At 45.5% G+C, this 144,179-nt stretch overlaps 1 protein-coding gene across 1 annotated transcript; it reads right to left on the bottom strand.

Annotated features, from left to right (window-relative positions):
- Positions 1-14,651: 14,651 nt before the first annotated feature.
- On the bottom strand, positions 14,652-104,062 carry SNX22 (sorting nexin 22). Its single transcript, XM_069222308.1, has 7 exons — positions 103,749-104,062; positions 48,286-48,369; positions 44,819-44,923; positions 42,516-42,610; positions 40,526-40,558; positions 21,823-21,890; positions 14,652-16,131 (listed from the first exon to the last, which is right to left on the bottom strand). Exons 1-7 carry the CDS (start codon positions 103,809-103,811, stop codon positions 16,013-16,015), a joined length of 567 nt encoding a protein of 188 aa, XP_069078409.1. The 5' UTR covers positions 103,812-104,062; the 3' UTR covers positions 14,652-16,012.
- Positions 104,063-144,179: the final 40,117 nt, after the last annotated feature.

The following is a 144,179-nucleotide window of genomic DNA, read 5'->3' on the forward strand; positions in this document are numbered from 1 at the left end:
TCCTGTTCCTGGCGGTCAAAACCGCCAGGAACAGGATGGCGGTGAGGGGGTCGGAATCCCCATGGCGGCGCAGCAAGCTGCGCCGCCATGGAGGATTCCTCAGGGCAGCGGAAAACCGCTGGGAAACCGCCGGTTTTCCGTTTCTGACCGCGGCCATACTGCCGCGGTCAGAATGCCCTTGGGAGCACCGCCAGCCTGTTGGCGGTGCTCCCGCGGTCGTTGACCCTGGCGGTCAATGACCGCCAGGGTCAGAATGACCCCCTTAGTGTATGAGTGATTGACTGACTGCATAAGAGTATGAATATGTGACTGAGTGCATGTATGGGTATGTGAGTGAGGGTATAAGTGGCTATGTGGATAAGTAAGTGTATGTATCAGAGAATGTATGTATGAGTGAGTGGGTATATGAATGGCTCCATTTAGTGTGGAACTGAATATATTACTAGGTGTATGAGTGAGTCAAAAATTTCTTCTGTTCTCGTTTGATCAATCTTCTCAATTTGGCCTCTGGACAAAACTGTACCATCATCTATATGTGAAAGATCTTGAATAAATTTAATTTTTTATAGTATATTTTATTTTGTGGCATGCCCACAGCAACATCCATTGCACGCCCCTTCCACGCATAGTGCTGCGTGGGAAGGGGTCATATTTACAGGGTGGCATTAAGCCACAAAAAGTGGCTTAACACCACCCTGGAAATACGGCGCTGTGCTTAGCACCATAGGAGCATCACAAAAAGTGACGCTCCTGTGGTGCTAGGGCTGTATAAATACGGCCCCTAGTGTACACTTTCTTTCCAGCAATTAGAGCAGGATATAAAATGCAAGATTTCGCATATTTCTTCACAATATATATCAAATGAACTTTTCACACAGGTACTCTGTACCTCACACAAAGTGCATGTTGCTTATCTATTAATAATTATATAAAACTATTCAAACTACTCATGATAATCTCACCTTTTTTCAATATAATACTATATATTTAATACTCTGTTTTAACAAACTGACATACAAATATGTATTTTAAACATTTTCTGACACTAGTAAATTAAATTTACATACATTGCAATTGAGTACGTTGGTGAAATATTATTGTTTTTTTCTCTTATCAGACTCAATACTCTCATGAATTATCAAAACTGAGCATAAGAATGGGTCAGCTCTCTTACACATAGCAACCATGAATGGCAACCTTTTCAACTTTGCACTGTGTGATACTGGAGATGTAAACAAATAAAAACGTACCTTTAATTTTTTGCTTTTCTAAGCCGAATTCTAATTGGCTAGTATCTATTAACTCTTTAATGTACTTTTCTGAAGTAGCCTGTATGATAGGCTTTTTTAATAATCCACAGTTAAGAACAAGTTATTTATTTTTTCAAGATACCATCTAATTTCACTCTCCTGCATATTCACAGTACCCAATCAAAATTATGCTTTTTTTAAACCAGGAACACACCTCCATTTTAACCGCATCCCATTTCAAACAGTGCCTCATTCAGCTCCCACCTTCTCCTGACTGCCTCACTTCAAAATGGTTAAAGTGTGGATTCTTTGCCACAGCTTTGTGTTATGGGCTAGGGAGGCTGCTAGAAAGAGTGGCATTGACAGGGACCTGGGTTTGCCCAATGTGGAAATTAACTGAATTGGCCAGAGAGGGTTGAAGAGGAGACAATTGCTGCCTTTGGTGAAAAGCATTAGATATTGCCATCCCCCGACCTCATGATTCTGCGCTGTGGTGGTAATGAACTGGGCACACTGACTGGGGTAGAACTGGCAATCCTAATTAAAAATACCTTTAAAAATTGATGACACTTTCCCCCCACACTGTGTTGGTGTACTCTAACATATGCCAAAGGCAGAAATGGAACAGGTCTAATCAATTCTGTCCACAGATTGACAAAGTCAGGAAACAAGTTAATAAAACTGTTTCTGCATTCCTCAGGGACCATAACGTGGGCTGTATATAAAACAACCTGAGCTTTCACATGAATGGTATATACCGGAGTGTACTCTTCACAGAGAAGGCAACAGAGTATTTCTTTCAAACAGGAAACTTTGCATCTGCTATTTCATGTAGCTGTAACATACTTACAATGAACTCAAAGGCTCTTCTCAGGGCCACCCTATGGACTAATAATCTTGATTATTATCTGGCTAAATATATATTTATTAAATGTTAATAATAATCACAACGTCGCAATATTTGTGATTATGCTGTGAAAATGCAAAACAAAAGCAGCCTTTCAATACACATCAGCCCATTCAAAATTAATAACTATACATGTAAACAGTGTCAAATATCTAACACTAGGGATTAATTTCTAAACAAGTGCACAAACACATGTATGAGTTTCTCTGTCACTTCATACAGCTCAACCTCAATCACTTTTTTTGAGAGTGTCACTGGGTCTCCAAATGCCTGCATCATAGTATCAGTACATCTGTGAGTGGGTGTGTCAGTCTCTGAGTGAATCTTTGAATTGTGCATGAGGGTGTGATTGCATCAGCAAATGGGTACATCAAGGTGTGACTGGATCTGCAAATGTATGGATCACCGCCTGAGTGGGTCTATGAATGGGTGCATGAGGTTATGACTGGGTCTGCAAATTGGTGGATCAGGGTGTGACTATAGTCTGTGAATAGCTGCATCAAGGTGTGAGTGGATCTCTGAGTGGGCCCATAAGAATCTGAATGGGTCTACAAGTGAGTGCATCAGTGTATCATTGAGTCTGTGATTGGGTGCATGAGTTTCTCAGTGCTACCATGACTGAATGAATTAGTGTATAACTAAGTCGCTCAATGCTTTTTTATTGTCACCGATATTTGCAAATAAGTTGTGATGTTACACAGGGGAGGGGTACGCTGAGCATCACAACGTATTTGCAAATATTGCTAGCCGTGGGAAAAAAACATTATAAGTTCATATTATAACTTACAAACACTCTTACATGATACTTCTGAGGTCAGGATAACTCCACCCTGCCCCCTAATGCTACTTTTCATGACAATTATCAGCCCCGGGGACCGTGCCTGTTCCCTAAGATGGCAGCTGCAACTTTCTAGTCAGGTTGGACCAGCCTATCACAGCATTTCTGTTGTTGGCTGTGTTTGCGAATTTGCCACAATCATTGCAAAATGTTTGCAGCCAGAGATATACAAATGTGTTTTCCCTTTCTCAAAACCTACAGAACGGATTTACACCAAATAAGGAAAAGCACAATCTGCATACCAAAACTTAGCTTTCTGCCAAATTTGGTGTAATTCCTTCAAGTAGTTCAGGCTAAAGTCGTGTATAAAGGTCCTATAGTAATTAACATAGGAAATGCAACTTTTTTTGCCCCCCCTTCTCTTGGTCCTCTCTTAATGGATCACCCCAAAACTTTCCGTGTGGAACAAAAATCACCGGGTTACTTTTTTTAGAAAAGCTCAGAATGATCTGTCAAACGGTGCCAAAGATATAGGCAGGTAAAAAAATGCTTTTTCTATGAAAACATGGACCTAACTATAACTACCAGTGGTTACCGCCACTAGGTGCTCTAAGGTAACCGCCACTCATGCTCTAAGGTAACTATAACTCGTGCCCTCACCATGCACTGCTAATTACCCCACAAATTATGGCACTCATGACACCTTTGATAACATCATTGATAACAGCAATGTAATATTTGCAGCAAACTTTTTGATGAAAAAACTGTGCACGGCGGAGGCACGATTTATAGTTACTTGAGGTCACTCTAACAGGTGAATTTCTATGGTTTTATATATTTAAAATGTGAGCCTAACTAGAACGTCCCTGGAACCTTTGGCTTTTTAAGTGAATGGACACCCTGACCCTTTACTTCTGGTGCCAGAGCAAAAAAGCATTTTTTTTAAAAAATATCGGCTGGAGTGAAAATTCAAACAAAAAAAACAAGATCAGACTCCTGCGCTTGTTTCAGTGAAGCTCTCGGGTGGGTTAGGTCCAGTGTGCTTCCTCCAGGCAGACAAGTGCCTATAGGGCATGGACGTCTATTCATCAAAATGAAAGGGGCATTGCAAGTGACGTCACACATCACAGGACGTGGTATCATCTGACCTTTGACCCTAAGGTTAAGAACCTTCTAATTCATGCACAATTAATATAGCAACACAGCCGTTACTAACACAAGTTAGTGTCTTATTTAGATACATCTCTGGGAGCTCCATCCGCACCATCATAGCGTGTGTGCTCAACTACTGGGATAGAGACCTGATACTCCGAAATGCCAGGTTGAAAGGTGAGACACTCTATGAATCATCCAAAATCATGATTTTTCCAGACTACACAAGACAGGTCCAGACTTTGAGGAAATGTTTTGAACCCAGGAGGCCCAGGCATCGAGGCGTAGGTGGTCCTGCCAGGACTCCTGTATTGGGACTCCAGACTGGGGCAGTGCTGACCCAGGCACACAGGGGCCCCGGACCTCATCAGACTCAGCGGGTGACCGAGCACCTCCCATGCATGCTTATCATTGAACTGCCTGCTGCGGCGCTACCCCAGAGCCAAGTCAATGAACACCCCTGCATTAAACAGGTGCCTACCCCCTTACTTGTTTCTCTAATTACTTACCTACTGGGAATACATGTTTAAGTGACAGATACTTTCAGGTGGGAAGTGTAGGCAGAGGGGCTTTGAGGCGGTATACTGGGTGTTAATGGTTTGAGTTTATTCCAGGTTTTTCCCTTGTTGTTTTCATGTTCTGCAAGGCATGCACTGTTGCTCTTATTCAGAGAAACAGTGTGTCCCCTAGATCATTATAACTTCTCATAAGGTGCCAAAACTTAAGATACTGACATGGAACGTCAATGGCCTGCTTAATAAAATTAAGCGGGGAGTGGTACTCAGCTATGTAAAAAGGATGGCACCCATGACTATTCGCCTCCAGGAAACCCATCTATTAGGCACTAACTGCCCCTTCCTTAGTAGGTATGGCTACACTAGAGTATTCCACATAGGATGTGCATGGTTGTGAGGGGCATGGCTGTCTTCCTGAACCACATTTGCTCCTTGTCATCACGACCCATATGGACTTGCAGGGAAGATATGTCATACTAGAGGGCATGCTAAAAAGGCAGCTGTGTACCGTGGGCAGTATATACTTACCCCAGCCATAATCACCGTTAGGCTAAGCGATCTGTCCCATACTATACTGGTGACCCACCCAGGCAAACTGGTTATCGGTGGGGACTTTAACACAATCATGAGTAGACCCTTTGACACAACCTCCTCCTCCCCAAGAGCACTGGCCCTTAGCAGATGGGGCAACTTCACTGGAGCTAATAGATGTGTGGTGCAAATGACATCCACATGAGAGGATATTTGCATATAGCTCACAAACCCCATTTCAGGCTTGACTACTTCTTTATGCCAACCGATTAACTCCCCCTACTCCGCTCATCCCACTTATATTCTTCCCTGAGGCCTCTGAAACCATGCAATGGTCATGTTACTGATTGGGACTGAGCCAATGGCAATAGGGGCAATCTGCCAGCTTTAATCCTGGTGGCTTAGGGTGGAATCTCTTCTAGAAATGTTACAAACTAATATTACAGAATACTTCAAAATTAACCAGCACTCTGTAGACTCTCCGTAATGCCCATGGGAGAGCTTTAAAACAGTAATCCGTGGGAAGGCCTTGGCTTCCATCCATTGGTGGAATGGGAGAAAGACAAAGGGCTGGATTTGGAGCTTGATGGAATTGGTCCTGCCGTCAGCACAGAAGTCTGAGACACCTTGAAACATTTTGTGGATCCTTCTGGGGGAGAGATAGGCCATGCACAGGAGATATAACTGTATGAGTTTTAGGCGTGCTTTTCGGGAGACCCTCCAGGGCTAGTCCAAGGTTCTTGCCCATTCCTTGTCATGCAGGCCTCTGTCTAATTCTGTCTCCCAGGTATCCCAAATATGTTGTAATGAGATTTGTGTGTTAATGACAAGCGCCTTGGCAACTGAGTAATAACTCATTTGCCAGTCCCCAGGATATGTAAAGAATTTATGAGGTGGTAAGCAGCAGGCTCCGAGTCCTCCCCTCGCCATGAATCTCTGAGAATGGAACGTAGGAGGCCATATATAAGTAACTGACCTCGTTAGTTTGTTCTATAAAAGCTATGAAGGATAAAAGATGGCCATCTTAGGATAGGTCTCCCAAGGTGGAATGTCTGGGCTGGGGGCCACTGGCGAGCCAGTCTGGACTTCTAGGAAGTCCCAGCAGAGGTATAATGGGGGCATTTCTAAGTGCTGTAGATTTTAAGATCTTAAAGTTTATTGTTGCTCAATGAGTGTAATTTCTGATAGTCATATGTTTCCCTCCTCTTCATTTCTTGATTTTGCTCTCGAGAAAGTTTCACTGATAGTTGTTGAAATGTCACTCATAATTACACTGAAGTTATGAAAATGTCACACATAGCAATCTGAAACCTTGGTAGCTATGGGGACTGCAGGGGGAACCTCCAGGCCTCACTCGTGGTCCTATTGCTTTTCCACACACGGAGCTGCGGCCAGGCCCTGCAGCCAATCCCTATAACCACGAACCCCTATAACCATCCGACCCTGCGCTGCGCACAGCCTTCGACCATGTGCAACGGTGGTTGGCAGCCACTCCTGGCCCATGGCCCCACTCCCTAGGCTGATCTCAGCCCTGTGGATCCCATCCCCTGGGGCCTGGCCTGAACATTTAATTTTTTTGTGGAGGTGGGCCGCGCAGCCCCACTCCCCAGGCTGACCTTGGCCCCAGGGATGCCATCCCTCAGGCCTGGTCTAATTATTGAATTTTGGGGGGGGGCATGCAACCCTTCTCCGCAGCCGATATCGACCCTGGTGACTCCATCCCCTGGACCCGGCCTAATTATTACATTTTTTGGGGGGAGGAGGGGCCGCTTGCCTCCCCCCCAGCCGGTTTCAGCCCTGGGGACCCCATCCCCTGGGGGGGCCAGTCTTTTATTTATTTTTATTTTTTATTTCTTTGGGCGAGGGGGACCATGTGGCCTTCTTCCCCAGGCCGATTTCAGCCCCAGGGACCCCATCCCTCAGGGCCCGGCCTTTTATTTATTTTTATTTCTTTGGGGGTAGGGACTATGCGGCCCTCGGCCGACTTAGGCCCTGGGAACCCCATCTTCACGGCTGGGCCTTTTTTAAAAATATATATATATTTATTTGGGGCGGGAGAGGGAACTTGGCTCCCCTGCCCCAGGTGATTTTTGTCCTGGGGACCCCATCACCTGGGGCCCAGCCATGAATCCAGGCGCCGGGCACCCAGTGTGTGTTGGGGTCCTTATGGTGATCCTGAAGGACCCCGCAGTCCCGGCCAGCTCCCATCTTCCTGAAGGAGCTGGCATTGCTTTTGCACACAGGGAGCTGCTACAGATGCAGCTGTCTGCAAAAGCAATTGTTTCCCTACCCAACCTCAGCTCAGCTCGCAGTGAGGGAGAGCTGCCAGCTAAACCAGAGCAAACAGTTTTGCCCCATGGGTGGGTACCCTGTGTCATAGAATGAGTCGACCCTGGGGGTTGGTGGTCCCCAAGGCCACCATTGGCTCCTCGAGGGGGGCCACTTGGCCACCCTCCACACTTCAAGTTCACCCCATGGGATGTGGTGGTCCCCAGGGCAGTGGGTCCGCAACAGACCACCTATCTTTTTTAAATTTAGGCCCAGGGAGGTGGAGGTCCCCGGGGCTGAAAGTGGGGGCAGGTACCCCCCAGTACTCAAAACTATCATTGACCCTGGGGGGGTGACGCTCCCTAGGGCTCCGGGGGGCTGCACGCCCACTGCATTGTATTTATTTAAATCCCCGGGGAAGTGGTGGTTCCAAGGGCTTGGGGTTGGCTTTGTATTGATTTAAAGCCCCAGGGCTGTGGGGGGGTGGCCCCACGCACAGAATTAGCATAAAGCCCCAGGGAGGTGGCAGTCCCCGGATCTGCGAGGGGGCCCTGTGGCCCCAGCATAGTATTAGCATAAAGCCCCGGGGAGGTGGTCGTCCCCGGGGCTGCGGGAGGCTGAGCAGTCCCCAGCATATAATAACAATTAAGCCCCGTGGAGGTGGCGGTTCCCGCAGCAGAGACAAGCCCAGGAGAGGAGCTCCATTATCCCCCTCCTTTATTTTAAACATTCCCCAAGGACCTGGTCCACCCAGGGGCTTCAATCAAACAAGTGCATGAGACTGCACTAGTTTTTTTTTTTTTGTTTTTATCATCTTTTCACGATGATGTTGCGAATTTGCGATAAAAATAAAATAAAATAATTATTAGCCCTAGGTGGGTCCCTCTGCGACCCCAGCACCAGAACTAAGGGGTCAGGGTGACTCTAACCTGGCCCCATTTCTTATTTGTTATCTTTTTTTTGTGGGACTCGGCTGAAGCTGAGTCTCAAAATGGCCGCCAACTCTTCCTGGTTTTAAGTGTTGGCAACCAATCAGAGCTGTGCATTTCCCTGCATAAGCTCATCATTATTTTCAAAGTTGTTGCGGCCAGAGATATACAAATGTGGATTTCCTTTACTTTCTTGAAAACTATTGTACAGATTTACACCAAATAACCAAAAGTGCAATTTGCGTACTGAAAGCTAGTTTTTTGCGACATTTGCTGTACTTTCGTCCAGTGGTTTGGGCTGTAGTCGTGTTCAAAGCGCCTATGGAAGTTAACATGGTAAACACTAGTTTTTTTACCCCCATTTTTCTCGGCCCCCGCTTGACAGATTACCCCAAAACTTTCAGCGTGCAACAAGGGTCACCGCCACACTTTGTTTTGGAAAATTTAGTGAAGATTCGTCAAACGGTGCCAAAGATATAGGCAAGTCAAAAAACACTTTTTCTATCAAAAGATGGTCCTACCTATAACTACCCACTGGCAACCGCCAGTAGGTAAAATATATATATATTTTAAAAAAAACTCTAAGGGAATTGTTGGTCAGTCACTTAAAATTGAATACGTTGCTCAAAGGCAGCAAATTTACCATTAAGACCTTTTTATTTGCAATGTTTTCAGAGAGATGACAAATTCAGAATTAATGGATCATCGTGAAACTGTTCCTCACCACGAACTTGTGGGAGAGAGAGAGGAACATTTTAATAAACATTTTGACAGCCTTCTTTATTTCATGAAGCAGCAAGGAAACCGCTCTGAAATGACTGAGCCTGTGGAACTACACAACTTTGTGACCAAACAATATGTGGATAATGATATAAAGACACATCTAGTAGATGTCCTGGAACATGAATCGAAACTACACACAAAACCAAGGCAGGAGAGATTTGTATTGAAAGGGAAAAGGCTGTTTGAGATATTCACTAAAGATAAACTTCCATGCTTTAATTGCCATACAAAGAATTTCATCCAACCAGTCACTCCAGAACAGGTTACAAAAAAAACAACTTTTGCAAGCACATAGAGAGATGGATGTAGCAAAAGAAAGACGTGAATTTATCAAGGACATTCTATTGCATGATCTTCTTCCAACAAATCATTATTTGATGAAGATGCTGCAACCAAACCAGTGAAGCACAAACTTGTACAAGAGCTAGAAAAAAATCTTTCTCCTGAAGAGTATAAATTCGAAAAGGTGTCCTCATTGAAAAATGCTGGTGTTGTGGACTATATTGCGAATGGTCAATATTTCATCCATGCAAAACTTCGGAGACGTCGTTCAAACTGTTCTACAGATATCAAAGCCAGTGTACATCTTGCAAGAACTGCGCATTTTCTTTGACATTTATCTTGAACAATCTTTAAGGAAAGTGAGAATATCAGACGAATGTCTACAAATGGAACAATTGACCTTGCCTGCATCAAAAATTAGACACCTATACCTGTACAACTTGATAAATTCTGGTCATCAACATCGAACAAGATGAACTTGGAGATGTTAATTCGCAAAAAATTGCTGAGGCTTTAGTGAACACTGTATTTCCAATTATTGCAAGTGGAATGATTGTCAATGAGGAGTTGGTGCCGGCAGAGAGATATTCAAAAGGCACGGGCCATAATGTTCCAGAACTTACCAGCAAATTGGACGAAGCTGACTTATGTGTTGTGACACATGTTGAGTGGGCTGCTCGAAATATTTTCAATAGTCATTGAAAGTCTGTGTTTATACAATACTGCTTTTCTTGTCATATTATTATACCCATTATTATATTCCTTGCACATATATTCCCTTTCTATGTTTTTACAGATCTGTTTATTATCCTGGTCCTACTGTACTAGAGAACAATAAATAAAAATAAATAAAATAAAATCTATAAATAAAATTAAAATTATAAATAATTAAATTAAATAAAAAAATAAAAAAAATACAACATTAAAATTAAATAAATATATACATAAACAATAATAAATAAATAAAAAAATAACATAAATGTTACTCTTGTAACCTTACTTTGTCTCCCCATCACCCATCATCAATCTATTCTCCATCCCCACTCTGACTCATCCCAAACCCATTCTACTACTTTCATCTCCAAAATAACCCTGCCAAAGCTATTCCCTCCTCTACCACATCTAGCTCACCCCAAACCTCAGTTTACTACTATGATCTCCCAAACAACCCTACTAAATTCTCCCTCATTTATCTCACCTTTGACTCACCCAAAACCCCTCCTGCTACTATGATCTCCCTAACCCTTTCCACAGACTCTTCCGTCCTCCATCTCTCCTTTACTCATCCCAAGCCTCATCCTATTACTATAACCTCCCAATTAACAGTTCTGGATTCTTCTCTCCTCTATCCCTCCATTACTCTAGTCAATCCCACTAACAAACTCACATATCCTCTGCTCAAATTAACTCATAATAATACTAATACTGTACTCCTATTTCCCTATACTAATCCACTACTAATTCCTCTTGGGTTCCGGAGTAGCGTGCTACACACTGAAAAGCGTTTCGACGCTTCGTCAGGGGTAGTAAGCGCTATATAAGTACATTACAATAATAACTGTAATGTCAAACGGCACAGATGTTATTATTGTGTTACTTAAATTTGTTGCAATTTTCATAAGTCGAGGATTGTCAGGGTTATGGATACGTTATGGAACAGGTGAGAAAGGACACTTAATCCCACTTCATTTTCTGTACAAGAAACTTGACCCAGAGATGCCCAGTGTTCTTATCAAAGCACATATTTGCATGAGTGATAACACTATGAGCAAAATTGGAACATAGCTTGGAGCTTTAACTGCTGAACCTGTGAAGTTTCTAAAAGGATTTGCTGATACAGAAGAAGAGTGAGACTTCAAAGACATAAATAGCTTGTACATATGTGGAAAATGGGTTCCGACTGTCACACATTTGACGATCTTCGGTACAGTGAGGTCAAGAGGTTGGTCCCACTAACAGATCTTCCATCGATGTCATATTCTCTGTGTGGATACAGTAAATGTTTCGGATCATGCATATGTAAAGAAAGATCTGTGTGAATTTGGTTGGGAAGATATTGATGGGGTGCTAAATCCTGCAACATTTGTAAAGCCTCTACCCACAGAACTTACATGTACAGGTACTTGCAAAACCTATGCTACAAAAAGATGTCCATGTCGATATGCTCTTCTCAAATGTTCAAAATTCTAAAAATGTACCACAAGCGATTGCCAAACAAATAAATTAAGTGAACTATGAAAATGTGTCTAAAACAGGAGTGATAAACATTATTTTTGTCATATTCATACCATAAACATTGTTTGGTGTATACATAAAGGGATTAAAACCCATTATTGTTTCATTGCTATATATGTTGCTTCTTCCTCTATTATAGCCACCATTTTGGAAAATGGCAGAAGGGTTGCTCTGAGGAGTTATTTTTTGTCTCCATAAGACTACATGACCCCCAAAACCTATGCTTTGACACCAAAATGAAGTATATAGGTCTCATGGTTCCTGAAATATTACATCATCACTGCAACACATCCACCATTTTTGAAAATGTACAGAAAAAATCAGCCCGGATTCCCTCGTGTGGGCGGGCAGTCAGCCATTAGGGTCATGGGAATTACTCATGTTGCCCTTCAATAAGGGTGGGCTCGTGGTGCTGGACATGGACCTGTACTACGACTGTGCCCAGGCGTAATTTACACACTCCTGTTTACACCCAATACAGTTCTTACCTTACACCGCCCAGAGCATGACTTGGTGCGACCCAGCCGACTGTTGAGAGTCCTTTACTTGCCTCCGTGGAGGCCACGGGCTAGACTAGATACTGTTGCTTGTACTGTACTGGCGTGGCACGACCTACGTCGCAGAACAGGAAAGGCTATTCTTTATGCGCCTTCCATGACACTTATAGATCAACCGATGCTCCCCATAACAAGCAATGCTGCCACTCGTAGAAGACTACAGGGAATGAAGCTGACCACTATGGGATCCCTGCATCCGGATGGTCAATTTATTACTCCCGACCAGGTGCTACAGGGAACTTTCAACACCCCATTTTTATAGGCTCTCATGTTTTCATGCGCTCCAAGCTCACTATGATAATTCCCCTACAGCACCACCAGTGCTTTAGGCTTTGGAAACACTTTGGCCCGTATTTATACTTTTTTAGTGCCGCATTTGCGTCGTTTTTTTACGCTAAAACGGCGCAAACTTGCAAAATACCATTGTATTTTGTAGGTTTGCGCCGTTTTGCGTCAAAAAGCGGCGCAAATGAGGCGCTAAAAAAAGTATAAATACGGGCCTTTATACCTCCTCAACACCACGCCAGCTGTTCACTAGACTATACAGGATTACACAGTCTACAGCACCGGCTACTCGCCCTAACTCACGGACGCTGTGGGAACGAGATCTAGGAGAGCCTTTATCGGATGCTAGTTGGAAGTACTGTTGTGCGCACATTCATGCAATTTTCCCGAACCACCGACCGAGACTGATTCATTTCACATTTTTATATTGCGTTTATTACACACAGGCTCAGCTGCACCGCGTGAGAATCCATCATGATTCCTGCTGTCGGTGATGCTCTGCTGCAAATGCAGACTTTTTGCATTCTGCGTGGGAGTGTCCTGGGGCGAGTGGCTTTTGGCGGGAGGTCATTGACGAGGTGGACACTGGTGCTGTGATTCCGCGCATGCCTCTGATCGCCCTCTTGTGGTTTGTGAACAATGTCGCGAAGGGGATCCGAAAACTGGTGGGTATGATGCTCTTAATGGCCAAGCGTAGGGTAGCCATGAGATCGGCGGTAGGGGACTCCCTTGCCAATCTGATTGGCTGAAAGATACCACATATTGCCAGGAACAGCTCCAATTACACTGGGATATCATGCCATTGGGGTTGCGGCCCCCAAATATCTGTGCCTCCTGCTCAGAGACTTACAGATGCACAAGACTGCTAAACTTGTGCAGGTGACGGTACACACAACAAATTCCCCCCGCAGATGTAAGCAACACTACCATAGTTACATAAGTGTGACATAAATAGATCAACACTGCTTTTGCTTTACATGTTTGTTAACATGAGCGCCCTTTTTCTTCCTTGTTTTTCTCCCTTCCACCTAATGTGATTTTCCCCTTTTTTCAGTATATTGCACCAACGTTTTGTTTCAGACATTGGTACTGGATTATAATGTAACAAGTAACAGCAGTATGCATTTATACGTTGTTCCAAGCTGATGTGCTCTTGCGATGTTCATAACTGTATGTGCACTTGTGGCTGTTTGGAGAATGTCTTTTGTTCTGTATTCTGTATGTTCTGTTGGTTGCTGATATTTGTAATAAATAAATATATATTTTTAAAAAATAAGCCCGGATCAGCAATGTCTACCCAAGCTCCAATACTTTTCCAATGATCCCAAAACACAAATTAAAAATGAAAATCTCTGGACAACAATTTTTTTACAGAGGTATATCAGAGGGCCAGGATTACTGTTGATGTGCCAGCAGAGGTGATGGCACCAGCAGCAGGCCAATCTTTGTAGCTATGGCTCTCTCGTTGTTTACCCTCTTACTAATGCTTGCTGCACTACTGTTCTGTGAAAGATTAGTAAATCCGGACATAGTTTTGATGGATGCACAACAAGACCAAAGAATAAGATAATTACCATTTTTAAAAAAAAGTTCTGGCATAGACGTGGGCAAACACCACAGCAGCTAAATGGATAATCGATAACATTGCCATCAGCAAATCCGTGAGTCTATTTATCTTTTCTACATTTTTTAGGTCTTTTTCAAAGCTAATGCGCAGCGATTGGTAAAGTGAATAGGTTCTGCCATTATTTAAAGGCACAGGCATGCCAGAAGGCTAAATGGAAGGAACTCCGGGGCTTATTTACAAGTCCCTTGCGCCGCCAGTGCGTCATATTTCCCATATCTTCTCTGTATTGGATGGGCCACCTACTCCTGAAACACATCTGCATGTGTTCTGATAACGCATGGGCTCTTCCCCAGAACTTCTACTAAAAACAGGTCTCACTAAACATGCATTCCCAGTGTTGAATGAATACCATAAACCGAGGCTAGAGTCCCACAGCTATTCACCTACTCGTCTCCTTCGCTGTGCCATCTGATAGATTTGTTTTTGTGGTCTCCACCTGTGCAAGCGCTGTCTTTTTTTGCCATAACTAACTTTTATATTCTAAAATAATCAGGACACGATGGCATCTCAGTGGAAGGCAAACTATAGAAAGGATCAGGTGAGACATGCAAATCATTGTTTTTCAGTTTTTACTTTTTTTCAAAACCATAACACAATTCAACACTTCAGTTTTCCTTCTGAATAAATAAAGAACTCAATGACAGTTAACGTTAGGCGGTGCCTACTGCCCTCCTTATGTTGTCCTGTCGGGTGGACAACTGTAAATAGAAGAAAATACCAAACAAAAACACACACAGCATCATATTAAAAGTCCTGTTTCGCAGAGGCACCGCAGGTAATGCAAAGATGGCCGAGCACTTGCACTGCAACATAGGCAAGGACACAAAATGATAACTTCTGAAGGACACAGTAACGAAGGTGGTTGTCCGTGGGGCCAAAGTGGGCACAAAACACAGGGTAATCTCAGTCAAAGAGGACACAAAATATGAAGGAAATGCAATCAACATCACCGGAGTATAAAATGGAGGAGTTCTAGCTTTCGGACTCACACCCTTGTCTGCACCATTGCATTAACTCCATAGTGCTCTATGCAGCTCGCACAGTTCTTCAATATTAAAGGTAAGGTTAGCAGCCATTTGGAGGGGTGTGAGAGGGCCACAGATTTTCATTTCCATTGGCCTCTGTGATGGCTCATCTTCGACTAGAATAGGATTCCGATGGATGGTTGTCCCTTAGAGAGCACGCACTGTGATGCTGTTCGCGCGGATTCCCATAACACCTCCCTTTTTAAAATTCATGGTTAGCGTTTGTTAGTTTTACCATAGATGATTCAATTGCAACGAGTGTTTGTACCTCAACAGATATTGGCCTAGGTCTTTGAAGTAGAATGAGCATGCATGGATGTTTGTGGCATTTCCAGTCGGGTGTGCTAATCCATAACTTCATTACACCGAGACGCTGTTGCCAGAGGCCAAATAATGTCACTGACCAGGAAGAAGCAGGTTCCTGTGGAATACCTGTGTATTTTCCAATTACACACTGGGTGTTCTTTCTGTTTTTACCTCCAGCCCCCATTAACCATGTAGTTGTGTACAATTCCGATCAAAGTACTGCCCAGAAACCTACTACTCTGTCTCAAATGTCCCTGACTGAAAAGCTAGCGAGTAAGTGTCGGGAGAATAGACCGCACTCAGGGATATGAACAGCATAGCCACAACATGCCCTTCTAGTAAATAGATCTCAGTATAATCCACTCCAACGATAGTTCACAGCTAGACACTTTCAGAGCATCTTTGGAGGTGAATTAGATGCAAGACCTTTACCTCATCTTCTACTGTCTGCAGATACTGGGCCAGCAGCGCTTTTCTTTTTAAGAGTAGCCCATCAATTTCTTTCTGCAGCAAAGGTTCTCATAAGCAAAGACAGCAACCCGTCCTGGGCTTTGATTTGCAGATTCGATGTCATGTCCTCCTTCAGGGTCCAGAGTGCTGGTGAGGTTGCACAAGCTTGGTCTCCATGTGTGGACTGTTATTGACATTCTGCATGAAAAGTCCTTGTAGTACTCCACTTGCAATGATGTCCGGGAAAGGATCTACAGCAGACGGAAAGGAATAAAAGGTGTAAGTGAACAGTCCACTACCATTTAGTCCACCAAACACTTCTCTTGCTATGACCATGGGAAGGTGCAGTTACTAATGCTCTCCAATTAGTAGTTGGCTACAGAACATACTCCACATGAACTGGCTATTTATGCTCAGGGCCACAGTAATACCAAGATGGAATTACTGAGCCCGGGGATCCTTACCAAGCATTGTTTTAATTAATGCCTGGCTCCTCTTCATGAACATGCAGGGAGGGACCCATGCAGCACCATGTAAAACTTGCAAACAAAAGCCAAATAAATAAAACCAGCACAAAAAGAGCAAGCTTGCCTTAAGAGGTAAGTCCATGTTTAGAATTGACGATACATAAATATCAGGTCCCTGATAAATTGAACCAAAACGCCATGAATGACATCTCAAACAACGTCATAAGTGGTATCTGGGAGCTAAATGGGAAAGAGCAATTTAGAACGACTGAAGCCTCCACTCAGTAAAGTGGTATACATTGCTTTGAAGTGGGGACCGCACGCTTTATGTCTAGAGAGGAGCTGGTAACAGAATTTGCTCTTTGGGAACAGTGCTCCTCCCAATTTCCTCTTAAGCTGTCATACCTTTCTATAATAATGATTTACTCTTGTTTGAGCCACGTTGAGTCCCGAGGTCACTTGGACCCTTATTATTAGATGAGGAGGTGGCCAGGAGAGATTCTCTTTGAATTAAGTGCCCACAATCTTGTGATAGAAGGGGGCTTCGTCGTGTGCAGCAAAATGAAAAGCAATGACTTTGAGAGGAATCTAAGAATTGTATACATGTTTGATAGTCCCTACTAGTTGCACCTCAGGGTCAAATTAAGGTTCAGCTGTGCCCAGCTACATTCCTGTGGTCGTGATCATCTTAGTAAACCTAGTACCTCTTTATTTACCAAATTTTCAGGCCAAAGAGGAAAACGTTCAAGGCTGTCCCTGTAGACCCGGCCTCGTTCCTTCAGTTTCAACAAAGGCCTTTCATTAAAGGAGCTGAGGCTATCTCTTGCCAAGGGAGATGAAACTATAATGTACTACCCCTCCAAACAAACTTAGTATATGGTGGGACCTTAAATACAATGGTCCGGCTACCCCAGAGACTTGCTGGACTACCTTACAGAGTACTGGGGACAAATATCCTTCATCACCCTGCCTGGCACTTGAAACAATCAGGTTAGAAGAAAGCATTCAGACAAGGACTGTAACTGAGTGTCAGATCTCCATCCTCACAGAAGAGACAGTCCTGAGAGTAACATTAAGAGCAATGACTTGGGAGGTCTTTTCATCTACAGTATGTTGTCCTTAACGGGGTGGGCCGTTACATCTATGCATTATGTTCAGTGCTTAATTTGTAAATAAAAACGTGCTGTGCCCAAAGCCCTCCTCTTAAACACGCGGCTGCCGCAATTAAAAGTGAGAACAGGGAATACTGAGGCGGTTTAGTCCTGAAGCCATCTTGGGCCTCTTCAATCCATTTAAAGCCCCTCCCTGCCCTTCAGCTCAGTCTTGCAGCTTTCTTCTTTCTCCCTTTGTGACGCTTTTTCGTTTTTCTCTTCCTACGTCTTTCCCTTATGAGGCTTTTGCTCGCAGCAAATGCTTGACGCAGAAGAATAAGCCCCGGCCCTCAAAAACAAGTGCCGGTGCTCAGCACCGGAAACAACAAGCACAAATTAAGCACCGATTATGTTCTAGTTTGCTGCTTAGTCTTCCAGAGTGATGATGTTTGAGTGGAAGATTGTGGATGATGAGTGCGGTATGTTGGCCTCGTGACTCAGGTACCCTGGAGGCTGAGCAGACATGTCCTTGCTCTTGTAGGGGATTCCTAAGTACAATGCTCATACTTATTTACCTTTGGAACACCTCTGAAACCTGAAATAATTGAAAAAATATCCTGCACAAACTTGGAAGTCGGGCTCGTGACTACAGGTCCCAGGCCTGGAGTACGAATCCAAAGAGGGCCACATCTGGCCTCTTTCTCACTTTTAATGAACAACACAACCCCAATCTAACCAGAACTCTGGAAAATGCCACTGTTCAACAAACCGCGTGGTTCATCCAAGACAAAGCTATCTGGAAAGAGAGACATACTGAGAAAAAGGGAAAGGCAGTCAGGTAGATCGACAACTAGTACATCTGCACAGCAAAGGGTTATTAGAGAAGCATCTACAAAGAAAGACAGTTAAAGAAACATTTGTGAAGAAAGAGAGAGAGAAACTGCTTAATGTAGACATACAGATCATTAAATGGTACTTTTTTAAAGATCCTTGTTTTTTTCCAAGACAGCAATACTTAGAGGGATAAACTAAGAAAGAGGGAGATTCTGATACACAGAGTGTTAGACCTGGCTTCCTTAGGGTAGTCTTACCCCCAGACTTTTTACCTTTCTCCCCCTATTTTATTGACCCGTTTCCGATGGCCGTGGACTCTGAGCACTTTACCACTGCTAATCAGTGCTAAAGTGCATGTGCCTCTCCCTAAAACATGGTAACACTGGTGTATCCACAACTGGCATATTTAATTTACATGTAAGTCCCTTTTAAAGTGGTATACTATATAACCAGGGCCTGTAAATGGAATGCTACTAGTCGGGCTGCAGTACTGATTATGCCACCCACTTAAGTAGCTTTGTAAACGTGTCTCAGGCCTGCCACTGCACAGCCCGAGTGTACAATCTCACTGTCACCCCGACTTGGCACTTAAAACCTCTTGCCAAGCCTAAAACTCCCCTTATCTTACATATATGTCAGCCCTAAAGTAGGCCCTAGGAACTCCATAGGCCTGGGTGCCATGTAAGTGAAAGGCAGGACATACACTTTTAAGTTTTCATGTCCTGGTAATGAAACACTCCTAAAGTCATTTTTCATTAGCATGAGGCCTGCCCCTCTCATAGGCTGGCATTGGGAATTCCTTATATTACCTTTAAGTTGTAATTCCTGGTCTGAGAGGAGTGGCTGCATCATAATTGGAATGGCCATAATAAATCCCCTTTACTGGTAAAGTCCGATTTATTATTACTATTTTAGAAATTCCACTTTTAGAAAGTGAGAATTTGCCTGCACTCTCTGCCCTGGGTGCCTACAGCCTATCTCAAATACAAGTCTGGCATGGGCTAGGTGACAGCTACACTTGTGCATTCCCTTCAGACAGCCACGACACAGAATACTCAGCTGCATGAATCTGCATACTGATGGGTCTTCCTGGGGAGGAGGTTGGGAAGGGCTCACACTTACAACTTGAAGGTCAGTGACCAGAGTCCTCACAAAGGGTCTGATTACCTCCCACTGATAGTCTGGAGCTGAGGCTGGCCTGAAAGGGGGGACCTATGCACTTCCCAAGAAGCTGTTATAGTCATCCCCCACATCAAAGGGTCTTTCAAGAATAAGTACTCGGTCCCTCACCCACTAAAATCAATACACTTCTGGACTCAAGGAAACGCCATTGGAGTAAAGACTACTGTGTGCCAGGATTGCCACTCTGCTAGGATTGACTGTTTCCAGGAACTGCTGCTCTGCTTTGCTGTGCCGCTCTGCTGAACTCTGCCCAGTAGCTCAAGACTCGTTCTCCAAACCAAGAGTTACTCAGAGTGGCGTCTGCATTTCTTTGCTGCTTGATAATTCAAGACGATAATTCAAGGCGTCCTACAAGAGGGTATGAAGGACGTCGCAGATTGGATGAGGCTCAGCCGCCTAAAGCTGAACTCTGAAAAAACGGAAGTCCTCATCCTCGGCAACACCCCGTCCGCCTGGGACGACTCCTGGTGGCCCACGGCCCTCGGCACCGCACCGACCCCCGCAGACCACGCCCGCAACCTCGGCTTCATCCTGGACCCTCTTCTCACCATGACCAAGCAAGTCAACGCCGTGTCCTCCGCCTGCTTCCTCACTCTCCGCATGCTCCGCAAGATCTTCCGCTGGATCCCCGCCGACACCAGAAAAACCGTGACCCACGCCCTTGTCACGAGTCGCCTGGACTACGGCAATACCCTCTACGCCGGGACCACCGCCAAACTCCAAAACCGCCTGCAACGCATCCAAAACGCCTCGGCCCGCCTCATCCTCGACGTACCCCGCAACAGCCACATCTCCGCACACCTGAGACACCTGCATTGGCTCCCAGTCAGCAAAAGGATCACCTTCCGTCTTCTCACCCACGCACACAAAGCCCTCCACAACAAGGGACCGGAATACCTCAACAGACGCCTCAGCTTCTACGTCCCCACCCGCCCCCTCCGCTCCGCTGGCCTCGCACTTGCTGCCGTCCCTCGCACCCGCCGCTCCACGGCGGGTGGGAGATCTTTCTCCTTCCTGGCGGCCAAGACCTGGAACTCCCTCCCCACCAGCCTCAGGACCACCCAGGACCACTCCGCTTTCCGGAGACTCCTAAAGACTTGGCTGTTCGAGCAGCGATAACCCCCCCTTTCCCCCCTAGCGCCTTGAGACCCGCACGGGTGAGTAGCGCGCTTTATAAATGTTAATGATTTGATTTGATTTGATTTGATTTGATTTGATTCCAATCACCGCTGAGCAACTTTGCCAAACTTCACCGCTTGCATCTGTGAATCACCTGGAGCAGGCCTGCTGAGCCTCTGCCACTCGTCACTTCAGTCAACCTGAGTGGCTTTGCCAGATTTTTTCACTTACATCGGTGAGCTGGCAGGTGCGGCCCTGCTGAGTGTTGGCATTGTGCAGCTTTGATTACTTAGAGCAGCTCCAATAGCCATTTCTGCCTGTGTTCTCCCTGCATCTGGAGCGGCCCTGCTCAACCCGGCCACTGCACCGTTCTCCCGCGATCTGTACTGGCTTCCCTGGCAACTGTGCCCGAGAGTCACCCGCCTGTAGTCTATAAAATCATCGCACACCTGTGCTGAGGAGTCCCCAGCACCACACCTTTGATGTCTTTATTTGCTCATCAACCTTACTTTATTTTCTGAGTCTGCAAAGCAAATATTTTGCTATTTACGAATTGGGTCTGTATTGTGCTGATCTTAAATTAACTAGATAAACATGCTTTATTTTTGTACATCTGAGTGGAGTCTCTTTTTGTGGTGTACCTCCTGTAGTTATAGTGTGTGTTGCACAAGTACTTTACACATTGCCTTCTAAGTTAGGCCTGCCTGCTCTGCGTCAAGCTACCAGAGGGTGAGCACAGAGTAATTTATGTTATCATTGACTTGCCCTGAATAGCATTGTGGTCCCTATGTGGACAGGGTGCATACCTCTGCAAACTAGAGACACAATTTTGAGCATATAGTTAGTAACTTAGAGACACATCTATAAAGAGAGAGAGAGAGTGAGAGTTAATTCTAACAGACTCAGATAGCTAAACATAGAGATTGTTCGACAACCAGGTGGCAATAGACTGGCATTTAGTTTGGTAGGTATGGCAACAGTGCGTTGAGAGAAGTTGCTATAGAAAGACAATTACTTTGACATAGAACTAGTAAGATACAGTCTGCTAGATAGGCAGCTGGTGACTGTGTTGGCTACCATGGGGCTCAGAGGACATGCAGGAGAACAATGACAGAGCACTGGTCACCCTTCTCGGAGCCACAGGTCAGACTGTATACTTCGATCAATGGGGGTCATGCTCAGGGAGTTTCCTTGTGTGCTGCTTATCAAATGAATTGGCACGATACTTGCTTGTGTTAGCTGTACTCACCTGTCGATAAGTGGAGCACATAGGGGTCTCTGATGAAGCCCACCATGGGTTGATGGCAAAGCAGGAGGCTATTGAGGAAAATAGTAAAACTGTGGATTAATATCATGAATTGTGAGTTATTTGTACAGCACACTATTTTGCACCTACCTAATTGACCTAATTAACTAGCTCAACAATTGCTTTTATCTCTCCAGCCATTGGGTGCACGAAGTAATAATGGTTTTAGTGATGAGAACACACAGGCTTTCATCTACAGCTGGCTGTTAAATGCAGTTATGTGTGGCACCTCATGCCTTGATTGCATTGACTATTACAGAGCATGCATAAATACCACCCACATTTAAGATCTCTTGAATGAGTCACAAACATGAAGAAATATCCCTTGAACTGACTGCTACCCAAAAGTAGATTCTAACCATTTTTTTTACCCTCACCATGTCTTGGAACAAACCATCACGCCACACACACCACCAAGGTCACATTTCTCTTTCCAGTACTTTCCACTTTCCTAGTCCTCTTTACTCTACCGCTCTTCACTAGTTGGTAGCTACCAAAAGTGATTTTTTCAATTTTCAGTACTGCACCAAGGTCCCACTGCTCTCTCTAGAGCTGTTCGTGGACATACATTCTATCAGTAGCAGAGGTTCAAGTGACATCACACATCCTCTGACTCCAATAACATCACTCAATTGACACGTGTGCCTACTCTAAGCCTCCCAAAGACCTTCTAGTTGCTGATGAGTGGCTAGTGGGAGGTCAAGGAGTGGAAGTCACAGAAAGTAAACAAGCATTTGCAAAGCCACAAGGTGTCATTTTGGATGTCAGTCTTTTGTCCTTCCCAAAGATTACTTCGTTTAGTTACTGCTTTTGTAAATCTTTATTGTTGTAGCAGCTGCTGGATACTTGCCAATTTAGAACAAACATCTTTTTTTGTATTAAAAAGTACATATTACGGAAGTAGTTCCTGACAGGAGGGGAATTTTGTAGTGTGGTGATATGTGCTGATGTGCTCTGAAAGCAGAATGCATTCACTCACATATCAATTAGCCAGTGGCACTGACCGCGGCTGACCTAGTGCTCCATCCTGTATGCTGGCCGTGGAAGAAAAATGTGAATGACATAGTAACCGAATACAAGACCAATGAATACAGAGGGCTCCTTGAAATCATCTGTAAGTTAGCATATTAAATATATGTAATTTTAGTAAAATCAAACGGTCAAGGCTACTGTGATACTTAAAAAGGATCTACAGAGCTGTCCTTAATCTGCACTCATGTCCCCTGACCCAGTGGTAGTTAGGGCAGTGCCTGCGGTGTATAGGGGCAAGTCAAGTGTAGCATTGGCTACAACCAAGGCACTCTTAATTTCTCAAGGGGATGGAACGAAGTATATGGAGCATCATAAAGGCTGCTCAGTGGTGTAATGCAAAATAATGGGGGCCCTGCAGAATGTGATGAATTGCCTCTGAGTCTCATACACCCTATGGATATGTTTGTGTGTGAGGGGAGTAAGGGGGCAAGGAATCCTCCAACTCTTCAGGGGCCTCCAAGCTTCAGGGAGTCCCATTCACCCACAGCCAATAAATATATGGGAGATATGAGAGACTAAGGAGCACCTCTTCACATTCTCCAGGGGTGTCCCAACATTGTGGGTTATGCCACTGAAATTCGGGCTTAGGCCAGACCTGGACATTATGCACCTTAGCTGACATCAGAAAAAAAACGGCTGTTGTATCAATGTGGCTCACTTGCTCAGCAGTCTATACCATTGTGAACCATGACGGACTGCTGAGGAGCTTTCACTTAGGGGTGGGAGTCACATGATCCACCTCTTGGTGGTTGACTGTCTGTGTACTCTGGCCACCAGCCTTGTGTGTTAGGATCCGACTTGGTGATGATCAGGGAAGTCACTGATCTGCGTTTCCTCTTCTTTTCTAGTACAGCATACAATCATATGTTGCATGTTCCCTCATCAGGGACCTGCTTGAGGTTCCACTCCTGTGGGCAGAAATGAGCAGCAGGGGTGGGGAGGCGCCAATAGGAGGCATCTTCCCAGGAGCTGGATTGTCTGTGCTACATAGCTTTTTTGTCAGTGCAGATCTAGCCACAGTGACTTTTGTTTGCTTGGTATGTATTGTGCCTGGTAGTATTCTGAGTTGCTGAACCTGGCTGTGCCATTGCTCCATCTCTGCCAGGCTGAGAGCTCTGTGCCTGCCACCTTGCTGCACCTTCAGGCCTTGGTCTGTGCCGTGGCTTAGTCTGGCAGCTCTGCCTAGAGGATGCTGGCACGCCTTCTCTTCTCTCTGAATGCAATGCTACCAATATTTGACACTGCATCCATGGTATGGTCACAGTAAGTGTGATTTATTTCTCTTCTGCAGGACTGAAGGGAACTGTGGATACTCTCCCCTCACAGGCTGCTGTTTTTGCTTATGAACTGGTGCGATTCTAAGAGTGGGTGAGTTATGGGGCTGCAGGGCAACAACCCTAATCTTCTAACTCCTGTTCTCCTTAGCCAGTAGGGTGCTGGTGCCCAGAGTATTTTTATTTTGTTTCAGGTGTTTTTGCCCTGTGAGTTGATGCTCCCAGTCCCTTTAGTTTATTTTCTGTATATGTTCCAATGATCAGGCACTCCCAAAGTCTTTATTATGGACTTCCTTGTTAGGGTGACCAGATTCTGAGAAGCAAAAACCAGCCAGGCAAACCATAAAAGTAGGCATAAAGCCATTAGCCTTTCTTCTATCTCTGACTTTCCTGATTTTTGTACGTGAGTATATTTATATGTATACACCTATATATGTGTGCCTGTATATATCGATTTATCTATTGCTATACATGTATTCTATTTCTATATATTACCTAGTGGTGTTTTCGACGTGCCGATATCTTTGACGCTGTTTGACGAATCGTCACTAAAGTGTCCCAAAAAAGTGTAATTGTGAATCATGTTACGCACGGCACGTTTTGGGGTGATCTGTCAAGCTGGGGCTAGAGAAAGGGGGTGTCAAAAATGTTGCATTTCCTATGTTAATTCCCATAGGACCTCTAGACACGACTACAGTCTGAACCGCTGGATGGAACTACACCACATTTGGCAGAAAGCTAGCTTTCGGAACGCGGCTTGTGCTTTCGCTCATTTGGTGTAAATCCTTTCAGTAGTTTTTGAGAAATTTAGGGAAATCCAACTTTGTATTGCTCTGGCTGCGGTGACGTCATGATTATTTTGTGAAAATTTCACAGAAATTCACGAATTTTCGTGCATGCAAAAAGAAGCGCTGTAATTTGCTGACATCGACCTGATTAGAAAGTTGCGCCCACCATTTTATTTCACGGGGCACGGTTCCCAGGGATGAAAATCCTATTTGAAAGTGGCGTAAGAGGTCAGGGTGAAGGTACCCTCACTCTATGGGTATGATATATTTGTGTTTTAGGAGCAAATTATAGGTTTCTAATGATTTTGTGTCACCATGCGTGATATTTGTGAAAATTCCCAAATTTTCAAATTTTCGCAAATTATCTGTGAATGTGAAAAGATTTGAAAGAAAAACTACAGACTCATTCATACACTAATTCAGTTACTCATAAGTGCACTCAGAGACTCAGGCGCCCACTCACTCAGACGCTCATGCATCAATTCAGACCCACTCATAGATGAACCACACCCACTTTCAGACCCACTTAGACTCTCACGCACCCACTCAGATCAACTGAGCGAGACAGGCCCTGTGGCCAACATGCGCTGCGCACAGCCAGAGACTGTGCGTGGCACGGGGTTGGGTGGTTATAAAAGCTTGGTTGCAAGGCCAGGCTGCAGGCCAGGCCTTGCGACCAACAGCTGCCGGGCATGGCTGAAAGTGGGGGTTGGAATAATGTAGAGTGATTAAAATTACTTTATGTTGAAAAAAAACATGGAAATTCACAGAAAAAAACAAAAGTTCCAGGGACATTTATAGTTAAGTTCTGAATTTACTCATACAAAACCATAGAAATTCAGCAGTTATAGAGTTCTTTCAAGTGACTATAACTCGCGCCCTACGGTAACTATAACTCGCACCTTTGCCATGCACAGCTAATTACTCCACATATTATATCATTGATGAGATCTTGTATGGCATCTTTGATATTATCACTGCAACATTTGCAATAAAATTATTGATAATAAAACTGTGCATGGCAAAGGCGCGACTTATAGTTACCGCAGGGCGCGACTTATGGCTACATGAAAGAACTCGAACTATAACTGCTGAATTTCTATGGTTTTGTATGAGTAAATTCAGAACCTAACTAACCTTTGTTTTTTTCAATGAAAAAAAATATATCTATAGATAGATAGATAGATAGACAGATAGACAGACAGACAGGAAGATAGAGAGATAGACAGACAGACCTCTACCCTAAGCTTCAGCATGCATTCAGCCTTCTTGCGCTGCCTGAACAGAGGATACCTTGCAGTTCTCCTTTGCAGGATGAGTTGAACTTTGTCCCAAACATTGGGACATGTATTCAAAATTAAGAAAAGCTGGACAGTCCGCTGAAAACCGGAAGTTTCAGCAGTTTCATATAACTTAAAGGAGGCAGATAGCAATAAAAGAAACACAAGTGGCTGTCAGAGCTGCAACTGAACTGGGTCACCGGGTGTAAAGGGGTTAACGCAATAGAGAGGGCAGTCTTGTAAACGGGGTAGGGCGGTCTTCTGCCTTCACAACTTGTCCGTTTTGAAAACCACCCTTTGGACGTAAAGCTCAGTCTGATGTTGGAATGGTTGTATTTTCACAATGGCACAGAACAAACCATGATGCGTTTGAAATGCAAAGTAAAATAAAACACTAGGTGGCGCCATAAGACCGTTTGTTTGTAGTGTATAAATGTATACTTCTGCATTTCAGATTTGCAACTAAGAGGCAGATTTAAGCTTTAGTAGACGGGCTACAGTACAACAGGATGGGAGGACATTACCTCCACCATAGAGAGGGACTACCATCTGCAAAATTTAGATATGGCATTAGGCCCAGAGGACTTAATGGACCAATACGATGTACCGCAGGGCAGTGAGAACCTTTAGGAACCTATGGCCCGACAGCAGAGACAGCTGAAGACGCACGCGGTCGTACAATGGATGATTATCGCCGAAAAGCGCTTCGACGACTCGTCAGGGGTAGTAAGCGCTATATAAATACTATTACAATACAATACAATTACTATGGCTCTGCGAGACACCTGGTGAAATGGCTCTACAAATCACGGACACAAATGACCAGAAGGCCCTTAGTGAAGAGGCAGGAGAAATGGGGCAGTACTAGGTCAGGAGTTCACAGGCGCACATTGGGTTGAGGTTTTGGAATACCCTAAGAATATTTCTAGGAATACAAGACTTAAGTACAGCTAATTCAACTATGTACATATGACATAACTGACACCACAGAGATTACACGTTATATATGGGGAGAGCTCAGGCCGTACCCCAGATGTAACATGTTGGACGCCGACTTTGTACATATGACCTGGAGTTGCCCTCAGGGGGTGCTGGGTGCACTCAACCACAACCCTGAAACATGGAAACCTGCCTGATAGGTTTCTTCCCCAGACCACAGACTTGGAAAGTGTGCACCAAATTCTTAAACTTAGGGCCTGATTTATGAAAAGTTAGTGCCGCGTTTACGTCATTTTTTGACACAAAAGCAGAGCAAACTTACAAAATATTACAAAGTTCAACTCATCCTGCAAATATAATTATATCTTGTAAGTTTGTGCTGCTTTTGCGCAAAAAATGACGTAAAGGTGGCGCTAACTTTTCATAAATCAGGCCCTAAGTACCTAGCTTTAGCCACTAGGCCAACAGCCCTGTTGTGAACGTCTCGGATAGGCCCAACTTTTGAGCCATGTAGACACGAGCGGAAGAGATTTTGCAGCACACATAGAAAGAGGAAAATACCTCTATGGATTGTTTCTGTGCAGGAAGATGCCCCTTCCTGCACTTAAACAATCCTGCTGACAACACCATGGTGCAAGGGTGCTGGCATCGACACTAGGCTGCTGAAAGGGTGACAGCACAGGTGGAAAGGACAAGAATGCACCGTATTGGATAAATATGGTGCATTCCTGCCCTTTCACTTTGACGTATGGTAGTGCAGCAAGGTGACTTGATGCAAAGCCCTACGCCAAATCCCCATTAATGAGCGCCATAGGCTACAAAGGAGACACAATGAAGTAATGCAAATATCTTAAAGCTGGCAGAGCATAAGCACATTGGCTGCTTCACTCGTTGGATCTTTTCTACCAAACTGGAAAGGGAAATTTTGGGACACTGTGGATGTAGTGTCCAGTGTGCCATAGGTTTCTCGGGGCAGTGACATGCATCTGGGCTGATATAAGACAGACCAGCCAATAAATTAACAAGCAATGGCAAAGCAAATACGTCTGCTTTAATGTGCTAACATAGGATATTTTCTGATATATAAATGTGTACTCAACATCATGAACATTTTGCATTAAAAACGGAAAAGGATGTTTGTTTTCATTTCTTATCTCACTGCTGGTAGAAAAATGTGCATCATTGTAATGCTCTGTGTTGACATGCCACTCTCAAAAAACTCTGGAGGAAGACTTTTGCAACAATTCAAAGCTTTTCCACCCTGCAGCTATGTGGGTCTAATCAAGCATAAGCTAAAGCTCCTCATTGTTTCAAGTGTAATTAGATCTCTACTTTCACATCCGATGACATTAGATAAAAACAGGTTAAATTCATATTAATGTATTCTGATTTGTCAGTCTGTGTAACTGAGATTTTAACTGTGTATTTTGTTATAAAAAAGGGCCTTTGGAGATGAGAGTCTGGTTTGCCCTGACTTTAGACAGCAGACCCATATTAGTCTGTCTCTTGCATAGAACTTTGAATATATTTACTGTAAGGCCCAGATTTATTAATCCAGGAAAGCAAAGCTAGTTGCTGTGCTGTGTTGTATGAAAGGGAGAGAGCAGAAAAGCACTATTTCTATATAGATACGGCACCCTTCTGCTCTCCCCTTGCACTGGTCCACTTGTGGCAAACTATCACCAACACAGGCTTCCTTGCCCCACGACGGAAAGGTTCCTTGTGGTGTGATCATACTAGTTTTTGTTCAGGAAGTTTAACCTCCATGCACAAACACTATTCTTAGAGGCGTATTCCTATTTACATGTGTGTTGCAGAATGCAGCACACATGCAAAGAGGAACGAACAATGAGAAATAAAGATATTTCTCCTAGTTACCCTATTTTGGTGCAAGCCCATGTCTACAGTCTTTTCTAAATATGAGTTTGCAACACAATCCATCAGTGGATGCACAGGAACACCCACGCTCCACTCACGCAGTGCCTCGCTGTCACAAGGTAACACAAGCCACCGCTATGCGCTGCTTTGCTTTACTATTTTCTTTTACTAATTATGCTAATTTCCCATTGGATTTATCATGCATTTTAACTAACCAGTAATTTTGCCTTTTGTATTGCACTTTAATTATTTAATTAAAGTTTTTGGTTTCTAAACTTTACTGAGCTGGAGTCTTTTTAACTTGAGGCTTATGTGATTGACTATGCTGATTTATGTGCGGTAAATCTAATTTCTTTAGGAACACATTACCTGAAATAGTCTAGAGGACAACACTGTCCTCAGTCCTGCACAGGCACTTTATTTAAGATTATCTGATAAGACTGAGTCAACAGCGCATTAGAGCGAGACACTTGAAAGCAGCAAGAGTGGACAAGAGGGCAACAGTCGTAAAGTAATGCCTTGTACAGTTCAATGTAAGCACCTGAGTAGAGGTGGAAGGATACATCCCAACAGCCAATAATTTTAGATGATAGATGAATACTGCACTGGGCTGACTCAAGACATGGTTGACAGTCCCAAACAAATGTCTGAAAAAGGCTGATTGAAGAAAAACAGTGAAAGGAGTGAACCCAAAGCCCATTTATTCAAGACCCAAACCTAGAAACATTACTGTCAATCTCACTGACTTAGGGCCTGACTGCAACCTTGGCGGAGGAGATTACTTTGTTACAAACGTGACGGATATCCCGCCCACCGTATTACAAGTTCCATAGAATATAATGGAGCTTGTAATACTGCACGTGGGAAAAACGTCACGTTTGTGATGGAGTAATCCCCTCCTCTAAGGTCGTAATCAGGCCCTTAGTTTTAGCGTCTGAGCCAGACACTGATATACTAAGTGGAGCTAGTTGGGCTGGAGGTAGAGAGTGTAGATGTATGGCTTGGAAGAGGAAAGCCTAGTTGAACACACAATCCAGTCACTAAGAACCAAGAACTCCAGCTGGCAGCCTTGGAGCAGATGTTGTGGTGGTGCAGTCCCATTATAGCACAAAACAAAAGCAACCTTCTGTTGTCCAAGTACAGCGGGAACTTCTGTCATGACACAAGTGCTTGGCATAGAGGTGGTATCAACAGGCATTGCTGACAAACAGCTTGTTGTACAGAGCTTCCTTGCAATCAATGTCATCCTCAAGAGAAACTCCAGCACATTCGTGCTCATCGCATGAGTAGTGCCTGATCGGTCTTGCCCAGGCTAACCAATACAGGAGAAAGCCTGGTATTCCCGATTGCTTCTGTCCATCTACACTGCAGCACTAGCTATATTAGACCTAGGGGGTCATTCCGACCCCGACGGGAGGCGGGCACCGCCCGCTGGGCGGAGACCGCCAAAAGACCGCACCGCGGTCAAATGACCGCGGCGGTCAAATGACCGCGGCGGTCATTCTGACTTTCCCGCTGGGCCGGCGGGCGATCTCCAAAAGATCGCCCGCCGGCCCAGCGGAAAAGCCCCTGCAAAGAGGAAGCCGGCTCCGAATGGAGCCGGCGGATTTGCAGGGGTGCGACGGGTGGAGTGGCACCCGTCGCGATTTTCAGTGTCTGCAAAGCAGACACTGAAAATCTTTGTGGGGCCCTGTTAGGGGGCCCCTGCACTGCCCATGCCAGTGGCATGGGCAGTGCAGGGGCCCCCAGGGGCCCCACGACACCCGTTCCCGCCATCCTGTTCCTGGCTGTAAAAACCGCCAGGAACAGGATGGCGGGAAGGGGGTCGGAATCCCCATGGCGGCCCTGCAAGCAGCGCCGCCATGGAGGATTCCCTGGGCCAAGGGTAAACCGGCGGGAAACCGCCGGTTCCCCTTTTCTGACCGCGGCTTTACCGCCACGCGGTCAGAATGGCCCAGGAAGCACCGCCAGCCTGTTGGCGGTGCTTCCGCGGTCGTTGGCCCTGGCGGTCGGTGACCGTCAGGGTCAGAATGACCCCCATAATGTATTAACCAAGTTAATATAACAGACGTTCAGAGGGCAATAATATTTTCCAAATAAATGGAGTGCTAGATCTGTCTGTGTGTTTGCTTATAACGTTGGTTCTGTTTGAAGAATATTCTTGAAATGTGCCAGGCAGTTAGCAAGTTCCATCCCTGTGCAGGTATTTCAGGTTTCAAGCAAATCCGGCGTTGTGGGGTGGGGACGTGTTAAGTGGGAGGTCAAAACATGTTTGGTAATAAGTTTGGCACTGTTTCATGGCTCTGCACAAAATCTGGCAGAGACTTAGCACTTAGACTTAGTTTATTCTTGGTATTTTCAAACATGTGCAGAACTTTTTGGGAGAGCAGTTAAATGGGGGAGGGAGCAAACAGTGCTCACTAGGTGATAGCACTAGCATTGTGTGCCGAATCTGCAAAAAATGTGCTTGTATCTTTGGTACTGTTTGATGTGTGTGCATCAAATCTGGAAGGCAGTTAGCAAGTTACACCCCGCGCAGGTGTGTCAGGGTCTGTGCAGAGCCACTGTGTTAGCTAAATTAAGGAGGAGTTCAAAACATAATAGATATGCTAATGACTTTGCACTCTTGCGACGCATCTGCATGGAATTTTACAGAGACATAACATGTTTAGCCTGCTGTTGTTTTCCACAGTTTAATGCAGGTCCATGACCTGCGCCAGTTTGATGAATCTGCATGAATTTAGCATGTTTAGTTTTCTGTTACTTATGTCATGTTTTGAGCAGATCAATCAAGGGGAAAGATACATTTGGAAGCAGGGGGCTCTAAAGTTTCATTCATTTAAAATCTGGCAGACTGCACCCCCACTGTGCACAGCTGAAGGGGGTTGACTGCATGTTGTCTCAAAGCTGTGCGCTGCTCAGAATGGGTCGATGGCAGGTGGCACATTACAAAAAGCACCTAAAATTCATGAACAAAACACAATTAATGGTTAGTATGGTTCGGCAAATAAAAAACTGAAAAACTCACACTCCCGGCCAGGCTTAGTATACCTCTTAGCCAATGGAATGTAAAAAAGCCTACCTACAAAAAGAAAACATGACGTGTTGTGAGATATGATGCACGCTGAGAGACTCATTTTGATTATGGCAGATGGGAAAGCAGATGGGAAAGCCTGTCCCCAAACTCCTGACAGGGTGGCCGCTGGCATAGTGGCGACCACCCCGCCAGACCTATTAGGTGTTTCCCGCTAGGCTGGCAGGTGGAAACATTGGTTTCCGCCCATCAGCCTAGCGGGATACAGGTGGCAGCATTGTCTCCGGCTCGGAATCGAGCCGTCGGTAAAGCTGTTGCCTGCAGGGTGCACCACCACCCTCGCAATGTTCACTATCTGCACAGCAGAGGGTGCTGGGCAGGGGGACCCCTGCACTGCCTATGCCAAGTGCATGGGCAGTGTAGGGGTTCCCCTGTGCCCCCTGCACCTGTTCTTCATGGCGGTTAAACCATCATGAAAAGGCTGGTGGAGAACAACCTCGTAATCCACTGGCAGAGCTGTCCTGGCAGATTATGACCTCCACCCGCCATCAACCCATCGGGACCACCAATCCCGGTGGAGATGGTGGAACCCTAGCAGTCTGATTGCCCGGGTCTTAATGTGGCGGTCAGACCGACAGAGCAGAGGCTGGCGGTCCTAACACCACCAGCCTCGTAATGAGGCCCTGTGTGCTGCACACTCTAACTGGTGAATTTCAGGACTTTTTTTATTTTTTGCTTGTCAAACCTCACACAACAGTAAATAACTCACACCCCTCGCCATGCACAAAAACAATTTGCCTACAGCACATTAACAGAATATTAGTCATAAAGAAAGCAAAATGGTGGGTACTGCAAGGTAGAGCATGTGTTGTGTGCATTGCAAATCATAGCTGCCAAATTTCATTGGTTCACACCTTCGAGCCAGCACCATAATTCAGTTTTTAGAGCGAAAGAGAGAGAGACAGTGAAAGCTAAGAGTGAAGAATCCACAACGCTTCCAGAAGCTGGTGCTGTAGGGAACTCCTAGGCTAGTAATACATCTGAGATCAAGTCCACAAGTAATGCAGAAAAGATGCACGAACTTTATATTAAGACATCTGCATAAAAATCCTCTGGTAGAAAGATCACCCAATGCCTAAGACCCTTAAGACGGAGTAGAGACCTCTTTCCATGTGGTGCTGCTGTAATTCTGGGTGCGTACTGCCTACGTTCCCATGCTGTTGGCGTTCAGCCTGTTATAATTAGAAGATCTTTAGAGACTTATCTGGAAACAACAGCAATGAGGTAGTGAAAATCACTAGCTTTAATAAAGGGACAGTCCAGGTGCATCATTATTAGGAGAATCAGCTGGATATGTTGCTCTCTCATGTGTTTCAAAAGTTTGTCTGCACAATGGATGTAGAAGAGTGGGGACTTAAGTAGCTACAGACTATATTTTCTTAATGCTTTGCTGTAAAAGAAGACACATCATAGACTGTACACCTAAAGTCACAGTTGCTCTGAAGGTCACTGAGAGATTGTTTAACCTATGCATATGGGTGGGCTTTGTAAAAGGATGACACACTCCAGCCTGCATGCTATGCAATCAATGCAAACACCTAATTAAATCTGCATAGACCTCCACTACATGGAGCTGAAGTATGGCTCTCCTCTTTAAGTGAATCTGGAAAAGAAGTAGAAACCTTCAATCAGAGAAAGGAGAAAATTGATCTTTGGTTCGAGAACCAGGTATGAGGAAAATGAAAACTCATGATGACCTAAATGCTAGGAAATTGTGGCACTGGTGCAGTGAAAAAGGTAATTCTCTTCCTCTGGTACACATGTTCCCGCTGAGGAAAAAACTAAAAAGACCTCCCGAATATTGGCAAAGTTGACATTAGACCAGATAACAAACCTTAGTAGTGCACAGACTGAAAAAATGCAAGATCATCAGAAGATGAAAAGAAGTCAAGTGACACTCTTGCCAAGGTGTGCCACATTCACATTGACATAAACCTATTCCACTGATCAGAATATGTTTCCATGGAGCAATACACATTTTGCAAACTCTCCTATAATGCAATCAAGTGGTTTCGTGTGTGGGCATTGTGCTTCAAATCTGGCCAGGGCCATATTTAACACATTGATCTTCAGACATGCCTAATTTGATTTTTTATAAGTCTAGCTTCTCTCCATCGTATGTCTTTGTGTTTTTGCTTTACATTTCCCAAATCCTACTATTTTAGGTTTCTAATACAATATCTTTCCAGTTTTATATGTACTTTGATTCCCTAAGCAAAAGCCTACAATACTGAAAAGGATAATAAACAAGTAAAATGTGAAAGTTTTTGCTCCTCTCCATGCAGCCATGCCCCTGAGGAATCATGGCCGCTAAGAAGGGTTCCTCTCAACTTAAAGTGTAAAGACTAAAATTAAAGACCATGCCCCATACCAAAGGGCCCGATAGTGTGGTAAGGGCACCAGACACATCTTATGTTGGGTCATTCTCTTCTCACTATTAGGAATTGGGTTGCTTCAGGTTGATTTGTTGTGAACATTTCTGCCTGCACGTGTTATTGGTTTTTGTATTCTGAATTTTTTGTAAAGTGGGCCAAGGAGTACAAGGATACATACAAATACATACAAATACATGGAAATAAAAGAAGCATTTTTTGCCCATCATGTGGACTTTCAGGGAGCTGCATTCAAAGTGCTGATGGTCCAACGATTCTGGACATTGACCATATTTGAGAATCCATAGGGAGAATCCCTTCAGAGAACAATCGGACTAAGATTGAAAAGATGACGATGCTGATGTCCAGCCTAAACCAGTGAAGGCTGGTAAAGTTTCCTTCATCGCCATACTACTAGTCCTTTCAGTATTTTCTCATCCTGAAATGTCATCTCCTACGACAACTGAAAGTGAAAAGGTCTGGGAGAAAATCATTGTAGGTGGAAAGGGAGGTTACTTCTCCCTTTAAACATAATATAACAGGGTCCCTAGAATGTAAAACAAAGTAGTGGATTTGCTTTGAGGGTAGGAGTAGAAGGTGAAATGAGGCCTGATAGGTCTTCGTCCATCAGGGCAGTAACATATCAACCATTTTGTGTTCTACCCTCAAATGTGCAGAGTGCCAGTCTGACTAGGATTATAACCAGGACTAGATTAGGTCTCAAACGCCCTGGGAGACTCAGAAAGAGATAGAAATGTTTGGGGCACCAAATCTTCAAAATTTTACCTGTTTCAGGCCAGGTGAAGCAAGAGAAATCGGGGTCAGATGCACAAAGGTTTGTAGCAAATTTAAATGGTCTGAGTCGCAGAACCAGGCCATTTGCAATGGCTAAAAACCATTATGGGATGTACAAACCCTACTTTGTGATTCTGTGAGCTATTAATGACCCGCAAATAGGTTTGTGATTAGACATTCGTAAGGGGCATGTTAAGGGCGTCCCTCCCTAATAGCGACTACAGTGGGATGTATTAATGTTTTGCGACCAAAATAGGGTTGCAAAACATTCGCAGATTACCATCAACTTCAAGTTGGTGGTAACCCATTCGCAAATGGCAGGAGGTCTCCAAGGGACCCCTTCTCCTTTGTGAATGTGGGTGCAAACATTGTTTAAGAGCAAGCACTGCCTACCCTTAAAAAATGTAAAGATTTTTTTTAATTTTATTTTTGAAATGCAGCCCATTTTCCTTTACATTTTATCTAAAAGCAATCACAGACATGGTGGTCTGCTGACCCCAGTAGGCCACCACCCCTCTGATTTTGGCCATTTCCAATGGTTCACAAATTTCGACCTACCTCATGAATATTGATGAGGTAGGTCTATTTGCAACCAACTGGGAAATGTGTCTGAGACATATTAGTGCATCACTGTTTGCGATTTTCTAATTGCGAATTTCAAAGATTCGCAATTAGGGAATCACAATCAGATTTCTTTCTACATCTGGCCCTTAGTCCTTTAAATTACACAAGACTGTGCCATGTAAAAGGCTTTGATGCACTGCTGTTACATTTGATATTTTATTCAGGTGACACAAATGCACAGCACTAGTCAGTATCTCTACCTTTAAATTTTTGCATTGTCTTTGCATTTGGCACTACCTTTTCTCACTGAGCCTATTGTCACTATGGCCTTTAGGTGTAAACACACAGTGCTCAGGTGCCACACTGCTGGCTAGTTTGAACAATATAGATTTCAACAAGCGACCAAGAAATTCAGACACTGGACAACAACCAGTGAGTACTGCTACTGCATAGGTAGCCATAAATCCCTCTAAAAGGCAAAAAAACAGAACATCATAAATGAACCTGTGCCACCACATCACTAAAATCCATACAGTGTGCTGTACTTAATTCAGTACTGCCCGTAACTTCCATGACTTAATGATAGCCATCTCATTTATGCAACATATTTTGTACTCCAGAATTGCTCCCACCAGAGATGTGAACGCCCCATTGAATACACTAGATAGAGCACCTTCCATCCAACCAACTCAGTCAGTCAGACACACAGGCTATCACACAAGTCACAACATCACTAACCACTAAGGAGCAACACACACAAACTTCTAACAAACTACATTAGACAGATCCCCATGCATGCACACAACATATCACAGATTGGCCACTTAGCCAGATATCACTTGGATCACAAGAATACTAAATACTTAGTAACAACTAACAAACTTCCAACACAAACCATTACACAGGCCAACTTTCATGTATCCAACAACACATGGATGTACCTGGATATTACTGTGCTTACAATAAGTACTTCCCATCATGGAACATCACGCAAATAACAATTAGAACACACTGGACAGATCTCATAATGTACATTCAACACAGATGATATATGCTTTGTAGTTGGTTGTTCCAGTACACAATAGCATTTCTCGTTGGGCAACACCACACAGACACATCTCCATGTGTTGATCAAGATGCATGCATATTGCCAAAAAACTCGGTGTTTAAACCTTAAATATAAACAGATTATACACCCACAGCCCACATAATCCAGAATACGACCATGGCCCACTACCGGTAAAACAGTATTAAAAGGTGAGTCAGACAACGTTCAGTGATGGTAACCCCAGAACCATGTGGGAAGCCACCAAAATTCAAAGGCACTAGGAAATTACATCACTGACAGAATGTCCACCATACAGATGACGGTAATACAGGGCCATGGCATCGGGGGCAGGGGCTGGGGTGCTACACCCCCCTAAAAATGAATTTTCCGATAAATAGTTGGGTACAGATGCTTGCAGTTGGGTATGGTGAGATGTCTGCTGGATTTCACTAGGAATGTTTACATACATTCAGACAAAAACGCACAAACTCTCTCAGTTTTTAAAGACATCAAAAATATTTGTCATTTTACAAAATATTGTGTTTTCCCTCACATAGTACCCCTACCACTCTATATTCCTTTCGCTTTTCACTGGCCTTGAGGCCCCTCCCATGCACCCTGCTTCTCGTATAATGTATTTAAACATTATATCCCAGCCTGATTGTCGGAAAATCTGAAGCTCACACTCCACCTATCTCAGTGATCAACCAGTGCTTAATTTGAGCCAGTGGTTGCCAGTGGGGGGCACCGGTGCTTATTTTTGAGGACCGGCACTTATTTACTTGCGTTAGACGCTTACCAGAGCAAGAGACAGAAACATTTTTAAAAAGCGGAAAGATGGAAGAGGAGAAATACATTAAAGTAGTCACGAAGGGAGAAAACCTGCAGAAGTGAGATAAAGGGGACCGGGGTGTCTTTTAGAGATTTGAAGATAAATGAGGTGGATTTAGGAACACAGCCTTGGAATTTGTGAAAGCATATTTAATTGCACCAGCTGCATGTTTCAGAGCATAGCTTTAGGCACTGGCGTTATTTCATTTACAAATTAAGCACTGACATCAACTAATATAGTATAATATATCAGATACCACAACATGTAACACAATAAACTACATGGCCTTGAAGAATTAGTCTCTAAAAGTGTGTTAACTGCATCTACTACTTTGTTTTCAGCTGGACAAAATTGGAACAGAATTCTAGCAGCTTTTAGACAGAAGTTACAGCTGCCATTCCAAACACGAAACACTGGTGTATCCATCAGAAAGATCTTCAGTGATTTGGTACATTATGCAGAATTATTTATGCAAACCTGCACATCACAGACTATATCATTCCATCGATTACTCATATTTTCCTCTTTTTCTACTCAATAATAAATATGATAGTGTTGGGAATTAATTCTATTATTAAAGTGAATTCAGTTTGTGATGTGTGTGCTATGCATGATTTATATTTTATACATTTATAGATCTCATGCACTTATTCCAAGAAATCAAAGGCTGTAGCAGGTGCCAAGTAAGTGTTAGTGCCCCACTGCAGTACCTTTACTTACCAATCCTCTGCAAAGAAAGTGAGCTACAATCCAACACATTTACAGGCCCCCTGTTCTTGTGTTGCTTGGATCACTGCCCAGTCACACGCAGTAACTGTTTCCTCCACCAGAAACTCTTCCTCACCCTTTTTAGGTCGAGTTTATCTGCGCGCAAGTGCTGCTTTTTGAACTGTTGTAATCTATTCTGTGGGCTTTAAACACGCCCATCTCATGCCTGTCACTTTCATTCCTGGGCTTGCCTTTCACCAATCCCTTGATGTCATTGGTAAACGCTTTACGTTTATCCCACCATGGGGCTCTTTTGTTACGCTTTGCAGACTGACCCTACTACATGGATTATTGCACGTTTGCCAAAATAACAACACATCCCACCATTCAGTGTACTTTTAAGTTCTCTTATGGCTAAAAGTTTTGTTTTGCACCTAGGAGTAGTTAGTATTTTAAGGGCCTTGTTTGAAACAATATTCCAGTAGGTCTACTAGCCCTCTAATTATATGCAGGACCACTGGAACTATGTGGCAGAAAGGACCAAAGTATGGAGCAGGCTTAACCAAATGTTGTTGCAAAAAAAGTCCTGTTGTGCATTTGTAGTGTCAAGAGCTTCAACTCAAGTAAAGCGAGACCTATTGCATTGCAAATGATTGTTTAGGTCTGCCGCCAGCCAAGAGCTTTTATTTTCACTAACATCATATGCATAATATAAATACAGAAGCTTTCAGACAACCCTCTTCATCTATTGATCTGATATCCACATTTTAATTCCTCCCACTGCAGCATACAGCATGGTGCAGTAATGGTTCAGCCATTGCCTAACTTCTATGTGAGTGACAGCTCTGTCACAAATACCACATTTACACATAAAGTGATTCACTTAAGTGATAGGGACCTCTATGCAATGTGTGATTTTTGAGACCCAAAAATATTTTTGTGTTTAGCCAATGTTTTTTTAAGCTCGATGTGACCCATAAAACCCCCAACAATAAAGTTTTGCACAAACTTTGACAAAACAAAACAAGCATTTTGACAAAGCCAAAAGGCTTGCAGATAATGGCAGGCATGTTGGCTTTGCCAGTGCTAGTTGGGCATGTTGATACCTCAGTCTAATTCGCCCCAATTTAGCTGTGTTATTCCTGCTCTCGAGCCAACCTTGCCCGGACGTATTACTAGTCTCTATACTTCCAATTCAGCAACACGCTTCTGCCTCTCAACAGCAGGTTGTGCTGAAACAGTTAGGCCCATATTTACACTTTTTTAGTGCGCATTTGCGTTATTTTTTTTATGCAAAAGCAGCGCGAACGTACACATTTTTTTTACATTTTATTTATTCATTTTGTAAGTTTGCGCCGATTTTCCGTCAAAAAACGACGTACATGCGGCACTAAAAAAGTATAAATATGGGCCTTATTCACATGACGCCAGATTGCAGATAAGTGGCCCTCTGAACAGGGCTGCCACTGACTCCATGTCACCTGTGCTTAATTTGTAAATAAAAAGGTGCCGTGCTCAAAACTCTCCTCTGAAACACGCGGCTGCTAAATTAAAAGTGCGAGCACATAATACTTAGGCAGCGTAATCCTGAAGCCATCTCTGGCCTCTTCAGTCCATTTATAGCCACTCCCTGCCCCTTCAGCTCACTCTGTCAGCTTCCTGCTTTTCCCCTTTCTCACGCTTTTTCGTTTTTCTCTTCTTCCATCTTTCCCACGTGTCTTTTGCACACAGTAAATGCTTCAGACAGAAAAGTAAGCGCCGGCCCTCAAAAATAAGTGCCGGTGCTTTGCACCGGAAACAACAAGCACAAATTAAGCACTGCATGTCACCAAGAAAACACACATTTGCAGGTCTGCGCTTTTCCGTTGATTTGAGAGATATGAGCGCTGTAGGGGCATGCCGATGGCCTGAGGGACGTAGGATGCTGTACAATGAACACAGAGGTCACCCTCTGCCTCCCCACCCCAAAACCTCACTCCTGGCAGGGGAGGCAAGTCAGCACGGTGGCAGGCAAAACAACACAAAAAAGTATGTGGACTTACGTGTTCTCTACTGGCATTAATTCAGTCAGGAAGCTGGAAAGAGAAAAAGAAAATTCAGACGAAGCCAGAGGGAAACTCGACACACAAATGGGGGGGACATTCAGCGTACAACTGTAGGAAACTCCAGACTACTGGAGGAAATTCTAGTGACAAAGAGGCGGATTCTCTGATGACAATGGCATTCGGCCAGCCATACTGCTGGCAATGACGAACCATCTCTGCAAGGGGTGGTGGTGCAGGACTCATAATTCACACAGCGCCGCCTTGTGGCATGCGGGCGCATCACCTGGCGACCGACGAAGAGCCCCTATTTCGCAGTGAGCTGGAAACAATTTCTCAGAATAGGTTTTCAGCTCAGGCGTCAATTTAAACCTCTCCAGGGCGTAGGAGGTGGTTCCAGATAACCCTTTATTCCGGTTGAAGACGGCGGATGAAGCTATTTAGAAGGGAGGAGGGATGGTGGTGGGTGGGGTCCAAAGTCCCATTTTTACTCCTCCCTGTGCAATCAAACAGTGCATATGATTCTGAGGTTGACATGTCTGCAGCAAGTATAGAGTTACAGACAGTGCATAGATGTAGCAAAGGTTACTTCTTCATCTCTTCTTCCTCATCAAAGTCCTTCATTTAGGGTTACTCAACTTCAAAGACAGGAATGCACAACTTTTTAAAATTCCTCTCTCCTCTTGCTCCTAGGAGGCACTTTAAATGGGAACTCTACCTAGAATACCTCTTTTTTGTGTGCAAGAGGTCTGAGGATTCAGTTGTGAAGCCTCAGTTCTGTTTCCTTTTATCCAATAACAAGCATTGGCAAAGTCAATAGGTTTCACCTATGCAAGATCTACTATTTTGGCAATGTTTTTTTCTACATTTGCACAGCAGCATAGGCTGCTGGCAACATGGTTCGAAGTAAAGGAAAAAAGTGCTTGATGTGGCAAGAACTGACAGCGTGAAAGCAAGTTTTTTTCTTTAAGCCTGATATGTCTAAAAAAGCGCTGGAGGGGTGGGAGCAGGGAGGAAACAGAAACAAAGGACAGCATACGTGGGGGGAATGGGGGGAACAACACCAGGGAAGTGCATGGAAGGACGGAGAGCAGCAACGAAAAGCAGGAGAGCTTTGGGGGGACAACACAAGGGAGCTGAGGGGGAAGGCGAATCAATAACAGGCAGTGAGGAGGAGGCCAGGGAGGGTGGCGAGAAACTAACAGTTCCATTCACTCTTCTGGAGTGCGTGGCAAAAGTACAAAAAGTACCTGGAGCAGCATGAACAGAAAGCTGTGATAGTTCGATGCTCCACGGCAAAGACATAAGCTCTGGGAAGAAAGCAGGAGGAGGTGAGCAACCAGGAGGACCAAGAGGCATGACCAATCAGGAGTCACGAGGAAACAAGAATGACATGGAAGCAAACTAATGGTCTGTATTGGTGAGTAATGGGCGGACTTTAAGCTTGTTTTTAACAATAGATTTTGCTGACACTGCATGTGTGCTGTTCAGGTGAAACCTAAAAATGTATATGTGAACTTTGAGATTTCAGGTTGTATACATTGTCTGTGATTATAAAGTTTAAACATATAGCCTACTGGGCTACAAGGAATCCTGGTCTCTTCCTCAGGGCACATATTCTGTCACAGACACAAAGTTCACATTACTTTCCTTTAGACGGCCAGTCGGGAATACTACAGTGAACAATGAAGACAAATGTTCTTTCTTCACTGCCTGTGAGTTCCATGTTCACAGTGGCATTACAAATGTCTTCACCGTTCACATGGCATTACTGATGAGCTACATGGAAGTCATATCATTCAGCCTAATGAATACTCGGTACTCTAGCCTGAGCTTTTTACTCTGTGACATGCTCCCAACTGAAATGAATTGGTTGTTCGTAGTGTAATGCCAGGCATCCCACTGGAACAGGGCCGCATCCTTTTAAATCTGATCCTCGGAAGATATATCATAGTAATATCATAGTAGTTGGAACTGCTAAGATACTCACTCTATGCTGCTGTTCCTATGACTGTGTGGGAAGTGCCGAACCTTCAGGAATTCGAAGACCTCTTTGGGAATATCCTGGTTCTCCCACAATACGCCCTGTGCAAAAAAAAAACAAGACAGTATATTAATAGCCCACTGCAGGGCAAAGTTGGGATAGTCATGACTCACTGTCCCAGACTGAAAGAAAAGACATGGACATAGAAATGTATGTGTTTTCACTCAGTAAAGAAAAGAAACGACTCAGTATTCCTGAGAACCTGTGTATTGGAGGAATACAAGTATAAAATAATTCCCTCAGAAATGTATTAAAAGAACCACTCAATTTTGAGAGGAAATGGGAAGAGGAGCAACTGATTTTTCAATACACCCCTGAACAAAACAAAATTGGCAATATAATTAAATTTGAATAAAGCTAATCTCATTTTATTTTCTTCAGTAAGCATTAAAAGAACATCTAGGTGCGCCCTGTGACGGCGCAGTGCTAGTGATCAGTGACATAAGTGTAAAGATGCACAGCTGGACAGTGAAACACAGATAGAATGTTGGATGATTACAGTTCATTGTAATTCACTCACTACAATGCTTAGTTCGGTTTCATAGACATATATTTAGGGCCACATTTATCAATGTTTACGGAGAGCAGCAAGCCACCTTGTTGCACTGCGTGAAAGAGAAAGCGCAGGAAAGCACTGTATTCAACAAAATACGGCACATTCCTGGCCTTCCCTTGCACAGATGCCCTTTTGGCTGCCTAACGCCAATGCAGGCATCCTTGCACCGTGTTGCAAGGGTGCCTGCATTGTAGGCAGGATTGTTTTTGTGTCAGAAGGGACACCTTCCTGAACAAAAACAATGTTCAGAGGCATTTTCCACTTTTTTTAAGTGTGCTGCAGAATGCAGCACACGTAGAAAGAGGAAACAACGAGGAGAAATAAACATATTTCCCCTTGTGTCTACCCCGGGGAGGCGTACCATTTTGACGCATACCCAGGTTTACCAGTGTTGGTAACAATACAAATACATACGGGGATGCATGGGAAACACCCACATTCCACCCAAGGACCGCCTCCCTAGGGCAGAGTAAAGCAACACAGCAATTTACACTGCCTTGCATGACTCCAGATTTATCAAGCCACTGAGGGCCACGCAAGGCTTGATACATCTTACTTTAGTTTTGTGTTGCCCTTGCACCACTAAATGTGCAGCCACTAAACTAATATCTGAACGTTGCAACCCCAATTCAGTTATTTAAGGGCAGAGTTCTCATGAGGACAACAGGATCGTAGCATCCTACAATTACCCTTACTACCCTTTTCTTCATTCAGTTTAGCCAAATCTCATTGTATCAACATGTAAAATTCTTACCGTAACATTCTTACCTCAAGGAAGCTAATTATTGATTCAGAAAAATTATAGTGCAAATATATAGTCATCTGTAATTAGGAAAAATCAGGCTCCACTCTCTTCTTGCATAATGTTGACTAATATAATATATAACCAAAGCGCATACTAGGCGTCCAAGTGAATTAAATAATTACAGATGCCTATGGATATCCACTGATCTCTGCAACACCAAACAGAAATCAAACACTGCTGGACAATTTGTTACCGGGTGTGAGGATTCCTGCCATCATGTTGTGCACTTTTTGTTACTCATCTTCTCTTGCGCCACTCAATCGCTTCATTGAACTCCTCCACAGGGAAAGGCAAGGTATAGAGTAGCAGGAAAGGTTGGGGCAGAGGGAACCCTCTAAAGGACCTTCACAAAACTGAATTAGCTTTCAAGCACTTCTAGATTAACTTGAGAAAGGTATTGTGCCTGCTAACAATTCACAACAGAGATTCTGGCAGGTGTAAATGGATTTACTACTGTGGATTTCTCCACAGCAGGTACAGAGACATCTGCAGTACAAAATCCCACGCCAGTAGGTCTTAAAAGGAGTGCTTAGCCGTGTTATTTTGTGAATGGCCACAAACATGTTTATTAGTGGGTATTCACAAACATCGATCAGACCACTTCCCAACCAAGAAATGGTCATACATTTGCTAAAGCTAAGGGGTAGTGCTACTCTCATTCCAGAATGGACAAGGGAGCAGATCATCTCTAGATATGATAGGGTTGTAGGAGAAGGACTTTCTCATATATGTTTTCCCCATAAGGGAAAAATTATGCATTTCTATAGTAGACTCTATTTCCCCTCCGAGAATTCCACGTTTTGTAGATTTGTCCACAGCCAAGGCAGGAGCCCGTGGGATATATGAGATTCCCAGGTGCGTGCCTGGAATTTCCCCCCTGCTACTCACCTGAATGTAGGCTTCCAGGGCCTGCCGCCTTTGCTCCATCATCTTCGGCAGCCAGTTGGGCACCCGCTTAGGTGGGAAGTCTGGCACCTTGCAGGCCTTCTTTATCTGGAAAACAAAGGTTCCGGAAGACATTTTGTTAGCAGCTCTAAACATAATGATCAATCCTGAGCTCTTCAAGCAAAGTGAAAGCACATTGCAAAGCTGATGTCATCAATACTGTGAAGTTAGTGGGCTAACTACATCAATGGATATAATATGGGGGATGTTTTGAAAGGTTGATCGACATCTGTTACTTCCATGAGTCGGGCTTAATAGGGATGGACTTGATGTTAACTGAGATACGACTGTGAAAGTATTTATTTAGGACATCTGTCTCCTCTTCAAAATGCTGAATTCTATTCCAAGGTTCCCGTCATGCTACCTTGAGCTATCTTTGCTTTCCAATAGTCCCTGGGATGAGAAATATGTAATTAAAACTATCAGCAAATCACTGCATCGTCTCATGCAGCTATCTCCTGGGCTGCCAGGATGCCACCAGAGATCTGCAGAAGATGCCGTCCAATAATGGCAGTTTGCTGCAAACTTTAAAGGTATGTTTCTTCTTCTTGCAACCTCAAACATACTGCTATGAAGTAGTTGTGAGATAGAGGAAGCATGGGTAGTTTTCAAAGGAGTTCTCCTTCAGTAGGTACCACAAGTAGGGAACAAAAGTAGTATTTTGTAATGTACATCAGTCAGTCTCTCCTATTATCCCAGTCATGGAAGCCGCGCTCTTCAACAGTGGCAGCAGTGAGCGGCGTGCAGCACCTGGGACTATGGAACAATGAAACGCAACTTGGAAAGCAGGAGCGTAGCCTGGGACAAACTTTATAGTTCAATCATTAACATAGAAGCCAGAGGGAGAGGTACCAAACCAGGCCTCTGCTCCATCTTAAGACTGGGTTAGATATTGAGAATGAAGTAGAGCAGGATGCGTCCCCCGCATCGATTTAATCCCAGTGTTGCCCATGTCCCCGTCTACTGCAATGGGCCAGATGAAGGGAGGAGTCAGAAAAAAGAGATGAGAGTTTGTGAGAAATAAAAGAGACAGAAGAGAAAGAAGAGAAACAGAGTGAAAGATGTGATAGAGTAAAAGGGGTGAAGGGAGCGTAAGGGAGAAGTGGAAGGGTAGAGAAGGATGTTAAAGAGAGAAAGAGAGCATACTACGAGGAGTCAGTGTATTAAACAAGCATTGGCAAAGCCAATAGGTCTCTCCTATGCAAGAGCTGTTGGCTTTGCATAGCCACATGTTACCCATGTGGCTTCTGTTCAACATGGCTAAACATTAGTGGCATAGAGGAGAGTGGTGTGGAGTGTCGTAGAGTGGAATGACGAAGAGTGGTGTAGAGAGTTGTAGAGTGGAGTGGCAGAGTGTCTTGTATTGGAGTGACACAGTGTGGAGTCACGTAGAGTGGCATAGACTAGAGTGGCACAGAATAGAGTGGACTGGTGTAGAGTACATTGGCATAGAGTGTTGCAGAGTATAGTGGTGTAGAGTGCAGTGGCATTGAGTGAGTGCCATTGAATTCAGCAGCATACAATGCAGCGCCATAGAATGCAGTAGGTATATTAGAGTGATGCACAGTACAGTGGAGTGGTGCAGAGCAGAGTGGCACAGAGTGGAGTGGTGCTGAGTAGGATGCAGTGGTGTAGAGTGCAGTGATATAGAGTAGAGTGGCATAGAGTGGTGCAGAGGGAAGTGGAGTAGAGTTGATTGAGGCAGACGCCAGTGGTGCAGAGTAAAGTTGAGTGGCATAGACTGCAGTGGCATAGAGTACAGAGTAGAGTTGAGCGGCATAGAGTGCAGTAGTATGGAGTGGTGCAGAGAAGAATAGCATAGAGTGGTGCAGAGTACAGTATAGTGCCATAGCGTGCAGTGCCATAGAGTGGATGCACAGTAGAGTGGAGTAGAGTTCAGTGACGGAGAGTGCAGTGCTGCAGAGTACAGTGCAGTGGCAGACAGAGAAGTGGCTTAGAGTACAGTGATGCAAAGTAGAATGCAGTGACATAGAGTGTCTTTGAGTAGAGTGCATTGGAATAGAGTGCAGGGGTTAAGATTAGAGTGGCAGAGAGTGCAGTGGCATACAGTGTAGTGGCACAGAGTGGAGTAGAGTGGTGTAAAGTACAGTGGCATAGAGTAGATTGTTTTAGAGTAGAGTGAAGTGGCACAGAGTTGAATGGTGCAGGGTAGAGTATAGTTGAGTAGAGTGGCATTGAATGTAATGGCATAAAGTGGTGTAGAGTGCAGTGAAATAGACGGCAGTGGTGCAAATAAGATTAGAGTGCCATACAGTGGATTGGAGTAAAGTGCCGGGGCATAGGGTTGAGTGTTACAGAGTAAAGTGCATTAGTGTAGAGTGTATTGGCATAGAGTGCAGTGGTGTAGAATGCAGTGTTGCATGGTAGCGTAAAGTACAGTGGCATACAGTGGAGTTGTGCAGAGTAGATTGGTGTAGCCTAGACTGTAGTGGTGTAGAGTGCAGTGGTGAACAGTGCAGTGGTGTAGTGCAGAATGGCGAAGAGGACATTGGCATAGAGTAGAGAGGTGCAGGGTAGAGTTGAGAGGCATAGTGTGAAGTGGTGTAAAGTCCAGCGGCACAGAGGGGAGTGGTGCAGATTGCAGTGGTGTTGAGTAGTCTAAAGTGGAGTGGTGCAGAATAAAGTGCAGTAGTGTAGAATGGTGTAGGGTAGAGTGCAGTGGTGAATATTGGTGTATTCATGGTGGGGTAACACACTGCTTTTACAAACAACACATTTTCAATTGAAATGACCATTACATTTGCACAGACATACAGTTTTACTAATAAAACTATACAGTGCACAGCCAAAAATGTGTGCAAATTGTGTCACATAAGTTTAATAATTTATTTAGATCATATTAAAGTATTTTTCTCCAGCACACTTCAGAAATAACAAAAAAATGTGGTTCATTTGTATGTTCCTAATTCTGATATATTCTGGAATACTGAGTTTATTTAAATGCTGTGTGGTAGCAAACATTCTTTCCTACTCCCAGCATCCAGCAAGATTGTCAAATAAATCCTCACACTTTGACATCCGAGAAAGAAAAGTAAACAAGTGCCTTGGAAGAGAGTGCCTGACATTTGGCCTTAGTTTTTGAATGCACATCAATGTGACGGGGTAAGAACAAGATTTAAAGGTCTGTTAACAGAAAGAGCGTTGTGGAAGAATACTATAAAAATGGTTTAGGTAACAGGCGAGATGAACTGAACCTCAAGAGCCTAAAGTAAATAAAGCCAGCAAATGGAAAGCCAGAAGGTGTGAGTTACAAACCACAAAGCCAATAGTAATCAACGAGTGGAATGCATTACTAGGTCACCTTTCTTAAAGTCTCCAAGATTTCTGGTAGGCAGCGATATAAAAAAGTTAGGAGAGGCAGACTATGGAAAAAGAAGGGCATTCCTTACCCTTTTGTGGAGTGCATGGAACTCACTGTATCGCCTCTCCAGAGAGTGCTTCCGTCCATTGCAGAGAACCTCTACCTTGAATACCTGAGGGAGTAGAGAGATGAAAGATTTTTTAGCAAGCAAGTTCAAAACAAAGCAATGAAGGAAAGAGCCAAAAGGAAATGGACCATAATAAACATGTTTATTTCTCTTTGCAATTCAGTATTAGGACCACTGGAAAATGGGATATTACTGCGCAGGGAATCGCAACCCTGAATGGTCAAAGGGTCATGTGAAAGGCAAGTCTGTCATCTATTTCATTGACTGAAGACTCCAGAGTGCCTAAATTCCAAATATACTTCTACGGAGAAGGGCTCTGGTGCTTGGAATTCCTTGTCCATGGATGGGAGAAACTCACTCAAACCTAATCCTTCCTTTGCTTTTATGACTCTCAGGTCCTTGAAACGTGCTATTCCTTAAACATATAATTATATAAATTGACAGAACACATATACTTTCAGAGTTTTCATCAATGTAAGAAGACGGCTGTTTGATTAAAGGCCGGCCAGCTTCTTCTTAAAAGTTGATCAATTGCAGGTGAAAAATGTTTACCACTTGCATTCATATTTAAGGAGTCACTGGAGGAGCACACGGAGGAGCACACTTCGTTGGATTGAGAAAGATCCCCCCCTCCTCAACCATGGGAGAATATCCACATTGGTTAGAACAGCCTCATGCATCTGTTTTGACCATGCCACCATGTCTGCTTTTTTCTTTTTGTGGAACCTGTGAGTGGGGTGAAAGTATGCCCCATATTTCACTTGATAACCCCATTTATGAGGAGCGTCTGAGCTACAGGTTGGTGTCTGTGTCTGTATTCATAGTTTGTCATGATTTATTAATGTGCTGTGAAAAAAGTAATATGTTGGCTTCTCCTTTCAGAAGTGCTGAGTACTGAAATTTAAAACTTCTTGAATTATGCTACTTAATGGTCTTTCTTTTAATTGCGCACTTACTCACTTTTTGTGAGCTCTCCCTACATCACTTATCAGTACTGTCAGGTTAAACTCAGGAAAATATAATTGATGAAGCTATGAGATGAGTAAAATTAATAAATAGAAAGAAAAGAAGAGTGCTCAAAGCTCTGTAAATTCACCCATCGCACCCAACCCTGTTGATTAATTTAGTCTATTTCAGCAATGATATCCCACTGTTCAACTTGTTTTAGGGCCTGCGTTTGGTCTCCATTTTGGATTTCCTTTTTAACTTGACATTGTTTTCTAGTGGTGAATTTTACGTGTTTTTCTTTAAGGTAAGACACATATGCATTTATTCTTGATAGACATTGTCACTCTGTATTCTGAACATTTTGTTCCAGGATCGTACAATCAAAACATGATGCCCTTGTTCTACTTTCCTGTGCTCGCAGCAGACAACTCTTTCACTCTAGCCGAACTAAAGAAGCTGTTCTGCACCTCTGCCACAGTACAAGGATTGAGTTTTATTATATAAACATCATCCATGCTAAACGTGGCAAGAGGAGCACTTCATGCTGAGGTTATCATGGAACCGCTGTGCGCTGTGACTGAGATGCAGTTCTGCTGGCTCCGACCTTCATCCTGAGAAGGAAGATAGCCTGCACACTTAGTCTGGTGCATTTGTGAATGCCCTAAGGCTGACTTCTTGACACTTAATACCATGGTTTGGGGGTTAGATCATCCCAACAGGTCTGGCAGAGGGTACTCCTGCTATGCTCTCTTTAGCACATAGGTACTAGTGACAGATAGGAGTAACATAGCAACAATTAACATGGTTGAATTGTTTGTATTTTTCATCATTCTAATAATGCTTATTATAATCTTGTGACTCACCTGCCTAATAATCGCAGCTCATGTTTTTATTATAAGGATGAGATGTCTTCAATAAATATTTGAACATTTATTTTCGTATCTTTGAGCATTCAGAAGTAACGAACGAAAGAGTTAGATCTGTTTTCACAAATTCCTTGGGAATCAGAGTGGTCATATTTGATGTTACCAATAACATCTATTACCCTGAAAGGTTAGGGGTTTAGATGTAGTACTGTGAGCTAGCCAAAGCAAACAAACATTTTCTGATTATATAAGTAGACGAAGGGCCAGATTTACAAGGAACTGGGGCAGCGTGGCACTGCGCCAAAACTAGCAGCGCCGCTCCACGTCAGTTCTGACACGCAAGAATGCACTGTATTTACAAAAATACGGTGCACCCCTGTGCTTCCCCTAGCGCTGGTGCCAAATTTAGCTGTACAAATTGGGGGCTGAATGCAAATTACATGAATGTTGGTGGGTGTGAAATATTAAGTGAAAAACACTCACTACTCACATGATGTTTCCATGGGGGTTTTGATAATAGGATCTTTACCCACTGTCATCATGGTTACCATTTACTCATCCTTCTACATCTGAGCGAGTCATCCCAGACATAGCATGTATGTTCATAGCATGTGAGTCACCAAAATCCAGGTTGTGCTTACAAGATATTTCAGCCCACTGACACCAATGATACTATTCACTCATCATAACTCGTCTGATAGAGATTTCTCCAAAACCTTGTGAATAATGGGCAGACATGTCATTTTTACATGTGATTCAATTATAATTGAAATAATGGCATAAGTGTGGATCACATAATGTTAATATGCGCCCGAACATGGGACCCATCAAGGGTGTTATGATTACCTGCATGAAGTAGAAATAATAGAAAAAAACCTGAAGAAACGTGACCCAAATATCAAATGGCAAGGTGTATGGATTATTCGGAGTGTAGACAAAGAACTGAGTAGACAATGATCCCGATCCAGCAAAGGTTACCTTGGGATAGTACAGCTGGTATGTCCTGATTGCAATGCATAGAAGGAAGAGATCATTTTTCAGATGATCCTTGTTACTGACTTCGACGTGCAGACCGATGTTGCATGAGAAGACTCTTTTACTAGTTTCCTACGATGAATCCTTTACATACATGAAAATACACAACTACGACAGAGTATGACTTACGATGGAAATTCCCTCTTAATGTTTTTAAGTATGAGACTAAAGGAGCGGGCCCCCTCCAGGGTGCCTATCACTCTCGAACTCCTGGAGAATAGGGTAAGTAGATGCACTATCCGTGAATGCTCACTGCTTTTTAAACTTGAGCAATGGGTGATATTTTTTTCCAAAAATGTGACACAAGTTATGCACTGTTGTATTTCTTTATGAAATAAGCTTTGGGATAAAAAGTCTGAAGAAACTGTAAGAGAAGGAAGATGCATTGTAGAAACTTGATTCTAAGTTCATATATTATTGTGCTTTTTGATCCACAGGTGAAACTAACTAACAGGACCGTTAGAGGTAATATCTACTATTACCTGCATGTACGCATGAGGATGTAGGATAGATATTAGGAGTACCAGTATTGCCCTGACAAAGGCCCTGGACCCATTTTGGGCTCTTACAGAGGCCGAAACATGTTGGCAGATTGTAGCTATGAAGGATGTCTGAGACATAAGCTCAAGATATCATCCTAAATCCGTTTTTAACCCTGCCCTGTGTTGCCACAAGGTAAAGGTACTTCCTTCCTGATAACTCCGATCTCGCTCTTCTAGAGGTCGAGACCACCATGGTGGTATTTTCCTAACATGGTGGGGCGGATTAGCCGATAAGGAAGAGTGCTATTTCAATGTGGGTGATGTTTTTCTGTCCAAATCTTTATCTTTTGTTCCCATAGGAAGACATTCCAGTATGGATAAAGCCTAAACAAGTTGCTCCACCTTGCGTCTGGGCTTGATTTATGTATGGTCTGCCCACCTAGCATTAGGTGGCTGCTTTCATTTGAACTATTTAGTACTGTGATTTTGTAGTGGGTCAACTGGCCCTCAAAACCTAGACATAGATTGAAGGGGACTATATTATGGTGGAAGTTAAGAATGATTTTTCCCCAGTTACTGAATGTTCTTTCTAAAACTATCTGTCTAGATTTGTCACTCTCCGCACCATGGTATTTATCCTCTGTATTGCTCGTGATAAGCAGTGTGTTTTTTCTGCATCAATATGTTCATCTTCTCCATTTCCCATGATTAGCAGGAGTTGTCTCTGTACCAAGGTGTACATCTGCCCAGTTGTCTTTCATAAGCAGAAAGCTGACTACTCACCACAAAGTTCATCTGCTCTATTGCTCTTGATAAGCAGTGAGTTGCCCCTATGCCAGGGTGTTCATCTGCCCCATTGCCTTTGATCATCAGAGAGTGCACCATGGTGTATTTATCTTCTGTGTCACCATTAGTAAGCAGTGAGTTGCCTGTGCATGACTGTATTTCTTTTCTCCATTGCCCATGATAAGCAGTGAGCTGCCTCTGTACCATGGTGTTTGACTGCTCCATTGCCCTTGGTAAGCTGATAGTTGACTCTCTGGTGCATGGTCATTTGAATCTGTTTTTTACTTCTTTATGGTTGGAATGCCATCAATTGTGTGATGTGTATAACCTTACAATTATGGCTATGTAGCCACCCACAATGTGAGTGTACTGCTAAGGCAAGAAATGTCGGAGTGCATAATTAAAAAGGGGGCTGCATGCTGATCACAGCAGGTCTGCATTTGTAGTTTATGCACACAAAGTTTTTTTGTGCAGAAGTTAAAAACACAATTATTTTACCAGGCCCAGAGCACAAGGTGTTCAATGCAATCAGTGACATACGTTCTCATTAAACAGGCCATTTATTATACAATGCAAGGGGCACTGCTTTGAAGATCCATCACACGGACATGGAGTAGGTTAGTTTTGGGGAAAGAAACAAGATGGTGTACAGTGCCTAAGTGCAATCTAGTTAAAACAAAGCGACGCTGAGGGTTTGTTCCCAGGATAAATGTGGTTGAAACCCATCAGCAAAGGCATAAGAAATGTATGTCTATGCAGTTTGTTTCGCCTCATCATTAAACACTCGATTTCTTGCCTTTATGTCCAAAAAGCGGTCCCTGGCCTCCAACGACCTTAACGATAAAATACTAGCTGGGTCCTGCAGGTATGGTTATTTTAACTCCTTTTGTCCCCACTTTTGATATCATCAAGAGGTGTTCTAAAGATGCTCCATTGCGGGGACGGCCTCGGGGTGCAGGTGAACTTGTGTTAGGACACCTTCAGCAACATCAGTGTCTATTGTGATTGTGAAATCTGCTCACAAGCACAGCGGTGGCTACTCCCTGTTCATTATTGGTTGTGCCTCAGCGTCTAGCAGTGACAATGGAATTTGCAATTCAGCGCGTTCTGTCCTGCCAGTAGCGAACAAAGGCTGGAGGTATTAACATAATTGACGCATCACAAACCTCAGTGATCTTGTTGATACTGTGGTCACTGCCATCCATACTGTCACATTTATTAACAAGCATGTGACCACTCTGTCATTGCAACCACTGCCCCATAAATAGATGTGCTGAGAACAGTGGAGTGCCAAGAGGGATCAAGACCTGTCACTCAAACCTCCCACTCTTGTTCCAAGATATGTGTCTTAGAATAGCTTGTGTAAAATCACCTCCCTTGTGTGTACTGAGCATTATAAAACTGAATAATCAAAGCCAGGAAGTATGCACTAATCCAAAGGAGTCGTCTATACCAAGAGTGTGATGCGGTGTGTCTACTCTCACCCCTGCTTTTCAATATCTGAATGCTGCCACTGACATTCATACTAGGGTCTCGTCTTGGGCCCAGATTCATATCCGCCTTGACCAGGGACCATAGCCTAGCGCATCTTAATGCCTTGAGCACACACAACACTGAGTAATAGAAAACATCCCCTAAACCGAAGCAAAGCGGAGTTTCTGCGACTGCGAGAGTGAGAAGCGGACACGTTTTCTCTCAGCTAGCCAGTGCTTTAAATGGGCCGGTACTGTCCGGTTCTGAGTACCTGCCCTTTTTAATTTTCAGAGGGAGAGTACCTGCACTTCTCAAGAAAAACTTAATAGTATTAATTGAAGAGTACCGGCACTTCTCAGAAACAAGCAGGTACTCTGGTAGAGAGAGTACCTACACTTCTATTTTTCCATTTCAAGCACTGAGCTAGCCATCTAGCTTAGGGAGCACCACGACCACTTCCCGTAAAGCCAGAATCATGGAACTCATGTTCAAGGCAGATCCACCACTTGCTCTGCTATTTGAGTGTCTGTACTCAGCAAAATCGCCCGTTCCTTGACCAGCTACCGGATGGAGTCTACAGGAGCCCCAGTAATAAGGCAACGTGAAGGCAGCTGTAAAAGAAAACGCAAGGACACACAACAAACATGCATCAACCGATGGCAGAGCTGGGGAACCAAGCTCCAAGCTACTAGAGTGACTTTAAACATATACAACCATAGCAATAGGAACCCCGCCTTTCAAGTACTCCGCTGACTCCCTGTGGAGTTAACGGTCACCTTTAAAACGCCACATTATCCAAAGGATACTTGCAAAATTTATATTCCACTTTGCTTCCACCAGGAATACTCCATGAGCCAATTCACATCAGTTACACAGTTACATTAATATTCCCCATTTTTTAGGGTGGGAGGGACTTTGATGTCCCTCACCTCCCTTAACACCTTAACAATGGTAATAACTAGCAGATTGCTCAATACCAATCTGCATGCAGGATTTATGTCATCCTGTTTCTTTCAGATGCAGTAGTTATAAACAAAGGTATTCATCCAAAAACCAACCAGAGCACAAGTTTTAAAATCCATAATTTGAGGCTGAATAACAATAACCTGACCACGTTGGTTTGGCCCCAGTTGTTAACCTTTGCAACATCATTCTGGACCGGAATGTGTGAGGCATAAGGCAGTATTTTCTAAAGGGAGGTAAATTGAACTGTGGCAAGAACATGGAATATGACCTTTGCACTGAACTAATAAATGGGTAAATGTACATTTATTACTGCATTTGCATCACATAACATGTTCTATTAGACCTCATTAGTTTTCACTTTATTTGTGCCACTAAACGGACATTCACACATATATTACCACAGTGCAAAGGTCACTGTCCCCTTTATTTACTGTGGTACGGCCTAAAGAACCTTGGTACAATACATCACAATACATCTCAATACAAGGCATGAAGCACAATAACAGACAGTGCACTACATCACAAAATAACCACGGCTGATATAACATATTGAGATATTCCCAGATAATTTATCAATAAAATGAAAGTAATATATCAGGCTCGAATCAATATTTTGTGGTGCTTGTTATCAAGTTTAGGCATACTTTCCCTAACATTAACTGGGGTATAAATGTACTGTTCCCATAGTACACAAGCAACGCCTAGCAGCTTGAAGATCCTGAATGTTTCCATTAATAAAAATTGGTTGTAAAGCGGCTTACTCTTTTATTAATGATGCTCTTCGGTCAGTGTTGGGTCTCCCTGCAGGATGACAAGACTCACGACCTCCAATGAAGGTCATGGCCTCCACCCACCTTGCAGGATGGCAGGCTACTTCTGCCAAGGCCTATATAAATAATTTGAGACTCTGTAACTTTGCATAAATAAATAATAGCTTAACTGAGAAAATAAAGACACTGATAACAGAAGGTTCGAGCAGTGCATCTGGTGCACTTGGGAGCAGTGGACATCATAGTGAGCCTCAGTGGTCCCCTGGCTGGCACTCCTGCGCTACGGTGGCAGCAGCAGAAACCGTCAACTAGTCCTATGAAGTCTGCCCATTTCCATGCATACAAACAGCAATCGGAGATTCTACAAAGTATCTGGCTTTATCGGGTGACTACTGGCGCCCAAAGATAGCTGCTTCCATTTTAACTTAGTCCTACCTCTGCTACAGAGACAGGGTTTGGTCCCAGCAGGTCTTCATGTTTTCACCTGCTGCTCTTATTGGCAGAGATACGCTAATTCCAACAGGGCTTGGCATGCATTTCCCAATGCTTCCCCCTTTTGGAAAGGGTAGTCTATCCAAACTGCATATAATTTTGCGTACTACAGCCGTTTACATTATCTCTATGTAGCCTCAGAGCTGCACATATGGGGAGCAACTTCATAGAGTTTTCACAATAAAACAATGAGAGGTACACTGCATTGTTGAGGGTATTGTCCCATGACTTCTTTTATGAAACTCCCTCACTGCGCCCACCCACCCACAACCTTTCAAACTTCTTAAGGCATCTAGGCCCTTTGTGTATGAGATCATGCACCAATTTAAATTTCAACACCTTTTATTGATGGTTGGAGGTATTTGACCACCCTTAGGCTTAACAACGTCCCTTCTGGCCACCATCATTGCTTTAATATATAATTTTTTATTATACCTGGGAATAGTTATAGCTGTCCAAATATCCAATAGTGCTAAATGCACTGGTAATCTGGTCCCCTTTGCCCTTAAGATATAAGGACTAATTTACAAGAAACTGTTGCATCAGTTTTCTTGCGCCAGGCCTGGACCACCTAACGACGCCATGGTAATGGTGTATTTATGATACAGTGCTACATGGCGCATGTTTCCACAGATGCGTCAGAAGTTCTGATTCATCTGTGTCGCTAAACCGACTCATTGCTGGACTAGCGTAAAAAAAAAAATGACGCTACTCCAGGGGTGTCCAATGTTAAAAAGCCCAGCACCACTTAAACGCCTGCTCTGATCAGGTGTTAAAAAACTGACGCTGTGAAGGTGCAAAATGGCGCAGTGAAATCTTGTAGATTCACTGCATCAGTTCTACGTGGCTTTTAACAGGGAATGCTTACCTTGCATAAATTATACCTGGCACAGGTATAATGTGGCGCAACACTTTACAAGGTATAATGTGGCGCAAGGCCTTACAAACTGGCACAATGGTCCCATTGCTCCAATTTGCACATGTGGCGCAGTGTAGGGAAGTGCTTGCTCTGCCGCAGTGTAAAAAATAAGTGACGCCATGGCATCGCAAGGGGCTTGTAAATAAGCCCCACATTTTCTGCTCATGTGCCACAATGACTATTTTTGGGCATTTCCATTGGATAAATATGGTAAATATGAATGTCCCAAATAAGCCACAGCCCGACAGGAATTTAATGTCAGCAGTTATTCCAAACCTCACTAGCTGGTATTGTGTATAATATATTCGGTGCATAATGTTAACTACACCAGTCTGACCCTTGAACGAATGGCCACCTCTCTCAGGGTCATGCACTCCTTTTCCCACTCACCATCATCAGGTGCCTCAGTGTTTCTTTTAACTTAGCTTCTAGCACTGAAAGTGGTTTTAGGGAGATGTTCACAAAGGTTCTGTCTACCAGAGTATTAGCATGTCTCAGCTGTGGGACAGCAGAACCCTGTGGATATTTGTCTCTGGCGCCCATCAAAGCTACTGAGTATTTCAACATGGCATATTTAGCTTGTGTGTACATGAAGAATTATGAGCTTGCAAGCTCTTGTCACAGAATCATGTATGGTTTAATGCTGTGTGGTCCCCATATGTCACTAATCTTTGATAGGTGTATAATCTCCCATTTGCAGGATCCAGTAAGACAGCGGAGATCCTTGAGTATTGCAAAGTCCCATAGTGTGCCACTGTGGTCAGAACACCTTGCCAACATATTTTCTGGCTTTATGTTTCCCAGAACCGTATCATTGTCCTAATGTAATCCAACCATTCACTAGTTACTCCCACTTCTTAGATGGCTCTGGGATAGCCTCTGGATCCCATGGCACGATTGTCCACCATCAGTGATGGGTCCATTTTGAGAGCAAAGACCCATTCATGTAGAACTACAAACTGCGAAGCCAAATAGTAATTCCTATGGTCGGGCAAGTACATTTTCTCATCATATATTCCCCTGCATAGAGTGTAAAGAGACATTCTGGCTGTCTTAACATCCCAAAGCAGAGTAATTCTGGACTAAATGCTGCTCAGTCTCTCTACTAACTTCAAAAACAATGTACACAATAGAACACAGGCTCTTTCAAGTGCCGCACAAAAGGACACCAAGATTTAAAAAAATCATCAAGGTGGTGTTATATTACTTGTAGACAATTATGTACAAATGCCAATATCCTCCTTATGGTGAGGCTTTCAAAATGCACAAAGAACTACAAGTCACAAAATGCAGCACTGAAGATATTCAACAACACCTTCTCAGTTACAAATTATTCACATGGAAAGATGAGATGTGTAGTATTGGAAACAGCTTTTGTACTATGCTGTCAGTTCAATCCTTTTGTTGATCAGTAAATGAGAAGGTGTCTTTAACTGTCCCAACAAAAGAACTTGTTTTAGATTGATACAGCCACAAACAGCCCTTTTGCATTACAAACCAAAACATATCCTTAAAGCTCTACAACACACGAATACAGCACCCTTTTTAAATCATCCTCGTCCATTATTCCTCATCGACCATCCCTCAACATCATTACTCATTAATCATTCCACATCCCTAAATGCTCATCCATAAACTCATAAACCCTGCTACCTTCTCCTTCATTCCTCATCCATCAATCCTCCTCATCTATCCTCATCCATCAACCTACAACCATCATTCATTGTGCATCTTTCATTCTTCTTCCAACATGCATTACTCATACCTTGTCCCTCATTCACTTGTCACTCCATTAGGTCCTCATTTCTCAATCATAGTCCATCATCCATTATCCTTAGCACCCTTCATCGTTCGCACCTCATTCCTGAAGATTTTGATTTTGTATTAAAGATCTGAAATTTTACAAGCACATATTCAATTTCTTGCACATATAAATTACACTTACATGTGCACAATGCTTCAGGCCCTTAATAGTCAAATGTCTCTATGTTTTGACATAAAACCACAAATGACTGCGCTGTGAGAGGAAAAGTAAGCTTAAAGAATGAAGTTAACAGGATGACGACTCAGTGTCAAGTGTAATATTGAACACCTTCCCCCAAAAAAACACCAAGATCAAGAAGGGAGATGTGGGTATAGTTAGGTAATTAATAGGAGAGGACTTGAGTTGTATACAATTCCAGTTTTCTGAACAAACGGTTCACATCTTGCAGCCTCCATTTTGCAGTTAGAATTCAAAGTAGCTAGTTACATATGATTTCTCCTGGATTTGTTAAACAAACCTATAGGACTCATAATGAACTGCTGTTCCAGATCATCCCAGCTGCCTGTCCACTGACATGTGTTAGTTTCAAGTCATATATTTTTAGCCAGAAAAGTGATCTTTGTTTTTTATCTAAAAACATGTAGTTCAAAGTAGGAAGAGGGATATGTCACAAGTGCATCAAGTAGAAAATATCATGTAGCGTTACAGGCATTATAAAAGACAGTTCACTTGTGGAAGCATACAACCAGGGTGAAGGAAGAAGAGGAGTGGTGGCAGTAGTGAATGCCCTCTCCCGCTGGCACTGTGAGGGACAACGGGCTAGGAGGGTAGCTTTTATCGGGTGTATGCCACATGCATTAAAGAAAGGTAAATAAAAAAAGGAATTTCCTCTGTAGTTGTTGTTTATGAATGAATGACTTGGATTTCCGCAGCACGATCAGCTATCCTATAAGGCGTCCCAGCACTACCTGTAAATCAAAGACTTAATACCAACACTGTCTTTAGTTATTGGAAAAAACCCAGGCTTCGAGTTGTTCTCTAAACAAGCTCTCCAAGTCTCTAAAGTGGAGAGGGGCCAGGAGCTCGCCAGGAGCGCACCCTTGCTGCCAGATATGCAAAGAACCTATAGCCCACTTGAATATGGGGAATGTTTGTTAATGTGCGTCCATTAACCACAGCAAACAGACAGAAGCCGTTGGCAACTGAGAAGCATGAACCTGGAAACCTTCATGTTGTTGCTGTGGTTACTCATTAGAGTGACTGGAATGATGTGATTCTGCGGCCATGGTGTTTTCCACATAGTGCCAAGCTTGCTACATAATCTATCTTCTGCTGCATAATTTGCAGATTTCACCAAAATAAATCTGTTGCAAGCTCAAACTGATCAAAGGTAATTTAAAAAAGCATTGGTAAATGCATTAGGTTTTGCCCATGGGATTAATAATAAGTTAAAAGATGTGGGAGCAGTGTATGAGTCAGGAAGAATGGTGTGAGTGCTCTCTGTGCAGGGTGAATGGTGCATGAATGAAGGTTGATAAGTATCTGAGTACAAGGTGAAAGTGCCTCAATCCATAGTGATTGATGTGTGTTTAGTGCACAATGAGAATTGTATGAGTGTACAGGGTGAAAGATGTTACTCTGTACAAGGTAAGAGGTGTGCGAGTATAGGGTGAGTGGTATGCCAGTAGTATCTACAGAAAAATATAAATAGATATTCTGAAAGGAGTTCAGCCTGTGCTTCTAAGGCTGAGCCGATTCTCTGGCTGGAGACAGCTGCTTGGGCACCGCTCATCTCACCCGGCTCCTGGCGAGGCTCTCACTGATTCAAAATCCTGGAGACAGGCCTTCACATAGGCACGCTGGTGTGTGGAGGTGAGGGGGTGGGACTAGCACACATGGTCAGACTGGCACTTGTGTTCCCAGATACTTCACTTTCCCAGAGGCTGCATATTCCAGTACTGACTAATGCAATGCATTCTAGGAGTTTAGTCTTTGGGTCACATAATGCAATCAAGATACTTGAAAAAATGATTTATGAAATGAAAGAGCAATATGTTAATATGTACCCTGTGGTGACAGGTAGCATCTAGTAGTAGTAACCCTAACAGACACACAAAGCTTTAGTTGCATACTACGCATACAGTCAGTCACAGACCTGAATATGTTGTCTAAAGTGGCAAAGGGGGGAGGGTGTGGCTTGTGCCAGTATACTGGGTAGAACAAAAGCTAGACTGGTCATGTGGCAGTGCCACATAAAGGCCCTACAGGGCACATACTGCATCACTGCCCTGACAGTAAGTGCGTATGCTCAGCGGTGGCCATGTTAGGATCAGGCAAACAAGGCTTTTTACGTTTCAACAGCCTTTATAAGGCAGAATATAAGCACTCTAAAGAACAGTAGTTAATATTACCTAATTTAGTACAGCATTGCTTTGCCTGGATACTGAGACTGAGATGCGTGTGGGGAGAGGAGCTGTTTTTATTGATAAAAGTAGTGCTTCATATAGCGTTTTGCCAGCCTCCTCTGAGTTAAGCTCGTTCGGGCGGAAGTGCAGATGTTATGCAGGTGTTGGACAAACAGAAAAAAATGGAGCTGACAAGCATGTTTTAAATGCATGCAGCCGGGGGGGGGGGGTTGTATGTAGACAAGCACAGCACAAGCGCTGTGCAGACAAAACATTAAAAAAGTTCCCCAAAGCGGATGGAAACAATACTTGGGTGGTGAGATACTGATAAGAGAAGCACACAAGGAACAACATGAGGAAGAACAAGAAACAGTGTGCTACAGCTAATAGAAACATAGGAAATGTAAGTTGCAAGTGCAGGAGCCAATGAAAAGCGAGGATGGGATGTAGGCCCCTTTTAAGATTTATATTAAATACAATAGATTTCACAAGCACAGTACCAACGCTGTGCAGGTGAAACCTAAAAAACACCAAGCATTAGTCAACATAGTGGCAGAACATGTGTAAGGATTAACTGGTCACCTTTCAGTGGATGAGTGCCCTAATCAGGTGTACTAGTGATTTGCAACTTTGTACAGACAGCATTAATTGTTGAAACGACAAAATTATGAAGTAATAGTCCCATATATTGTGCCTTATTAGGCTGCATAATGTGTCTTTTTTTGCTGTAAACTTTTGGGACCCCTAGTGCATAAATTAGTCCTCCATTACATTATAATTCCAATGGCCCGGCTAGTAATATTATTAAACATATTATTATGTTGGCAAGCATCTTTTCTTTTTCATTCTGTGTCTTTTACACATGTTGTATTATAGTTTTTTTACTAGCTATATTTAATTTGTGTTTAAATTGCTTAAACCTAGGAAATCTATATAAAAATGATTTAACGATGTTACAAAAGAAAAGAAACAAAACCACAAGTACAACAAGCATTGGCAAAGCCAGCAGGTCTGGCTTGTATGCTGATTCATGACTAAAACATACAAATCCTCCTGCAGTGAATTAACAAAGAAAATATTTTCTTATACAATGCATCTACGAGTTACAGAATCTATTGTGCAATGTACCAATGTACTTTTGAGGTGCAAAATAGTCTTTCATACATTGTAATTAGGGCTCCCGGTTTTAAGGTATTTATTTTTTTAACATTTCCATCTGTATTTAGCCGTATTTATTTTTTAGAAATCTTATTGGTATTTATCCATATTTATTTTGAGTTTTGAGAATAAATGGATGTAGGAGGCTGGACTGGCTTGTAGTGAGTACCAAGGGGTACTTACACCTTGCACCAGGCCCAGGTATCCCTTATTAATGTAGAGGGGTGTCTAGCAGCTTAGGCTGATAGAAAAGGTAGCTTAGCAGAGCAGTTTAGGCTGAACTAGGAGACGAGTGAAGCTCCTACAGTACCACTAGTGTCACTTGCACAGTATCATAAGAAAACACAATACACAGATATACTAAAAATAAAGGTACTTTATTTTTATGACAATATGCCAAAGTATCGCAGTGAGTACCCTCAGTATGAGGATAGCAAATATACACAAGATATATGTACACAATACCAAAATATGCAGTAATAGCAATAGAAAACAGTGCAAACAATGTATAGTCACAATAGAATGCAATGGGGGCACGTAGGGATAGGGGCAACACAAACCATATACTCTAGAAGTGGAATGCGAACCACGAATGGACCCCAAACCTATGTGACCTTGTAGAGGGTCGCTGGGACTGTAAGAAAACAGTGAGGGTTAGAAAAATAGCCCACCCCAAGACCCTGAAAAGTGAGTGCAAAGTGCACCTACGTTCCCCAAAGAGCACAGAAGTCGTGATAGGGGAATTCTGCAGGACAGACCAACACCAGCAATGCAACAACGATTGATTTCCAGACGAGAGTACCTGTGGAACACGGGGACCAAGTCCAAAAGTCACGATCAAGTCAGGAGTGGGCAGATGCCCAGGAAATGCCAGCTGTGGGTGCAAAGAAGCTGCCACCAGATGGTAGAAGCTCTGGATTCTGCAAGAACGACAAGGGCTAGAAACTTCCCCTTTGGAGGATGGATGTCCCACGTCGTGAAGAGTCGTGCAGAAGGGTTTTCGTGCAGAAAGACTGCAAACAAGCCTTGCTAGCTGCAAGAGTCGCGGTTAGGGTTTTTGGATGCTGCTGTGGCCCAGGAGGGACCAGGATGTCGCCAATTGCGTGAGGAGACAGAGGGGGCGTCCAGCAAGACAAAGAGCCCACTCAGAAGCAAGCAGCACTCGCAGAAGTGCCAGAACAGGCACTACGAAGTGGAGTGAACCAGAGCTCACCCGAAGTTGCACAAGAGGGTCCCACGAAGCCGGGGGGCAACTCAGGGGGTCGTGCAATGCAGGTTAGAGTGCCGGGGACCCAGGCTTGGCTGTGCACAAAGGAAATCCTCGGAGAGTGCACAGGAGCCGGAGTAGCTGCAAAACACGCGGTTCCCAGCAATGCAGTCTAGCGTGGGGAGGCAAGGACTTACCTCCACCAAACTTGGACTGAAGAGTCACTGGACTGTGGGAGTCACTTGGACAGAGTTGCTGAGTTCAAGGGACCTCGCTCGTCGTGCTGAGAGGAGACCCAGAGGACCGGTGATGCAGTTCTTTGGTGCCTGCGGTTGCAGGGGGAAGATTCCGTTGACCCACGGGAGATTTCTTCGGAGTTTCTAGTGCAGAGAGGAGGCAGACTACCCCAACAGCATGCACCACCAGGAAAACAGTTGAGAAGGCGGCAGGATCAGCGTTACAAGGTCGCAGTAGTCGTCTTTGCTACTTTGTTGCAGTTTTGCAGGCTTCCAGCGCGGTCAGCAGTCAATTCCTTGGCAGAAGGTGAAGAGAGAGATGCAGAGGAACTCTGATGAGCTCTTGCATTCGTTATCTAAGGAATTCCCCAAAGCAGAGACCCTAAATAGCCAGAAAAGGAGGTTTGGCTACTTAGGAGAGAGGATAGGCTAGCAACACCTGAAGGAGCCTATCAGAAGGAGTCTCTGACATCACCTGCTGGCACTGGCCACTCAGAGCAGTCCAGTGTGCCAGCAGCACCTCTGTTTCCAAGATGGCAGAGGTCTGGAGCACACTGGAGGAGCTCTGGGCACCTCCCAGGGGAGGTGCAGGTCAGGGGAGTGGTCACTCCCCTTTCCTTTGTCCAGTTTCGTGCCAGAGCAGGGCTGAGGGATCCCTGAACCGGTGCAGACTGGCTTATGCAGAGATGGGCACCATCTGTGCCCATCAAAGCATTTCCAGAGGCTGGGGGAGGCTACTCCTCCCCAGCCCTGACACCTTTTTCCAAAGGGAGAGGGTGTAACACCCTCTCTCTGAGGAAGTCCTTTGTTCTGCCTTCCTGGGCCAAGCCTGGCTGGACCCCAGGAGGGCAGAAACCTGTCTGAGGGGTTGGCAGCAGCAGCAGCTGCAGTGAAACCCCAGGAAAGGTAGTTTGGCAGTACCCGGGTCTGAGCTAGAGACTCGGGGGATCATGGAATTGTGGTGACAATTCCATGATCCTAGACATGTTACATGGCCATGTTCGGAGTTACCATTGTGATGCTATACATATGTCGTGACATATGTATAGTGCACACGTGTAATGGTGTCCCCGCACTCACAAAGTCCGGGGAATTTGCCCTGAACAATGTGGGAGCACCTTGGCTAGTGCCAGGGTGCCCACACACTAAGTAACTTAGCACCCAACCTTTACCAGGTAAAGGTTAGACATATAGGTGACTTATAAGTTACTTAAGTGCAGTGGTAAATGGCTGTGAAATAACGTGGACGTTATTTCACTCAGGCTGCACTGGCAGGCCTGTGTAAGAATTGTCAGATCTCCCTATGGGTGGCACAAGAAATGCTGCAGCCCATAGGGATCTCCTGGAACCCCAATACCCTGGGTACCTCAGTACCATATACTAGGGAATTATAAGGGTGTTCCAGTATGCCAATGTAAATTGGTGAAATTGGTCACTAGCCTGTTAGTGACAATTTGGAAAGAAATGAGAGAGCATAACCACTGAGGTTCTGAATAGCAGAGCCCTGGCTGGCAGGGTCCCAGTGACACATACACTAAAACAACATATATACAGTGAAATATGGGGGTAACATGCCAGGCAAGATGGTACTTTCCTACAATGGAGTCATTAAATGGTATATTTCCACATTAATTTAACTGAAAAACATGCACCCATACTTTGCTGCCTGTCACCTTTTAGCAAATTAAGCAGCCAAACATAGTGAAACAGTACACCCACTGGTAAATATCACCATTATCATACAAATATATTTTAATATATTGATGTATTTAGGGAAATTGCAACCTGTTGTCTTAACTTCCCATGCTGCCTATCTGCTCAGCTTTTGTCCTGGAAAACATGAAAGACAGCATGGACTGTCACAAGAAGCACAATTTTCTGTATTTTTCCACTTGTAAAAATAAATACAGACAGGAAAACATTATTTTCTGTCTGTATTTATTTGTAACAATCAGTAAAACCAGAACACTGGGAGTCTTAATTGAATTGTGAGAATTGGCAGGCTGATACACCTAACAACCAGTCGCATGACGTGAGAGAGGATATAGTTTTCTGCTGAGCAAAATCCCACTCTGTGTATTTTAAATTAAGAATCTATAACGACAGCTCGAGACAGTTGAGTTGACAAGCCAGACCTAAACACACAAAACTGCCCAATCCAGGAAGAGACGAAGGTGTACAGCAGCAGGTGTGCAATAGCTCAAGCAGGGAGCTTTTGTGAGAATGGGAAATGCCCTCAAGGCAACGCTGAACATTTCAGTTGTGCAAGCCTACGCGTCTTGGAGTGAATGTTGCTCATCCGTCAGGCGTGTTAGGGCAGGCTAAAGAGCTGCACCACAGGCCTCGATTGTAAAACTCAGTCCTTACCACAGGGGCGACTGGCTGGTGACTTACAGAGGGTGTCCCTGCATGCAGGCTCTTGTCACTTCTTGGTTGGCCGGCGCTGGAATATTAATTACAGCCCTGCCAAGCTCCGGGCTTCTCAGTGCATGCCCCCTCATCAGCGCTGTGGAATGCGATAGTGACGTATGTTACACCCCAGCCTTGCACAGAACTCCAGGCTCTCCCTCTAACATGACGGAGTTTTATGGGCAGCGTGAAGTGTCAGCCTGAGTGCTGCTGGGTGACCTCGACATCCGGGGGCCAGGAGAGGTCGCCATGGATACTGGCACGTGGCTGTTGACGTAACTGGACACTTCTCCCAGTGACGTCACGCGCATGCAAGTGGTGAACATCTGTCAGCCAGGCAGGCAGGCAGGTAGAATTCTCTCTTGTCACAATCCAAGACATTAGTGCGGCCGTAGAACAGGATAGCGGCTGCTCCAGGAACCACTGTTATTAGGTATGTGCTGTGCATTAAATGGAAAAATGGAAGCTCGGGTACTGGTTTGCTCCTCAGAAATGCCGGTACTCTCACAATAAATGTATTGCACAAATGCTGAAAAAGTGCAGGTACTCTACCTTTCAAATTACACAAGTGTAGTTAGTTACTCAGTACCGGACGGTACCTATCCATTTAAAGCACTGGACATGTGAGTAGCAAAAAGCTCCTTTCAAATGTCTCTATTCAAACAAAAACTGTCACCTGTCTTTAAAAAACGCTGCCTGCCTGGAAATAAACAACTTTTATTCAAAGTTATTTACCTTTCTTCGTAGAGTCAGCAATTTGACATTCAAATTATGTCTCTTGTACCAACTTCACAGTGGTTGCCTGCAAAGTTTATTCCAGTAGTACGGATCATGTTGTTGTTTATGAAAAGGAAAGCAGACATAGTAAATTGTTTCAAGGTAAGGTAGAAAGCATCACTTGGAGGGGCTTGGTGCTCTCCTCACAGATATTAGCATCAAGGCTCACCAAAAGGCTGATGATACACAGCTCTGCTTGAAAGTCTCCGCTGCTTCAGACATCCAATGCCTTTAACAATGCCTGCACATCATCCAGGCCTGGATGTCATGAGTCTGCCTGAAGCTCAATCCAGCCAAAACAGAATTCCTGTTATTTGCCAAGAATTACAAACAAGAAACAGTACAAACCTGCCTCTATGACAAGAACGGCTTCAAACTCAACTTTCGTGATAACCAATTTACGTGAATTCACCTTGCATACCAATCTCATCCTCAAGGAGCACACTGCAAAAAACTCAAAGAGGGCCTGGTACCAGCTCTTTTCAAAAGAAAGTGAAAATGCTACTTCCAGAAAGCAACTTCAGAACTGCTGGTCAAGCTCTTGTACTCTTGCATCTGGATGATGGTCATGCCCTGCTCCATGGCATTCTTAACTCCCCATTGGCATCCCTTGAGGGCATCCTACATGCCACACCACGTCTCATCCAGGGCTTGAAGAAATCTGATCACCTCATCCCCATCCTAATGGGACTCCATTGGCTCCCCTTGCGGGCCTGCACCATCGTCACAACCAACTGCACCATTTCCAAAGCCATCATAACCAGCATCCTTATTTACCTTGCAGACAAGCTCATCATCTCTACCAGGACACCGCCTGACAGCAGACTAAGAAGTGTAAAAAACAGAAATACAAACTAGACAGGAGGCCTTTCCATCTATGAACCCAGGATCTGGAACAATATCTGAGTACTCATCATGACTGCCTCAAAACTGCTTTAATTCAGGAAAGAGTTGAAGATATACCTCAAGATCAATACATCATAACCAACTAGCTATCCCATCACGCGCTGACTTTATGCATGTCTTTGATTCTGTAAAGTGTTCCCCTGCCTTTTGGCTAGGTTCATACTATAGGAATAACACATACATACCTCAGTGAATTGAGGCTCTATGTACCCAAAGCACACAATTTTGTAAAACAAATTTCCTCGTTAAGAGCATGTTGTTTATCCAGAACTGTTTTTCACATGTACCAGAATACAGCTACCCAATGTAGATTCTAAATATGACATAATAGAATGTGGGGTATTTGTGTATTCATATGAGGAAGGAGCTTGTGGGCATATATGAGTACTGCAGACTTCAGTGGCATCTTGGGTAAAATTGTGTTTTACTATTGGAAGTCTCCAAAGCATCAATATATAAAAATGGTTGATTTGTGTTTCAAAATAAGATCTCTCTCATTTAGTATGTGGCAGACACTGGTACCAAAATATACAAGTGTCTGTAGGAGGTGGGTGTAATATGCATGTTTATACTTGGCAGATAGTGTTTGCAAAAAGCCAGTAGGGAGTAAGCACTTGAAGATGACTTGGAGGCTGTCAATGCTGCTGATGCCAATGTTGACAGCCAACATGGAAGTGGTGCTTGCTTGGGGGTTATGGGGCTGGGAGAGCCATGTAGTTTTTCATACATGCCAATAGACCTTATTCAGGCAGACTCGCAAATCTTGAATTTAAAAAACTGCTATATTTTGGCTGTTTCCCATCTGAAATTGCCTCTGTTTCAATAGAAGTCAATGGTGGAAATATTTTCTCCCAATTATCTTTATAAAATCTCCCATTTTCCTCTTCGAAAATGTTGTTATGTATGGTTTATAATTCATGGCACAGAGGGCAATTCCTCCTGGTGCAAGATGACTGCCCGTGGTAATTTCTGAAGCGGCAAGTGTAACTCCTCTTCTATGGATCAATGATTGTCCTGCTTTGTGCAGTTCCTCTGCTAAGGGAACAAGTATTATTCTACGTTCCTGTTATACATGGGTTGCACTGCTATACTTGAGGTAGGTGACTGAGTTTGCTATAAAGTGTCACACTTAAGGCCAAAAGATATTACTCATTAGCACACTGCAAGCATGCAAATGTCACACATAAACTAAAAACGTCTCGGCTATGTAGTCATAGAGTGGGGTGGTTGATTTAAACAAAGTAAACGTGGTGGAGTATGTTACTTCCAGAAACGGATCGTAACTCTGCCATGCCAAAACTGTTGCTTCCCCACCATTTCCACTAATCGGTTGCAGGATGGACCTCAATTAGTGGTCTGCTGTCTGGCAACTCTACAGTGGAACTGTTCCCTAAAGGACTTCTGATGCCACAGGGGAGCACTTTCAACAAGAACATTAGAATTCATGTATTGACGGCTGAGTTGCAGCATGGTGGAATGGTCAGCAATTTTTGTTTTTTTCAAACACAAACCACCAAAGTAGAGGGTTGCCTTTTCAAAATGCAACATCCTTGTTGCATTAGGTGTGTTCTTCCAGAGCTTGGGGAACATTTGAACGTTTTTCATACTCAGGGATGCTTTAATTAGCACAGCCATCCCCGACATGGAGAAAACTGATCGGAATGATGTTGGAAAAGTTGTCCTGGAGAGTGAATGCCTCCGATGCCATTTTTTGCCCATGGAAGGGAAGCAGAATGTTTCTATAAGTGGGGATAGGTGCGTCTTCACAGTTAGAAACACCTCAGTTCCGGTCATTTTCAAAAGGGGTACGGAAATGACGAGCTTGGTGAATTTTTTGCTGATCTGCCATTACTGCCCACATTTTTATGTTCTCATTACTAGTGTCCAGTTAAATTACTGTATGTGTGATAACTCTATTACTCCACTTACTGAAATTCGAAGTGTGTGGCTAACACTGCATGCTCACAATTTACTAGGGGACAAAATGCCCAGTAATTATTGGAAAACGAAGATTTTGTTGCACAAAGCATCCAAATCCCCATGCTATCCCCCCAAAACTCCTAACAGGTGATAATTATCGCAGTCGCACATCCCGGTGTAGGCTTTTATCGGGTGCGATGCCTACTGCATCTGAGAATGGGCCACTCGCAATGAGGCCCTAAAAGATGCAAAATCCCCCGCATGAAGAGTGGAGCGCACTAAATAAATGTACTTCTGCTTTCAGTCAGTACACTTACAAATATAGGGAAACAAGTGCCAGAATGCAATGAATGAAAAAATGAATAGGTGCTCTGCTCACACCTGATTTAGGACGTCCAAATATTTGGGGGAACAGGGAAAGGTAGAAAGGTAGAAAGAGAAGGAGAGTGGTAGGGAGGGGGGTGGGAAAGCAAAGGAAGGAATAGGGAGGGAGAAATAAATAGATGGTGAAACAGGAACATGGCAGGGGTGATTAGGTGGGAGGGAAAGGGAGAGAGGGATGGGTGGAAGAGAATGGTAGTACAAGAAAAGGAGGACAAGGATTCCTCTCTACACCCCTTAACGCAAGGCTCCATAAACCACCTCTAAACCCAGGCCATCTCGTGATGCCCCTCAACCATTACTACCCTGTGCCAACTGTGCACATTCTCCCCATGCCAGCCTCAACAGACCCCACAGCTCACCATAGCACCACCCCCATTAGCATCACTCATCTACCAGTCGCTGCCCTGAGGAAGCACCCAGGGCATCCCCAATGAGCGTGGCCATGCATCAACTGACTCTCCATTACAAGACTCCAGGGCCACATTCAAATGAAGAGGACTTGGAGCAGCTCTTGGCAGCCATTATACAGTCAAGGTGTAAGCAGAGGTGGCTCGGTCTAATGAGAAGCTGGGAGACTGATCGGGATTTACATATATGGGAAGGTCTGTAGGGCTGGGGCAGTATCAGTGGCGCGGCAGGAAGTTGCCTTCAAAAGGATGCGAGAGCCAGTTGCATATTTTGTTTGTGTCTCTGAGAGGCTGTGAGGGCCCGGGTCGAGTCAGTCACAGGTCAAGCCGGTGGCTCTGAAAGGCTACTGGAGCTGAAGTAGAGTCCTCTGTAGCTCAGACTGGTGACTTGGAAAGACCTGGAGGGCTGGTGCCGGATCCATCACTTGTCAGACTAGGGGCACTGAATGGCTGGTAGGCATCGGTACGACAGAGTGGTCCTGTCCTCCTTCCAACCTGCTGAGCCCTGATGCTTAACAAATTTAGGTTTTGCATGCTTGGCATCCAACTTCAATGCGGCTTCACTCTGTCTGTTAATTCCTCCCTCCGCCCCCTCCTGTCTTAATCTTAAATCCCTTTCGGGAGAGTAGAGAGCACAGGAGGGGTCCTTCAGAGCTCTCATCAATTTTAATTGATTTGTTCACCGTTACCTTCTGATGATTGGGGTTGAACACCTCGGGCAATATCTGGAGATGGAGGTCGAGGGGGAGGAATGTGAGGAGTTTAGGAGTAAAATGATACATACCAGCAAATATATCATACTTTAAAAGTAGAAATAATAAAAACTTTCTAAATCGCAGGATATATAAAAATCGAATTTCTTATAAAAACACTTTGCAAAGGGCTGATTATGTAAAAATCGAATTTCTTCTTCATGTCTGAATATTACCGTGCCTACTGTCTGGATACAACCATTATAATTGTGTATCTGCGAAGAGGGAATGTTAATTAGGAGAAAGTGATGATTTCACCATTACCACAGAGTGAATACAGAATAAACTCACTTGGTCCTTTGTGCTGCAAAAATCAAGATGAGGTCACAAAAAATGTTATGCCTCAGGCCCCTCAAATGTCTTATTTTAGCACAAGTATTTTTTTCTCCTTGTCTTGGTGCCGCCACTGAAATGTCGAGTGATCAGAAAGTACACTTCAATTCCACCCCAGCTCATCACACCTTCTCACTAGCATGACTACCACACTACGCCGCCACACCAGCACTATACACATCTTTAAACTACCACATGACACAGTCACATTAGCACTGTACACATCCATAAACACCACCCCACATTTCCACACCAGCACTCTACGCAACCAGTAACCTATCACACGACACGGTCACATCAGCACTCTACACATCCTTAGCCACCACACATACAAGCACTCTACGCATCCATAACCACCACTTACGTTGCCACACCAGCTCGCTATGCATCTTTACCTACCACACAACACTGTCACACCAGCACTCTAAACATCCATAGCACCATACAAGCACTCTACACATCCTTAACTACCATCCCAAGCTGCCACACCAGCATTCTAAACCTCAAAACCAGCACAGTACATCCCTGCCCCAAATGACTGAGCTGTGTTTGCTGAAGGGTATTAAGTAGAGCACTAGATTTAGTAAGAGTTGTCTACTAATGACGTCATCACTGATGCTTGCGTTAAATCTTGTAGTTCAAAGTCCTGCAGAGCTTGCACTGTGGCGCTAAGGCGAGTCTGCACTGTCTCTAAACCCTCCAGGAGAAATTCCTACATGTAGACACCAGCACAGAGGTCAGATATGTAAGTTGTGTTTTCAGTGTACCACACACGTTACATGTAGCTATATAAGGCAATATATCACTTGTCCCCCTGCTTTCTCCAGTGTTTTTTTGCCATTAGGCTCTGCAGCAAAGGCAGATCACACTATTTCAGTACATCTGGCTTTGCACCAAAACCAAACCTTTTTGTGCTAGCCTGCCGCAAGTGCGCGCCCAATGCAGACATTATCAGTGAAATGGGGCAAAAAGGTTTAAGTGCAGAGCGAAGATCAACTTACAGTGCAAAGTAGGTTTGTGCTGAAAGTTGAACAGTCTGTGCTGTCTGTGATGCTTTATAGTGATTTGCAACGCTATGCTTTGCTAAGCATCCATTAGCTGCAGTGTAAACCCTTTGTAAAACTGTCCCTACACACCCAGAATCCCCACACTGCACGTCCACCACACTACATGTTCACATGTACTCATCCATAACCACACTACACCTCTGCACCAGTGAGCTACAGTTCACGACTAACACACTAAACCTCCATACCAGCACACTACACTGCCACATCAGCATTCTACACATCCAAAATAACCACACTACACCTCCAGAACAGCACTCCGCACCTCCACACCTGGACACTATAGATCCACACCTCCCACATTACATCTTCACAATAGCACACCAGACCTCCACTCTAGCACTTTGCAGATCAGTAACCACCACACCTCCACTCTACACATCCATAGCCACTACACTACTGCTACACTCACAGCAGCACACTTCACCTCCACCCCAGGGAACATCTCTAACCACCAGATTACAACTCCACACTAGCACACTACGCATCCATAACCACCACACCTAACCTTCGCACCAGCACTCCAAACATCCATAACCACCACACCACACCTCCATATCAGCAATGAACACATGCACACCAGCACTATAAACCCCTACTGCAGCACAGTACTCCAGCATGTTACATAACCACACCAGCGTACTACACATCAATTACCAGCACACAACACATTCATAAATAACAAACTGCACTTCCCGTAATCGGCAGGCTAGATCCTATCACCTGGAACAATAAACAGCCTTCTCTTCAGCTCTGATTCCATTATTTGGGAGTTTCTGAAACCACACCCTGAGATCCAATGTCAGGGCGCTTTAGAACATGACAGACAATATGAAGGGGGACAGAATGTGAACGTGATACCCCTGAAAGTGGAACACGCGGCACACTGTAGGTGTGCAGCTAAGGCCTGAGTGAAGGAACACTCTTCCTCTGCGAGAAAGGGGTCTGCCCTAAACTCTACACTGTTGCCAGTTTCGACCTTGTTTCGACCCTTTGATTCACTGGGAGACTGGAGCCCCTGTCCTGATTAGATTTATACACACATATTCCCTATCTGGGAACCACCCCTCCCAGGTTTACACAGGTCCCCAGGCCATTGTGTCTGTGTTATTTATTCCTTAAAGTGTAGGCTGTAGACGATCCTTGGGGCGCAGACTGTATGTAAGCAGGGATAACTACACGCACAGCACAAGGAGGGCATGACAGGGTAGGGCTAAACATTTGACAAACATTGCCAAAGCCAGTAGGTCTGGACTTGGGAAGCTGGTGCAGTGGTTACCTTTTTAAATGTGCATTACAAGCATAAGCCACAAAAATGAAGAAAAAAACAGAAAACGAGTTGCCGCTTTAACGTGGCAGTCACGTGGTTGCAATAAAAATGTCAAATTAATAAAAGAATAATCACATATGATGGCAACACAAAGTCTGCACAGATGCAGGGTCCTGCCACAGGAGACACCGGTGATGGAGACGCAGGCCAGGGGGCGCGTGCTGCACTCACAAAGCTAGCACTCATCTGCACTAGCTGTTGGCAACCTTGGCAACCAGCAGATTAAATCGGGGGCCCTTTATGAGCACATGGAAAAACTGTCAAATAAGGGCCTAAATGCCCCTTCATTCCGACCTTCACATCTTGAATGAGCTAAGGAGGCCTCATAAACTAGCTGAGAAAGCTGTTGTAATGCAATCAACAGAGGGCACTGCCTCTCCAATGCCTAATTAAAACAGATTCCAAGAATGAAGTCTTGCATGACTATAGTGAGAAACTGAGTGACTTCCAAAACACACAATCGACAATAACACTAAGTCGACACCGTGGGCCGAAATGGCATACAGGAAAATAGACAACTCACCCACAACTAACCCCTCTTGAACAATTAGAAGCTTCATGCATGCCTAGAGGATCTCCGTCAAAAGCTTACAAGACATTTACCCCGCAACTGAAAGATGTGAAAAAGAACATAACAGAATTAACAGAATAAGTGCACTCAATGGAGCACGAGAAAAGGCAGACAAAGAAAATATCTCTGCTCTGGAAAGCAAAATAAGTACAACTCATTCCATATGCTCACATCTGGAATAAGATCTGACGCATCTGAGATATAAATGCCCTTTAGGATAGGTCCAGAAGCGACAACATATCCAATCGAAACCAAAAGGTAGAGGGATCGAATACTGAAGACGTTTACACTGACCCTTCCAAGGAAATCATTGAAAAAAGGCAGGATGCACCTCAACCATTATACAGGCGCATCGAGCGGCCCTTCTACAGGAACACTGGGGACGTGATCAAGGGACGTTCTGGTGAAGCTCAGGTCAATGCTTCATACAGACGAGATTCTTCATGAAACAAGTAAATATGAAACACTCTCCTTCTAAGGCTGTAGGATGGTGCTCTTACAGGATGTGTCTCAAAGTACCTGGAACTAAAGAAGAAGAACCAAGACCCCAATCACTAAAGAGCTGAGAAAACACAAAATTCCATAAAGATGGACTTACCCCTATGTGCTCTGGTTCCACGTCAGCTTTAGGATATTCATTATATGCACCTTGAAGGAAAGCAGGGGAACTTTAGCCCCTTATGATGACAAGCAGCCATGAGAAACGAAATGGACTCCCGATGATGGAAGAACGATGGTAGAGAATAGGAAGCTCTAGGAAGATGACAGACAAGCTGTAATGAACTAAGACATCACAGTAAGCATAAGGAGCACCCAGAAGGGAAGCAAACCCTTGAGACCGATCTGACGGCTGCTCGTGTTAGGCTAGGTAATGTCATAATTGTGGTGAAGGGGGGCGAGTGGGTGGCTGTTGACCATGCATACTTTCACCACCATGCAAAGGATATTTCTATTCCCTTCCTGTGGAGGGCAGATGAATTGAGTTCTTTAAGAGAAGTTCATGTAGAGGTAGGTGGGGTGGGGGAAGTTGAAGGAGAATGGATGGGGCAAACCAAGAGACAGCTGACAAAGGCAGGTTGATGGCTTTAGAATCCAACATTAAATATGGAGCCCTAATGGATACAATTAAGAATTATTCAAATCAGTTGAATATATGGTGACAACAATTACCTGGAACCGCACCAGAAAACTCACTTCCTAAAGGGGGACGCATAATGAAGCAAAAACGATACCCCAATCAGTATTTTGCAGCAGCCAGTGTTAAGAAAGGGGAGGTTATGATTACTATTACAATTTTGCCTTTATAATCTGTAAGGCCATATGTGACACCTGCTGGGGCAGATACATCATCTTTGTGGGTAGCGTGGGTTGACAACTCATCAGTGAGCCCTGAATGCTTGCTAAGAGACCTTTCTCCTCTCTGTTAAAGTGAATGGCAGGGCTGCCAAGGTGGAGATGACCTGGCATGTGACTTTAACTTAGTCCCAGAGACTACATTTAGTCTTCCCTTGTAAAATATATATTCCTGAAAGAAGCCTGCCTGATACATTATGAGGGGAATTCAGGGAACAGGACATAGCTGATATATGTAGGGAACTTCATCCACATGACAAGGAGTACACATATGTCTCACATGTTTACCAGTTATATTGAAGGATTGACTTGATATGGGGAATGCAAAGGTATGGGGCTTACAATTAAGAACATCCCTGGGTAAAAAAGACGAATCAAGGAGTTTTGATGCCTCTGTACTGAAAGACAGAAGCTATGTTCAAGGTATAAAAGAGGGACTTACTGAATATTTTGAATTTAAATCCAATAATGAATCCCCGCAACGCATCCCATGGGGCAACAATTAGCGGTCAATGTATAGCAACTAGAACTGAACCAAATACAAAATTGGAATTTAATGAAAGAGAAACTGGAATTAGAGCCTAAAGCTGCAGAGCCTAAACATCAAACTTCAGGCACCCTTTATGGTCCAAGTGAGAAACCTTACTCACAGGCAAGCTGAAGTTCTAGCAACAAAGAAATCAGATAGATATTTCCTCTGTCTCAAACAACAACTCAATGTGAAGACCAACAAATAAGATTCCTAGTAAATGCTGTTGCTAGTTCTCAACCAAAAGAAGAAACTCCAATGTGCTAGACACAAAAGGTGAGCTGTCACTGAGAGGATAGGATGAAGTGAGAGATGTTCCTTGATTATAATAAAACTGTATAAGCATGAACCAGCTAATGCCAGTCAGTAGAAAGGTTCTTAAATTTGATTAAACTACCAACATTGAGGAAACCTATGATGGAAGCACTGGTGTTTCCTATTACAGAAATATAAATAGCTAAGGTAATCAAATCACTACAACCCAGCAAAGACACTGGATCCAGATTGCTTTATAAATACATTCTACATGTACTTCACCTCAGACTTGAAACTCATGCTGGACAAATTGTTTCACCTGTTTTTCATCTCCAAAATGGTTACCTCATCAACAGCTGAAGCTGATGTTCCACACAGCCATAAAGTGGGTTATTCCCAGGAGTGCTGGGTCTCCTATGGACCAATCTCACTTCTAAATACAGACTGCACGATTTTTACAAAAAACGTTGCTAACAGATGTATGACACATATGCAATTTCTCATATATCCTGACCAATCAGGATATATTCCCCAGAGAAAAGTATTCAACAATATAAGAAGCATCCTTCATTTGATAAAGAAAGCAAGCAAAAGGAAACTACCTATATCATTCTATTCCTGAATTCTGAAAAAAACATCTGACAAGGTGGAATGGGTCTGCCTTAGAAGTATCCTAAAGAAAAAAAGGATTAGGGCCAAAGATGAGTACATTATTAGAGACCAAGTATGCCCATACAGCTAAGGCAATAGTCAATGATACGAAATCAGATATGTTCAGTCTGGGCAGGGAATCTAGTCAAGGGTGTCCTTTGTCTCAATTATTGTTTGCAATGGCAGTAGAACCCCAAGCAGTAAAAAAACAGTAGAGACGATGCTGGAACAGAAGGAATGCTGTTCGATGGGGGGCACTTTGCAGATGGTATATTATTGACATTTGGGAATCCACAGTCTTCTGTTCCTCATATTTTGAAAATCTAAAAAGAGTGTAGTGAAGTTTCTGGTTTCAAAGTAAATCTATATGAATCAGAGATTGTGTGCATAGGACTGAATCAAAATATATGTCACAAATCAGCAGAGACATCTTCATTTAGCTGGGCATAAGACATAATTAAAAATCTAGGAGTATGTATTATGCCCCCACTACATTCCATCAATGGGATGAACTATCCCAGACTTTTTGAAAAATTTAAAGATGATCCTCGGCACTGTTGACCCTTTTTTATATGTTAGGTGAATAAAGTGGCCACTTTAATGATGAACATATTACCCTGTCTTTTATATTTGCGCCAAGCACTCCCTGTATTGCTTCCTGCAAAAGACATTACACCTGGTAGACAGTGATCAGTGCATTTACCTTCCTGGATGGGGAACTTAAAGTCTCTAAATCAATGCTGTAAGCAAGCAGAGTTCCGGTGGTGTTTACCAACAGTGTTAACCCAATATCATCAAGGTCAACAACCACATAATGTCTTTGAATGGCCACTCATGTGATCCAAAAAGAAGCTGCCCTCTTGGGATGAGCCCAATAGGATATAATTTGGCTACCTAACTAGTCAAGGCTGTCGGTCAGCTATATGCAGAAACACTGGAATTAAGTGATTTTGTGGCTGTGGCGTTCTTTGCATATTCATGGATTTGTCAAATATGCCACATAATCCACCATCTGCTGATTAATCTGCAGATTTTAACAAAACAAACTGTTTCTAGCTCAAACAAAGCAACAGTTACTAAAAACGTGTTGACGTGCGTTGTAGCACATTAGAAGGCCCTTTCCAAAGGTTGAATGTTCCTGTGTCCGGTGCTAATTGAAGTATTTGGGTGTTAAACTGTTAATAATTAAATTAAACTTCTGCCTGGACAGGGTTAACCTCAGTCAAAAGGACATAATAATGAAGTAATCTTATCACAAAATGTGCATGCATTAAGCTTTACAATTAGCTTTTTTCTTACCACATAATTTAATTAACCCAGCAGCATAATTTAGTCCTCCCCTGCTGCATAATTCCAGTGGCCCTGATTACAGTGATCAAGTACTTGCAGTGAAATAAAACGGAGAGGTGGAACAAGATGCGTTAACATGGGTAGGCTCTAAGGAAGACATAGTACATTAGAGGTACCTGGGAGGCTTACAGTGGAGAAGTGACGAGAGGGATCTGCCTGGTATGACTTTTAGTTAAGGTCTGATGTGAGGAGCCTGGGGTGACTGAGGTGACAGGGAGGTAAATCAGGGGAGGTGGCTGGTGAGGCTGACGCTGGATTGGTGGCCCAGGAGAGGTGCCTGATATGGCTTACAATTAAGAAGTGACGAGAGTTGTCTGAGAAGATGGGCAGTGGAGGGCAAAAACAGCATGGGGTGTGTACAGGTGACTCTCAACAAGGGAGTTACAATAACAGAGGTGCCTGGGATGCTTACAGTGAACTGGTGACACAATAGAGGGGCCTAGTAGAACTTAGTTAAATCGTGACGTGGAGCGCCTGAGCAGCCTTGACAAGTGTCACTCATCTGAGGTTAGAGTAACGCATACTGGCACTTAATCCCGCTTTACCACCCTGTAACTAAATGTTACACAGTTTGAAAGCCTCTCTGAGCACAGCCTGCAGTGTCTTACCATGTGCCAGGTCCACCAGATTATCAGAGACTGAACTGAGTCTCGATCTTTAGAGAGCATTTAGCTACTGTCACTTGCTTGGAGGTGCTGGGCAGGTGGTTGTCAGGGGTTATGTGTTTTGTGCATACATAGCTCTGGTGCATGCATCACAGCCTGTCCTCTGCCACAAGAGTGGTCTGGGCCAACAGCTACACTGGCGGTCACCAGCTTCGAATGTTGTGGAGTGACCAGGGCCGGCTTTAGGGTGGTGCGACCGGTGTCACCCTACCGGGTGCTGACCTTTGGAGGGGGCGCTGTGTTTGCAAGTATATCATTGATTTAAAAGCCCCAGCTGCAGAGTACCTTGCCTCCAGCAATTTTCAACCAACAATAAAGCTGTCAAGATGACTCTGGTGATTAATGTTCTGTCTGGAGAGAGTTCTGAGATTTCTCTAGTAGAACTTTTAAGGTAGCAGAGAGGGTTAATATGCATGCTGTAAAGAATGTGTACCATGCAGATCACAAAGTGCATATAATGCAAATAGGTCAGTGGATTACTACTTTTGTCAGAGAGGTCCGTTTTTTACTTACAGTTTATAAGTTAAAACCTAATATAGAACAGCGAGCTATTGACTGCCATCAAAGAACTGCATGCATTTCACAAGGAAGGTATAGATTAGAGCGTTATGATTTTCCCCAATCTTTAATTATCCAAATGTTGCAAAAAAGGGTTCATTTGGGTAGAAATCATTGATTATTATTTAAGAGTACCCCAAACCATAGTGTTACATTTTAAATTCTGAGTTTGTGCTTTTCCAGACCAAGCACTCAAACTATACAGCCTACCAGTATGGATGACGTGACTCCTACACCTCGTCGTCCTCTGTCTCGTGTACCATTTCTTATTCACTGATTTACACACTTATGATTGATTGTTTCTGTGTAATGTGTGTGATGTAAAGTGCTTTGATACCCTACACTGAAATGAGTGGCGCTACAAAATAATTAAATGCATCTGAGAGAGAGTGGTTATGGAGACTTGAGGGGCCCTGTTAAGGGTGGTAGTGAGGGAATCCGTGACGGAGGTGGTCATTTTGGGAGCACCAACAAACATTGTCACACAGGGCGCCGCCAGTGCTAAGGCCAGCCCTGGGAGTGATTATAGCTAGCGTACACAATATGCAGTGGGCTCAAGCAGACTGCAAAGATGGGGAAGGTGAAAAAAACACTTTGCCGCCCGGGTTAAAAAAAAAAAAAAAAAAAAACAAGCCCAGCCCCTGGAACAAAGCTTTCAAGTAACAGCATCCATGCTATGAGTGTACAAGCTACAGCTGCCAGTACGAGGGCGAAAACCCCACCCCACTGTTGTGTGTCTTTTCACTTCTTCAGGAGTCTGTGTTCTAGACCAGTACCCAGCCATTTGTGGGCAATCCCCAAGCGTTCTTGCACTCTCACTGATGGCTCCTATCCAATAAGCTCTCACGCTATCTGCCTCCTTGTATTCTGAATAGGTACATTTTAAGGGAGCACAAAATCTCAGCAGTAGCGGACTCATTCACTGGTCTATCTAACTTTCTAACTTTTACACTGTGGCAAAGAAAAGATGGAAAAACTATACAATCGATGGGAAGCAGACGCTTACCCCTGTTTTAAGGGCATTTTAGACACCCAAGTTGCAATTCCCTTTTTAACATGGATGCAGTGCTTGAAATGGAAACATTTCTGAGAAGTGCCGGTACTCTCCAATTAAAAGTATTGTGTTTTTCTTGAGAAGTGCGGGTACTCTCCCTCACAAAATAAAAAAGTGCTGGTACTCAGTACCGGACAGTACCGGCCCATTTAAAGCACTGCATGGATATCACTTCTTGGCTATACCCACAACAAAATGTGGCATAAAAGAAATGTTGGTGTCACACATAAGTAAACTAAAAATAGGGAAATGTCACGCATTAACATGCTGAAAACTTGCCAGCTATGCGGTGACTTACAGTGTAGTCGTGCAGCATGGGTAAAACAATAGAGCTGCTGGGAGATGCTTACACCGAAAGGTGACTCCTGCAGTGCACGTGACACGTCACTGGTACTTTGAGGCGCTCGGGCTTACACAAAAGATCATTGAATTTGCAGTTCGCCCCCCTCACACCTCCCTGGGAGGATCCCTGCTCTCCGCTACTGAAGGCATCTGCACCACACATTTGTTTTGGGTACCGGTTTTAGGTTCCCTTCTTGGATTCCCTGCCCAATGACTGTTGCCAGGGCTGCTAGAAATAGCCCGGGAGTGTCTGGGTCTGGAACAACATTAAGCTAGCGCACAGGCATTGCATTCATTTACCCCGAGCCCCCCAGCCATGTCCTCCCCTCCCCCGCCACTCTCGCTCTCTGTGTAAACCGAGCTTTCCTCGGACGCAGCTGTCCTAACAAAGGCCAAGCAGCTGAGAATACACGGCGCGGAGGGCCTGGAGGTAGGGACGGTAGGGCAAGCCCTGCTGCAGGTCGCCTGCGGCAGCTGAGGGCCAGGTGTAATTTCATACCCCACAGACAGCTTCAGATGAACGATGGAAGCCGAAGGCATGGGACGGGCAGCGCTGCCCCTGGTCACAATCTTACAAAGCGTCATTTGCTGATGATGTCATCGGCGGCGCCTGCATAAAAAATGGCTGCTTTCTGCAACGCAGAGGCTAGCGCCTTGACACAAAAGTGAGTCTGCGGCCACCGCGGAAGGATTTGTACTAGAGGTGTGCTCAACAGTACAAGCTCATGGTAGAGGCCGAAAGAAGTCAACCCTGCAGGATGTGTTTTTGCATCCAGCACACATACTGAGCATTAAGATTTTTGGCTTGAATGAACGCTTAATTACCCCATCATGGGCACCACGTTTCACTCAATGTTAGGTATGATGCAAAGTGAGACCACGGTAGTGGACTAGGTTTTCAGTCATAATGTATGAGTTTCCACTCGTTTGTTCCTTGGCAGCAAAAAATGAGCGTACTGGGGATGAAGGTTTGGTGGTTAGACAGCTAAAACCTGTATAGTCAGGGTCAGAGGGTGCACGTTTAAGTTCCCTCTACCTTAGGGTTGCCACCTTTCCCGGAGAAAAATACCGGCCATCTGCTCAAGTTTTAACATTCTGCAGAGGTCCGGACATGATTCTTTTGCATAACTTTTTATGAAATCGTCGGTATTAATGTTTACCATGGCCTTCCTGTCTTTGTTTAATTAAATTATCAGCCATGGTTCATTCGGGAAGCCGTTGAACACAATTAAAGTGTTTTCTTCTTACATTTAATGTTTAAAGTATATCAATCAATCAATCAATAATATTTATAGAGCGCGCTACTCACCTGTGAGGGTCTCAAGGCTCTAGGGGAGGGGATTACTGCTGCTCGAAGAGCCAGGTCTTGAGCTGCCTCCGGAATGCGAGGTGGTCCTGGGTGGTCCTGAGGTTGGCGGGGAGGGAGTTCCAAGTCTTGGCCGCCAGGCAGGAGAAGGATTTCCCACCTGCCGTTGTGCGGCGGATGCGAGGGACGGTGGCGAGTGCGAGGTTGGCGGAGCGAAGTTGAGGGGTGGGCGTGTAGAAACTGAGGCGACGGTTGAGGTATTCGGGTCCCTTGTTGTGGAGGGCTTTGTGTGCGTGGGTGAGCAGCCTGAAGGTGATCCTTTTGTTGACGGGTAGCCAATGCAGGTGTCTCAGGTGGGCGGAGATGTGGCTGTTGCGGGGTATGTCGAGGATGAGGCGAGCGGAGGCGTTTTGTATTTGCTGATATACTGATAAGGGGGAAGGATAGCAGCTTTAGGTGATTGTTCAAAATGTGTTTATCCACCTGGACTTTAAAATGCTGCCTACGTCGGTATAAAACGGGCCAGGTGGCAACCATGGACGATATTAAGGGGTCGCCAGGAGTCGCAGCTGCGACCCCCATCTTGCCCCTTGCGACCCCTGGCACTGCCCCTGCGACCCCTGCCCTCAGAGGTGGCAAAATCAGTGCCAGGAACATGGGGCAGCTCCTCCTTATGGACGTTGCTTGGGGCCCCACTTCCTTGTTTTTAAAGAGTTTTTTAAATTACACTTATGGTGAATAACGTATCATACACTATTAGTTATAAATAATGGAGAACAGTAGCCGGAAGTTAGCTGGAGTCTAGCTGAAGTAAGTACAAACCACTTTTGAGTGTATGTTGTGCGCATGCTTGCAGGTGAGAGTGTGTTTATGTAAAAGAGAGTGTGTGCGTGAGTAGAGGTGTGTTTCTGTAAGCATATGCGCGTGTGTTAAAGTAAAGACGAAATGGCGTGCGATGTAACTTCCACTACCCCCGGCATTTTGGTGAATTCACGTCCATGGTGGCAACGCTACCTTACCCTGACATTTTGGCAGACCGATGGCCATGTCTGACAATGTGTTCAAGAGACGGTGCAGGGACTTTTGAATGCGTGGACATCTGTCGATACCACAACATGCAGAGGATAGCAACCTATCGGACAGGCCCCTCCCCTTGCTCACAGCGACGCCAGTTTGTCAGTATGTACACTCACTATCTGCGAATAGATATCACCTCCAAGTGGAGCACCGAGGAGTCCTGACTGTACCCTGGGGTTAAGGCACACAGAGACCAGGGGAGCTGGGACAATCTTCAGTTTAGAGACCGAAGAACCTGGTAACAGGACGTCACCACTTGGGAAGCCAATAGTTCTGGCATTGACAAGTCTGCTATTTTAAATGTAACTTTTTTTAAAAAAAATATATGCAATAAAAGTGTAAACGTAAAAGATATCGTGGTCTGAAGGTTTTGCAAAAAAAGTTTTACAAAAATTACCCATGGCAAAAATACATTTTAAAATTTTAAATGAAAGCAGAAACAAAAGCAAATACTGGCTTACTGGCCCTGACACTGGAGTGGACTCATCTTTAGGTGGATGCACACAAACAAAATGATGTCACGCATGGTGAAGAGAACCAGTGGATAAAGGGGGATCAGCCACTGCTCCACGCTGTGTCCTGTGGGATGGGATGCATAACTTTTCAAGACGATATTTAAAAAACACCCACAAATGACGCTGGTGAGACATCTGAAGATCTACAATGATGGCGGGAGCCCTTACTTTGATGGTGATGGGTGAAGGGGCCCTAGGAATGAAGGGCAGAGCCACGAGGGGCAGAACCATGAGACATGGGCAAGGCATCAAGTGCAAGTGAAACTAAACTACTCAAAGGCTTAGAGCGAAGCACAAACTACACAAGGCAGGAAAAGGAGCTCTGGGTAAGCACTGATATTAATGGGGAAAGCATCCCTGGTGGCATTGCTAGTATCATACTAATTAGCCATTTTAAATGCCTTTATTCTGGCAAAGCCTTTCATGCCTGGATCAGATAAATACCGCCCTTGCTAATGATTACGGTTAACGTGTGGACGGAATGACCCAATAAAGGCATTCGATGCCCAAGGCACACTTCTATAAAAGGACCCAGCAGCAGGAGAACAGGCTGCATTGATGGCGTCTACTAAAGGAAGGACTAATGGGGTTAAAGTCCCACCAGAGAACAGGAGCGAGAATGCCTCGATGAGTAACCACACTTCTGCGGCCACGTATTTCATGAAATGAGGCAGTCTCTAACAGCTGGGCAAACTGCTTCTAAGTTTGATGTAGAACAGCCAGATGATGATGTTTTGATTGAACACAATAAAAGAAGAAAGCTGACCAATGTGAAGCAGTTCGGAATTAAAGCTGTATATTGCCTGGTAAGGGGGACTGCTCCTCCCTTGGGCATGGGCCAGATACACAAAGATGGATTTAGGAGTGAAACAGCAAGTGTGCCACCCTAGTTTAGACACATACAGGACCTTTCGGCGAGTGCACCTGTACCTGCTGTTCAGTCAAAGAGTGTGCAGGGAACTCTAGGCCAATTGTGTCTCAAGCCCTTGTACCCTCGCATCAGGATTCCCCTCAGATTCCTCACTTTAGGGCATCCCACACACCCCGGCATGTCTCATTAAGTAACTGAAGACGAATGAACACATCCCTCCCACACAGATGTAACTCATTGTCTCTCCTTTCTGGCTCGCACCATCTTCAAAACCAGCGTCATCATCTACAAACCCAACACATATAGCACCTCTGCCTGTCTCGCTCATCCTCTCCCCTGGCTCTCGGCACACCTGCGCCATGTACACCGGCATGAGATGAGGAAGGGCAAGCAAGAAAAAACTATGCAACAGGCCTCTGCCACCCATACATCCCTCATCGAGGCCAGGGCTACCCTTCTCCACTTTAGGAAAGGGCTGAGGACAAACCTGTCTATAGAAGGCTTCAGTGTGACACAGTGAATAGTACACAACCACCCCAGAGCCCAGCACGTTGTACCACTACCTTTCAGCTAGGTTCATGGTAGGTGTCCTGCAGTGTTTTACATACTGAGCGCAAGTCTGTGAGACACTGTTTACATAAAGTGACACAGAGAGTGGAGGTTCACCCAGAGTGTCCTGCATTGTATGACATATACTGGGTGCAAGTCTGTGAGACATTGTTTACGTAAAGTGATAGAGAGTGGATGTTCACCCACAGTGTCCTACGGTGTTTGACAGATACTGGGCGCGTGTCTGTGAGACAGTATGTACTTCCTGTGAGACAGCGAGCACCTGACCTCCCAGTATGTGTGTGCGGTAGCCGGGTAAGAGGGAAAGGAGCTAAAACCCACCTATTGGTCAGTCTTTGAACATTAAAGCCACAAGAAGCTAGCTCGGTGTCCCGTGCGCGATGCACCGAGACGGAAGCCCCTCAGCGACCCACGGAGGCGGCGGCCCCTTCATAATACATCTCTGACCCTGAATAATCCGTACCCCGAAGGTCACAGCAGGGTCTGCACGGCTTCAGCAGGGCGGTTAACGACGCAGGAGGTCTCAGGCCCCGGTCACGTGGGAGTCAGTAGTGTGGCACCAGGAACGTGGCCCTGGGACCCCGGCCGTACACCCCCTGGGACTGTGGCCTGGTAACAGCAGGCCGCGATCAATACTCCGCTTTGCAAGATAAATATATATCATAGGTTTATTAAACACAGGTTCGCCTTCACCTAGGGATGAGCGAAAGAAGGCAGTAAAATAATCTGCCTTCCCATTCTGCGTTGATTGAAGCATCGGAGCACTGTGCTTTTCTGGTGGTATTTACTCGTAAAAAAACTAGAAGTAGCAGAGGGGAATAATGCTCAGAGTACCTCCCCTAGGAGACATCTAGTAATAGCTATGGTGCCTCGGGAACGAAAAGCAGAAAAGTGTAAACATTGTACAGGGAAATCAAGAATAAGAAAGTGAATCCTATCTAGAGAAATACCCAGTTGCAATGTACATGTAGATGTTGGTACATGTCAATGCCAAGTGTCTTTAAAGGATGCTGAGCACTCACTTGAGGTGACAGACATTATCAGAGACTATGTTCCTCACAAAGCAGTGATCTCCAGCATGTGCGGGCTCAACCTCACTTTGAAGGAGTACATTTGTGTGTGTGTGGAAAGGCAAAACAATATAGACAACATATTTCTACCGGGAAGACGATAAAACATTTTATTTAGGTCACACGTGGTAAAATGGATGTACCCAGTAGATCAGGCCAACATGTTTCAACCACTAAGAAGGAGATCAGTACAGGTCTAGGGCATTCACCATGAGCAGAAAATCCTCTAAATTGTCACTTGCATGTTCTTCCTGGCTGGTGCTTAGAGATTGGTAAACGTGTCAGTGGGTTAATTCATGTGGTGCAGAAATCTGTATGCAACCTGTAGGCCCAGGTTTGAACCATGAGAGGCCGATTCAGTGAGGGGAAAAGCTTTTTCTTCATAGCCATCAGCTCAGTGTAGCAGCCGAAGATAAGGTGGAAGCGAGTAAACAGTGTGCAGAATGAAAACAAAGGAATCTCTAGGGTAACTCAGTGGGCTTTGTCCTGTCAATGACACAGGCACAACACGTCTCATTATCAGACTTGTGAAAATCTGGAATCAGAGATACCAGTTCAAAGATCTAGTATCTTATCCTCGAGCAGCTTGAAGAGTTGCTCTGGGAGGCTTTCCAAGAGAGGCCTGAACACAAAGACAACCACAGACAATGATCCACTCAACCTGAGACATAGACCAAAATCATGACATTTGCACCAGACACTTAAGTAATAAAGCATTCTCCATGCACATTGAAGCACCTTGGGAATTTATTATTGATACGTGCATAAAAGGGATGCATTTGTGAAGCGAGGAAAACCTTTTGGCACAAACTTGCCTTTAGGCACTTTAAAATAAACACTTTGCAGTGTACTGGCAGCAATTCTCCTGCAAAGGGACAAGGATAATCAAGAATCATATCACACATTTAGCACCTACAGTGTAGCACATGTCACGGACTGAGTGAACCGAAGGATGTGACAGTGGCACCCAATGGTCTACTTAAAGGAAAAGCAGGCAGAATTCCAGCTTACATGTCACTGCAAAGTGTGGGGTAGGAACAGGCTGGTCTGGCCAAAATGCTGGTCGATCAGATTGGAGAAAATGACAAACACCATTCTATTACTGTTTTGCTGCTTTTGGGAGGGAGGAAGGGTAGTCCACCCACCAAGGGTGACAAAATGACAAACACCATCCTATTACTGATTTGACATTTTTTTGTGGGGAGAAAGGGTATTCCACTCACATAATGTGGAACGCCCCCCACTCTATTGTTCCTGTGGGAGGAGTGGTGCAGTCCCACCTTCATCCAGTGGCAGGGAATGTGGCATCACCATAGATGGGACTTAGGCTTCTTCTCCTCCTTCTCATTTTGCCCAAAGCTTCATATTTCTCCCAAATGTCAACTTCTCATTGTTGCCAATTTTCTCCATTTCGTTTTCTCATTATCATGTGAATGTTTAATTACCCTATTCATACTTCAATTTTGTAAACTTTCTTGTACCCAAAGAGTTGTTGGTCGATTGTGTTTTATCTACAAATTGATTTGAAACACTGTCTGTTTACAGAACTAGAGATCTGCAAGTATGTGGAAGCAAGACATATATATAAACTATTGAATGTTATTATAATTTCCAAAATAATCTCTGGTGTTGAGTAGTCTAGGAGTTGTTGGCTCTGCCACAATCCCATGACTGGATTTGGGAACAGGGTTTAGAGATACCGTGGTAATTTTGTCCATGCAACTTCCTCACATTTATTCTAATAACTCGACCTCTCTTTAGGGCTTCATACTGTTGATCACTCCGCTCTAGCCACTACTTTAACTGCCCTTGTTATTCATGGAACCTACTCAACAGTTTCTCTCCCTAGCTCTGTGATTGCTCTTTTTCAGTTTCATGGTGCTCCTCAAATCAACTCCTAAATCCCCTACCAATAGGTGTCCCACAAGTATACTCCCTTTTTTCCTCTTTTTCACCCTAAACCTCAGTGATGTCATCTCCTCCTTCTGTTTCTCCTGTCAGCAGCACCACAATCACCATCCCTTTCTCAAATTTCATCTTCCACATCCAATCACGGTTTTCTGACTGCCTCACCCTTACTCAGCACTGGATGGGTATTTGATCACTTGTGCTAAACTCATCCAAAACAAAAATATTACACTTTCCTGCCACTTGGGTACCTGCCCCTACCTGCCCTCTTTTCCTGTCTTATCCATTTCTCTCTGCCCCCAAAATCGTAAGTTAGAAACGGCGGTCTATACTTAGCCCAACAGTACAAATGAAATCTTTCATGACAGACCAGGGCACAGCAGACAGGTAAAAATAACTATTGTATGTGAAGTTCTTTGAAACATTATCACTGAGACACAAAACACTGACCACCACACCACATCTCTCTTTCTCATTCAGCGTGAGAGAATTTACTACATTTCACCACAAGGACCACTAACAACCTCTAGAGACACACGTCTAATGCTTGCCACTTACTACCATCACCAGGCGGGTTGGCTATCAGCCAAAAGGTAACCATTATCAAACTTCTGATGCTGGTCTAGCGCTCTGAAATGCTCAATCACTATATCTCCACTCGGAACTGATGCAGGGCCTGTCAACCTTCTAGACACACCTAAACCTTCATGTGTGGCATCAAGGTGCCAGTCCTGCAGCCTGTGGGGCCCCGCTCACTGGAACTTTCTTTCAGTGATCTACCTTCAATCTCACAGCTTCCCACGTCCAGGGCTACACTCAACGTCTCACACTACAAGAACCACAATAATGACTAATGCACACTCTGCCCTCGCCCAGTGGAGACTCTGGTCCTGTAAATATGTATAAAAGATATTTCTATATAATGCTTTGCTATTGTTATGATGTATCATCCATCGTACATTCTTTCTCTAGGTTGCACACATAAAACCCATGCATAACTTGTGTACCCTGATATTTCTGCTATGCGAGAATTTCAATCCAAATGCTCCTGTCCCCACTAAATAAATACATTATTTTGAAAACCCACTAATGAGACACACTCATAACTGATAATAAAATGTAATCCTCCTTTTAGGATTGCTATATGCATAGAGGCGCCAGGAAAAAAGCTCCCAGCAACTAGGATTCCAAGGTGTCTAAGGCCATGTGTTTTTCTAGACACTAGGTTAAAATATTAATTTCCAATTCACACACCAGGATCACAAATCCATGTTTTGATCTGTGATTGGGCAATTGTGGTCCAACTAGATGCTACTGTGCAACCACCCCACCCACAATTCCTGCCATGGGCACCCCTTCTCCAGAGGGCTCCCCTCCTCTCCACCATTCCACCCTTTAAATCACAGTTTTACTAATACTATGATCAAACGACGTCCACATATATGATTTAAAATCTTGACCCATTCTTTCCACTTGCATGATTTTCTCTCGGCACCGGTATCACACACTACCATGAAACCCCCCCCCCCCCCATCCCCACAGCTCCTATAGCGTACAGCGCGCCATTAATTCCCATAACGTTTTACGTTTCATAAATCACACCAGAATACGTACAACTTCCTCGCAGAGTACTGCAAACCGCACTGACTGCACACCAACTGCCTCTGGGAAACTGGGGAAGTGTGACTGTTTTCAAAAGTGAGTATTTTGAAATGCGTCACACGTTTCTACTGTCCAAACAACACAGCCAAGTTCAGACGCACGGTCTCCTGCTCGCAAACCACCGACCGAGGTTTAATTACATGGCAACAGCACTCCTTCACCTCTCACGTAGCGCAAGGGGAACAAGAAAACGTACCAAGTTCCTAGCTGAAACAAGAGACAGGATTCACCGAGGTCCTTCCAGTCAGGGCCGGCCTTAGCTCTGGTGACCCCTGTGCGACAATGTTTGTTGGCGCCCCCCCATGACCACCTCCGCCACGGTTTCCCTCACTGACACCCTTTAACAGTGCCCCTCAAGTTTCCATAACATCTCTCTCACATGTTTTTAATTAGTTTTAGAGCGCCACTCATAACAGTGTAGGGCGTCATAGCACTTCACATTTGCAGACACATTACATAGAGACAATCAATAATATGTGTGTAAATCAGTGTTAAGGAAATGGTACATAAGACAAACGACTACAAGGTGTAGGAGTAACGTGTCATCCATATCGGAAGGCTGTATAGTTTAAGTGGGCTTGGTCTGGAGAAGTACAAACTCAAAATTAAAAATGTGGCGCCATGGTTGGAGGTTTCATTTAACAATATTAATAATAATTGATTTCTACCCAAATTACCCATTTTTGGTACACCTTCTTTGCAGCAGGTATATTAACCCTCTGGGCTACCTTAAAACTTCCACTAGTGAAAACTCCAGTCCCTCTCAAGGCAGAACATTAATCACCACAGTTATCTTGACATATTTTATGTTGCCTGAAATTTTCTGGAGGCATGGATCTCCAAAGCAGGTGCTTTCAAAACCAGAATAAACTTGCAAAAAAGGTGCCCCCACCCGAAGTCAGCACCCAGTGCAGTGGCACCAGTCGCACCGCCCTAGAGCCGGCCCGCTTCCAGTGGCATCCTCTGCGCCATTACTGCACACTGCTCCAGAGGGTCTGATAACAGAATATTCTAACCAACATATCATGGACATTGATTCACCAAAATGCCAGGGGTAGGGGAAGTGACATCACACTCTTTGACCTTACTGACGTTCACAGGAAGTGACATAATATGACCCTCGACCCTGATCATTCTCAGGAATGTATGTCACAGGAGAAAGCCATCACTGAAGTTCCATAACTGCCAGATTAGTATAATAACATAACACAGACAACTGGCTGTTCTAGATACCACCTATATTATGGCGCCAACGTGATCTTTGAAAGTTCTGGGGCATACTACTTGCCCTGAAATGTAGTGAGCAAAGTGAGTAAGGCAGACCTTAGGGCATTGTGTGATCTCTGTTCAGAGCACTGCTATTTTGGCTGACAATTTTGCACATGTACATGTATTTTACAACTTTAATATTTGGTGGGTTGCTCAGAATGCTATGACTGATTTCCATTCCTTGGTGGATTATATATTCACATATTATAAATTGTTATTTTCAAATAAGTCCAGTGAACCGTTATTTTGTTTTACACTTTTGTATTGCCCTTGGTTCCTGACATGCAAACTGGGTCAAACCCGATGCTGAGTTACTGCTAGCTCCAAGGGTGGCCCATGCTCCGCACGAAACAAGACGCATTCTACAGGATGGAGCCATAAGTTGTGCTCTTTCTACGAGGCAAGAACCATAGTGGACTACAAGCATGAGGTGCCCAAACACTGTTCCCTGTCTTTGTGCTGTTCGGCCATAGATGCCAGGATGTGCGGTTTGTAGGGCCCAGTACTCAGCAATAAATTATTTTTATCCTGCCCTGAGCTGCCTGTAGGCGAGGGCCGCTTGCATCGGGACCAAGGAAAAAGAAACAGAACAACTGAAGAAGAGTCCAGAACATTTAGTGAAGAAGCTGCTGTCTGAAAGAGCTTTGATAGGTGTTCAACATTGTAATAAACATTGTAGAAGACTGGCTAAGTTCAAAGGTGTCTCTGTCTCGTACCAGAGCATTAGAGCCAAAACATTAGCCCTTTAAACTTACACCATTTATTCTATTCATTCAAAAATGGCCTTTTTAAATGTACCACCCAAGCTTAATTCCCAATGACTTGTTTATGGGAGGGCAGCCTGGTGTCCAGTACTGCCTGACTAGCACTGTACAAAGTGAATAAATGAGAGGCTTATCCAGGGCTGTGGAGCTTGGCATTTGTGGCTTCCACCTGGGCGTGCTGGGCATATGGTCTCAATGGAGCTCCTTATGTTGTCTTGGGCTGAGTACCAAAAATAATTGAATGAACCTGGCTTTGATCGCTGTCCAGTCGAAGAAACGTTTGTGTGTACGAACCAGTGCGTCGTGTATGACTGGGCACGTGAAAGACTCTGTTTTCCCTCAGATGTGTGTGTGCATTTACATCCAAGTGAAAAATAGGCCCCATCCTACCACCTACCCCCATGAACTCTCAAATCCACCTGTTTTGCAGGGATTGTTTTTGCAAAGTGTCTCTGAGTGTTTGTCTCAGGATGGGCCAGTCTGACCTGACAAACGTTGCACATGCAACAGATGCAACAGATGCAACTTTGGATGCACATTTTAAGTTCTAACGCGCCGCCTTCCCCCCACCTGTAAATGTAACTTCGGTTGCACCGTATGTGAATGCCAGTTCTCTGCCTGATGGGAAGAAGCTAGCACTGCTCTCTGAGGATGATCTCCAAAGGACAGGCTGTGGGAGGGGAGCTGAGAGTGCAGAACACAGCAATGAAGCATGATGATTGAGTATCAGGTGACAAGCGTGGGAGACAGGTAGAGCAAGAGCCTGAAAGAGGGATGCGTGACAGAAGCAAAGAAAAGGCAGGAGGAAGAGAAGGGGTAAGAGGGATCGCAGAGTGAACGCCTCAGAGTATTTAAAGGAGGGGCGAGAGGAAGGCCTGAGGAGAGAAGGTTGGAGAAACTTCAAGAAGGAATGTAGGCCAAACGTAGGCAAAAGCGCTGAGAAGAAGATAGAGAAGGTGGTAGGAGGAGAGTTAGCAAGAAAAAGGGGAGAGAAGGGTTGAGGAGGGCTGAGAGGATTAAAAAAGGAGATGGTGGGAAATAGCAAACCATCAACTCATGCTTAACTCAGCTGAAGGGAAGAAGTGGGAGGAAGACGAGGAGGAGGGTAGAGGGGGGTAGAAGAATTCTATAAATGTTGCTGATGGTGATGGGAAAAGGCCTCCTAGATTAGCCAGAATGCAGCTTTCCCTTTTAGTGTTAAAAATACTGTACTAATACCAACCGATAAACAGGTACAAGTGATGCAGGCAGCATTGAGAATTGTGCCTGCCAACCGAGAAGAATGTTCTAGAGCTTCGATTGCCAACAGCCCATACCTTGGTGCACCCATATTCATCATACACAAAATACAACTAATCCAAAATGATGCCACAAGGCTTTGTCTCCGCCTTCACCCAAGAGGACGCATGACCCAGTCCAGCAATCACCCCAATAGCTACTTATAGCTAGAAGAACAATATTCAAGGCACTTTGCATTGTCCACAGAGCCTACCAAGGAAAAGGACCACTATATGTGCAAGTTAAATTCAAGCGATACAAACCAAACAGAACACTGCCCTCTAGGTTTCATTGTACCACCTTAACATAAGAAATCTGTAGGAGGCTCTGCTTTCTCAGTACAAGCTGCCGAGCTCTGGAACTCATTACCAGCCAGCATTAGAAGCACACAGGAGCATATACACTTCAGAAAACAGTGGAACACTTAGCTATTTCCTAGATAAATGCACCACCTGTAGCCAGGCAACAGAGCCCAGAAACCAGTCACAAGTGCAATTACGACCCTCATCTTACAACCCACAAACTGCAAACAACTCAACCAACAATCTCCTTTCATTATGTTGGTAATCAAAGAAGGGCTGACCTATGAGTTGCTGTGACATATCATAGTTATGTAGTTCCATAGATAACTGTTGTGGCCCACAGCAATACTAAAACCATAATATGCACGGGTCAGCAATTAATTGTAACTTATACTTATTAAATTCACATAATACATATCTGCTATGAGGGTTGTCTATCACCGGCACTGTATAGCCAAAAACCCAAACTTCACCAAATGAACAGACATGCAATAACTGAAGAGATCTGTCAGATTGTTGATCAGGTTTTGGGGAGATTAATATAGCCATTCACTGCAGGCCCCAAATATTTGTACGATTTGACCGCTTCCATACATCTCACATAGACACTCAGATATCTCCACTTATCGCTCCCTCCAACCATGCCAGCTCAGGGCCACAGCTATACACAACCCATTGCAGTAAACAGCTAAACAGACTACATCATATGAAATAACAAAGTGACCTTCAGAGCTGTTCAAAGCTAAAGGCATCCTGAAAACCATGAAACTGCATGCCTATCTCTTACACTTCATCATCCAAAGCACTGCTACCTGCTGCACCCCATAACATGATAACCGCACCTCGGTGGTCATCACACATGATATGGAAACACCTCCCACATAGGTTCAAAACAAATACAACACCCTTCCAACCACACACCTTAATGGTAAGAGAAGTGAGCTCTATTTACACGCTGCAATACAATAAAATGCATAAACGTACCAGAATGCAAAATATGCTGTGCACGTTGATAGTATGGAAGCGCTAACACTCGTTCACTGTCAACACACATTGACAAAAACACCAGTTTCTGGGAGATTTAAGTTTGTATCTGAGCCATAAAGCTCACAAGAAGAGCAGGGTAACCACTACATCAGAGCTGAAGAGCCAGATGATTTAAAAAACAGATGACTGTGTTTTTATGCCTACAGAAAGTTTACAAACCTTTGAAGTTTTAGCCTACTTTGTGGTATCAGTGCTCTACAGCTACATGTATTTACAGAGACATTGCCCCATCTATCTACAAGCAATACGCTAGGCCTTCAGAAGGGAAAAATAGTTTATTGTGAAAATAAATAATATGTTAAACATTCAAAATAGTGGAATTTCATAATTGGAGAAGTCTAGACCCCCTGACCTAATAACTAGTGCATGCTCTTTTCATGGTGCTTACAGCTGTGAGTTTGCTGGGGTAGGTCTTTACTAAAAATGCACTTCTTGATTTGGCAATGTTTCACCATTTTTCTTTACGAAGCTGTTCAAGAGATTTTCGGTTCCTTTGGGAGCATCAACGGACATCAGTCTTCATGTTAGACCACACATTTTTCATTGCTTTTAAGTCTAGAATCTATCTGAGCCATTTAACTGTTTGATCCGAAGCCACTTTAATACATCTTTGGCTGCAATCTTTGGTTCATTGTTATTCATTGTCATGCTGAAAGTGAAATTCCACCTTCCAGTTTTAGCATCGCCAGGTGACTGGATGAAAAGGGCATTATATCTAGATCTTCCAGGTTATAGGTTTTTAACCATAGCTAGGGTATCTACCAATAACAATAAATGCTTCAGTTTTACGCTGAGGTATTTCTATTATCTGGATCCCTGATTTATTCAGGCATAATATTTACCAAAAACTCCATCATAAGTTGAGATTGAACCCACCCTGGTAGCAGTGCTTAATTTGTACATAAAAACGTGCCAGTGCCCAACGTCCCCCCCTTAAACATGCGGCTGCTGCAATTAAATGTGGGAGCACAGAATACTGAGGCAGCATAATCCTGATGTCATCTCAGGCCTCTTCAATCCATTTACAGCCACACCCTGCCCCTTCAGCTCACTCTTGCAGCTTTCTGCTTTCTCCTATTGTGACTCTTTTTCATTTTTCTCTTCCTCTGTATTTCCCATATGTGTCTTTTGTTTGCAGTAAATGCTTGAGGCAGAAAAATAAGTGCTGGCCCTCAAAAATATGTGCCGGTGCCCTGCACCAAACAACAAGCACATATTAAGCATAGCCTGGTAGTATCATCTTACCAAAGTGGGGTGAGATAGCATGAAGCATGCCACATACTGTGGGGGAATCTTCTTCATCTAGAAAAGTTGTATTCCATTCTTTAGTCCTAAGGTTTGGATAGGATAACACATATTTCCTGTCCTCCATTTCCTACCCCATACTCTTTGTCCTTACTAGCTTTCCCCTTCATTCATCTCCCTGCACAAGCACGTCTAAGCCGAGCGCCCATCCATACCTCTCCGCACACCACTTAGAGTCTCACCCACAACATCACACTCTCCCCACCTCTCAGTCTTCAGCCACACTCTACTCAAGCAGGCTCCAGCCTACAAATGAGTAGACAAGGAAAGAGGGCCGCCACACTATACTAGGGGTACATTCTCGCTGTACTACACATGACAAGTAAGATAACACAATGCTGAATGTATCCTGAATTCAAGCAAATCACTACAGTTAATACAGGTGGGAGCCAATGCACATAATGTGTGATGCTGAAGGTGATTAGTTACACATCAGCTACAAGCGGGTGAACACTTACCCAAACGAGATATTTCAGTTCTGATTTTTAACAATTTTCTAAAACACTCTTGAATCCTGATTATATTTGCTACGTGCATTATACAAATGGGCATGTAGGCCTTGCATCAACTTATAATAAATGTGTTTTGAGGGTTTGTCTGACAGAGTTAAGAGACATTTCTGTGGTGTATTTGGATAAGGAACTCCAGCAGGACGGCCTGGATCTGACAAGATATTGAACCTTTTTTGTCTTCAGTTTCTCATAGGTGTCCTCAAGAAGGAAATGCACTTCAATTAAATACATGTGTCTGTCTTTTAATTCAGCGCTACACTATATCCGTGTGCCTGTCTTTCATGCAGCGCTACACTAGATCTATGTGGCTGTCTTTTATGCAGCGCTACACTATATCTATGGGCCTGTTTTCAAATGCATTGCTATACTATATCCATTTGCATGTGTTTAACACGGCACTACACTGTATCCATGTGCCTGTCTTCAAATGCAGCGCTACACTATATCCAGTGCCTGTCTTCAAATGCAGTGCTACACTATATGCATGTGCCTGTTTTCAAATGCTGTGATTCACTATATCCAGTGCCTGTCTTCAAATGCAGCGCTATACTATATCCATGTGCATGTCTTTAATTCAGTGCTACACTATGGCCCTCATTCTGACCCTGGCGGTCAAAGACCGCCAGGGCGGAGGACCGCGGGAGCACCGCCGACAGGCCGGCGGTGCTCCAATGGGGATTCCGACCGCGGCGGTAAAGCCGCGGTCGGACCGGCACCACTGGCGGGCTCCCGCCAGTGTACCGCCGCCCCATTGAATCCTCCACGGCGGCGCAGCTTGCTGCACCGCCGCGGGGATTCCGACCACCCCTACCGCCATCCAGATCCCGGCGGTCCGACCGCCGGGATCCGGATGGCGGTAGGGGGGGTCGCGGGGCCCCTGGGGGCCCCTGCAGTGCCCATGCCACTGGCATGGGCATTGCAGGGGCCCCCGTAAGAGGGCCCCTACATGTATTTCACTGTCTGCTGCGCAGACAGTGAAATACGCGACGGGTGCAACTGCACCCGTCGCACAGCTTCCACTCCGCCGGCTCGATTCCGAGCCGGCTTCATCGTGGAAGCCTCTTTCCCGCTGGGCTGGCGGGCGGTCTGAAGGCGACCGCCCGCCAGCCCAGCGGGAAAGTCAGAATTACCGCCGCGGTCTTTCGACCGCGGAACGGTAACCTGACGGCGGGACTTTGGCGGGCGGCCTCCGCCGCCCGCCAAGGTCAGAATGAGGGCCTATATCTATGTGTCTGTCTTCAAATGCAGCGCTACACTATATTTATGTGCTAGTCTTTAATGGAACGCTACACAGTATCAATGTGCCTGTCTTCAAATGCAGCGCTATACTATATCCATGTACCTGTCTTTACTGCGGCGCTATATTGAATCCATGTGCCTGTCTTCAAATGCAATGCATCAAAATATCCATGTGTCGGTTTTTAAATGCAGCGTTATACTACATCCATGTGCCTACCTTAAACATAGCGCTACACTACATCCTTGTGGCTGTCTTCAAATGCAGCGCTTCACTATAGCCATGTGCCTGTCTTTAAGTGCGGCGCTGCACTGTATTCATGTATCTGTCTTTTAATTTAGTGCTGCACGGAGCTCAAATGCAAGTCTTAAAATTAAAATACAGCACTGCGCCTCACTTGTGGAGTCAGATTATGCAACTAAGGTAAATTCATTCAGGTGTAATTTATGGAGCACCTGGGTGAGGGGCAGGGCACACGTGGGGGCACAGCAAGCTAGAGACAAATTGTGGCGAAAGGGAGGTGTGGTGGCAAAAATCCTTGCGCAGCCGTTTATATACAGCATGTTATGCTTTAGATGTTGCTACAACTCTGTGCTTTTTGGTCCATAAAGTGTGGTCTACAAAGGCCTGATCTACAGAAGGTGTGACACACAAGGCAGAAGGTCCACCATGTATTGGCCGGTAGCAAAGGAACATGTACAAAGTAGAGCCATGATCACGATAATGGCAGAGGAGTAGAACATTACAATACAGAAAATGTAAAGAACAAACAGAAATAAATAAGTAATGAAATCTACAAACTGTCAGCAACATGAAGTACAGGTATCAGAATGCATCAAAAAGAAGTAAAATGTAAGCAAATGGCATAGGGAATATTGATCTTAAGTAGTACCCAGGATAAGCAGGAATATAATAAGAAAATCGGAGAGGCTAGGGGCTAAGATAAGAAAGTAAAAGTCTTCTTTCTTTTATCCAACACTGAGACCCAACAGTGGAGCTGTGTTGCCCACAACCATCCCCTCAGGTCTCCAAATCACAAGGTTAGAATGTCCTGACAACAAGGCTCTACTGCAGGGCTACACCAAGAGGGATGGGAACAGGGGGTAGGGAGCAACCATTAGACAAAAGGGGAAAGGTGGAAATAAATCTAAAACTACAACATTGTCATTGAGAAAGTCAGCATCCAGGAGTTATGGAGTTACTGCGTAAAAGCAGCAGGCATCATTAAGGAAGGTACACATGCATTTGGGATAGACTGTCAGGTGCAGGTGTTTCTCATGGAGGAGGTTCTTAAGAAGGGATGTGAAACTCAGAAAGGAGAGGCATTTTTAATGTGAAGAGGGTGAGAGTTGCATACTCTTAGACTGTCCCACGAAAAGGATCTGCAAAAGGATCTGAAAAGGACCTTTTCCTGAAATGTGGAGTGGAGAGGCAGCTTCCCGTCTTTACAATGATGAGAGCGTCAGCCTCTGGAAAAGGAAAGGTCCTGGGTGAGATATTTAGGAATTTGGAAGTTTAGGGGTCTAAATGTGATGCAGCCAGCCCTCATAGTGAAGCATCCTAAACGGGGAGCAATGTAACGTAAGCCAGACAGGGTTAGCTAGTATGTTCCCATTTTTTAAGTATTTATGAGAAACTTGGCAGCTGTGTGTAGAACTGCTCTGAGTGGGATGGGGATGGTTTTTGGTAAACCAGTGAGGAGGGAGGATAAGACTGGAGATTACCATAATGTCAACTGCTTGCTTCAGATCCTGGAAGGAGAGAATAGGTTTAAGCTTCTTGACTATCTTGCAGTAGATTGTGACTAACTGAGTCATAGCTTAGATGTGACTTTTGAGTTTAAAATATGATTTTAGTAGAAAACCCAGGGATTTGGCAGGGATGGACAACCTTGAGGCGCTATCTGTCATTTTTAGGAATTTACGACTAAAAAGATTGGTTCCAGGATCAGATTTGGGAGTTAAGAGAAGAAATTTAGTTTTCGATACATTGCATTTGGGATGCTTTTCTGCATCCATTTGTAGATGCTCTGAAGTGAGAATTTAATTTTGAAGCTGCTGAAAATAAGGGAAGTCTAGCTTGAGATAAACCTTGGTGCAATCGGTGTATTGGTGTTAGGAGACAACATGTGGTTCAAGGAGTTCACCCAAGGTTTCGACATAGATATAGTTGAGCGGGATGGGGGTGGGGGATCAGAGAGGATGTTGTCATTTGACCAGCTACAAGACACACCCCTCAATGCTCATCCTGTTTCCCAGAGTGTCAGTTACTATGTATCTGTATCAAGTAGGTTGAGATGGCAGACGTGACCATTATCAACAATGCAAATGATGTCATCATTTACCGTAATAGTTGCAGAATACTTCCTGTGGCTAAAGTGTTCGGCTGCATATTGGAGATATGCCAGTCCTATATCAAACACTATACAAAAATAACATGTTCACACCTCTCGGAAAATGGTAACTGACAGTGCATGATGAGAAGCCTCCATTCATTTATATTTCACTGTAGGGAAGAGTCCAGGATCTCTCTCCCACCATCTTCCCTTTAGTTACCACATGTGATGTTCCAGAATCAGGGGGGTATTAACTTAATGTCCCATGGTGACATGAGAACATGTTGACCCTGACTTCAAGATTTCTGACTTGTTTGTAGAATACTGAAACATAGCAAATTGTTCCTACTTTTATCTGTGAAGCATGCAGATACCTACAGAGTAAGATGTGTGATGTCTAAAACAAGTAAAATATGATTACATTTGTCCAACCTCACAAGACCCGTAGTTCATCAATAACCTTTCCAAGTTTATATTTTTCCATTCAAGTGTGTCAAGTTAAGCGTTATGTGCATCTGTGTGATAGCCATGTTATAACAGCCCGAGGATATCACACATTGGGAAACATATGTATTAGATACTACAGAAGGGCCTGCCAGATCCCTTGGAAACTCCACAGCCATCACATGAGGCTCTAAAGCAAGGGCCCCCAACCTTTTCTGTAATAAGAGCTACTTATGCTCAATGAAAATCATCCTGAGCTACTAATGTTATTGATAATAATAATGTAATAGTGACCACATCAGGCAAGATTACATTGGTGGCCACCCTATGCAAGATTACCTGCAGTGATCGCCTTAGTGGGTCAGGGAGGATTACTAGTTGTAATGTCAAAAAGGCTTTTGTCAGTTTGGAATGCCTGTGCCTGGGTACTGCAGAACAGCCACAGCTGCAATGTCCTTGGCACCAGGATAATATAACGAATAAGCCTCCACTATTGCCACAAGACTTATCACATAAATATTAACTTTAAATATATTATGGAAATTCAACCATGTTCCTTCAAACAACAGCATAGAAGTTCTGAAAATGCACACATTTTTGTCTGATATACACGCTTGTCAATTTTGGTATACATATATTAATTCAACCAGACTAAAGATAGGCTGGGCTGCACAGGTGAGCTACTTGTATGTAGCTGGAGAGCTGCCAGTAGCTCACGAGCTAGTCCGTGGAAAAGGCATCTTTAAAGAGATCTCCCTTTGGACGACTTTGAAAACTTGGATCTAAAAACGGTTGGAATCACAGCAACGCACTCTCTTCCACCCTGTCTACCTGCTGCGTGAGCAGTGTGTGGTCCAGGATGTTGAATGCTGTATAGAAACCCTCCTGTGTCACAGGGGCACGCCTGGAGAAATCGAATATGGCCAGCACGCGACTGTGGATGTTAACTTCCTCGGGCTCTGTTCCACCTGACAGTACAAGACCGGGTTACAGAGGCGAGCCCGCTGTGACAAAAGGCCGTCTCGGGGAGGACAGGGCTCACCTCTGATTGGTGCCTGCTCTCTAGCGGAACAACCCATTCTCACACACCCACTTCCTACAGAGAGAAGCAATCTCCCTCGACCTTAGGAATGCCTCGCATGCAGGGCCACGCGCTGTCCATTGCCCGGTAGCACGACAAGCACCCGCCCCTCCTGGCATGACCAATGTATAGATGCGCAGAAGGGAACTGACCTTTGCTCTGGCTAAACTGGTTCCTCCGCTCATCGTTACTCAAGATCTCCACCCTATGAGCTGCGTTGAGTATTTTTTCATCTCACACATATTCTCTTTCACGCATTGTGCTCAAAACAAAACACGCCATTTAAATTACTTGTAACGGGGATGCACGGTACTCTCGCAGCACCCACTCGTATCCTGGACGACCGCACAAATGCAGGGCAATGCATGTCCTGCTGGGGCAGTTACATGGGACCCCTGGCACAGGGAAGTACCCTGACTCTGAGGGCGAGGGTCGTTTGAAGTATCCTGCAGTGACAGTAAGAGTCAGGAGAAGTATCCTGGCAGACAGGCAACCTGGCACCAAAACTGAGAGTCGCTCTAAGTATCATGGCAGCGCCAGAGGTCACTAGAAGTAGGATAATCCTGGCACTGAGAGTGGGGGTCACCAACTATCCTGGCACTGACAGTGGAAGGCACGGAGGCATCCGTGCGCAGGCAGTATGGGTTACTTGAAAAATCCGGGCACTGACAATGAGGGTCACTGACAGAATCCTGACACCGACAATGATTGTCACTGAGAGAGTCCTGGCACTGAGTATCGTTGGAAATACTCCGGCTCCGACGGTGCGGTCACTGGAAACATCATGGCACGCACAGACAAACATCTTGACAGACACCCGCAGTGAGTGTCACGCCAGTGAGAGGGAAGTCACTAGAAACCTCCAGACACTGACTGCAGGGACCCCGGAGAAAAACCTTGCAGAGACATTATGAGTCACTGTAAGTATCCTGCCACTGACAGCAAGGCAACCTTGCACAGACAATGTTGGTCACTGGAAGAATTCTTACATGATCAGTGATAGTCACTCAGAGAAACCTGGCACTGACAGTCACTGACAGACTCCTGGCACTGACAGTGAGAGCCACTAGAAGTCTCCTGGCACTGACAGACAGGGCAACTGACAGAATCCTGAAACTGACAATGATGGAACTAGCACTCTCAGCGAGGATTACTAGAAGTATGCTGGCACTCTCAACGAGGATTACTAGACCCATGCTATCACTCTCAGTGAGGATTACTAGAAGTATGCTGGCACTCTCAGTGAGGGTCAGTAGAAGTATGCTGGCACTCTCAGTGAGGGTCAGTAGAGTATGCTGGCACTCTCAGTGAGGACCAATAATCATCCTGACACTGAGAGCAAGGATCCTGGACCAACCTTACACAGACAGCATGGGTCGCTGGAACCATCCTAACACTAACACTGACAATCACTGACGGTGCTGGTAAGTGGCGGTACTCCGCCGCTGGCTGTAGTCACTGGAAGCATCCCGGCACCGACAGCCAAGCATGTCTGCAGGGACAGTGAGAGCCACTGGGAGCATCCTGGCTCTTACAGCCAGAGCCACTAGAGGCAAGCTGGCACCGCCAGGGAGGATGGCAAGGTGCCCCGGAGACGGCGAGGGTGGCAAAGAAGTAGTGACAAGATGTAGGGGCTGGGACAAAAAATGCATGGAGCGGAGAAGGCAGGAAAGGAAGAGCAGATTGAAATGGGGGAGAGGGACGCGGGGCGCCGGCAGACAGAGCGCCAGGTCGGGCTCCCGCTACTCACCGTGCGCGCTCTCTCCGGGCTCGGCCGCCCCGGCCCCACGGACGGGATGTACACCTCGATCATCCTGCGCAGGGCGGGCTCGGAGCTCCGTGTCCGGGGGTGAGTGCACAGGGACACGCGCCGCCCTCGTCCCCGGTGAGCCCTCAGGTGCAGCCGGCTCCCTCCTGCCCGGGCTCCGCAGCCTGCTCCAGTGTCCCCCGCAGTGAGCGCGCTCTGTCCCCTGTGCCCTCCCTCCGCGCCCGGCTCCGCACAGCCTCCCCAGCCTCCTGTCTCGGGGCTCTGCCGCCCCCGGGAGTCGGTGTGCGGCTCGGGTGACAGCGGGGCGGGGCCAGCGCCGTGGGCGGGGCCAGCGGTCGGGGGCGGGGCTTGCTAACCAGAGTAACTCGGTCCTCGGTCGGAGCGCGGTCCATTCATAGGGTTCTTCCGACAATGAGGCTGGCATATCATCTATAATGTTTACAAACATTGTACCACGAGCAGGGTGCATGGGAGGGGACCGATGGGCAGTGAAAAGGGAGAGAAATAGGTAGGAGTATTAAGTGAAAACACAATATTTTGAAAAAAAAAACAGTATTTTTTAGGACTTTTAAAACAGAGAGGGCGAGAGTGTCTGTTTTTTTGACTGTGTATGTAGACGTTCGTGGTGAAATCCAACAGACCCCTAAACCATACCAGACTGAAAGCACATGTGCCCAACTATTCATCAGAAAATACATTTATTAGGGGGGGTGTTACACCCCAAACACCCCCTAAAGCTTCGCCCCTGGGGACGCAGGCTGTTTTTGTAACTCACTCTCAAACGTCGTGTAACTCGGCCCACAGTGACACTGTTCCCTTCACACCTAACACCATTCCCACTCAGTTATTCAGTTTTCCTTTCCCATACACCACAGGGAGTGAGACTGGAGCAGCTGCTGGCAGAAGATAATACTCACTGCGGTTTTGTGTCACAAAGCAGCCCGGTCTACTCGAGGTGGGCAGGCACTAGGAGGATGGTCCGTAAATAGAACAAGAAATACGAAAAGTGAGATGCACGTGATAAGTGGAGGCATGACAGAGGGCATTTCACAAGACCCCATTCACAAAGAACCTGCCAGTGTGCACCGCACTCTGCAGGCAGGCAGGGCAAGCACGCAGGTTGAAAGGGAGGGCCGAGCTTGCTCCTGACGCCCAAAACACCAGACGCCAGATGTACCAAAGGATTTTACCCATTCTGTGTCTATGGGAAAATGCTTTAGTACATATGGCCCCAGCTGAGCTGTGGAAAACTTTAGGAAATAAATCAAGCAAAATTGTCAAGTAGAAGTGTCATAATGACTCTAAAATTAGAACTAGATGCAATTCTTTAAGTTGTGTTTCAATTAAGTACATTAGATTAAATGACTTCATAAGGGGAAATTGACCAGATACAAAAGAGGGAAAACCACAAAGTTTCACAAAAATAGAAGGACTACAAATTTACATAACGAGGAGAACACAGTAAATCACAGTGGTAGCACAGAATTTTGGTTGTCATAGAAGTGACATAATAATGTAATCCATAATACACAGTGGCCCTCATTCTGACCCTGGCGGTTGGCGGAGAGACGGCGGTCGGACCGCGAACAGACCGGCGGTATTAAAAATGGCATTCTGACCGCGGCGGTCCCCGCCGTGACCGACCGCCACTTCTCCACTCCGACCGCCACGGCGGTCATGACCGCGGGGCTGGAGTTTGCGCACTCCGGCCCGGCGGTCGTCCCAAGACCGCCAAGGGTATTATGACCCTGCCTACCGCCGCGGTTTCTTGCGGGCGGGAACCGCCGTGCGAACCATGGCGGTAAGCACTATCGGGGCCAGGGAATTCCTTCCCTGGCACTGATAGGGGTCTCCCCCACCCCCCACTACCCACCCGAGTCCTCCCCCCACACCCTCCACCCCCCTGCCACCCCCCAGAGGTGGTACGAACCCCCTCCCCACCCCCACCCCGACATGCACATACATGCACCCCGACATGCACACACCCCCAACATGCACATATACACACCCCCTACACACACATACACAACGGGGACACATACCCGCACACATACATGCAGACATGCGCACCTGCCGAACAGCACACATTACCCATAGACACAGCAGCACCCCCCGCCCGCATACACGCACTCACACACCCCCTCTACACACTCACACGCACACCCCCATGCACGCCCACATCACACAACACCCCCCCACCCCCTCCCCTCACGGACGGTCAACTTACCTTGTGCGTTGGTCCTCCGGGAGGCGACGGGAGCCATGGGGAGGTGACCGCCAACAGAAGACCGCCAACAGAAGACCGCCACACAGAAATGTGGGTCGTAATTCTGTGGGCGGTGTTCTGCTGGCGTGGCGGTGGAGGTTGACCAGTCTCCACTTTCCCGCCGACCGCCAGTGTGGCTGCTGGCGGTTTTCCGGCGGAACGCTCCCAGCGGTCAGAATGCGCACAGCGGCATACCGCCGCGGTCGGCGGTCTTCACCGCGGCGGTAACTCGGCGGTCTTGCGAAAAGACCGCCAAGGTCAGAATGAGGGCCAGTGTGTGTTGTAACGTTACTAATGTAAAGTGAAGCACCTAAATTGTACTATGAAAGCTGTATTCACTGCAGGGAATTAGAAGTTTATACCAATGAGTGTTCTAATGTGTGATTTTAACAAGCTGAATTATAATACTTATGTATATCTAAATTTATGTATTTTGACAAAAGTATTATGATGTATCCGCATATAAACTCATTTTATTTATAAGCTATGTATTTGTTTATAATTGCAAGATGCACTTATAATCATGTATTCAAAATGTGCATTATTGTTTTGTTCAGTTAGCATAAGTGAAGACCTAAAATGTTTGACTTCTAGTGTTAACCTTCAACGAGGAGTTTTGCTTGCATTGCAATATTCGTTCTTTGCAGGTGCGTTCATGTAAGTCTAAAATTAATGAAAGGCATGTTGTGTGTGAAAGTTAGTGGGGTATGAGAGGATACTTTGGAAAGGGCAAAAGGAGCGCTAACAACCTGAGAAGAAAGACCACCTGTTTGTGTATCCATTACAGTGAGACATTCAAGGTTGTCCTGATGTCCAACTTGTGGGATGCAGGTTTGATGGGAGTTTCTAGGTTCAACCCTGCAAAGTCAATAGAAAACTACTGGTCTGGATGACATAGACTTCTTGAAGGTTCTGTGGGTTTAATTGATATACACCAAACTAGTAGAGGCCAGATTCCCTTTGGTCCTTGACAGGAACAGATCTACTAGAGATTTGGAAAGTGGTGGGCAATGACATATAATTCTGGAGGGGCACTAGAGCAAAGTGGATGGTTTAACCCACTGGTATTTTGGTAAATGCCTATAGTCTCAATGCCAAATCTCTCAATCATGGCTCATTAAGAGTGTTTTATTTATAACAGGCCATGACTGAGAGCTCTGAAAATGAGGCTGAAGGCAGTGCAAGTTTCTCACAATGCCTATCAGTGGGTCAAAAAGTAAATGATAATAAAATATTTACCTACCCATGCATCCTCCGTGTTCTCCTCTTCAGAAGTCCCAGCATGAGTCTTGGAGCCTCATCCTCATCCCCTCTCCCACTCCAGAGGCTTTTCTCATGCTGCCGATTATGTTAGCAGCATGAGAACAGCGCCAGGATTGGTTGGAGCAGGCTTGCTCGACGCTCCTTTAGGCGCTGGGGACCTGTGCCTTCTCTCCATCCAGCTGTCTTAGACAGCTCGGTGGAGAGGTTTAAAGTGCGTATATCACTTTCGTCATCGCAAGACAGCCGGCCAAAGTGATATGCTCACTTAAAGTTGGAGTGTGCGCCACTTTTCCCCTGCTGCAAATCAGCAGCAATGGCAGCACCCATTCCTCACTAGGCTCGGGCTGACAGCAGCTGTGAAAAATAAAATGGTAATAAATGCATTTTATTATCATTTCATTTTTCACTTCTGCTGCTTTTGCAGTAGGAAGGTGACACTCCTCTGCTCAAATGGAGGAACCACTGCTGGATTTATCTATCAGAACGTCTACTGTTTCTGGTATGCTGACACTTTCCAATATACTTAGTAATTCGTATATTTCCAAAGAATCAATTAGAATTTCCTTTAGTTTAGTTTAGGGCACTTAGGTTAACTTAGATTTTCCAAAGATTAAGCAAGAGGATCACGACTTCTATACCGATCATCAAATCTTATTTCTCATCTTTTGTATTTCTTCAATTGACATTCTTGTATGCCTTAAGCTCATAAGATTCAATTTTGTTTGAAGCTTTACTTCACCTTTGGTGATCCTGTATTTATACAGCATGTTCTTGAGATTCATTTACATCAGTTTAGCTCTTAATTTGTAATAAACCTTTGAACTTTATCTGTCACCTCCTGGATTTAATGTGTGACCAAACAGGTTGCGCGGTTAATTGATTTGAAGTATTGATTTTAGCTCCCCTTTATCCCTTGGAAATCCTGAAAAGGTAGGTTGAAAGGAGAGAAAAAAGAATATGGGTCCAGAGTGTCATCAGCTGCACTCATCACCATAGAAACACAGACAATGAGGGACTAAGTGAATAAATCAAATGTAAGGTTTACACCCAGAATCATTAATTAAATCACTTTCTAAGAAGTATAAAACCACTTAAAACCTGACTCTCTTTGTTTTCAGTTGAGTCTGAAACCAGCACATATGCTAAATTTGCCATAATCTGATGTGACAGGCTAATTAAAGGACATTAAAAGTTACACAAGCTCATTTTTAGCCTGGAGAGCGACACACTGGCTCAGTGGAGGCTATGTTCTCTGCTCCCCTAGCAGAGGACCACAGTCTACTATCAGGGCCAGACTGGCCTACTGGGCACCAGGTGTTTCAGGGTTGGCAGGCTGGAGGCCAGTTTTCCTGCTTGTGGGGGCTGGTTTTGTTGCAGATGGGAGGCGGTTTTGTTGCTGGGGACCTGCTGGCCACATTTCTACTTGCAGCACTTCTAAATAAAAAAACTTATTTTTAAAGTTCTTTTGAAGCACACTTCTACTGAAGTATCTGAAATAATAAGTAGCGAACCTGAGTCAGCCATCCCTTAACCCTCTTTATTACCTTTTGCCAAGGTACAATTTGATGGCCGATAATAGTTTTCATCTATACGCATCACCACAACGTCTAGCATGTAAGGTAATTTAATAAACTGTCTGACCCTTGCATGGACTAACCCTCAGCGCTTCTCTTGGCAAACTCACTTTCCAGTTTTGTGACATTCTCATACAAACTGCTTTTAACCTCACATTCGTTTTTACTACAACCATATTCCATTACACTGAGCACCATATCACTCTTTGCCTCATACTGATTGGTTGCTTCTTGTACAAGCAAGCACCTTTTATTTTAATGCACACTTTGGAAACAGCATTGGCAAAGCCAATAGTTCTCACCTATATAAGAGCTATTGGTTTTGGCAATGTGTTTTGTCATGTTGTACCCCAGTATGGCTGCTGTCCAGCATGGCTAAAAGTTAGTGGCGTAGAGTGTCATAGTGGAGTGAGGGAGTGGAGCGTCATAGAGTGGATTTGTTGGAGTGTTGTAGAGTTGAGTAGAGGGGAGTAGAGTTCAGTGGCAGAGAGTTTCGTAGAGAGGAGTGGGGTGTAAAGGAGTGGAGTGTAATAGGAGTGGAGTGTGCTGGAGTCGATTGAAGTAGTGGGGTGGATTGGGCTGGAGTAGAGTAGAGTGGATTGGAATGGGGTAGAGTGGGACAGATTGAGTAGAGTAGGGTGGATTTGTGTGGGGTGGATTGGATTGAAGTGGGATGGAGTGAAATGGGGGAGGTTGGTTGGATCAGGGTAGATTTGAGTGGGGTGGATTTGATTGGATCAGGGTGGGTGGTTTGGATTGGAGTGATAGTGCTGGGGTGGATTAGATTGGAGTGGATTGGATTGGAGTGGGGTGGATTGGACTGGAGTGGGGTGGATTGGATTCACTGGATTGGAGTGGGGTGAATTGGATTGGAGTGGGGTGGATTGGATTGGATTTGAGTGTGGTGGATTGGATTCACTGGATTGGAGTGGGGTGAATTGGATTTGTGTGGGGTGGATTGAATTGAAGTGGGATGGATTGAAATGGGGTAAGGTGGACTGGATCGTGGTAGATTTGAGTTGGGTGGATATGATCGGATTGGTGTGGGTGGTTTGGATTGGAGTGAAAGTCCTATGGTGGGGTGGATTAGATTGGAGTGGATTGGAGTGGGGTGGATTTGACTGGAGTGGGGTGGATTGATTCACTGGATTGGAGTGTGGTGGATTGGATTGGAGTGGGGTGGATTGGAATGAGGTGAATTGGATTGGAGTGGGGTGGATTGGATTGGAGTGGGGTGGATTGGAGTGGAGTGGATTGGATTGGAATGGGGTGAATTTGATTGGAGTGGGCTGGATTGATTGGAGTGGACTGATTGGGATGAGGTGGGTAGATTGGACTGGGATAGAGTATGGTGGATTAGACTAGAGTGTGGTGGACTGGACCGAGTTGGATGAATTGGAGTGTGGTGGAGTGGATTGGAGTGGGGTGGGGTGGACTGGATTGGGGTGTGGCGGGCTGCAGTGGGATGGATTGGACTGCAGTGGGGTGGGGTAGATTGGATTGGAGTGGGGTGTATTGGAGTGTGTTGGGGTGGACTGTATTGTGATGGATTGTATTGGGGTAGATGGGAGTTGGTTGAATTGGAGTGGGATGGGTTGGAGTGGGGGTGAATTAGAGTGGGGTGGATTGCATCGAGGAGGTGGATTGGAGTGGGGTGGGGTGGATGGTGTGGGGTGAATTTCAGTGGAGTGGATTGGAGTGGAATGGGGTGGATTGGATTGGAGTGGGTTGGATTGGAGTGGGGTAGAGTGGATTGGAATGGATTGGAGTGGGGTGGAAGGTTTGGTGTGGTGTGGATTAATTGAAGAGGGGTGGACTGGATTGGAGTGGAGCGGGTGGATGGATTGGTTTGGAGTGGATCGAACTGGGATGGGGTGGATAGACTGGATTGGGATAGAGTGGGGTGGATTAGACTAGAGTGTGGTGGACTGGAGCGAGTCAGATTAATTGTAGTGGGGTGGATTAAAATGGGGTGGGGTGGAGTGGATTGGTGGGCTGCAGTGGGGTGGACTGGACAGCAGTGGGGTGGGATAGATTGGATTGGAATGGGTTGAATTGGATTGGGGTGGACTGTATTGTGATGGATTGTATTGGGGTGGATTGGAGTTGGGTGAATTGGAGTAGGATGGATTGGAGTGGGTGATTTGGAGTGGGGTGTACTGCATTGAGGTTGGTGGATTGGAGTGGGTGGGGTGGACTGGTGTGGGGTGAATTTAAGGGGAGTGGATTGGAGTGGGTGAGAGTGGATTGGGGTGGATTGGAGTGGATCGGGGTGGATTGGATTGGAGTGGGTTGGATTGGAGTGGGGTGGGGTGGATTGGAATGGATTGGAGTGGGGTGGAAGGTTTGGTGTGGGGTGGATTAATTGAAGAGTGGTGGACTGGATTGCAGTGAGGTAGATTTAGGTGGTTTGGAGTGGGGGGGGATTGGACTGGAATAGGGTGGATGATGTGAACTGGATTGGACTAGAGTGAGATTAATTAAAGTGAATTGTGTTGAAGTGGGATGGATTGGGTGGTGTGGTTGGATTTGAGTAAGGTGGATTGGGTAGCAATGAACTTGATTGGAGTGAGGTGGATTGGAGTGCAGGGGGTGAGATGGAATGGGGTGAGATGGAATGGAGTGGATGGATTGGAGTGGGTTAGATTGGAGTGAGGTGGATCGGACTGGAGTGGGGTGAATTGGACTGAGTGAATTGGTGTGGAGTGGATTGGATTGGGGTGAGGTGTACTGGATTGGAGTGGAGTAGGGTAGATTGAACTGGGCTGAATTGGGGTGGATTATAATGGTGTGTGGTGGACTGAATTGGAGTGGGGTGGATTGTGGTTCATTGAAGTGGGGTGAATTGGGATAGAGTGGGGTAGATTTGATTGGAATGGGGCAAACTGGAGTGGGACAGATTGTTTTGGATTGGAGTGGGTTGTTTGGGATTGGAGTAAGAAAGGGTGGAGTGGGGCAGGGTGGAGTGGGGCAGGTTGGAGTGGGGCAGATTGCTTTGGATTAAAGTGGGGCAGATTGAAGTGGGACAGATTGAACTAGGCAGATTGAAATGGATGGGAGTGGGGCGGTTTAGAGTGGGACATATTGTTTTGAATTGTAGTGGGGCAGACTAGAGTGGGGCAGATTCTTTTGGATTGGAGTGGGCAGATTGGAGTAGAGTAGATTGGATTTACACAGATTGTATTAGAATGGATTGGAGTGGGGTGGATTGGAGTGGCTTGGTGTGGAGTGGATTGGATGGGAGTGGGGTGGATTGGAATGGAGTGAATTGGGATGAGTGGGGTGGATTGGATTGGTGTGAGGTAGATTGGATTGGATTTGGGCAAAATTGTTTTGGATTGGAGTGGGTTGGATTGGAGTGGGAAAGCTTGTTCTGGATTGGAGTGGGGCAGACTGAAGTAGGGTGGATTTGTGTGGGACAGATTTTTCCAAGGAACAACTGATCTCCAACCTTGCCCAATCTACACCACCCATTACCAACGACCCCAACGTCGCCGCCCTCAACTTCAAAAGATGGCTCGACGAGTGCGCAAACTCCCTTGCTTCACTCAAAAAAAGTAGCAACACCCGCATCAACAAGACAGCTCCCTGGTTCACCGCAGAACTTCAGACCTCCAAACGAGAATGCCGGAAAACTGAGAAAGCCTGTTGCCAATAACCATCAGTGAGCAACTTCTCCGCCCACAAATCAGCTATCAGCCACCAGCTCATCCGGACCACCAAAAGATCCTTCTACAAAGAGCGCGCAGACAACAATGCACACAACAGCAAGGAACTTTTCACCATCATCAAAGAACTCACCAAACCCAAATCCTGCGCCATCGACCCTCCGCACTCGCAAGACCTCTGCAACTCCCTCTCCAGCTACTTCCACTGCCAGAACGCAGACATACACGAAAGCTTCAGAACGCCGCCACCCACCATCACCACCACAGAAGCAGCCAACCCCACAGCACCCTGCGCGCACCATCGTACTGAGCACCTGGACCCCCGCCAACGATGAAGAAACCAGCAAAACCATGAGTTCCATCCACTCAGGCTCTCCAACAGACCCCTGCCCCCACCACATCTTCAACAAGGCCAGCCAAATCATCGCTCCCCAGCTCCGGTCTGTCATCAACAGCTCCTTCGAGACCGCCACCTTCCCAGATATTTGGAAACACGCCAAAGTCAACATCTTGCTAAAAAAAACCAAAGCAAACCCAAAGACCACACAAACTACTGATCTATCTCTCTACTCCCCTTCCCCGCAAAGGTCATCGAGAAGATAGTCAACAAACAACTGTCTTGCTTCCTGGAGGACAAAAACATACTCAACGTCTCCCAGTCTGGATTCCGCAAAAACCATAGCACCGAGACCGCCCTTATCGCCTGCACTGACGACATCAGGACCAGACTTGACAAGGGACAACCGCTGCCCTCATCCTTCTCGACCTCTCCGCAGCCTTCGACACAGTATGCCACAAAACCCTTCGCACATGTCTCTTTGACGCCGGAATTCGCCACAAAGCCCTGGACTGGCTCACCTCATTCCTCCAAAGAGTTTGCCTCCTTCCATTCCGATCTAAAGCCACCAAGACAATATGTGGAGTCCCCCAAGGATCCTCACTCAGCCCCACCCTCTTCAATATCTACATGGCTCCGCTCACCAGCATCGCCTGCCCCCACGGCCTCAACATCATTTCCTACGCTGACAACACCCAGCTTATCCTCTCCCTCACGAGGAACCCCTTTACCGCCAAGAACAACCTCCACGCCGGACTCCTTGCCATCGCTAATTCGATGACAGCAAGCCACCTCAAACAGAACTCAGGAAAAACTGAGATCATCATCTTTGGACCCAACAAGACAGCATGGAACGACTCATGGTGGCCTGCCACCCTAGGACCACCCCGACACCCACCACCCACGCACGCTATCTTGGCTTCATACTAGACTTGTCTCTTTTCATGACTCAGCAAGTCAACGCCATATCATCCTCTTGCTTCAACACCCTCCGTATGCTACGCAAGACCTTCAAGTGGATTCCGATAGAAACCAGAAGAACGGTCACCCATGCCCTCGTCAGCAGCAGACTGGACTACGGTAAGGCCCTCTACGCGGGGAGCACAGCCAAGCTTCATAGAAAACTCCAGCGCATCCAGAACGCCCCGCACGTCTCATCCTCAACCTCCCTCGCCACAAGCACATCTCCAGCCACCTCAGATCCCTATACTGGCTGCCCATCAACAAAAGGATCGTCTTCAAAATCCTAATCCACGCTCACAAAGCCCTCCACGACACCGGACCGGCCTACCTCAACGAACGACTTAACTTCCACATCCCGACCTGCCAGTTCTGCTCCGCCGACCTCGCCCTCGCAACAGTCCCCCGCATCCAACGCACTACCTCCGGCGGCAGATCCTTCTCCACCCTCGCCGCCAAAACCTGGAACTCCCTCCCCACCAACCTACGCAAGACCCAGGACCTCCTAGCCTTCAGAAAGCATCTCAAAACATGGCTCTTCGAGCAGAAGCACCCCCCCCCTGCACCCTCAGCACCTTGAGACCCTACCGGGTGAATAGCGCGATTAACAAATTATTGATTCATTGATTGTTTTGGATTGGAGTGGGGCGAATTGTAGTGGAGCAGATTGTTTTTGATTAAAGTAGGCAGATTGGAGTGAGGCGGATTGGATTGGGCCAGATTGTTTTGAATTGGAGTGCGTCAGATTGTTTTGAATTGGAGTGGGGCAGATTGTTTTGAATTGCAGTGCGGCAGATTGTTTTAGATTGTAGTGCAGCAGATTGGAGTAGGGCAGATTTTTTTGGATTGGAGTGGGGCAGATTGGAGTGGGTTAGATGGGAATGGGGCAGACTGTTTTGGATTGGAGTGGGCAAGATTGTTTTGGAGTGGGTCAGACTGTTTTGGATTAAAGTGGGGCAGATGAGAGTGAGACAGACTGGATTGGGGCAGATGATTTTGAATTGGAGTGGGGCGCATTGTTGTGGATTGCAGTGGGGCAGATTGTTTTAGATTGGAGTGCAGCAGATTGCAGTGGGGCAGATTGTTTTGGATTGGAGAGGGACAGATTGTTTTGGATTGGAGTGGGGCAGATTGGAGTGGGTTAGATGGGAGTGGTGGATATTGTTTTGGATTGGAGCAGTGGGGCATATTGTTTTGGAGTGGAGCAGACTGTTTTTGATTGGAGTGGGGCAGACTGTTTTTGATTGGAGTAGGTTGTTTTGGATTGGAGTAGTGTGAACTGGAGTGGGGCAGATTACATTGTGGTGGGTTGGGAGGGATGGAGTGGGGGTGGGTTGGAGTGGATTGTGGTGGGGTGGATTGGTGTGGGGGTGAAATGGGGTGGGTTGGGGTAGATTGTAGTAGGGCAAATTGGAGTGGGGTGGATTGGAGTGTACTGCACAATTATGTGTCAACGCATCATTTCAGAAATTACACATAATAAAGAAACATTGTCACTTTGCAATATTTAGAACAAGATAATGGTCATCTTTTGAGAACCATGCCCACAAGCACATACAAAAGAAAACATGAGTGCAAAGTGAGATAAGACGACTTGGCAAAATAAAAGAAAGTTAGCTATAAAAAATAAAACTTTGCAATTTTATTTGCCCTCCTGGGCACGGGTTTGACACCCACACGCCTTCTGTTTGCAGGGCACCAGAAGTTAAAAGGACCAAAATAGTACCTCAATCACATTGGGAGGTGCGGACAGGCACGGATTACATTGAATCAATCAGTGCTTGGTTCCTGCCCCAGACAGAGGAACGGAAATGATACCAGGCCTGCAGTGGAGAATTATGAGGTTGTGAAGCAGAGTGCCACACAAGTTAACAAATGGTAAGCGACAGGTGGGATCCAAGCCCTTTACTGTACACAACAGAGTCTCTCAAGCAAGACACATGCGCTAGCACATGCAATTGCAGACTCGACCCTCAAAATGACCCATTTACCACAATTAAAGTACTCCTTCCTCACTGCTAGACATTCCTTAAAAGACGGAACATGACTCCTTGATCCACAACATGTATACTTGGACCTTAGGTGTGTCCAATTTGTACTTATCATAGATATGTTTCCCAGGAATTATAGACATTTCCCTTTCCTCAGACCAGCGGTGGAAATAAATAAACTGTGATCCTGAGAACAATGAAGGTGAGGGTCAGCAGGGGCAGGGTCTGAGATGTGGCTAGTAAGAACAAAATAATCTGTAACTATTTTGTTGCGCTTTCTCCTAGAAGTAACTGCATGAGAAATACAATTCACACACCTCAGATTAAAAATAAATGCAACTTACATTTTTCTGTGGGAAAAGCATTTTTCTGGTAGGCGAGTGGCTAGTTAATGCAATCACTTCAGATGTCTGCGGGTGTAAACGGGCGGTCACTGATTTGAATTCTGGTCAGTGCACTGGGCAAACAGAGATGCATATTTATAGGGCTAAGCGGTCCAAGCCTGCAACAGAAAGCACTGTGAATATGTAAGTCACTGAATTTTAAACATGTATTACTCAGAGTATAAATATACTGTTGCAAATGGATTGTGTTTATATGTTTACAGTACTTTCAAATGTTATGTTTTAGTACTAGGCTGACTGGACTGAGTGCAAACAATTTTATAGGGTTCCATTATAGGGATAAATGCAAGATTCTTTCAATTAAAGCATATACTGGCTCCCAAGCAGCCTTCAGATTTGCTGAATAAATAATTGCACATATTTGCATTTCTCTCAGGAGAAGGTTCCCCATCCAGAAGGCTTGTTTCTTCTTTAGCTGCCTCGCTCTTCTGTCACTTCACACTAGAGGAGATGCTGCTTCTTTCCTTCAGGGATAGGTGTGTTTTTTAAATAAAAAGTATGAGAACTGTTTTAATCAAACTAATAAAGCTTGGGAGGGTCGTTGCATGAAGGTCAATTCACCAAATGCCAGGGGTAGCAGAAGGGACATCACACGCCCTTTGAACGTCACTTTCACTCTCACACACGCTTTCACATACACACACATTTACCACGCAGACACTGTCTCTCACATAAACGCTATTAACAGCAAGCATACGTACAGCATACATTTAAAAGCATTTCCTTACTTACCTCAGCTGCCAGGGAAGGTCATGTTCCAGCTAATTGTGCTCCATTTTTGTTATATCAATAGTCAAAAATGTAACATTATTCACTACTAGTGTAACAAGAAAAATGTCAGAATACAAAGTGAGTGGAACCCCAACCTATGTCTGATGTGCCCCTGGCACAGAGTGTGCTATCTCTGATGCCAGGGGTTGCAAAGGAAGTGCCAGGGGTCGAAAGGGGCAAGTTAGAGGTCGCAGATGCGACCCCTAAATGATGTTCATGCGTCCTTGCCTCTTCTCTGGCCCACTATGGCCTCTGCCTCAGACTGATTTTTAAAGATTTAAATGATGAAATTGATCATTTCACACTATTTGCAGTGTCCATTGTTTCTTGCAAAGTAGGATCACGATGTTTAAGAAGCTGTTCTTGAATTTCTCGTTTGAAAACGCGATGATGACTTGTTCTTTGATGTAGGGAGCCACACTATTTCCAAATGAATGGAGCCAAAACCCAGAGAGTCGCCACATAAGAATTGCATGGTTCAATAACTAGTTGATGGCGAGCAAAACAAACTAAACTGTTCCATTATATGTAATTCCTCTGTAAAATGCACTTTAAAGGCTTCAGTGTGGCAGTCATAATCTGCTAGATTTACAAACTGCAATAGCGGAACACATAATTATGGTGACAATTGTTCAAAAATATCTTCACCTCTTACCCCCAACAAGTTTAGAGTTGAAAATGTTTTCCCAATTAACATCAGCAGTATTTCTATCAATAGATATCAGGTAGATGTTAAACAGTCTTAACCATTTTTCCCATCTCATGCTTGGGTGTCTTGGCTTTTCAAATTAGCAATACACTAACAAACCTCACGGCACATCTGTCCTTCAACCCTCCTTAAAAGGATGCATGCTGACCACCACTTGACAGTATTTGTTGGTGGTGTGCTGGTCCTCCAACCTCCTTCAACCAAATGCTTGCTTGTTGCTGTGTTCCGCAGGGAATAGTTGGTCTGGTGTACAGCTTGTGAGAAACTGCCACCCTGTTGCAGTACCATCCTACCTTTTGCCTGGTGTCTGGATGCAGCATGGACTGGAGTTCACTGGGACCCTGCTAACCAGGTTCCCAGTGTCAGTGTTATTTCCCTAAAAAATGCAAAGATATTGCTACAATTGGAAACACCTTTATCTACCACTGTAAGTCCCTAGTAAATGGTACTTAGGTACCCAGGGCTTAGGGTACTAAGGGTAGCCCCCCTGAGGGCAGCAGCATAGATTGTGCCACCTTCAAGGGCTTCGCATGCAGATACACCAAGCATTGTCATTGCAGGCTGAGTGTCCTGGTGCAATCCTAAAATGCAAACTCAACATGGCGCACAGCCTGTGTGCCCTGTCCACTACACACTGCATAAAATATAGGTAAGTCACCCCTCTGGCAGGTTTTTCAGCCCCAAAGCAGGCGCACTACACTGTATGTGTAGGCATAGACGCATGAGCAATATGACCCTACTGCAGTGGTCTTCAAACCTTTTAATACCGCACCCCCCCAGTTGAAAAATAAAAATCATTTGCCCCCCCTCAGAATTTTTCACAATTATTTTAGAAAAATGGCAATGTTTAAATAGGTATAGACCTATTTAAACATTGCAGTTAAGTACTGTTACCTTTTTAAAACTGCAATAACATGCTTCTGCTTAAAACAAAGGTATGTTATCTGTATATTTTTTTTGGCCAGAGTTTGGTGCCCGCCCTGGGATCACTTGAGGCCCCCCAGTTTGAAGACCTCTGCCCTACTGTGTCCTTGCCTAACCTGGGACATAGTAACTGAACAGAGCAGCTATTTTAAAATATGTGCTGGACACTAGGTTGTTTAGTATCAAACAACTCAGAATGATAAATCCAATCTGGTACCAGCATTGGATTTATTCCAAAATGTACCCAGGGTCACCTTAGAGGTGCTGCAAAAGCTAAGTACCGTGGCATGGTCGCTAGCAGGCCACAACCAGCCTTCCACCACCAGACAAGATTCTAAAACCCTGGAGTGAGAGATCCTGCTCTCTGGGTCCCAGAACATAGCCCTTCCTGGGCAGAGGTGCTATCACACCTCCCCCCAAGAAATGTGCACTGCCTTGCTAGCGAACTTCAAAGGGCTTACCACCCTTGCAGATGGCGCCCTGTTGCAAACCCCCACGTTTGATGGGAGCAACCACGGGAAAACAGACAAAGGACAGGAGGAGTGGTCAGCCCCAGCTTGCACTGGGAAATGGCCTTTACTATGCGGCCATAACCACATAGGCCATAACCACGCAAGTGTTACCATGCTTTCCTAAACCACCCAAGTGCCTGAACCACGCGGATGCATGGTTAAGGCACCATGCATATGCGTGGTTCAGGCACACAGCTGGAACAGCCAGGAGAGGAATGTGGCCACTGCGTAAGTGGGGTTGAGGCGGGTGAGGGGCAAGGGGGGGTAGGAAGGGCGGGGTAGGTTTTATGGTTCAGGACGGGGGTGGGGGGTCGGAGTAGTTTTTTAGGGCAGGGTGGGGTAGGTTTTAAGGTTCAGGGCAGGGGTGGGGAGGTCGGGGAAGTATTTAGGACAAGGCAGGGTAGGTTTTAGGGTACAGGCGAGGTGGGGGGGTCTGGATAGTCTTTAGGACGGGTAGGTTTTAGGGGTCATGGCGGGTGCAGGGGGTCGAGTAGCCTTTAGGGCAGGGTGGGGTGGTTTTAGGCCAGGGGTTGGGTAGGAGTTATATTTTAGGATGTGGGTAGCTTTTAGGGTTCAGGGTGGGGGTCAGGGTACGTTTTAGGACAGGGTGGGGTAGGTTTAAGGGTTCAGGGTAGGGGTTGGGGGCTCAGGGTGGTTTTTAGGACACAGAAGGTTTTAGGGTTCAGGGTAGGGGGCTGGGGTAGTTTTTAGGACAGACTGGGGCGGGTTGGTCAAGGTAGTTTTCAGGACAGGGCGAGGTAGGTTTTAGAGTACAGGGTGTGGGGTCAGGGTCATTTTTAGAAGAGGATGGGGTAGGTTTTAGGGTTCAGGGCAGGGGCAGGGGGTCAATGTCATTTTTAGGACAAGGTGGGGTAGGTTTTATGGTTCAGGGTGGGGGTATCGGGGTCATTTTTATGACAGGGCAGGGTAGGTTTTAGGGTTCAGTGTGGAGGCAGGGGGTTGGGGTAGTTTTTTGGACATGGCAGGGTTAGTTTTACCATTTAGGGCGGGGCAGGGGGTGTCAGGGTAGTTTATAGGACAGGATGGGGTAGGTTTTAGGGTTCGGGGCAGTGGTGGGGGTAGTTTGTAGTAGAGTGCAGGGTAGGTTTTAGGGTTCAGGGTGAGGTTGGGGTAGTTTTAAGGGCAAGGCATGATTACTTTTAGGGCTCAGGGCAGGGGGAGTGTAGGGCTCAGAGCAGGGGTGGAAGGGGCAATTTTAAGGGCTGGGTTGGGTGGATTACAGGGTATGGTATCAGGTGTAAGGGGACAGGGCGGTGGACCATTTCCCACTCATGTTCCTTTACCAAACATGCTTTTATAGTGAAATTCATGGTAAAGGCATGCATGGTAAAGGAGCAGTCGTTTTTGTGACCATGTTCTTAAGGCATGCGTGAATCCACCTTACCTCGCTTGCACCATCCCTAAGGTGTTTCATGTTAGGTGACCCCTTCATTTCATTTTCCTCCAACTTGCATAGAAGGAAAATAGCCAATTAGGCTTAGGGAAGTGACCTCTGCCCACAGGAAGGGATCACTTAGTAGGTGTAGCCACTCTAAGATAGATTACCCATTGGTAACTACTAAGTACACCCCTAAACGCCCACTAAATACTGTTTTTAGTGGGCACCCCTAGACCAGAGATTCAGATTCCAAAGACAAAAGAAGACCAGCAACAAAGAAGACCCAAGGCTCGAGAACGGAAGTCCTGCTGCACCAAGAAGAAGGTGCCAAACACTGCCTGCAGCACCCAGGACTCAACAATAGCGCTGAGGGGTTGCTCAGACATTGGATGTACTCTACAAACACCCAGATGATCTCCATACTTCTGCAAATCGCTGAAGATCTCCCTCCAGAGTGAAGGCATCACTCTCCTGCAACAAACATCAAAGGACCAGTGAAGACCAGTTCACTAACTGGCTGCTGACCAAGGAACTGGGTGCCGCAGCCAGATTCAATTTAACCCGACAGACCGCGAGGATGAAACCTACCAGTGTGCCAAGTTTGGTGGCACTGTGACCTCCAGTAGTCGAACCGTGCAATAGTCCCATGTCATGGTCACGTCATGTCGGACACACAGAAGGACAGTCCTCCTAGTCCTCCCTGGACTGAAAAGGGACCAGGAGGAAGCGCCAACTGAGGGACTTCAGAAAACACCAGGACCTCCCACCAGAGTGCCCCCGCTGACCTGCAAGTGACACTCAAAGTGACCTACCTCCTTGTAGACGGGTCTCCGTGACCGCGTCTCCTGCCTCCTTGAGCCAACACCATTCGACCGGCTTGCTGGCTTCGCTTCCGCGTTCCCATGGTAACATCCCCTCCTGGGTCGTGGCGGGTTCCTTGAGTCTTCGGCTCCTTTCCTTTGTTGGGAACGGCTCCGGTTTCCTCTGCTCTTCGGGAGGACCTGCAGTCTTCTTCCACCGTCGGCTCCGCGTCTCTTGCTCCGTTCTCCTCACTGTTCCGTGGCGTTCTGCTCCTCCTTCGCGTAGTCCCTTCTCTCTTTTTGTCTCCGCCTCAGGAAGTCGTCTTCTGTTACGCTTGTCAGCGTTCCCATGTTACCATGGGAACACGGAAGCAAAGCCAGCGAGCCGGTCGAATGGTGTCGGCTCAAGGAGGTAGGAGACGCGGTCACGGAGACCCGTCTACACTCCCCATCCCATGATCGGGACTGTTTGAGGACCGAGGAGGAGGAGGGGAACCGGGACAGGTAATCGGCGGGGCCCTGCTGAGAACCCGGGACGTGGCGGACCTGGAAAGTAAAAGGTTGGAGCTCGAGGAACCATCGCAACACTCTGGAATTGGAGTCTTTGTGGGAGGCAAGCCAAGTAAGAGGGGCATGGTCAGTGTAAAGTACAAACGACCTGCCCAAAAGGTAGTATTGTAAGTTTTCTACAGCCCATTTTATGGCTAAACACTCTTTTTCAATAGTGGGGTAGTGGCATTCAAGGGGGAGAAGTTTCCTACTTATAAAGACAACTGGGTGGTCAACCCCCTCCCGTCGGGTTGGGTGAGGACTGCCCCTAGGCCGATGTTAGAAGCGTCAGTATAAAGGTGGAACAGTCTAAAAAAATCAGGACATTTTAACACTGGATCAGTGGTAAGAGATTTCTTTAACTGCTCAAAGCTACTATTCTGAGACTCTGAAAATGGGGCTAATGTGGTGGGGCGCTGTTTTGCCAGCAGATCAGTAAGAGGGGCAGCGATAGTAGAGTATCTGGGTATAAACCTGCGGTAATAGCCTACCAACCCTAAAAAGGATCGTAGGTCTTTCTTGGTTTTTGGTTTTTGGGCTTGCATTATGGCCTCAATTTTTTTTTTTTGTGGTTGAAGGGTCCCATTGCCTATCACATAGCCTAGATAGGATATTTCTGTATTCCCCAATACGCATTTTTTTGGATTGGCCGTTAGCCCGGCTTCCGCCAGAGCAGTGAACACCTTGTTGAGATGAAGTAAGTGATTAAGCCAAGTGTCGCTATAAATGACAATATCATCTAAATAGGCTGCTGTGAAGTCTTGAAATGGTTTTAACAGTCGGTCCATCAAGCGTTGAAAGGTAGCAGGGGCTCCATGGAGACCGAAGGGTAAAACTGTGAACTGATATAGGCCTGGTGGAGTTGAAAACGCTGTTTTTTCCTTGTCTTCAGGAGCGAGGGGAATTTGCCAGTACCCCTTTGTTAGATCAAGTGTTGACAGATATTTTGCTTTCCCTAATTTCTCTAAGACGTCGTCAACCCGAGGGATGGGATACGTATCAAAGAGCGATATATCATTGAGTTTGCGAAAGTCGATGCAAAACCGGACAGACCCGTCGGGTTTTGGAACAAGAACTACCGGGGAACTCCAAGGACTAACAGAGGGTTCAATTACCCCCATGGTTATCATTTTCTATATTTCTTCCTCAATTAAATGTTTCCGGGCTTCAGGTATACGATAGGGTCGGAGGCGGATAGTCTGTCCTTCGGGTGTTTTTATTTTGTGGTGGATCAATGTGGTTCTCCCCGGTGTTTCAGAAAAAAAAATGCGAGTGTTGTTTTAAGAGTGCGGATAGTTGTCCCTTCTCAGTTTCTGTCAGAGAACTGTTTATGCAGGGATTTTCCTCTGGTTTTTGTTTCTCCAGGGGAAAGAGTTCTAAGTCTAGCTCTCTGGATGGCGAGATAAAGCATCCGTTAGCTAATCGGTTATCTACCTCTTCTGCTGGTTCCCATTTTTTTAATAGGTTTATATGGTAGATTTGGGTTCTTTTTGGGTGTGTACTTAACTCTATGAGGTAGGTGACAGGAGAGACTGCTTTAATAACTCTATAGGGTCCCTGCCATCTAGCTAATAATTTATGCTCAGATGTTGGTCGCATTATAAGGACTTGATCGTTCAGGAGAAATGATCGTAACTTATTTCCTTTGTCGTAATGGGCTTTTTGATTACTTTGTGCTTTCTCGAGATGCCTATGTACATCTTCCCATAGGTTTTGTAACTGGGTTTTAAATTTGTGAACATATTCTAACAAGGGTTTTCCTTCCTCTCCTTCCTCTACCCATGTTTCTGCTGCCATGTCCAGAAGACAACGTGGTTGCCTTCCAAAGACCAATTCAAACGGGCTATTACCCATAGAGGACTGTTCATGAGTCCGGATGGCATAAAGGACCAGGGGTAGCTTCTGATCCCAATCCCTTCCGGAGTCGTCTACTATTTTCCTCAATAGTGTCTTTATGGTACGGTTATAGCGTTCCACTAAACCGTCCGTTTGGGGTTGGATACAGAAGTCTTTATTTGAGTAATCCCTAATAATCGACATATCTGTTTCATAAGGTTTGACATGAAAGGGGTGCCTTGGTCAGTAAGGATCACTTGGGGGAAACCTATCCGAGAAAATTTTTTTATCATGGCTTGGGCCACCGTTTTGGTAGTCATACTTGATAAGGGAATCGCTTCGGGATATCTCGTAGCGTAGTCTACTATGACTAGAATATAGGTGTGTCCTCTGGATGAGGGGAGCAAAGGGGCGATTAAATCCATACCCACCCGGCTAAAGGGAATTTCAATAATGGGTAGAGGATGCAAGGGTGCTTTCCTGGGTACTCCCGGTTCTGTAAGTTAGCACCTAGGACATTGTAAGCAGTATCTCCTGATGTGGGCATAGACCCCCGGCCAATAGAACCTCCGTAGGAGATATTCCTCCATCTTTTCTCTACCGTAGTGACCCCCTCCTGGTTGATTATGAGCTAGAAACAGTACTTGGGTTCGATACGGTTCATGGGACAACTAGTTGTTATTTGGTTTCTCCTGTAGTAGTCGTGGTAATTCTATAGAGAAGGTTTTTCTGTATTAGAAAATAAGGACCCACCTCGTTCGTGGCTTTTGTTTTAGCCGTATTCCAGGCATGAGCGAGGGTAGGGTCTTCTCTCTGGCTGGCTCGAAAGGTAACCGGTGCGTTACTAATTTCTGCCACTACCTTTTTGCGTCTTGTCTCCTCTCTGGCCTCCTGAAATCTAATTTTCTCCTGTCTTTTCTCGCTTCGGGTGAGTTTTCTGCGGCTCGGAGGGCACTCAATAAAGCTATTAGAAAACTGTGCTTCTGTCCACCACTCTGGGATCTCCTTCTGGGTTCAGGTTTGGTCTAGGAGAGTATAGAACGGGATATAGTCAGTCCCTACAATACAGTCTTCAATTAACCGGTCCATAACCCCTACTGGGAGGAAATCGTGATATTCGCCCCATTCCACCTTGACCAATGCCAAGGGATATAGGGCCAGATGCAGGAAACTATATGCGAGTCGCAAACGGCAAAAAATGCCGTTTGCGAGTCGCAAATTCCAGTTTCCAATGCAGAAATGCATTTTGCGAGTCGGGACCGACTCGCAAAATGCATTTCAGAATCGCAAATAGGAAGGGGTGTTCCCTTCCTATTTGCGATTCGTAGTGGTATGCAATACCATTTGAGACCGCATATGCGGTCGCAAATGGTGTCGCAGTTACCATCCACTTCAAGTGGATGGTAACCCACTCGCAAATTGGAAGGGGTCCCCATTGGGACCCCTTCCCCTTTGTGAATGGACCACAAATTATTTTTTCAGGGTAGGTAGTGGTCCAAGGGACCACTACCTGCCCTGAAAAAATACCGAAACTAAAGGTTTCGTTTTTTTTTTTAAGTGCAGCTCGTTTTCCTTTAAGGAAAACGGGCTACACTTAAAAAAAAAAAAAACTGCTTTATTTAAAAGCAGTCACGAACATGGAGGTCTGCTGACTACAGCAGGCCTCCATGTTTGCGAGTGCCCATAGTCGGTATGGGGCCGCAATTTGCGACCCTCCTCATTAATATTAATGAGGTGGGTCTCTGCGACCCCATACTGACTCGCAGACGGTGTCTGAGACACAGTTCTGCATTGGAAATTGCGACTTGCAATTTGCGAGTCGCTCCGACTCGCAAATTGCAAGTCGTAATTTCCAAGTTTGCTACATCTGGCCCATTGTTCCTCATCGCCATGTGTACAGCAAAGAGTGACCCATTGGTTTGAGGCCAGGTCTGTGAGGTACACTAACTCTTTACGGATTACGGACTGACTACAACCTGAATCAATTAGGGCAGAGATGGGGTGCCCGTTTATCTTGATGACCTGTTTAAACTTCGAATTTCCCTTGCCTGTACACAATACCCTACGTCGGGTAACCCCAATTTCCATGGGTTCGACTCCATCTGATTTCCTGGGACATACCCTTGCTATATGACCCCACTCCCCACAACTAAAGCATTGGGGTAGTTGCATTGGATGACTCTCCCCCTGTTTGTGGTATCCAGATTCTTCCGGTGGATATCTCAGGTTTGGTTTTGGTGGGGTTGGTATGGGTTTTATGACTTGTGTGGGTTGTAGGAGTTTGACATCCGTAGATCGGTGGTAAGCACAGGCCAGATCAATAGCGAGCTCAGTATCTACCTTCGGGTGTTGTCTTATCCAATTCCTGGTGCTATGAGGTAAGGAATCCAAATACTGTTCCAGAATAATTGTTTTTATTACATCTTCTCTGGTTGTTCCTATAGGCCCCAACCATTTGAAGGCTAAGTCTTTAACCCGGAAGTAAAAAGTGCGAGGATCTTCATTCTGTCCCCATTTCACTTTTCGGAACTTCAATCGATAGTATTCTACATCATGACCAACCCTTTCCAGGATACTCCTTTTTATGTCCTTGTATGGGGTGGTACCGCCCGGATTAAGAGCTTGGTAGGCCGTCTGTAGAATTCCAGTGAGTAATGGCCCGATATATTGTCCCCATCGTTCCTCCGGCCATTGGGCGGAGGAGGCCACACGTTCAAAGTTCGTGAAGAAGGAGTCCGGGTCTTCCCCTTCCTGGAATTTTTGTAAGACAGAACTCGGGACATTGGGGTGTACTTTGCTGGCTGCTATGGTGTCCGTTAATTTCTGCAGCGCAGTCTCATGTACAAGCTGGTTGTTTGCTAGAATCGTAGCTTGGCTTTTTAGGGCTGATTGTAGGGCTTCTCTGTTTTCCTTGGCCTCCCGTTGGTGTGCCTCCCACACTAGTTGCAAGTGGCGCTGGCCCTCCGCTAGCTGTTTAATCATATCCTCAAGAGTTGTTTTTTCACTCATGTTGTATACCGCCTAGTAGCCTTCGGGATATCTAGATCCCACTTCTGACACCACAGTGGTAGGCTGCGGCGGTACAAAAAAGGGCTGAGTCTGATATGTATATATAAGAAAAACGAAAATTGTATTTCCTTTCTATTTTTAGAGAGCATCCAGTATCCGTTATATGTTCTTTGTAGATCTTGCGGATTTGTTTCTGGTCTCTGTTAATCGTCTTGTTTTTTTTTTCTTTCTTTCTCTTCCTCCTCTAGGTTCGGCTAACGTCTGGTTCTTGGGACTCCCGAGCGTTACCGGAAAAACAAACAAAGGAAACGAAGGTGAGTCTTTTTGGGGTGGTTCTGTGGGTTTTCTTCCTTAGATGTACATCTGGGAAGGGACCTTTCAGAGGGGACGGGAGGTGAGGGTATCCCACTGTGAAGGTGAAGGGTTCTGATTATGGTGCCACGTTCCGTCTCTTCTTTTTATATACACCCCAGTGTCCAAACAAACAGAGAGTTCAGTACCCCCTCCCCAGTGGTTCAGTGACATACCCCCTCGCCTCTCCCGCCTCCCCTGTTCCCTTCCACTGTGCCCTATTACACTTTGTTTCCCGCGTCCCCAGGAGGGACCGTACCTTGGAAAGCTATGACCCTCCTGGGTCGTGGCGGGTTCCTTGAGTCTTCGGCTCCTTTCCTTTGTTGGGAATGGCTCCGGTTTCCTCTGCTCTTCGGGAGGACCTGCAGTCTTCTTCCACCGTCGGCTCCGCGTCTCTTGCTCCGTTCTCCTCACTCTGTTCCGTGGCGTTCTGCTCCTCCTTCCCGTAGTCCCTTCTCTCTTTTTGTCTCCGCCTCAGGAAGTCGTCTTCTGTTACGCTTGTCAGCGTTCCCATGTTAACATGGGAATGCGGAAGTGAAGCCAGCGAGCCGGTCGAATGGTGTCGGCTCAAGGAGGTAGGAGACGCGGTCACGGAGACCCGTCTACCCTCCTGCTTCCAAGGGCACCTTTGCATGCAGCTCCTGGCTCACCGATTCCTGCTGCACCTGGCCGCCCTGTGACCTGCACTGAAGATCTAGCTGTGCCCTAAGGGTCCCCCACCCCTTGGAACCTCGACAATCCAAGGGGACCCACCAGACTCACCTTGAAGTCCACCTGTGCAGTGCTTTTCCAAGTGCTCACCCGCAGTGGCCTGGCACCAGCCCCAACAACTTTCTGCAGCTGCTCCCACCGAAACCAGGAGCCGCCCGAACTTCTTCAGCTGGTCCACAGAGCTCACAGATGACCTTGTGATACGGAGACATTGGTAAATGCATTGGCTGATTTTATATGCATGTTTAAAGTATTTCTCCATTGATTCTTATGGTGCATAATTACACACGGACCTGAGACATTTTCTAAAGTTTAAAAATTCATAACTTAAAAAGTACTTACCCGATTTTGATGATCTTGGGCTTAAAATTTTTGAAAAAATCTGAAGCATTTATGTAAATTGGTCTCAAGTTATCCTTTTGAGTGTGTCTTACTTTATTGATACTGTGAGTACAGCAAATGCTTTGCACTTCTCCAAGATTAAAATTAGAACATTAGGGGGGTCATTCAGACCTTGGCGGACGGCAGAGGCCGTCCGCCAAGGTACCGCCGACAAATGACCGCACCGCGCTCAAAAGACCGCGGCGGCCATTCAAACATTTCCGCTGGGCCGGCGGGCGCTCTCCAAAAGAGCGCCCGCCGGCCCAGCGGAAATGCCCCTGCAACGTGGACGCCAGCTCAGAATTGAGCCGGCGTAGTTGCAGGGGTGCGATGGGTGCAGTTGCACCCGTCGCGTATTTCAGTGTCTGCAAAGCAGACACTGAAATACTTTGTGGGGCCCTCTTACGGGGGCCCCTGCAGTGCCCATGCCATTGGCATGGGCACTGCAGGGGCCCCCAGGGGCCCCGCGGCACCCCCTACCGCCATCCTGTTCATGGCGGGTTTCCCGCCATGAACAGGATGGCGGTAGGGGGTGTCTGAATCCCCATGGCGGCGGAGCGCGCTCCGCCGCCATGGAGGATTCAATGGGGCAGCGGTTTACCCTTTCTGACCGCGGCTGAACCGCCGCGGTCAGAATGCAGTTGGGAGCACCGCCAGCCTGTTGGCGGTGCTCCCGTGGTCGGTGACCCTGGCGGTCACCGGCCGCCAGGGTCAGAATGACCCCCTAGGTGGTCTAGTTTTAGCTCTGTAAACCAACATTTGGTTGCCCGGACTCTTTACACAGTGTGCCTGGTTTTGCACACTACATAGAAGGCCACCCTCCTACACGGCTATCCTCCCAGGTATAACTGGGCACCAAATCAGGAGTAAGTATACTCTCATTGCCTGCTCACCAGCAATACTTGCTCACCTGCAATAACCGCTCCTGCTTTCATGGTGTATCAATGGCAAGCCATCATGGCAGCAGTGGACTCAGTTTTAAATCTCTCCAAAATGTAATAGGTCAAAAGACACAGTCAAGATGAGGGTGGCTTCACTGCAGAGCCCAAGGGCAGCAGTACAGATAAGTCGGTGTCAAAAAGAAAAGAAACAGAACTGCAAACGCAAGCAGTAATAAACACTCATGGCATATACTTACATGGGTCCAGGAATGGTTGGAACATGTAAGATCAAGCCCATAGATGAATTAAGGTGAAGATTTATTGGATAGCCACCCCAGTCACTGCCAGTCTAACAGCCTCTGTTTTGAACATAACACAAGCTCTTTCTTTCATGAGTTGTACATTTTATAATAGAAGCCCAGATACCGCGGGGTCAGGGTGTCTAACTGACTGAGGAAAGAAGAGAAATCATCTGAGGAAGATAAAACTCATGTGCGCCACTAATGTTCAATAGGAAAAACTGTTCACACAGAAAGTAGAACACAACTTTATACCAGAAGATATATTCCTTAAACTCCAGTTTCTGTGGAAAAAAAGCAAGCACTTAAACACCCTTTCAGTTTTTATTTATTCTCATTTGGAGTATTATTACAGATGCAATTTGTTAAGAGAATGTTTTGTTCTTCATAAACTGCATTGGTGAATGAATAGGGTGTTGGGCTAATAGTCGGGATAGAGCTAGACATTTGATACAGCATCGAGCTGTGCTCGGCTCACCTACAGAAACGGCCAAAGCAAGGATAGCTTTAGTATTAGAATGTACAGTGAAAAGAGGGGAAAGGATGTGGGGTTACAGCCTGAGCTGCTAACTTTGGAGCTGAGAGAACCAGGTTTGAGCCTCGGTGTCAACATCTTGTGATTCTGGGCAAATCACTTAATCTCCTTGTGCCTGCAATTCAGCACCTTGATGATTTGCCGCGCTTTGCAAATCCTGGATTTATTTATTTTTTATTTAAAGATGAACGGCAGCATGAAGAATGCTTAAAATTCCACCAACTGGAAAGCAAGAGGAGGAGTCCAGGAGTGCACTTCCTGCTGAGCACAGTAGGAGATGCATTGAGAGGTAGGAGGGACCACATGTACGTAGGTTTTTAGCAGTTGCAAGTCATCTGTTACGCAGAATCGGACTATTTGCGACCGCTTAGAACCATTTTCGGAAGTACAAAGCCTATTTTGTCATTTGGTAGTTTATTACTGAATCACAAAATAGATTTGTGATTTGGTATTAGGGAGAGGCGTGTTAAGGGAGTGCCTTCCTAGTACCGCTTGCAGGGGGGTGTATGAATATTTTGTGACCAGAATGCAGTCATAAAACATTCACAATTTACCACTAACTTCGAGTTGGTGATAACTCATTCGCAAATAGGAAGGGGTCCCCAAGGGACCTTGAAAGAAGATGGGCTGCATTTAAAAAAAAGTGCTTTATTTAAAAAACAATCACAGACATGGTGGTTGGCTGACCCCAGCAGGCCATCATCCCTGTGATTTTAGGCATTGCCAATGGGTCGCAAATTGCAGCCTACCTCATAAATATTGATTAGGTTGGTCCATTTGCGACTAACTGGGAATCGCTAAATGTGTCTGAGACACATTAGTACATCACTGTTTGTGACTTCTTAATTGTGAATAGCAAAGATTCACAGATAGGAAATCGCAAACAAAATTCTTTGTACATGTGGCCCAAGATGCCTTGAGAAGAAGGGGAATGGATCAAAACAAGGAATTTAAGGAACATTTCCTTGTTATCTACTGTAAAAGCATTCATTTATTGCACTGCCCCCTTCTCCCTCTAGAATTCTAAGCACATCTAATAGAACAGGAAAGTTAAGAAACATACTCTTGTTAATTACTGCATCTGCGTTCATTTATTGCACTGTTCCCTTCTCCCTCTAGACGTCTAGGCACATCTAAAAATCAGGAAGTTAGAAAACACACCCTTGTTATGTTCCGTGTCTGCATTCCCTTATAGTACCTTTCCCTTTTCCCTATAGTATTCTAGGGACATCTAACAGGAAAGAGGATTGAAGAAACATTTCCTTCTTGAACTCTCCAGTTGGATGTGGTGAGTGGATACTTTCAGCCCATGTAACCTTGTTAGATGTGTGTTCTCCGTCATCTTGACTGCAAGAGGAATCACTTGTGTGATCATGGATGTGCACTGGTGCCCAACTGTGAAGCACACTATAGTCCCTGCTCACGACTTTTCTACACACTGCTGTGTAAATCTTCCTCCTACAAACCATTGGGTAGTATGATTTTAGCCCTGATCGTCTCCGCCTTGCTATCATACCAGAAATGTCTTTGGTGAGCCCTGATCAGCTGCAAACTCCAGAGTTAGGCAGTTGCAACGAAAATCCACTTTGCATTAGGCAAACACACCCAACTTTGTATTCATCTGCTTCGGTTTTGTTTGCACTGTAGCATCATTGAAATCAAACGTGATGCAAATGCTGACATCGGTCTCTGATGCGAAAGGCTAATCCACATGAAAGAAGATCAGAAGATCAGCAGTGGCCAAACTCAATAAAATAATGAAAGACAGTTCACCTATATCAATTGATATGCAGCTTATGGTGGATTGAGTGACAAGAAAGTGCTGTCTGCCGTGCTCAATTTGTAAAAAAATAAGTGCCAGGGCCCTCGCCATGAGGCCACCACAGCTTGCACCAGATATTGTCACTGTCAGAACTGCTAATAGCTGTACCCACACAACTCCTAACCATCACACTGCTACAAGTGTGACAGTTCTTACTGTTTGAGCCCCTCAAAGCTATAAGATTGGTTTGGGTGGCAGGGATTAGTTGTATATTGAATTAGTAAACAGCTGTTATTCTGCTCATCATTAAATGACAACAAATAGCGCCACCATGTGGCAGCTGTCAAGTGCTGTTGTTGGCAATTAAGTGTGGATGCCAAACACTGGAAACCACCTGCTCAAATTAAGCACTGGCTGTCTGGCAGGGCAGTAGGGAACACAAAAAGCATTAGCAATGCCATTAGATCTGCTTTAAAAATAAAAAATACTCTTCAGCCACTGATGAGTTTAAACACTGAGTAAGTCATCATAATTGCAGTCTGACCCTCAACCCACTCATGCATCCATAAATTCACCCATTGACTCTTTTTTGTTTTTTTGCTTTCGGCCATTTACACATCCACACTACAACACACACAAACTGAGCAACCATATCGAAAATAAATTAAAAAATATAAAAGTAGTGTTATAAATATTGTAGTTTTCTAGTGCTAAGAATATCAAAATGTATGTGTTTGAAAAAAATGACAAGCAAATGACTGTGGTTCTACCAAACGCACATTCCTAACATGTTCATCTATTGTACAATTCTCACATGCAGTGGTGATAATCAAGCTTATGCAAATACAATATTGAGAGTTAAACATTTCTATATGAGCACACAATTATTCTGAGCTACTAACACATAGATTTTCTTGAAAGTTAGTGAATTCAACAACACTTTTTGCATGACGTTTATTGTTTCTTCTACCAAGCGTTCAACAAGCTCCAGGGCTCAGACATGCTAAATGTTTATTTTAAGGCTCGGCCCAGCCAGGTTTAATGTTTATTTTAACACTGTTCAACAAGCTCCCTGCTAAACTCTGTTTAGTGTTAGTGGTTTCAGTTTTCAATAGGTTCTTTGACCTAACCCAATAAAACCTCACGTATCAGGCCATAGGATAGAGAGGAGTTCCACCCTGGGATAAGGACAAGAAGGGCACGAGTTCAGCATGGTGTCCAGTCCAAGGCTGCTGTGTATTGGGGGCCTTTACAGGCAACGTGCGGGCTGGTGCTTATCCGCAGCTTTTGGCCAAGACAGCAGGCATGCTATCCATTCACACAATAAGGCGTTAGTGTCCAGCAAACAGGCCTGTGAAGGTGACCCACTTTTGAAACTCAGAATTAGGCTGCCAATTTACAATTCTGCTAGAACTAGTATAGTGCCTACAAATAGGACAATAAGGGTGGAAGGGCTAGAAAATGCAATAACCATATTAGAATTTCTCCTAATGTTTTCATTACTTATGAATTGGTTCATTACGTCACTGTTTTCTCTGTGGTTACGCTTCATGTTATATGCACTAGGTTAGGATTTTAAAGGAAACATTTTAAATGCATGTTCTGTTTCCTAGTGGTTTTTGAGTGCGTTATTTCTTTACGAAAGTGTGTCTGGGTGTCCACTAACTGTCCCTAACCCATCTTACAGGGTTGATCATTACCAGAAACGCTTAATGCACAAAGATTGCTAAGTGGGTTGTTTACTGGTTGCAGTCCAATTGATTTTTGGCTGAGTGCCAACGTCAGTCTCTAGGGGTGACCTGGAGACTCTAGGGAGGACCTGGAGAACGTTAAAGGAAACATGCTTCTGCCTAAAGGTGACAGACACATGATTGCAAAAATAATAAAATTATACATTATAGCAGATGTTCAAGTTGGAATGGTATCATACACGGTTAAAATTCCAATGTGGCTACTACATTTAAAAGCAAAATGTTAGCCATTTTGGATTGGTAAAACAATGATAGACTATGCACATTACCATTCCAAGATGGACGATCAGTAAACATCAAAGTGGGCAGCCATGTTGCAATGGTATTGTGCATAAGGTATCATTATTGCATCAATCCAATTTAGCCGACATCTTGGAAAGGTAAAACATTGATTCCCTGTGGTCCATGCAATTTTAAGTTGGCCACTCGGTTTAGAAGCAATAGGCATGTGGGATCACAGATGAAATGTGTGGCCAGCAGCTTACATCTCAGCCTGAGGAGCTGAATAATGCTTTAAAATAGTTTTTAAAAAAACAGATAGAAATAAATGAAAGAGCATCTGTAAAAGGATAAAAAGAAAATTGAAAGACTGGCACAGCAACTTTGCACTGAAGCACGCTCATTTTCAGATGAATGTGAACCTATGCTCATGCAAAATGCTGTCACTGTCAGGGCAATGGGGACAATGGCTAAAGTGAGTCGACCTATTGCTGTCTGTTGTCACAGGCAGCAAAAGAATGTGAATGATACTAACAGACCAACAGCAGAACATGGGCATTGTATAGGCCCTCTCTTTCTATATATGTGTATGTATGCATTTTTTAAGGGATTTGTATTTAAAAGTCTGCATAGAGCTAAACCTGTCAATCAACCCTAGCAGTCTAACAGAATCTAGCAAGCATTATCTCAGATCTAGACATCTTCCCCCAGGGTTTGTCCAAGGGATTGACCAACATAAAATCTCTTGACTGCTAAGTTAGTCTGCGAGATTCCATTTACTATAATATCTGATTAAAGGCTTCCACAGTGTATTAACAATCCACCCATAAAATCACATAGACTTTATGAGATACTTTTAATAATAAATAAGTAAGGCCTCCAGTTTTTGTTCTGAGTTTTCATAATAAACAAATCTGACATGCCTTTTCCCAATCAGGCCTACTGCCTTGAAAATTGGCTTCGCACCATAACCAACTCAAGTCAGCTATATTGAGCATACACCTTCCTACAAGGCACACAAGAGGTATAGTGTCATAAAATTATAAATATGGATGTTACAGTTGGAAAAGCAACTTCAAAGCCCTGGGGGTGGGCTAAATAGAGATTCTAACAGTGCATATCTTCTACTTCCAAGATGTGACATGATTCGTCAGAGGGGGGTAACGAACACAACAATCATTGCCTACTATTGTCAATGGTCAGAATACATATAACAAAATCCCTGTTTTCAAGCCTTAGCACAGTGTAATAACAACACACAATTAAAGATCTTTTGGTTTGGTATAGGGTTTTTCTGAATAAGCCTACTGCCTTTGTCATTAATCCACCAAACCCTTTCCCAATGAACCAATCAGGCCTCTGGCCTTTACCAGTGGCTCGATACAATAACAATTCATCCCTCTATATTGGGCTTCAGCTTTCCCACAAGCAGCAATCAAGCATGTAGCCTTACAATTACCAATATGTACAAAAGTACAGTTGGCAAAACAATATATGCCCCCCTCTTCCTTAGAGGGCCTAATAAGATACACTGCGAGCAACCACACAACAAAGTGCCTATCTAAAGGCTTTAATGTGTACTTTGAGTGTAAAACCAATCCATCATTAAAAGCCTATAGGCTGTTACATACGTTTTCCACAACAAATTCTAGGCATACTCCTTTGTTGTAACATTTGATAATAAATCATTCACACCTATGACATCTGACATAATATTTCGCAATGAGCCTGTGAGGTGTGTCACCATAACTAGCTGAGGCCCACTGTGTTGAGTATACACATACACTTTCCCACAAACCAAAAAGAGCTAATTAATCCCTGATTTTCAATGAAAGCACATGACCTCTGCCTAATCAAATGCTGCGCTGAAGGTAACCAACAAGGGTGGAGCCTAAGCCCCTCTTTCAATCAATCAATCACTTGTAAAGCAAAACGTATTACCAGTGGGGTCTCAAGGCGGTGTTGTGGGCGTGCTGCTCACTCGAAAAGCCAAGTCTTGCAATCCTTCCTGAACTGCTTCAACGAGGTGGCCAGTCTGATTGGGAGTGTGTTCCATGTCCGGGCAGGAGATAAGAGAAGGATTTTCCTCCTGCTGTCCTCTTCCTGATTCTGGGGGTGGGGGAGAGATCGAGTTGGGAGGATCAGAGCTGCCTGGTGGGGATGTAGAAGGTCAGGCAGTGGTTGATGTAGGCCGGTCCTATGTTGAGCAGTGACTTGTAGGTGTGCGTCAGTAGCTTGTAGGTGATGAGTTTGTCGACCGGGAGCCAGGACAGGTCTCTGAGGTGGGCAGAGATGTGGCTGTGGCTGGGCATGTCCAGGATGAGTCTGGCTGCTGCGTTCTGTATTCTCTAAAGTCTTGCTTGGAGCTTCTTTGTGATGTCGGCATAGTAGTCTAGTTTGCTGCTGACAAGCACATGGGTGACCGTCCTTCTTGTCTCAGTGGGGATCAACTTGAAAATCTTCCGAAGTAGGCGCAGGGTGTGGAAGCAAGACGATGAAATAGCATTGCCTTGGCGGGTCATGGAGAGTGTGGAGTCCGGAATGATGCCCAAGTTGTCTGCATGGTTGGTGGGGATGGGGGTGTTTCCTAGGGCGGTTGGCCACCAGGAGTCATCCCAGGCAGAGGGGGTGGAGCCAATTTCGAGGATCGCTGTCTTGTCCAAGTTGAGTTTGAGGAAGCTGGTTTCCATCCAGGTGGTGACTCCTCTCATTCCGTCATGGAAATTTCTCTTGGCTGTTGATGGGTCGTCGGTCAAGGAGAGGAGCGACCCTTGACCCTTGGGTAGGTCGCTTCCCCACTGCTGCAGCTCCGCTTGCTCTGCTTGCTCTAGCCCCGTTTTCTCTGCTCTGCTCGCTCTCACCCCGTTTTCTCTGCTCTGCTCGCTCTAACCCCGTTTTTTTTCTGCTCTGCTCGCTCTAGCCCCGTTTTTTCTTCCCGCCGCTGCCTCCCGTGCGGCCCCGCCCCCCTGCTCCCATTCGCTGTCCTTCCCTCCTGCCTCCAAGCTGACCCCTCCTACCCTCCTTCCCTCTTATGGCGGCTGCTGCGCGGTGGAGACAGCGACCCTTGGGTAGGTCGCTTCCCCACCGCTGCAGCTCCGCTGGCTTTGCTCGCTCCAGCCCCGTTTTTTCTGCTCTGCTCGCTCTAGCCCCGTTTTCTCTGCTCTGCTCGCTCTAGCCCCGTTTTTTTTCTGCTCTGCTCGCTCTAGCCCTGTTTTTTTTTCTGCTCTGCTCGCTCTAGCCCTGTTTTTTCTTCCCGCCGCTGCCTCCCGTGCGGCCCCGCCCCCCAGCGCCCATTCGCTGTCCTTCCCTCCCGCCTCCCGCCTCCCAGCTGACCCCTCCTACCCACTTTCCCTCTTATGGTGGCCGCTGCGCTGCGGAGACAGTGACCCTTGACCCTTGGGTAGGTCGCTTCCCCACCGCTGCAGCTCCGCTTGCTCTGCTCGCTCCAGCCCCGTTTTTTCTGCTCTGCTCGCTCTAGCCCCGTTTTCTGTGCTCTGCTCGCTCTAGCCCCGTTTTTTTTTCTGCTCTGCTCGCTCTAGCCCCGTTTTTTCTTCCCACCGCTCCCTCCCGTGCGGCCCCGCCCCCCTGCTCCCATTCGCTGTCCTTCCCTCCCACCTCCCAGCTGACCCCTCCTTCCCTCTTATGGCAGCCGCTGCGCGGCAGAGACAGCGACCCTTGACCCTTGGGTAGGTCGCTTCCCCACTGCTGCAGCTCCGCTTGCTCCAGCCCTGTTTTTTCTGCTCGCTCTAGCCCTGTTTTTTCTTCCCGCCGCTACCTCCCGTGCGGCCCCGCCCCCCTGCTCCCATTCGCCGTCCTTCCCTCCCGCCTCCCAGCTGACCCCTCCTTCCCTCTTATGGCAGCCGCTGCGCGGCGGAGACAGCGACCCTTGACCCTTGGGTAGGTCGCTTCCCCACCGCTGCAGCTCCGCTTGCTCTGCTTGCTCCAGCCCCGTTTTTTCTGCTCTGCTCGCTCTAGCCCCGTTTTCTGTGCTCTGCTCGCTCTAGCCCCGTTTTTTTTTCTGCTCTGCTCGCTCTAGCCCCGTTTTTTCTTCCCACCGCTCCCTCCCGTGCGGCCCCGCCCCCCTGCTCCCATTCGCTGTCCTTCCCTCCCACCTCCCAGCTGACCCCTCCTTCCCTCTTATGGCAGCCGCTGCGCGGCGGAGACAGCAACCCTTGACCCTTGGGTAGGTCGCTTCCCCACTGCTGCAGCTCCGCTTGCTCTGCTCGCTCCAGCCCCGTTTTTTCTGCTCGCTCTAGCCCTGTTTTTTCTTCCCGCCGCTGCCTCCCGTGCGGCCCCGCCCCCCTGCTCCCATTCGCCGTCCTTCCCTCCCGCCTCCCAGCTGACCCCTCCTTCCCTCTTATGGCAGCCGCTGCGCGGCGGAGACAGCGACCCTTGACCCTTGGGTAGGTCGCTTCCCCACCGCTGCAGCTCCGCTTGCTCTGCTTGCTCCAGCCCCGTTTTTTCTGCTCTGCTCGCTCTAGCCCCGTTTTTTCTTCCCGCCGCTGCCTCCCGTGCGGCCCACCCCCCTGCTCCCATTCGCTGTCCTTCCATCCCGCCTCCCGCCTCCCAGCTGACCCCTCCTCCCCTCCTTCCCTCTTATGGCGGCCGCTGTGTGGCGGAGACAGCGACCCTTGACCCTTGGGTAGGTCGCTTCCCAACCGCTAAAGCTCCGCTTGCTCTGCTTGCTCCAGCCCCGTTTTTTCTGCTCTGCTCGCTCTAGCCCCGTTTTCTCTGCTCTGCTCGCTCTAGCCCCATTTTTTTTCTGCTCTGCTCGCTCTAGCCCTGTTTTTTCTTCCCGCCGCTGCCTCCCGTGCGGCCCCGCCGCCCTGCTCCCATTCGCTGTTTTTCCCTCCGCCTCCTGCCTCCCAGCTGACCCCTCCTCCCCTCCTTCTCTCTTATGGTGCCGCTGCGCGGCGGAGACAGCGACCCTTGGGTAGGTCGCTTCCCCACCGCTGCAGCTCTGCTTGCTCTGCTCGCTCCAGCCCTGTTTTTTCTGCTCTGCTCGCTCTAGCCCCGTTTTTTCTTCCCGCCGCTGCCTCCCATGTGGCCCCGCCCCCCTGCTCCCATTTGCTGTCCTTCCCTCCCGCCTCCCAGCTGAACCCTCCTCTCCTCCTTCCCTCTTATGGTGGCCGCGCCGCTGGTGCGCCGAAGGCGCACCAAAGGCAAGCCCGTCTGCGCCCATCCGCGCCTGGACCGCGCCCAGCGCCAGAACCCCTGGCCCCCACCGCACACAAAGTACCCGACTGAGATACGACTTCGCCTCCCTCAACACCGGACGAACAGCCACCTGCTACCACGCCACCCCAAAGCGAACCCATGGGCCCTTCACCTGTCAAGCCTGCAAATACCCATGCCTCCGAACCTGCAGACCACCCACCGGCCCTCGCAGCAACAACAACCACCTCAAGTGCATCCTCCTCAACACACGCTCCGTCCACAAGCACGCCGTCGAACTATGGGACCTCCTGGACACAACAGCACCAGACGTCGCCTTCATCACAGAAACCTGGATGAACGCTTCCTCGGCCCCAGACATCACCATAGCCATCCCCGACGGCTACAAGATCACCCGGTAGGGCTGTGTCAACCAAACTGGAGGAGGAATCGCCACCATCTACAGGAACACCATCAACATCACGACCACCACCGAAGACACATCCCTCGCCGCGGAACACGTACACTTCCAGATTCACATCGACCCCAAGACCACCCTCAGAGGAACACTCATCTACAGACCCCCGGGCCCAAGCGCGCAATTCAGCGAAACCATCGCAGACTTCATCAGCCCGCACGCCCTAGCCTCACCAGAATACATCCTCCTCGGGGACCTGAACTTCCACCTGGAGAAAACAACGACAACAACACCACCACCCTGCTCGACAACCTTGCCAACCTCGGACTCAAGCAACTGGTGAGCACCCCCACCCACATCGCCGTCCACACACTCGACCCCATCTTCTCCGCCAGCAACCACGTCTCCTTCAGCCACTCCTCCGGACTACACTGGACCGACCATAGATGCGTCCACTTCACCTTCAAACAGGAAACTCACCACCATCGCACACAACAAATCCCCCGCAGATGCTGGAGCAAAATCACCACAGACCAGATCCTCTCAACACTGAGCCAGAACCCACCAGCCAACATCACTGATGTCAACAACGCAGCCCACAACCTCACACAGTGGATCACCAACTGTGCCAACAACCTCGCACCACTTAATAACCCCCCAGGTGGGACCAGCAACAGGAAAACCCCTTGGTTCACGGACGCCCTCAAAGAATCTAAGAAATCCTGCCGAACCCTCGAAAAAACATGGCGCAACGAACGAACCACAGAAAACATGACAGCCCTCAAGATCGCCACCCGTGAACACCACCAGCTGATCCGCTCCACCAAAAGGACATCATTCAAAGAGCGACCAGACAACAACACCCTCAACAGCAAGGAACTCTTCAACATCGTCAAAGAGCTCTCCAACCCCAGCGCCAGCTCCAACGACATCACACCGTCACAAGAGCTCTGCAACTCCCTCGCCACGTTCTTCCACCAAAAGATCGCAGATCTACACGACAGCTTCGGACCCCAGACCCCGCCTCCTACCACCGAACCAGCAGCCCCCACCACTACCCTCAGCTCCTGGACCCCTATCAGCTCAGAAGAGACCAGAAGCATCATGAACACCAGCAACTCCGGCTCCCCCTCGGACCCTTGCCCCCATCACATCTTCAACAAAGCCGACACCATCATCGCACCCCATCTCCGGAACATCATCAACAGCTCGTTCGCATCAGCCACCTTCCCCGAGAGCTGGAAGCACGCAGAAATCAACGCCCTCCTGAAAAAACCCACGGCAGACCCCAATGACTTGAAGAACTTCCGCCCCATCTCTCTCCTTCCCTTCCCTGCCACGGTCATCGAGAAGACCGTCAATAAGCAGCTGACCGCTTTCCTCGAGGCTAACAACTCGCTCGACCCATCCCAGTCTGGATTTCGAGCCAACCACAGCACAGAAACCGCCCTCATCGCAGTCACCGACGACATCAGGACCCTGATGGACAACGGAGAAACAACCGCCCTCATCCTCCTGGACCTCTCGGCAGCCTTCGATACCGTGTGCCATCGCACCCTAATAACCCGCCTCTGCACCACTGGAATCCTAGGAAAGGCCCTGGACTGGGTCATCTCGTTCCTCTCCGACAGGACCCAGAGAGTCCACCTCCCTCCCTTCCGCTCAGAACCCACCGAGATCATCTGCGGCGTACCCCAAGGATCCTCGCTCAGCCCTACCCTCTTCAATATCTACATGAGCCCCCTCGCCGCCATCGCACGCAAACACAACATCAACATCATCTCCTACGCCGACGACACCCAGCTGATACTCTCCCTCACCAAAGACCCAGCCACCGCCAAAACCAACCTACAGGAAGGAATGAAAGACGTTGCGGAATGGATGAAGCTCAGCCGTCTAAAACTGAACTCAGACAAGACGGAGGTCCTCATCCTCAGACAATCCCATCCGCCTGGGACGACTCCTGGTGGCCCACGGCGCTGGGCACCGCACCAACCCCCTCGGATCACGCACGCAACCTCGGGTTCATCCTGGACTCCCGCCTCACGATGACCAAGCAAGTCAACGCCGTCTCGTCATCATGCTTCAACACCCTACGCATGCTCCGGAAGATCTTCTGGTGGATCCCCGCCGAAACCAGAAAGACGATTACCCATGCCCTCGTCACAAGCCGACTGGACTACGGAAACACCCTATACGCAGGAACCACCGCCAAGCTTCAGAAACGACTACAACTCATACAGAACGCCTCCGCGCGCCTCATCCTCGACATTCCTCGCCGCAGCCACATATCCGCCCACCTGAAACACCTGCACTGGCTCCCCATCAACAAGAGGATCACCTTCAGGCTCCTCACCCACGCACACAAAGCACTCCACGACATGGGCCCCGAATACCTCAACAGCCGCCTCTCGTTCTACACGCCCACCTGTCAGCTCCGCTCAGCCAGCCTCGCCCTCGCCACCGTCCCACGGATCTGCAGAACCACCGCCGGAGGAAGATCATTCTCCTACCTGGCAGCCAAAGCATGGAACTCCCTCCCCGCACACCTAAGAACTACCCAGGACCATCTCGCCTTCAGGAAACACCTCAAGACATGGCTCTTCGAGCAGCAGTAACACCCCCCCTCTCCAGCGCCTTGAGACCCTCACGGGTGAGTAGCGCGCTCTATAAATGGACTGATTGATTGATTGATTGATCGTTCTTGCAGTAGTGATTCTGAAAGCTGCTTTTCTGTTGTTCACTGCTGCACCATCAAACAAAACCTAAAAAGGGGCATTACTGCCTATGGAGCATGGAGAGGAGTAGTGCAGTCTCTGAAGAGAAGTGTGGTGCAATTATTAACTGAGATACTAGAAAGGGTTAACAACACATTTTATTTGGTGGTTACAGTACAATGGTTCATCTACTAAGCTATCATTCCATGAGGGAGTAAGTACCTGATACTGAGGAACCCAAGTTAGCTATATTTTGGAAGCTTCTGCCATAGCTGATTCCCAGATGATACCTCAACGATGGGAAGAATGGATAGACAAGTGGGGAACCTATTTCAGGGCCTGCACACTTGCAATAGACCTGGCAATAGACCTTTCTGTAACCTTGGTGGGGGGTGTAAAGGAACATCTCCTCAACACATTTCCAAAAGAAAGGAAATTAAAAAAGATAAAGAGCTCTTCATATGTCTCTATGCAAGATGTGGCAATACCACAGCATTCACGATGAGTGGTATACTTTTAATGCTATATGCTAAATAGAAATAATTAATGGGAAACAACACCATCCAACTTCATCTCTTTATTACCTACTGCGATTTTCATAGGTTCAGCAGGATGACAGCATCTGCATAACATCACCATAGAGCACGTAAACATGCAATGGCAGACATACTGCAACTTTGGAACTGGGAGTTAGTGCACACAGCATAAAAGGTTCATAATAGACATATTGATGAAGCCACAATTGTCACCTTCAACCAATGATGTATTCCATTGTGGTGCAAGACCACAAGTAACAAACCTAAGGAAGCTTAGTGAGGCACAGCAACAAAGTCCACCAAGGTGGAGATTGCCATTATCATTTAGACTTGATAGAGTGCACTTACACCCAGTGGGTCTGTTGGCACTTCAAGCTCAATATTTTAAAAGACAACACAAAGAAGTTAACACATATTTAGGTGAAACATCGATGTTTTGAGTGATTTCCTGAAGTCCAAGTGGTTTTCCATTGATTTTAAACAGGAGGATAGCTGATTTAAAATAGATGGTGCCTTTCCACAGGAGGCAATACAACCAAGACAGTACCTGATTAGTAAAGCAAATAGATCTGAATGAACAATATCTAATAAAAATGCTTAATGCTGACCCAGATTGAAAGTCAATGCAGTGCTTATAACACAGTGGCTGAATCGAGGGGATTTGGTGCTGCAAGAACCAAGTCAGGATCCAATAAGAGCAATTATCCTACTATTCAAGGGAAGAAATGGATGAATTGGTCAGAGGTGTTTTTTAATGAAAAACATCCAAGAGAAATTTACAGATGATCATTCCAAATCCCTCTGGAGATCAGCATCAATTTAGATGGCCACGAAAAGGGCAGGAACCGGAATCAGCCAGCCAGAGGGTGGACTGACAGAGATTCTGGTTACCTGGTGATCATCAGTTTTCTTTTGTCAGTACTCAATTTGAGTTAATGGTGGCCATTCGTTTGTGCACTGCCACAAGACAGGTTTGAAGTGCGAAGCTATACGAAGAATGATTGTTTAGTCGAAATGGCAGTTGCAACAGGAATTTAAGTTAAACTTAAGGCCATATATAAAAATAAGCACTGCAAGAAGTCTCATGTATGCATAGCATGAGTAAGGTGAGCGGGCCAGACCTTGCAGTACACTAGAGAGAATCTTGAAGGAAATGTCCTAGACTCATTTGTTGAGATCTGTTTGGCAAAAATGATGCGATTCATTGAACCACTGTGCCCCTGATCCCACCCTCCCTCAGGAGGTCAGTGAGCATTTGATTGTCCACTGATAAATGAAGAAGTACCAGAGCACTGATGTTTCAGTTAGCATCCACGTGGATGTAGTCCCATACTGACAACGTGGTGAGTCCCATGCCGCGATGAGGACAAAGCTCTATTTGGGAACCTTCTAAGATGTCACTTGATTCTAGAAAGCAGCAGAGCTGTTTTGTAGTAAAAGATTCCAATGCCACTGCAGCTGACGAAAGCATAAGGATGGGCCAGTAGCTGGAAGGTTTGGATGGATAAAGTTCAGATTTTTTAACAATGGTACTAGTAGGCACAATCTTGTTTCTTCACTAACATATCCTTCACACAGCGAAGAACTGAGAATATTCATAAAGAAGGGAGTTAAATATTCTTTAAAAAATGGTAGAAACTTTGCAAATTAGATAGCTTGGACTGAGACAGTAGATTCGGGCGTATATGCGGACCAGGTGACAGGCTTATAAAACGAAGGCCCTCTT

Source organism: Pleurodeles waltl, chromosome 3_1 (genome assembly GCF_031143425.1).
Source record: "Pleurodeles waltl isolate 20211129_DDA chromosome 3_1, aPleWal1.hap1.20221129, whole genome shotgun sequence".
NCBI classification, from domain to species: Eukaryota; Metazoa; Chordata; class Amphibia; order Caudata; family Salamandridae; genus Pleurodeles; species Pleurodeles waltl.

Bases quoted from the DNA above. Each gene is read 5' to 3' on its own strand.
- SNX22 (XM_069222308.1), bottom strand. From the start codon at position 103,811: ATGATCGAGGTGTACATCCCGTCCGTGGGGCCGGGGCGGCCGAGCCCG. The intron at 44,924-48,285 runs GTAAGGAATGCC...TTTGTTTTCCAG, and splicing joins TCCATGCACTCCACAAAAGG to ATAAAGAAGGCCTGCAAGGT. The intron at 42,611-44,818 runs GTGAGTAGCAGG...TTTTTTGCACAG, and splicing joins CCCTGGAAGCCTACATTCAG to GGCGTATTGTGGGAGAACCA.